General features: G+C 38.5%; 2 protein-coding genes across 5 annotated transcripts; one reads left to right on the plus strand and one right to left on the minus strand.

The window, feature by feature from the left end:
* Window positions 1-29247: 29247 nt before the first annotated feature.
* Window positions 29248-60770, minus strand: MBTPS2 (membrane bound transcription factor peptidase, site 2). 2 transcript variants are annotated; one of them, XR_005813850.1, is made up of 12 exons: window positions 60492-60768; window positions 56021-56169; window positions 54172-54310; window positions 50200-50303; window positions 47543-47670; window positions 43857-43975; window positions 42701-42881; window positions 40150-40244; window positions 37992-38187; window positions 37797-37861; window positions 32133-32208; window positions 30762-30780 (listed from the first exon to the last, which is right to left on the minus strand). XR_005813850.1 is itself a non-coding variant. In XM_040531969.1 (11 exons), the coding sequence occupies exons 1-11, from the start codon at window positions 60564-60566 to the stop codon at window positions 30558-30560; spliced, it is 1485 nt and encodes a 494-aa protein (XP_040387903.1). In that variant the 5' UTR covers window positions 60567-60770; the 3' UTR covers window positions 29248-30557. The 2 variants fall into 2 exon arrangements, 1 of the variants encoding a protein (XP_040387903.1); XM_040531969.1 differs by lacking the exon at window positions 37797-37861 and having other exon boundaries at window positions 29248-30780; window positions 60492-60770.
* A 9520-nt stretch (window positions 60771-70290) lies between these two features.
* Window positions 70291-111681, plus strand: SMPX (small muscle protein X-linked). Of its 3 annotated transcripts, none has more exons than XM_040532005.1 (5): window positions 70291-72127; window positions 75696-75755; window positions 79659-79748; window positions 83629-83779; window positions 84793-86413. In XM_040532005.1, the coding sequence occupies exons 2-4, from the start codon at window positions 75717-75719 to the stop codon at window positions 83764-83766; spliced, it is 267 nt and encodes an 88-aa protein (XP_040387939.1). In that variant the 5' UTR covers window positions 70291-72127; window positions 75696-75716; the 3' UTR covers window positions 83767-83779; window positions 84793-86413. The 3 variants fall into 3 exon arrangements, with proteins under 3 accessions (XP_040387939.1, XP_040387919.1, XP_040387928.1); XM_040531985.1 differs by lacking the exon at window positions 84793-86413 and adding an exon at window positions 111419-111681 and having other exon boundaries at window positions 70296-72127; XM_040531994.1 differs by lacking the exons at window positions 70291-72127; window positions 84793-86413 and adding exons at window positions 72805-73148; window positions 111419-111681.
* The last annotated feature ends 2671 nt before the right edge of the window (window positions 111682-114352 follow it).

Below are 114352 nucleotides of genomic sequence, written 5' to 3' on the forward strand. Positions count from 1 at the left end.
CCGGTGCCGGTGCCCGCCCCTCTGAGGCTCCCACTGTGGGCTTCCGCACGCCGTCCTGCTGGGGCCAGTCGTTACGGCTGGGGAAAAACAAAACAAAATAAAAAATAAAAACCAGTCTCGATTTCCTTTAAGATTCAATTCGCTTCCCCGCCACCCAAAATCCCTTAACTCTCTCCCAGCGCTAAGGCCATGGATCAGCTTCCAATGGCGATGGTGGCCTCAGCGCTGGGGCCGTGCAGCTGCCACAGAGCTGCTCCTCGCCCAAGGCCTGTGCTGAGTAAGCAGGGTGCTTGCTTCAGGCGAGCTAGCACCAGAGAATCCTTAAAACCCTTCATTTCAAGTCTTTTTGTTTGATTTGTTGTTGTTGTTGTTGTTTGTTTTTTAATGAAGGATAACTAAAATTGCATGTTGAAGCCACAAATGGTATGAGCCATGTGTAGTTACAAACCCAGAAACACACCATCTATAACTATTTAGTGATAGGATTGGTGTTTAATTTTGTCAATTATTACACATCTTACAGCTCTTGGTTCCTGTCTTGCAGAGGTCTTGGCAGGATTGAGATGTAATTTGAACAATGCCACGGCATCGGTGATTTCATGTGATTCCACACCTTTAACAAAAGAAGTTTACAAATAATCATTATCACCCAAACTAATGTACTACCGTCATTATTTCCATAAGCTGCAGTAACATTTTTTCAATGTAAGTGTATATTGTCCTCCTTTTGAACAGTACAATTCCACATGCACCCTGATCAAAGCAAAAACATTCACTGGTGACCTGCATCAAAAAATGCATAGATGTCTGCAGATCTGCAATAACTACAGCTTTGTCAGGTGGTGTTAATTTGACTCAGTCAATCCATAAGAAGCTTTTTTTTATTATTATTATTTTTTCTCTCTCCAAATAGCCAAAGTTAGCCAAAAACCTGGGCTTTGCAGGTTCCCATTAAATATCTTCGATCCAATCCTGGATGTTACAGGGGATCATATAATCCCTCATTCCCCACATGCAAGTAGATAGGGTGTACTTGCTGCCATTTCACCAAGATTCCTGCTTTTTCTTAGTGCCATGCCTTAAAAATAAATAAATAAATAAATAAATAAATAAATAAATCACTCTTCCTTGCTCCCTTCTCTGGTCTTTCTGCTGATTTTTCTTTCAGACGTGCAGCTGCCACAAGGCAGCCAGAAAGATTCCTGTATTTGATGATCTCTTATGTCTCTCACCTCTGCTTACAGTGGCTGCAGTTGTTTCAGTACCTCATTACATAAAGAAGCTTACTGAATTCTTTTTTTCTTTCTTAGACTTCAGTGGCCGCGAAGAAATTACCAAAGCCTTTTGTTTAGCTGAACTAATTACGTTATCTTTCCATTGTGGAATAGTCAGAAGAAGGTAATAGTGATGTTGTCACCTAAGTACCTACAAGTATTTGTTCATACGTGCCAGGAGCCTAGCTCAATTATGCCCTTATATACCATGAGCAGCTTCACCAGGTTTACATGGGAAAAAAAAATAGAACATCAATTTGTCTTGCAGATCTTTTCCTGGCATTAATTTTGCTATTTAAGGCCAAACATTGTGGACTGCTACTAGAAGACAGGTAGAGAATCATCTTTCCAATTAAATTTGCTGTGGGGAAAAAAAAAAAAAAAAAAAAGAAAAGAAAAAGAACAAACTGTCATCTTACCATACTCCTTGTTTTTATGGTTGGTAATCACTGGACTTCAACTGAAGAGCTGAAAAAGCTAATGAATTATTTCAGAGAATAGTATAGAGTCTTTCTTAAACTTCATTTTAAAGGACAGTTATTAGCCACTTGTTATATATGGTCTTACAGAGCGTCAGAAAGCCCACAGAATTTAAGCCTCCAGGTGATGGATCCCATTACCGAGGAAGGAACTAACAGACTTCTCTTCCGCTCCTTTGGCATGACTTACCTTTGCCTACTACTTAACTAGGTCATGCCTGGGATATTTTGGGGAATCTTCCTATTAGAAAATTACACTGAAGGGGAATCTAAAGAAGAGCAATTAAAATAATTAAGGAGATTGAGGGATTGATTTACGAGACAAGATCAAAAGAGCTGGAATATTAAAACATGCTTCACCAATACTGTGGAGATTGGATGACTTCATAGTGTTAAGATTAGCACAGGCTATGTGGAAAGAGTTTATTCAGTGTAAGGTTACATTCACATTTTGAAGCCTGTGGAGACTGCAAAAGTGGACACAACATGGAAAAAAACGTTCATGCACCAGTATTTGCCCAGTTATGGAATGCTTTGTTCTGAAAAGCAATGGGAGAGGCCCTACCCATTGCAGGGAGTTTTGGTAGATAAGCTAAGGCACATCGGCTGAAGAGAACAATCTTGCAGTGGAAAAAAGCTGGGACAAAGACCTTAAATTGTATGCAATAACCTGCACTAGAGGTGCGTTTTAGCCTGCATCACCTTTGTTCTCCACGTCCAGCTGAAATACCAAGTGTTTCAAAGTTTTTCGAGCAGAACATCATGGTATTTTTAATTACAGACCACCAGTTCATTTTCCCTGGCTACATCCACCTGTGTTCATTGGTCTGAAAATATTTCACCTACAACTACCACAACCTCAAGTTCACTTCAGGAATTAAACTATAATTATGAGGTTAAACAACTTCTTCATCATAGACAGCAAAGAAATAGCCTCTAAAAAGACCTTTTTGCTCATGTTGATTGAGATAGTTCACGATTATTTTTTTGTTGTTGTTAGTGCTTCTTTAGGACTACCAGTATATCTTACAGCTCTCACTAATGAATATTGTGGTCATCTTGCAATGCTAATTAAAACCTTGAAATCAAAAATACCTGTTTAAAATATAGACATGCACATGGATGTCTGTATTTTGCACACACCCCAGACCCCATTCTTTATATTCAAATTAACAGTAATCAATTCATGCTGAACAGAGGCATTTGTACAGTACAATTAAATAAGCAGCATAATGTGCTAATGTGTAGCTCCGTGGTAAAGTGACTGTTAGAAAATAGTAACAAAATGGGAAAAGCAGGGGCTAGAAACAAAAAGAAGCTTAGAGTCTGATGCAGACTCCTGGAAACAGTTTAATCGCTTTCACTATTTATGCATCATATTGGGTCACTTTTTACCCCAGACTTTACACCAAAAACAAACAAATAAACAAAACCAAGAACAACACTACCACAGCTGTAATTATTTAGTATTTGCTTGTAATTGATAGAAGTAACAGTAAATTTGCAAGAGTATGGGATGGAAGGTAGAAACTAGATGGACACTTTTTAGAAAAGCAGGACAGGGAAAAAAGGGTCTTGTAAGTTTGTGTCTGTTCTTAGAAAATGGCTTGAGGTAAGAATGTGGTAGCACAATTATGATGAATGGTGAAGTTCACCTCTTAGCAAAACAGTGTATCTTATTATAAAGACAAATCAATGCTTACTGGAGGTGAACATCTGTTTAATATGGCTAAGAAAACTAGAACTTACTATTCTAATGAATTTTCTTCTTTCATTTGTATTTCTACTCTTGTGTCTGAGCATGTTACTGTTTACTAAAACAAATAAAATTTATCTCCCTCTTCTTGGATGCTCACAATCAAATATGTAGACTTGCTAGGGCATTGCTCTAGACTTAAAAGGAAAGAAAAAAAAAAGAAAACTATCTCTTTCAAATTAAATTTAGGTACTGCAGAGCCTACATCTTACTGGAAACCATGAAAAAAAAAAAAAGAATATGTAACTTGAAAAACAAGTATGAGTTGAACAAGGAAACACATTCAAGTAGATTACAAGATGAGTAAAGATTTATTTTATTTTATTTTTTAAGTTCTGCAAACAAGGACCTTGTAGTCAAATTATATCATAGGATGTAAGGCACCTCACAGAATAAGAGAACAATTTCAGGAAGTTTTTGCAAATTCAGATAAGAGTTAATTGCTTAAATGAATGCTACCATAAATTGTAGCACCTATTATACTCTGCTTTTTGAGAACCTTCTCCTGGACACCAGCCAGAGTGCTGTATTTGGACCCTTACGATGGGATTTCTGTTGATCCAGGCAGACTACAGTCTTTAGGGCAGAGACTGCTCACCATGGAGGTGAGACTTCATGTTCAGCAGCCCCACAGTCCTGGTCATCCCGCACACCTTCTTCAGGGACACCCAGCCTGAGTTAGCGCTGTGACTGTGTGCTCCCACTGCTTCCCCCTTGCATCCTTTCAGTCTGACTGCCTCACCCAAAGACCTTGCTCAGCATCTGAGGGCTAATTGCAAAGCCTTTTTCAGTGGCCACAGTGCTGGTTATTGTCTGGCTCAGAACAGACACTGGAGGAACTAACAGGAGAGACTAACGTTTAAACATCTTGCTCAACAGCCAAGGGCTAATTTGAGCAACATGCTCACAAAGATCGGCTGGTAAACAGTATAACCATAAGTCAGTCATCTTGCCCCATAAATAGTGAGCAGCCCAAGAGCCCTTTGAGCTCTCCTGACAAAACAGCAGGCTGCACACCAGGGTCTCCCCTTGGGTCAGGATGGCTCTCAAGGTTACTTCCTTGTATTGAGGGGATCCTTATCGCTGCTGTCGGCATGTGTAATAGCATGCTAACACATTGTAATGGCACTTTCTGATCACACTTTATAATCTTAGATAGCTAAAAGATTTGTGTAATGTATCTAATCCTATAGGCATAAACCACTAAGTCTGGGATTGGGATAGGATCCCGTCATATCTAGACTCCCTCCTCAGAGTCAGAGCATCAATAGAAACTCCACTCCGATTCTCATTATTCAACAGGAGGGTGTGCTCCCTGGTGATAAACCTTTAGGTCAGGATTAGGGTAGAATCCAGTCATATCTAGACTCTTCAGAGTTTGGAACGGGAAAAGGAGCTCCATCCTAAACCTCATGACTAATGACACTGTCAACCCTGCCTAGTGTAGTATGTAATGTCTTTTATGTAGTGTCTTTATATCGTATTTAATTTCTTTTATTTAGTGTCTTTATGAAGTATATAATTTCTTGTAAGTAGTGTGTGATTAAATGTATCTTCCAATTATAATTAGGTGTACCTTGCCATCATCGAATCTTTAAGTCATGTAACCTTCGTTAAATCATTATTCTATATCAATAAACCATATTGCTCTCCTCTGAATGAAGTGCATATTATTTCCATCCACAACAAACCAGTGTAGTCAGCAGGATACAAGTAGTATCACTGATTATTTACAAAAGCATGGAGTGAACCCAAGTCCCAACTTCTCAGAAGAACAGGCTCATGACAAAATGCTGAGTACCTGTTTAGAAGCTACATATCAGGAAAGGGAGAACAGAGCTAGAAAGGAGCAGAATATAAAGGGAGAAAGAGAAGGAAGGAAAACAACCAAGTTGTTACTGTCTTTAAGAATTGAACAGTTGCGGAAACAGTTACAGGAGGGAAAAAAAAAAAAAAAAAAAAAAAAAAAAAAGACAAAGGTTGGGAAAAGAAGACATACAGATCAGAAAACTAACAGTATCCCCTAAGGACTGGGATGGAGACATCTGGGGGGGTCCTGATGATAGCGAGCCAGAAAAAGATGACACTTTGTTCCCCTCAGATCCTCCTGCATATGAATCAATCATATCATAGAACAGTTGGAAGGGACCTTAAAGATCACCTGGTTCCAACCCTGCTGCCGTGGGCAGGGTTGCCACCCACTAGATCAGGTTGCCCAGGGCCTTGTCCAACCTGGTCTTGAACACCTCCAGGGATGGGGCATCCACAGCTTCTCTGGGTAACCTCTCCCAGTGCCTCACCACTCTCTGAGTGAAGAATTTCCTCCTAACATCTAATCTAAACCTCCACTCTTTTAGTTTAAAACCATTCCCCCTTGTCCTATCATTATCTGATTGAGCAAAAAGTTGCTCTCCATGTCCAGGCTGTTGAGTCTCCTCGAACTTGCTGAGGGTGCACTCAATCCCACTGTCATTGTCATTGATAAAGGTATTAAACAGTACCAGTAGCAAATACCCGTTGTTAAAACAGAAAGAACTGAGGGATCTCAGGGTGGTGCTCTGCAACATATTATGCAAACCACCCCCAGGATCCATTGCAATTGGCAAATCTACAAGAAAAATATAGCAGAAAACCAAGCAAAACTGTGTCTAAATACTCATGGCAAGTCTGGCTAAGTGGTGGTGACCAAGTAATGCTAAGTGAGGATGAAGCAAATGGCTGCAGACCCAGGAGTTTTCTTACATTTAGGACCCAACCCAATAGATGTGCCTCATTCTCTCACCAGACAAGTAGCTTATTGGGCTGGGGGAATAGACACCAGGGAGCAAAGAAAACCCTCCATAATCCCCATTAAATCTTTTAGTGAGCTCTACGGCCATCACAAAAGCTGCTTGCATACAAGCCGTACATGAACGAGGAACCCATAGTTTCCCACTGTCTGCTACAGTAAATTTTACAATACTAAAACCACTGATTAGAGGAGCCCCAGCAATTCTTACACCTTATGTAGTTGCAAAATAGGATAAAACCTGAAGTGATGGAATATAATGAAAAAGAAGGTAGTAAGCCTCCCAAGCATCTCCCTACATGGGAAGAATTAATACATAGCATTGTTAACTACAGCCGTGAAATGGGCTGGGACAATGTGCCAGCTGAAAATTGAAATCAGAAGCCCCAGGGAGGAGATCATAAAGTAAGACCCGTGAAACAAGGAACAGAAAATAAATTAAAGGAAAATAAATGTAAACTCATGCAAAGAGAATTTCAAAAATGGAGAAATGAATTGTGGAGAAAAACATTACCCTTAGGCATTCACAGAGGCACGACTGATGGTCAGCTTACTGGCATTATCTTGAGTCTCATTGTAGCATTCCAGAAATGAGGTAACAGTGAAGGGAAGGAGCATATGGAAAACAACCCCTCTCTTTACCCTAGGAAGTACTTGCAAGGCCTGAAGTAATAATATAAGTAATAATAATAATATAACCAGAAGGTATTGGGCCTGCCTATATATATTACATATATATAAAATTACATCTATATATCCATATACATAAAATTACGTATATATAAAATTCCAGTTGGTCCTTAAGAACAATTGGCAAAGACTTTTTAATGAATAAGGGAGCACAAATGTTAATGTTAATACAACCAAGATGCCAAGAAGCTGAGCGTGCAATTCATAGGGCAAACAGTTAAGATTCCCAATGTAATCTCTATATCAATAAACCGTATTGCTGCTTCTCTCTTCCGAGTGAAATGCATATTTCTATCTGCAACAAGTACACTTAGTAATTGAGGTTCAAGCTTGACATACTAACAAATTCTTTTGATAACACTGAGAAGCAGCCACAGAGACTATTTCTCACCTTCGCTTCCTCACCGGTGTCCTCCTTGTCAGTGGATTCTACCTTAGCCCAAGTTCCAACCTCTCACCCACACGTAATATGTATTTTTTTTCCCAACTCCCAAAATGCCACAGGCCTGATGCAGTTACTTTCCATGTTTCTCTTGAGTATACAATAAAATGCCCCAGAATCCCAGCTAATATTTCTTTCCAAACCAAACACAGGGAAGGGCTGGATGAATACTGCTTTTCCAGCTCAAACGCAGTCTTGCCCCTGAACCCATCACATGTCACAGCAAAATGGGATCAAGCTTTTCCTTAAGATGTGTCATCTCTCAGAACTGCCACATCCTATAAACAGTCCCTTTTGTTGTTTGAAAATAGACCCTGAGAAACCATTTTGTAACTTCTATCAGATGACATTCCCCACTCCCTCTGCATCCCCCGTCATCAGCTGATCCATAGTCAGCTCATCAAGTGATCCCAACCCCACATCAGATGATCATTACCTTGGACAGCAATAAAAGGGCTTTCTTGACTTGTCCACCTTCTTTATCCTGTCTGTCACATATTCCAGATATAGCTCTTCCAACATCAGGAGGGCTTGCTAATACTAGTCTTCCTTTATGACCTAAGTCACATTTGATAGCTGCATCAGTTAGTTGAAGTATCTTAACCTCTCCAAGCTGGTGACTTGTAGACCCATCTACCTGTGGTTCACAGGCAAAAAGAACACAGGAAAAAAATGGATTCTGATGCCTGGTTTCCTTGCATGTAAAGCTCATGGAAAGCTCAGGGCATGGCGGCAAAGCAGTGCTAAGTGGCTCTGTGTGCAACAGCTGCAACTTTAGGATAGTCCTCTCCTGGTTTCCATCAGTGATAAAGTAATTTTTCTATTACTGAAAGCTAGTTCCTTCAGTTCTGTTCTGGCTTGCATTTCCTAATAATTACAGCCACAAAACCAGTAATGCTGTTTTCCTAATCCAGCCAAGTCACATCTTGTCTACCATTTTATCATTTCCCATTTTGTTCAGGTAACTTCACTGAGAGGTTAGCTCCTGGTTTGCAAAGAACCACACTGAACAGGTAAATCCCCTATGGTTTTTGTCACAGCACTCTGTATCTGGTGGATGACATTCTCCTTTCTTTTAATCTAGATGAGCAGCTACAGCTGAAATGATGTAAAAATGAAATCAGACTAATGAAATCTTAACAAAACAACAACAACAAAATGGCAGGGAGAGAAAGTTTCTTGATAGCTTTCATACCTTTAAAAACTGTAAATTACAGGGAAGTATGCATAAGTTGATAATTTGTAACCCAAGCCTTGCATAATATGAGGGAAATATTATTTTTTTCTGACCAAAATGTTTATAAGGGAGGGAGTCCTGCGCAAAGAATGGGTGACAAATTGATTAAAATAGGAATTATTTATTCATCCACAGCCAGCACAGGAGGCAGTAAAATAGATGACCAAAAGAGAGTTAGATTGTAAGAAAAGGACAGTGGAAAAGACATTTTACCTGCAACAGAGACCAGTAATACTTACCTTACTTTATATACATGTTGTACAATACTGTTTCTCAGAAAGTTGTTCCTTCTAGTTATGCTTTCTAATTCCTTTTTGAGTGGTGATGCCTCAATGACATTTTGCAGATGGTCCCAAGCTGAGTGGAGCAGTTGATACACCAGAAGGAAGGGATGCCATCCCAAGGGACCTGGACAGGCTAGAGAAGTGGGCCCATGTGAGCCTAATGAGGTTCAACAAAGCCAAGTGCAAGGTGCTGCACCTGGGTCAGGGCAATCCCAGACATGAACACAGGCTGGGAGAAGAACTCATTGAGAGCAGCCCAGCAGAGAAGGACTTGGGGGTGCTGGTGGACAATAAGGTTGACATGAACCTGCAGTGAGCGCTTGGAGCCCAGAAGGCCAACTGCAGCAACAGAGGAGTGATCAGCAGGTGGAGGGTGGTGATTGTCCCCCTCTGCTCTGCCCTTGTGAGGCCCCACCTGGAGTGCTGTGTCCAGCTTTGGGGTCCCCAGCACAAGAAGGGTGTGGGGCTGTTAGAGTGGGTCCAGAGGAGGGCCACAGGGATGATCAGAGGGCTGGAGCACCTCTCCTATGAAGAAAGGCTGAGAGAGCTGAGAATGTTCAACCTAAAGAAGAGAAGGCTTTGGGGGGACCTCATTGAAGCTTTTCAATACTTAAAGAGGGCTTATTAAAAAAAAAGGAGAACAACTTTTTCTTTGTCAGATAATGATAGGACAAGGGGGAATGGTTTTAAAATAAAAGAGGGGAGGTTTAGATAACATTTTAGGAGGAAATTCTTCACTGTGAGGGTGGTGAGGCACTGGAACAGGTTGCCCAGAGAAGCTGTGGGTGCCCCATCCCTGGAAGTGCTCAAAGCCAGGTTGGACAAGGCCCTGAGGAACCTGATGAAATGGGTGGTGTCCCTGTCTATGGCAGTGGGGTTGGCACCAGGTGAGGTGCTAACCTCTTTAAGGTCACTTCCAACCCAAACCATTCTGTGATTCTATGAATGTGCAGTCTGTAAGAAATGCTGGTAAATGATAATGTGCCTTTTTTTTTTTTTTTATCATATCTGTATTATGCACTAGATTTGGGGCTCTAGATGTGAATTGCTGCCAAAGATAGACTTACTGCTGACTTCAAGAGAGACAGAATTTCAGTCTTTGCCTGGTGCCCTGCAGGCAGGATTAAAGTTATGCTCTTTTACATGGCCATTTGGCTTTCTAGGCAGAAGTGTACATAACTGTGTTCAAAATATAAGACCAGGGAGAATGAACTAAGAGCTCAAGGACATGTTGACAAATCATACTAGCTACAATTACACCACATGCACACTGTCATAGCTCTATGAGGGGTATTAGTGTATGTTCACTAGATCAGGTTTTTGATTATTAGCAGAAGTATTACCATCTTGCCTGTCATACTTCTCATTGCAAGCGCGATATAAGTTCTACGTAAAGATATGGTCTCTTCCTCAAAGTGATCTCCAGACTAAATAAAGGTACCTGCCTAAAGGACTAAAGGAGTAGTGCAGGAAGGGTGTTCCACATTAGGGTCTCCTGTGAGCTCTGTGAGTGAAGATTGTCATTATAGAGATTTTCAGGTGTCTACAGAGCAGAAGTCTATATTGGATCTGGTTGTCTCGACTGCCTTCACAGTCAACATAGCCATTTTTAAGACCAGATTCATGTCATCCTGCATCAGATATCTAAAACAGATCAAATTGTGGTCTTCTCTCTATTCACAGTTCAGGTGAATGCCAGTCTGGCATTCCACATCCAGACACTGCTCTGCACAGGCTAAATTTATTTCCTTCTATTCCAAGATATTATTAACATGAAATAAGTATTGCCATGTGAGGGGCGAGAGCAATGATTATTTAAAAGTTTTCTCATTAGCAGAAAGTTTTGCACAAACTTCTCCATTCATTTTCTATTGTAAATGAGAAACAGCATGTGCTTAGGAAAGAGAGATGACTTTTCCAAGGGAAAAACAATGCAGTAAGATAATAGCAATCAACTCAGCAGGCCATGATCTCAGTCTCTTGGCTGCCAGACCATTTTTGAGTTTATTAAAGGCATCACAGAAAGAAGTTGGAAGGACTATGGTTATTCAGAGGCAGGTCCTGTAAGATGTTGCCAGGTAGCATCTAATTATAAATCTGTGTTTTTAAATACAAGGTAATTAAATCAAAAGATAGAGTCAGCAATATAATTGAAAGTGAATGATCTATATCTCACCTAAATAGTTTCGCAATTAGAGCTACAATGAATCGACCAAATTTGGAGAAACACAGAGAAATGTAGTTAATCTTCCAAATGTACATTAAAAGGTCCTAAACTTATTAATAAAGTAAAAGATGAAAGTAGAAGGTGTTTTGTTGTCTGATATCAAAACTTCACCAGAACCCAATAAAGTAATAGTTTGCACTAATTAAAGCAAAACGGCTTTTGGAATTAACATAAAAACATTCAGCCTAAAACAGCCTATTGTCTTCAACATCAGAAAACTTATGTGTTCTTGCAGCCTAGAAGTTTGTCAATAACATGTAATTGATTGTGGAGTTTGGTCCCTGCTGGTGCATTTAATAAAATGTCTCAGTCGAAACTTTAAGAGAATGATCCTGTTTTCTAATTAGAGAAGAGAGTCAGATCAATGCTTAATTCTTAAACTGCTACTGATTATTTCACCTTGGATAAGTTAGAGTCTTTCTGAAATGTGGTGTTAAATACTTTCTTTCTCTACTAGTTTGTAAACCCATGAGGACACAAGCTGTTTCAGTAGTGACATTTAAAAAAAATACTAATTCAACAGCTAACTGTAAATTTCACTTGTGAAGAATATATTTGATACTCTACCTCAATTTTCTATACTTGCCTTATATTATCTGAACAATTTCTCAGACATTCTATATGATATTCTCCTGTCGGTTAACCACTAGTTTAAAAAATCTTTTTTTTTTTCCCATTTTTTTTTCACCATTCTGACATTTAATTTTTAACTGAAAGAACTTCTGATGAACACAGAATGCACAGAATGGCATGCGTAGCTATTTTTAATGATTGAGTAGTTGTTCAAAGGAGAACAAGAAGTTTGCTTAGAGGTTTTGACTGCAGCATTTATATAATGAATACTGTGCCGGCAATGTTAACCTAAAATACGGGAAAATCAGAAAATGAACCAGTTAGGAATGCTTACCATATGCAAAGTTCAAACACAACATATTTTGGGTTTGCGTAGTTTTGTTTGTTTGTTTGTTTGTTTGTTTGTTTTCCCAGCTTCAGAATTCTGGAAGGCTTTCTTCAAAGAGATGAGAAACAAGAAACATTTACAGAAACAGAAACATTTTCAAATACTTAAAGGGATTTCCAATAGAAACTGCAGCCACATTATGCTGATAATGCCTGAGTAGAATTTTCAAAGGCAGGAATTCTAGGCTGAAAATGATGAGAGAAATGCAGACTTCAACATAGACGGAACAAAAGAATTTCTTACACAAAAATCAAACCATTATTGATTTCCTCTGTCCGGACATAGTTAAAAGATAAAAACTTGCTTGATGAATTGTATGTCAAAGTACAGGCAATGAAGATGCCAGTTGCTTTAATAAACAAAGGTGTAGGATTGCTCAGCTATGTAAAGGAGGGCTAATTCTACAGTTTTGTAATTTAATAACTTCAAATATCTCACATGATAGCATGCAATTGTATTTTCTTTTTTAAGGTTATTAATTTAGACTCTTCCTTTGTGTGTGTATGAATCCTGAAAAGAGCAAGTAGCTATTTTATTTCCTGTAAGTCCACAAATCCAGCTTTACCAGCATGACATGCAAAATTACAAATGTACATGAACGGATAATCTCCTTATAATTTCTGGTGTGGAAACATCTCAATTTTTCAGTTGTACTTGACAAAGAGGTTGCTTTTATGACTTAAAGCAAATGGCGGGCATCAGAAATAAATTAGGTTGGGCTGGCTCCTGTGTTTTGTTGGAATTGTTACCATGCCGGGTTTCAGTTGTAAGACAGAAAGAATGTTATTGGTTCACACCTGCAGGGAATCGTGGTTAGTTTTGTCTTCTGATCTAGGCAGTGATACAGCGGCATTGAGTTTGTAGTCTGATGAATTCAAGAAACAAGCTGCTCTGTTCTGAATGCTCACTTTTTCTTTACTTCTTTTTCTGCTTTGCCTTGTTTTCAAGGGCTACATCTGTCACAGTCTACAATACTGGCTCTCGTTGTGCCTAAAGAGCTAAGGTTGGTGTCTCGCCAAGTCCACACAATGCCAGAAGACATTGATTTGAAAAGACATTAGAGGCAGCTGAAATGAAACTTCTGGATTATATTTCCTTCTTGATTCCTATTTTAAAGTGTACACTATTGTACTATTCATCACATACTCAAACTAATATAGCCCCATGCAACAATAAACAGGACCAAACTGCCAGTCTTTAACTTTTACTGTTTGCTTAGGAAGTGTATGGGAGCTAATCTGAAAGAGTATTAATTCATTTTCTGACCAAATGTATGATGAATGACAGATTTTGCAATGAAAGTGGTTCAGGAAAAGGCAAGACGCATTCCCTCTGTAATAGCCATGTTTGACTATATCAAACAAAGCCACAGAACTTAACTCTAGCCAATATATTAAACAGACTTTCCGGAAAAAAATTTTGCAGTTGCCTGACTCCATTCTTTTAGAAACCTTTTCCACAGATTTCATTACACTCTGACATCACTATGCTATGCCACTGTGAGCTGATGACAAGAGGAGCCCAGGGCTTTCCTGGAAGATGAGACCAATTGTCCTTTGTGTTATGGGCAGCCAATGCAGTCAGGCCTTCCCCAGCTCCATCTCTGTAGGAGGGCAGGAGTAGCTTGCCACTCTGCTTTCCAATGTGCTGCCTTGCGCTGACACAATTCAGCAGGATTAAAGGACCTGGCCCTAAAAGACAAAAGCTTATCCCGTCGTAAAGTGAGCATGAATGATGGCATCAGTGCCTCGCGCCTGTCTGATCTGCAGAAAAGTTATCCATGGCAGCACTTTCTGATGGTGTTGAAACACGTGCCACAGGGGAAAGCAGGGAGGATCCACAGCAGAGTTGCAGGGGAATCCAAGGCTGTCAGAAGAAATACTAGCAGGCACCTTACTCTTTAAGTATTCAGCTCCTCCAAAAATGCAGTCTGGTCAACCTTCCTAGTCCTGGATCTTTCCTGCCAGTTGCAAGACCGTGTCATTATGATTTTGCAGGATGAACCTAAGGTAGTCTCTTTCTTTCTTAAATTTCTTGACAAGTCTATTATTACTAAGCATATAGGACTGTTTAAACTACTGACCACTTGGCAACAAAGTGGCTTTGTTTTGAATGAGTTTTATTGTTTTTTCATGGACAGTGCAAAGCTAAAATTATATTTTTTAAAAGTTTGCATGTGATTTGTTCAAAACAAAAAAGATGCTTTTTGATGGGGAAGAGCCCCTGGTTTTGTGCTTGTAGACAACATTTCCAGTCAAATTTATGCTGTTAGTAACATTAGCTTTAGGCATACTTCTGGTAGTAAGCCTCATTTCTACCTTCATAATAATTCATGGAGCCTAACTCTTAGGGACTGGTTTCTGGAAACAAATGTCAGTGCATGTGTTATCTGCAGACTAGTCCTGTTCATACAAAACACATCGTGCATGGCATATTTCATTGCATGGATTATATGCAGGCTGTTTGAATGGTGACCCCAAGTAACACATTTACAGTATATCCTTCTGTAGATTGCAGCTGTTCAGAGTTCTATTTATAAGTTGTTTAGAAGTTAGATGTCTTGTAAATGTTCCTGTCCATGAAAGCAAGAGTTCCCACTTCAAAAGTAATACAGAGACGTACACATTTATTCACAAACCAGTCTCTGGACTGTTTTTATCAATCCTAGAAACCCACTAAATCAATGACATTTTCTCTCTTCATCTAGCTTGCAGTCAAGCCACAATCACGTTTCCTGAGTGCCTTGAATGTTTAATCAGTAAACACTTCAGGGAAATATTCAACTGCAAACAAAAATCTATCATTATGGGCATGTCATAAACACACAGGGAAATTCCTACTTAATTTTCTAAAATTGCTTGCTTACACAACTAAATATGTGGGATTAAACTGACTTTAAGAAAACGTAAACTGAGAAGCAATAAGATGCATACATTTTGTTTTGGCCCTGTGCTTCTTCTGTAGGATTTGCAAAGATGTTATCATGCAGCATTTTGGTCATGGCAGGACTGAACTGGAAATTGCTTGAGAAGAGGTGTTGGTTTGGTAAAAGGTTGCTATAAAACCTAAGGTTAAGGTCATGTTTCAAGCTGCTTGAAATAACATCTGTTAAAAACAAGTCACGCACCTGTGGTGTAAATACAAAAGTGCTAGCTAACAAGAGCGGGAGGTAAAAAGACAAAATAAGATGAGGTACCTCTGCATGAAGGAAAAGCAATGGAAATCTGTATGACCTTTCTTTAATCCTTATACACCTTCTGCAGCTCCAAGCTCCAGTCATCTCTCCCATTTCTCCTCTGAATTTCTCCTCTTTTCAGGTCCATTCTCCTTTCTTCTGCACGATCACCATTTCACATGTTTACTGACTGGAGACCTCCTTCTTTAATGCTCTCCCATTTATTTTCTCTCCACCAGCTTGGCTTTTCATTTGCCATATGCTCTTCCAGCCCTGCTTCTGTCTGTAGCTCTTTGATACCTAATTCACCTTATTATCTTTTGCTCATCTTAGCATCTTGAATCGTTATTTAGAAATTAGTGGAGCTATCTTGATTTTCCTATACAAACTTCAGTCACTTGCCAAGCTGGTTTGTATGATGCACTGTTTGTTCTCAGATCTTTTTCCTTTCTTCTCCTTTTCCCAAGCCACACATCTTTTTTTTTTTGATACCAGCCATTTGCATCCCTTCTGCTGCTAGTCCTTTTTCATCCCAGCAATTTCTGATTTCTCTGCTGTTTGCAACCTCTTTTTCTAGCTTTGCCTGCACTCTTGCTGACTTCTTGGCTGAATCAGTTTTCAAAATGTGTAACTGCTGTTTGGGTTTGGACTATGTGACAGAGGTCTTGTTTAAGAGGTAGCATCTCTTTTCCAGAAGCCTCTCTTTCCAGTGCACACCACTCTCAAATCATCCTTGCTCCAGTACCTGGAGGGCCCACTTTCCAAACTGAGTTACACCCTCACATTGGAAGAAAGCCTTTCTCCCTAGAGAATTTACAGTCCAAATAAGGGGAATAAAAGGATCGGCAAAACATTATTGCTCCTGTTTTACAGTTCTCTGAGCTGAGAGTTTAATTCAGACCTTGTAAAATGTAGTGTCAGTTGTTAATGGTAGAACTATTCTACTGCATGGACTCTATTCTCACGGGTTCTCCTAGAAGCCAAACCAAGTCTGGGTGGATAAGAAGATTTTCTGAACATCTACCGTAGCTATTCTGCATCAAAATTAAGGTGCTGCTAGCTTTGGTGATGGTTGTATTGCAGACTTTACTGTGAAGTGCAATCAACCTGGAGAAACTGGTTCAAGAACGCTAAAACAGGCTGCTGTTATTTCAGCTGTCCAGGAAGCTGATGGTAACAATATGGTCAGTGCCCTTATTGGCAACCTTCCTCAGGTTTTCCATCCTTTTTCATTTTCCTTTCAGTGAGTAGTAAATCCCAGACATTCACAGATATAAACAGAAAAGTGAATATGTAGTAAGGAAAGTTTCGGTGTGCAAGTTGGCTCTTTTTAAAGGCCCTGATTTTCTGCAGTGTTGTGTTGGAAAACTAAATCCTTTAGAATGAAAACCTTAAAAACTTCTCCGGATTCAATGGTCACTTCCCAGAATCTTGACCAAATTTTTATATGATGCATCTAATGCTTATTCACTGCAAAAATCTCTTTCTTCCTAAGGCAAATAACCTTTCAAGATGAATCCAGTTTTTACTCTAGCATCCCTCATGTCCTCTAGGGAGGTAAAGCATTAAGGAATGTGTAGTATGAAAGTATATATACTGGTATATATAAGCTGCTGATAAACACCAACTGGAAGTGCAGCTGTTCAAATAGATGCCACATCTGGCAAACTAAGCATATTTAGGCAGGGAGTCATAATTCTGTAAACACTCTGTCAAAATCATATCCTCACAGTCACATCTTTTAGAGAGATATAAAGAACAGAAAGGTTGACAAGTATAACTCCTAAAAATCAAGATTAAAACACACAGATGCCTTCCCCCTCCTTTCCTTCCTCCCTGACTTCAGGGGTTGCTGATAAATTCTCACTTTTTCATTAAAAAAATGTGTTTTTACTGACTAAAAAAAGCCAGTCAGATACTAATAACTCTGTGAAGTGGTTCAGGATTTGTTAGTGAGATGATGAAGTCAAGATGGGGAGGTGGAGGCATTGCTGGAAAAGGCAGGAGGTAGAAGAAATACAGGTTGTGAATTCAGTGTCAAACTTGTAATGAATGTGGTAGTGGTAATCCGCTTTGGCAGGGAAGATGTATTTCTAAGTGGCTTTCCCTTCCACAGTCATGATCTTTGCAGAAAGATGGCTAAAAGGCGAGTGCACTCTTCTGTGGGCAAAAACCTATCTATTCACAACTACAACAGAGTTGTAGAATGTGGAAAGTGGCCATTTGATGCCACACTTTTAACAAAGAGTCCCTGTCTTTAGGCATACATTTGGCTTATTTCTAAATCTATCCTAGCTATGTTGATTTCTAAAACACTATCTTCATCATCAATATTTTAAAGCATTATTGTCTATTTTTCTGGCTCATTTTGTTGCATTTTTTACTTTAAAAATAAAAAGAGACTGATAATGCCAGATACCTAGCAATTCTAAGTTGCTCATCATCATGTTTCAGTGGTCTTAATGACACACATATATGTAATTTAATATTCTTTTGCTAGACTGAAGTATTTTAAATCAGGAATGATTCAGATACTTACAATTTTTAGAACATGTTCTAAAATATCCTGTAGAGGAATGTGGTGTGCATGAATGAAGACCTTTTGAGTAAGGCAATCAGGCACAAAACAGTGATTATTTATGTCAACATCTATTCATTCACATGTTACGGATCACAGGAGAAATAAGGCAGAGTAATACTCTTTGGCTCCAAGTTTTTTATATAGTTTTAGTGGCAGTATTTTATCCCATTACACTACATACTACTGGTCTGGGTGCTGTAAGCAGTCCTATTTATTAATGTATTCCTTTTTCAGCATTGCAGTGGAGCAGGCTGCACCTGGGCTGTGTACTCAGGCTGCATCTATAGTACGTTGGGTGAGAAGCATTCCCACATGATTGCTCCTCAGATGGCTTATCTGTGGTGGCATCTCTTTCTCTATTGGCTGTAGAGGGAGGAGAAGATGACTATCCAAATGCCTAAAGCAAGTGACTCAAGCCAGGTGTGGGTGAATCCCTGAATTCTTCTCTTGTTGCAGCACCCTGTTCAGAAGACCAGTAGCCCTGAAAACTTGCTAGAGTCCAAAGCAGAGAAAAATGTGATTCTGTTTGATTGCTTCATCCTCATGCTTCAAGACTAAATAACTTTTACAAATGTGCTTAGAAGTACAGACCAATGTTTTATAGCATGCAAAGTAAGGGGTTTTGCCAAACTAGTTAACTATAGCAAGGAAAAACCTCTGCTTCAGTCTGCAGATTGAGGAAGCAGGAAAGAAAAGTGTTTTCCTGCCTTGACAGGTCCCATTTTGTCACTGTTCTTTAGTCTGTTAGTCACCTTATTCCACCATTACTTTAACACTTTACATTGCACTCCATGTAGGGAATGAATGTTTCCCACTGACTTCAGTGTAGCCAGATCATCCCTGTGGTGAGCATGGACAGAAGAAAGGAGCCCTTTTTATTTTCAAATTGGTAACAGCCCTACTACTCATGCATAATTTGGTTACGCTTTCATGTGAGCATCATAGTCAGGGCTTACTTCACAGGTTCGGTTTAATTTAGACCTACAATCCTCTGATAGCAGGTATAATTGGCTTACTGCACTGTCGGATTTCACAGCACAGCATTCCAAAGCCTAGGATGCACCAGCAGAAATTTCTAATTTCAGATGCCTGACCGGTTAATTATTTAGGCTGTTCTTAAGACAGATGGTTTTCCTTATGACTGGAGAACAGCAAGCTTTTATCAGCACCAAACTTGCCACAATTTCTTCTCACTGATACATCAAGGTCAAACATTTGGAGTAGCTGAAGCCCATCTCAAAGCTCCTTTGTTCATATATTTCCATATCCAAAGCAGAACCCTCTCTAAGCTGTGAATAAAGTTTAATTTATGGTATTTTAAGGTAGAAAAAGTATCTTAGCAGACATTGGAAAAAAGCAAAATGGCTATTCAAATATTAAAGAGCTTTTATTCTTTAAAATAATAGCAATCCTTTTCTTTTAAATGACAATATCGCTTTAACATTCCAACTAGCTCATTCTTACGTGGTCCGTATGTATCTTTAGAGGAAGCTTCCCCACACACGCTGCTGTGTGATATTAGACGTAATGGCCCTGGATACCAAACTCTGTATGCTCCAAAACAAATACAGCAAAGATTAAAAAGCAAACAACAACCAAAAACCACACCGAATTTAAAATATTCCCGAAAACATCCTGGTTCTGTCCTGAAGCCAAGACCTCAAATTCACCTATGGTTTTATACAAACAGTCTGGACAGTAGGTCAATGGATAGTCATTGGATTGTATCCAGAGTGTTTTCCTAATGACGTATCCTGTTCCTACCTGTGCAGACAGCATTTAAAAATGTGGATGTAACCACTGCTGCATTTTGTGGGATGCTCAATTTAAAGCTTCCACACTGAAGCCAACTGCTTGACTGAGGCTCTCAGGCGGGAGGAGTGGCGGGCTTCTCAGCGTGGCTGGGGCTGGCAGGGAGCTCTGGAGGCCACCTGCTCCAACCCCTGCCCAAGCAGGGACACCCAGAGCAGGCTGCCCAGGGCAGCCATCTCCAAGGACGGGGACTCCACCACCTCTCCCTCACCAGTGCAGTCAACAAGTGCCTCCTGCTTCACCCTCAACCCCCTAGCCTCAGCACGAGGGTTCCACCTCAGGGCAAGCAAGGTCCTCACTGTAGGGCCTAGTGAGCTCCACTGGCCTACCTCTCTCTTTAGGATGTCAGTCCCTCTGTTCCAGGTCATAGAAACATAGAATCATGGAATCATTAAGGTTGGAAGAGTCCTTCAAGGTCACACAGGGTATGTGTAGCACAGCAGACTGCCCCACTGGAGGCTTTCAAGCCCTAGGCCCACACATAGCTGCTGAACCACTTCTCTTCACTGCAACCTCTTATTTGTCGATATGATGAAGCCATTTCAGTTTTCTTCCCTGCGGCTACAGCCTATGTATTTCACAGCTTTCTAAGGCCACCAACAATCATTATATTTATCTAAGCTGATGATAAGTTCAGGTCAGGAAAAGTTAACCGAATGCTTATCAAATTAGCATCTGTTTGTATATGGAAATCTATGGCAGAAGAGATTTGTTTTGCATTTCAAAGCACCCTTTTGATCTAGAAATAGGCCTTCATTTAGGGGACAAATTTTCATTATTTTCTTATTAGTTTGTAATTAATAATAAAAATTATCATTTTTTAAACCCTCATGATCACTCGTTTCCTGGATTCTTTTCTTGCTATTTTACCTCATTATATAACAAATTTGATTTCATGATTTCCCCTTCTTAATCAGCTATATTCACTTTCTGGCTTTTTTCCCCTGTACCTATGATGAACTAAGTTCACCAAACCTGGACTCCTGATCTGGCTGCAACATTAATGTCTTCAGCTACACTGCACAGCTGTAAAAGCTCATGCAAATAACTTGCATTGAACTGGCATTTGACTTAGGATGGAGTACAGGAGAGAAACTGGAAGAATCACATATATGCAAACAGAGTAATTTTTCACATTTATTACCACATTTAATATAACATTTTAAGTTTTTTTTTTTTTAAAAAAAAAACATTTGCACATGCTAAAAGCAACTTCCTTCTAAGTAACCATGTAAGTGAAAGCTGAGATGTTTTCTTCAGAACTGCTTTTGGTATTTTCATGTCACGATACAAAATGGAGGTTAAAAAGATTGTGCAGTTCACAGCTAGGTGAAGTCTTAGGTTAACAATGGGCTTCTGCACTTCTATGAAAAAATACTGGTTGATAATATGCCAAAGGGTTCACAACTATTTCAGTGGTATTTTAACTTCTGCCTCAGTTGCATTTGATTGTAGTTAAAGTGGTCTGCAGAGGCCAGTTAGGTTAACTACTGAAGTACTCTCTCTAGTTCGAAGATAAATGCTGAAGATATATGCCTAACTCATCCATATCACTCCAGTAAATGAAACAGAGAATTTTGTCTACTTCCAAAAAGCATAGTATGCATGTTTTATTCTGTTTTGCCTGTTTCTACCTTCAACAGCATTGAGCATAATAAATGCCCCACAGAACACAGAACATTTAAAAGGAATAAACTCAGACATCTAATGAAGAACAGTAAACGGTCGTTGTAAAAAAAAAAAAAAGTTTGTTGGTAATAACAGTGGTAAGTACTGAGGAATGGTGTGGTTTGCAATGCATTTGCAATGCATGTTCACAATCTGACTTTGCTGATTTTGCAGCAGCGATAGAGATACAGGTGGTTTGGCCCTGTTTATGCTAGTTATTCAAATAACTGCAGGAATGGAAACAAAGCCAATGGGCAAAACATTATAAAAGTGGATTATTTTTTCTTAGTAACTGCATCTGTGAGGTCAAGTCATACAGAAGAAGGAATGTGGAAACAAAAGAAAAGTTCTGACCTCACACACGGGCTACTGAAAGTGTGATCAGGCCTGATCCCTGCAGAGCAACCAGGGCACTGACTTGCCAATATAAATGCCCTGAACTGCCATGTGAAAGTACAGACTTTTGTTTCCCTGATCTTATTTCGTGGGGCGTAGCCACCAGTGATGGAAGTTTGTCAGTGTTATTTGCAGTTTAGCTCTAAAAATGCTTGATATCATGCTCTATACATGCTCTTTCTGATCTAAAGATTCTGTAAATGAATATACACGCTCTTTCTGATCTAAAGATTCTGTAAATGAACAAACAACCTCTCTCTGCCACACCTGTAGCCCGATTTTATCCCATTCCTAACTGAATGCCTAACTGAATCTCCACCTCTTCAGCCCCACAAAGGAGAAAAAGAAGCCAGGTGACCTGCTGTAGAACTTGGATCATCATGTTCCCCCTTGGGCAGCATTGTCTCCACCTGGTACCTCTCCATTGCCTCCCATAAATCTGTGCACTTCTGCTACCACCACTCCACATCTGAAGAAGCATGGTATTTTCTTTTGAAATAAGCCCTCCTTCTCAATGTAGTACTCATTGCAGAACTTGCGGTACTCATTTCTGCTGCTTCCAGACCTAAGGTCCGGAGCAGGAGGAGTGCGTGTGGCACTTGCTGCCATAACTTTTATAAAAGAAGCTTGTACTGTGCAAAACCAGAAATGCTCAGATGTACTTTTATGCCAAATAAAACTCACCCCAAAAGACCTGTATTCCACTTCAATTCATGAGACAAAAAGTAATTCTAGGGAAGAGTAAGAGCTGATTTGTTGCCCACATGTAAGCATCTGGCATGATAGGAAATGCCCTCAGGTAGTCCTCGTAGTATCCAGCTGCTGGTCCAGAACGTCTTTGATCTCCAGTAGGGCCTCATCTGCCAGCCCCATGGGTAGGTTTCAGAAGCCCTAAGACCTAAACCAACATAAGGCAAATGGAGACAAGCGGGGGATGTGTTTCAAAACTCAAAAATTGTTCCAAGTAAAATTACTAACCTAAGAACACCTTAGGATATCTCAGACCGCATTAGATGTCTGTGTGGGTAACTGCAGCAAATGCAGAAGGCTTAGAGGAATTTACACTTAAAAAATAATAATCAGGTAATGTTTTAATAGAGATCCTCACAGAGCTGTGAAAAGGACAAAGACACAGAGACTTTCCCAATATAATAGCAAAAAGGGTGACAATAAATGAGAAGTGTTTCTTTATTGTTTAAATGATTCCTTTCAGGGAAAATGAAAAAGGATGTAAAACTGTATGTTTTCAAGAATGCCAGAAGTGGTGGTTAGACAGAATTCAGCCACCACTACGTTTGCAAACAACAAAAAAAATGTAGACGCCAACGATTCATCAGAAATATAGAGAATGAGTTGCAAAATTTGTAAGAACATCCAACTGTATTTCAACAACACTGCAGCTTTAAAAGTATCAAAGTAAGCACCACATCTGTTTGAGTTGAAAGAGAGACAAAATTATTAGAAGCCTGAGTGATTCTGCTGCTTATACTTCATGAATATGGTGGATTCTCAGAGTTTACCATAAAATTAGAATCAAATCTTAAATTGTACTACTTCATTGGATAGTTCACATCAAAAGGTCACAAAAATCTTAAATAAGATTTAAATGAGTTCACTGCATACAGACCTAATAAAGATGTTTAGGAATGTTTCTGCTTGGTAATTCAAACTGGCATGCTCAGCAAAGCAAAGCTGGCAATGAGACACATTCATACAGTATACCTTTTTAAATGTTACCCTTAAAGTATATTAGTGATTAAGTCATCATTCCTCATGACAACATGAGCATATTACTGACTTTATTCTAGACTATAGAACATACATAATTAGAATAAGGGATAACATTTTCCAAATCAATTGAAAAATTGCAGGACCCTCTTAGAAGCTTAATAAAAAATAAATGAACTCTACCTTTAACATGGGTAAGAAAAATATAAAAGCCATCTCCTCATGCAAGGATTCAGAAGAATGCATGCATGCAGACCTACCCGGGAAATTCTCCCAATTTGTCTGCAGTCTGTGCTTTGTGCCTACTTCTCACAGTAATCTTTTATCTGGGAACAAAGCCATGCTTGCTGAAACAGTTCTGCTGGTATAAAGTAACAGCTTGTCCAATAAGCAACAAAGGACAATTTAGTTCTCCTTGCAAATAACCTGGATAACTTTAGATGAGTTTGCTCAAGAAATGTAGCAATAAAACTTCATTCTCAGATGAGGCTAAACAGTCTGGTCACGCCATACTAACAGCCACAGATTGCATCTGGATACCTAAGGAAAATTGTTGAAAACAAACTAGGATATATGCCCAGCTTTGTGCTGGCCTGTACACACACATCAAACGTTGTACCACGTAGCATCATTTTAATGTCATTCAACAGTCCGAACTTTAAGTTCCTCCCATAGGAGTAGCCTTAACACCTGGAGAAGTGGTTCCACTTACCTTGACTGTGGAATCCCATGGCAAATATTTCACTGCAAAACAAGCCAACGAAGTCCACAATGCCAGAAGAGAAGATTTACACATGAGATACGCCAAGAAGTAAGGTTGTGCTCCTGTAAGGCAGTCACTATGTACCTTTGTCACATTACAGTGACTACTTTGACTACTACTTTGCTCAGGAACAGCATGTAGGTGTCTGTCTGGATGTACTTCTACTATAAATCAAACTATTACTCTGATAAGCAGGTAAATAAGAGAAAGCAAATTGACAGTTATTATTAATTTTAGGAGGTGGTCAGGTAATAAAAAGGGTAGTGGTAAGCTTGTGGGTACCTAGATAGATGATATAAATTACATATGAGGAGTGTGAGAAAATGAGATGGAATATAGTAATTGCCATAAACACAGCATTACGTCATTTTACCTTATTTTTAAAAACAGATTTAAACACATTAACAATCAAACAATGAATTTATTTGCAGGATATATTTATCATACATAGAAAACAATACTTATTGTTTGGTTGATTAAATAGAGAAAAAGAGCACAACAAAAACACAATACATTATTCAAAGCGTTCCATATATTTGTTAACTGACATTTTCAAAATGAAGCTTTCTTCCCCCCCCCCCCTTTTTTTTAAAAAAAAAAAACAAACAAACATGATTGTGAACAATACATAGTGGGAACAAAGGGTCTAGAAATCTAACATTCCACAGCTGTGAGTCAGTGTGAAAAATAAGGCTACGTAGAGGAAAAAAAATAGTGAATTTCAAAACAATACATATTCCATTGACAGGCTTCAGATAAGATCATCCAAACAAATGAAATCTAAACATAAAATTATATAAGGAAAAGAGGAATTAAAAATATTAACAATATTCCAACTTAGGAAGGAAGAAATCAGATTTCTCTTATGATGGTTTTGAAATAGACTTTAAACTTTCAAACTACTAAGTGAAGGCCAGTTATGGTATGCCACAAAAAAAAAAAAAAAAAGGATAAACACCTAGAAGTAAGAAATATCCAAGTCCATTTTAATAAATAAACTACAACTACCCCAACCACTTGTTAAGTACACATTTATCAGTGGAACAACAAAGTTAAAAAAAAAAAATTTTGAGCATCTCATTGAATGATTCAGTGAAGGGCTGGAAAATGTATCTGCATGCTCTGAAATGTTAATTACAAGTTCTTTTCACATTTCATGCTGATGTAAATGGAATGACTGGAATTGCAGTGTCATATCCTGCTCTTTGTCCCTATCTTTTCACGCTAGCTCAGCATTGTGAAGGTTTCATAAAGCTGCCATAAACTGAGGTTCTTCACTCCCTTAGTCCTTGCCATCTGCTCTTCAAATGATCATAGTGGATGAATCCAAGGAACAAGGGGGAGTCCCAAAGCTTCTGTTTGCTGACAGTCCCTAGTACAATGCTCCACAAATGCTTCATTAATACAGCATATACAATACATACACAGGTACATACAGCTACATTAAACAACAAATCTATATGTAGCATTACATGCAGTTCAGGATAAAAAGGGTATAAAAACTTCTAATACTACATCTTACCTGAGTTAGATTGAGCTTCCTTACTCACAAGGTCACAAGAACAAAGCTAAGGCAAGACAAAAGCTGTGGGAACTGATCTGAATGCAAGTGTACACGATATGTATTTTACAAAGAACTATGCATTTCCAGAGTTAAAATCACAACTTCTAAAAACAATTAAATACTGTGTAGGCTACATAAACCTTTCAACCCCTTCTTCATCTGTCATTTCTTCTGTCATAAATAATATCTAGATACAAATGCAGATCTTTCAGATAGAAGATAAACAGAATTCATTAAAACAAAAAATCAAATCTATTTTTTACAGGGCACCCTTTGTCATCCTGTAAAGCGTATAGGAAACTACTGGGAAACTTGGATTGAACAAAAATCTGTCTTGTAGCAAGGTATTCAAGAAACCTGGAACACCCGGGCTGCCATGCGAAGGTTTCATCAGTATACTCTACACAGTCTCACTCATCCCAGTTAACATGCAAAATTAGCAAAACCAGCAGCATTTAGAGAGTGATAGATTCTGAAGTCAACCTCTTTTAATTGCCCTGGAAATCTTTGTTTACTGTGCCTATAGCTGAGGCCTCTCAGAAGGCAGGAAATGTATTCTGAACATCAGCGGAACAGGACTCATGCAGCTGTGGTTACATTATGCCCATTACACATCTTCTGATAAGAAATCCCTATAGATCGGTTACAGAAGGAGAACACAGCTGCAATTTTAAAATGTAGAGAAAGCCAAGGAATTCATACAGAGAAAGAAAAACGCCAACACTGCAGAATATAGAGGACTGCCAGAAGTTATCCCTAAAAAAGCTGCGATATAGACTGTGGCTGTGTATGTATATATGTATATACACACACATACACTCATATATACATGTGTATGTAGATGTATATGTATGTATATACACAAAAAAATCAGAATCATCACACTGATAAATGTCATTGTCATCACAGTTGGTTGTTTCATTCTAATTCAAAAGGACAAGTTAATAGATTTTTCACTCTGACTCATAAGCTAGCAGATTAGTCAGTCTAAAGTTATCTGCAATTTTCCTAGTGAAGTCTCTTTCATTTAACATGTAAGGAATCAAGCTGGTTTTAATTTCCTAAATTAACAATGACCGTGTAACATCCTACGTGCTAAGTTACGCATTATCGTGTCACATCATGCATTATCAGAACATGCTATGGAAGTCTTTGCTGATATAAAAAAATCTTATAAAACAAACAAATAAATCAGAACAACTGATTACACTTATGGAATTCTGACAATTATCAAGTAAAAGCATACAACACCTCCTAATGTTACACATTATTTTTTCCATCTGATACAGATTTAAAAAGCATAGTATATACATATATAGTAGTATCCATCCAATCTTTAAGAGTGCTCTGTTTTACACTTGAGTCATTATCCTCTATAATGACATTGATAGATTCTGTATTAAAGAATAAGTTATATTCTGAGGGGCTAATTAGAATGAGAATTGAAAAGATTTTATTTTAAGGAAAGATTTCTTTTTAATTTTTACAAAAATATAAATAGAAGAAACGTCGCAAATACCCCAGAGTAAAAATCAAAATCACACAAAAAACATTCTGTGCCCTTCTGTAGTCAATCTTGTTAAACAAACAAAACAGCAATAAAACTCCCAATAACTATATGTAAGCAAAAAACCGCAATTGCTTATCAGAATACAAAATGGAAAATATAAAAAATAAAATGGAACCACTGAAACCAACAACTTTTTCTTCAGAGTGGTCCAGCTTAACTATTCCCTTTGCCCACAGGTAATCTAAGATATGTGCTGGGTCACCCTTCATACAAAGTGATCCCAGTTTGCTTAAAGCCCTGATTCAAAGCACCTATATGTACATAACCCTTATTCAGTAGAATTCCAGTACATGGAGAAATGGACCCATGAATATTTTTAAACCTTTATAGTACTACCTTACCACAGATGTTATCTAGGGTCTTTACAGTGTGCTAACTTGTCTGTTTTGGTGAAGCCATGACCAATGTGTCTTCTCCACTCTTGTTTTGATTATGAGGTCAAACACAGATTGAAGTTTTATTTAGTGAAAGTGACTTTCTGTGATTATATAAAGTAAAATAAATTCTTTTGGTAAAACATCATGTTTTTGTAGCACATTAAATAACGAGGAACAACCTGCCAGCTTCTGTATAGTAGCTGTATCTTGTGTATGTTATTCAAATTTTTTTCTCTTTTCCATTGCCAGGAGGAGTACGATGCTAAACAGATTATCCCAAGCAGCTGGATTCAACATGAATATATAAAACATCAAACTTGAAATGTTCTCCACAGAATATTTTTTAAATCACCCTAGATGCGTTTGTTGTTCCTTTAGAGATTAAGACAGCACTGCAACTCTGATACATAAATAGTAGCTTTTTTGAAAAGTAAATAATCTCTCTTACTAACTTGCACTTAAACTCCTAAAGTGCAAATTAATCTTGTGCACTGGCAACTGGAGAAGACACAGAGACAGAGGAAAGTGGCATTGTGCCTGGAAAGGAAGAGCTCAGATTAGTAAGTAGTTACTTAGGTGAGCGAACAGACTTCTAGAGCATCACTTCAGAGCCAAGCTTTGAGTAAGAACCAGGCTGCTCATGTCACTGCTGTCCAAGGAGAGAGGGAAGAACAGAACATCAGAATGGCTACTCTGAAATTTCTGCAAGTTACTGGGAGTGACAATGAACCATACTTTTCCAGGTGACTCCTGAAGAAAGAGATGCCTGTTGGCAGTGTCTGCTAGTTTATTTTTCCTTTCTTGCACTTTGTGACTTCTAATAGTCCCCACGGGGATGCACTCCTGCTTGATCGGCTGACGGATTTACTCTACTCTCTCTTACCAGGATCTGTGCAGAGAAGCCTGGGTTGAAATGGTTGAAACTCAGAGGCACAGGCCTGCTACCCCACAGAGGTGAACTTCAGGAGGCTGAGCCTCTGACAGCACTGGAGAGAAGTAAACTAACACAACAACAAGCAAGCAAGTACACTCTTTCATTACTGTTTGCGTCATCTTAAGAGAAAAGAATACATCTTAAGTAAGTGTGAAGGCTCCTGTGCAAAAATACAGTAATGCATCAGTGGCCAAATGCAAACATTGGAGTTAGGAATCTATGCAGTAGCACCAGGAATAGCACCCAACCCCGCTGTTGAAATTACCCAGGCTTCTACCTCTAGTGCCAAGAGAATCTGTTTTAGCTGATTACGAATTGGCCACGATCGAGCCAGTCATGAAGCACTGGCTTCATGGCTCTTTGCAGGCCTGTATCCATTAGCTTAGCTTCTACTTTCTTGAATGGAAAGGCCACCTCATTAAAGGAACTCTGAGCTGCCGCAGCTCCTGGTGGGAGCATTATACAGTTTAGAAGTTGCAGAGTATTTTTCAAATTTTCCCTGTTTCAATTATATGGGATTCCAAACCAGAGCCTTTTTTTATTTTTAAGAGTATAATCATATTGAGACTGTTACAGACTTGAAGGGTCTCAGAATAAGTCAGACATACTTCAGTCAGCAAAACACTGGTCATTCTTCCATTGTTCTTTTAAAAACAAGTACAAGGTCCATATTAAGTTCAGAAAGCAAAGCCAAATGTTAAAACAGATTCACAATCATATTCTTCCTCTAAACAATTCTGATACAAGACCAGCTTCAACTAAACTTCTTCAATTATAATGAATCTTCTATAAACTAAAAAATCTTCTATGAACTTATTATTATGAATTATAATGAAAACAAACCTTTGAAAGACAGAGATGTCAGTGAGTAACTGGGCATATTGCATTCACAGAATCAGAAGATAGACGCTGCAAGAACAGGCTTCACTTTTAACTGTAAACAGGTATAATACAGTATTATTTTTTGAGTACATGAACATTATTTACCATTTAGCAATAATTGTGCACAGCATTTTTCAGCACTCAGAAACTAAATTTCTTTATTGCCTCGCTATTGCTGAGAAATATTGACTTGAAATATTTCAATATTGAAATATTGAAACTTGAAATATTGACTTGAGATATTGAAAATATCTTCAGCTGTGTGTGGTAATATACAACCGAATGTGTAAGAAACATGTGGGCTTTGTTATCCTCCCACATACCTCATTCTCAACAGACATTGGCACTTCCAATTTACATCCTGAGGATGCTTCCAGTCGTTTGGCCAGCTGAAAAGGAAAGACACTAATCCATATGGGCTCTCTCCCCTCATTAACACATGGTAATCATTTGCTTAGCTTTACACCATTTTGATATGAGACTTAAGGGCTTCTTAGAGTCCAGTTTGCTACAACACCAGATTAAAATACAGAACAAAGACACTGAAGATTATGCTGACTGAAAAATGATCAGAGGCCACACAGATTTTTTTTAAATTGTTCAGATTATAAAATAAAACCTAAGTGTATTTTTCCTCCCACTTTACAAATGTTTGAGGCCAAATAATTCTCTTATTCTGAGATTTAAGTTAATAAATTAGGCTTCTTCCTGTGAAGCTTTACAATGCAACTTCTCTAAAATTAGTACAGTGCTTAAAGAGTACATGACAAGATTCATAGTGCTTTTTCTTAGTCTTCCCATGACGACAGACAAAACGTTGTACAGATTTAAGTTACAACAGCAGCCACCAGTGATTTTCTTTCAGTGTCATTTTAAGGGAATTATTTCAATCTCTGTACTGAACAAGTTTTAAAAAGCAATGGATTCATTCTCTCTGTGTACTGTGAGAACTGATAGATAACCAATCCTCTATCGTGCTGTCACCATCCAAAGTCCCAGTGCAACATTGGCAGCCAAAAGTGTACTACCAGCAAGCAAAATTAAAAAGCCAACAAGCTCTCTGTTTTGTTTTTCTACAATCAAGGAGCTCAGAGTGGCTTCCAGGAAAGAATTTAATATCCATTGACCATCCAAAGCAAAGCAGGGTACAGCATTGATAACTGCCAATGCTCCTGACAGTGAAATTAGGTATCTGATTGACATTAGTTAAGGTTCAAGAATAAAATCCAAGAAAATATAAATCCAAATTTAACATAAAATGCATTTCTTATTTCTAGTATGCAAAGAGAAACACGAGGGTTATTTTTAGGTGCCATTCTGTTTCATATAGATTATATATAATATAACCACAACATAAATGCCCACAGAACTGCCCTTATGAGTTCATTTGTTTTAAAGTAATAAAAAAGCACTAGCGTTTGATACTTCAACAATCTGTGCTCTTCATAACTCAGATAAAAGCAGGAGACAGCAAAACCACAATTAATATTGCCCATCCTCCTCCCTTGCCTTGTGTGGTTTTGGAGCAAGGTTACAGGTCTGACACCACACCTGAGGTAAGAAGGTATTCTAGACCTATGATCTAATATGCAATAATGATTAGGAATATTTTCCAAACACTCCCTTATTGGTATAGGCACATGGCTAAAATATGATTTGAAATCTTCTACTTACCTGTTAGCCAGGAAGTGGAGTCTATTTCTGTGCATGCATGTGCATGTGAGAATGAGACAAAGGTAGATCATTTCTGTTGCTGGTAAAGCCTTGCTAACATTACTACTTACCTCCATCCTATACCGGCTGGACAAAAAGACACATGACTCAGAAAGGAGCTGGATCAGTGGGAACCTTGGCATGTTTCCAGAAAAGGGAAGTTTATAGGTAGCATCTTTACTATGCTTTTATGGACAAATCTGCTAAACTGTATTTTAACCACCCATAAACATTTCAGTTTCTAAGGCTAAGGGTCTTAGATTAGCCATATACAAGCCCAAGTACATATATGATCTCGCTCATTAATAAACACATTTAAATGCATTATCGTCCTGGCTTTTGAATAGGGCAAGTTTTCTGTTGAAGATAAAAACACACAAAAACAAAACAAACAAACTACAACAACAACAGCAAAAAAGAGTGGAAGTGAACAACCATACTCTGTTATTTAGTTCAGCATAATGGCTCAGAAATGGTGTTAATAAAGCTCTGACATATCAAAGCTAGCAGTAACATTTGTCCTGCCATAAATTCAGGATTACTTTGACTTTCTTGTCAGAGCTGCTAAAAATCATCGTCAAGAAAGAGTTTTAAAAAAAAAAAAAAGCTGACCAAAAATATCCCGCTAAGCACAAGGAAGTGGGAGATTCCATTCTGGGCTTGGCACATGGACAATAATTAATGCAGAGATGGGATAAAGATGTCAAAACTTTACAGAAATGTTTCTGAGCATCCTGTCTAAAATGATATCCAAGTGAAATTTTGCTGGCTCACTAAATTCTGAACAGTCTTCTTCTTGTCTTAAAAGAACAAACATACTTCAAAGGATACTTGCAAAATGTCTCTATCACCACAGGCAGATCGATGCTTAGAAAGTTATGTCGTGGTACAAAACTGCTGAGACTTACTGAAATGAAAACAAAGGTAACACAAAGAATCAATAGCTGTTGCAGAAATATAATATTATGAATTCGAGTTTTTAATTTTCCAGAAAAAAAAGCACATTTTAAATGACAGTTCTTCAAGCATGAATAGCCAATCTAAATATGGTTTTGCTTGGCTTGTTTTCAAAAGACACAGTGCAGCCATTAAATGTCTCTTAAACACGCTAACATAGTAAAATCATACCACAAAATACAACTAGCATGATTTTAGTAAAAGGAGATGTATATTTTCAGAGACAACTGGACATCTGTAGTCATAAAGACCATATGGTGTAATTTAAGTCTCTTACCAAAAAAATCATATAAAAAGAGATTATAGTTACCAGGCTTTTTCAACATATGTTGTCCACATCTATACATTCATACTGTGGGTGCACATGTGTACTTTCTCTCAGGGCCCTAAAATTTTTCTCTTGCACTACCTACAGAAGATTACTATGTTCTGAAGTTGAGCTCACGTTGCATGGAAGGGGGGCAAACAGGGAGGAGAGCACCAGAGAAACTCTGAGAAAACAAAGGCTGGGAAATGATACACAGGTGCATTACACTTCTTAACACCAGTTAGCCAGTAATTAAACAGCACCTTCTATCTTCAGATGATACCATAGGTGACTCCAAGATTTAACTTAGTGCAACAAAAAAGCCTGGGAGATGAGACTTAGTACCGTTTGTATAAATACCTTCCTCTGCGCTGGAAGACTGCATTGTCAAACTCCACACGACCTTGAAACACTCTTTGGTACCATAAAAGGTATAGATGAAGGTATAGATGAAATTTCAGCTGACTACGTCAAATGCTTATGAGAGAGTTTATCCTCAAAGAAAACTAAGTTAGCTTGAGATCTCCCACCCTGTTAGTACAGGGATGCTCTACCTGGGTTGTCTGAGTCTGTCAGCTTCAGGGACTGTTTGAAAGCCTTAGTTTTGTGATACCTGAAAGAGAGGCTCCTTTCCTACCATAAAGCTCCACTTCTAGCATAGTGGACTCTTATCCCCAGAGCAAAGAGGCTCAGGTAATTTCAGGTAGAATCAGAAAATCACCTTAAGAATGAGCTTGCTCAGCAAATGCAATAGTCGCTCTGTCCCTAAAGAACAACTTTGAACAGAGTTGAGGCAAGCCACAATGGTTTGAATTTTCCCTGCTAACATTGGAAAAAAATACATCCATAAGAAATACCGTTTCCTCAGAGGTACATGAAAGCAAGAGTTCAAAGAACAGATTGATTAGAGTTCTGAGCAGAAGAGTTCCAATCCCACTCTAACAGTAACATCCCTTGGGAAAGGAACAAGATTAACTTACCCATTCAGAAAGTCTAAAACCATAGGCTAAGAGAACATTGGAAATCGCAGCATTAATATGTAACATGCCATTATTGCTGCTTCGTGTATCTTCGTTAGCAGATCAGATTTCTTCAGGTTCAATAAATTGAAGAACAACAGAACAGAGGAGAAAGAACAATTCCAAAGGAACGTGAGGCTGAGAACTGGTCCACTCAGCCACATTAACATTACTTCTGTTTTTTGAGGCCCTTGTGATGAGTAATCAAAAAAGTAAAACATAGTACAGCAAGTAAGCATACCATCGGAAGGAGAAACCTGGAAAGCAAGGGGTCCCAAAAATAGAGTGGTTTTGGTGCGGCAATAAGCACAGAACTTCCCAATACCAGAATTGCCTCAGCAAAACCAAGATGGTTTGAAAATCATGTTCTCTCTTACCTTAGCTGAAGAAAGACCTTTAATTTAGGGGTCTGTGAGCAAATAAGTAAGTCTGTTGGACTACTGAGTGAAGAACATACAGTCAGAAATCCTGGACACAATCCAGCTCAGAAAGCCAGAGGCATCCAAGTCAAATGATATCCAAGACAAACAACTCATTAAGTTGAAGGCTGGTATCAGAACATCTGATCAAGCGCCTTGTTCATGAGCTAATCAGCAAAATGGCTGAGACAGCCATTGTATTCAAAGGTTTCAAAAGACATACACTGCAATATATTGTAATTGCAAAACCTGATTGCCTCTTGACAAACACCTAACGGCTACTAACAAGTCACCATCCTGAAGTTGTGCCTACATTCAGAATTGTTCACCAATCTCCCTCCCCCTTTGATACAACAAACTACCTGTCCCTAATAGCTTCCAGACCTGGATCAAAACTACAAACCTGGCTGCTTAAGCAGTATCTCCAAAGCACCGCAAAACTCTTCACGAAGTTGCAGGAATGACCTCCAGACACTGAAATATGAGGCAATGAATCTAGTGGCTGTAATGGATCAAACCTAATGGTGGGACGCAAGCCTGCCCTTTGAGGGATAAGGATTGTAGAAATAATGTTCTTCATGCTTGTCTTCAAAGGACAATGCTGAGAAGAGGTGAACAGCAATGAAGCTGATTGAGAGAAAACAGTCATTGTTTTCCACACTTGAAGTGAGTAATTCTTCGACCTGGAATTAACATTTATTTTGTTGGCTAATGCTAGATGGCATTTGCAAATGTTGAGAAGAGTGCACATCAGACACAATTTTAATCAGAAGGGTCGATAAAGTGATTTAGTGACTAGGTTGACCAACGACATTTTTAAAATCTCTTAATAGAGGAAAAGACAACATATGCTATGGAGGAGAAAGTATGGCATGAGATATTTCTGTATGGTCTCCAGAAGAAAACAAACAGACCTTTTACATTTGGATAGAAAGAATTACTATCCTCAACAATAACGGGAAACAAGTGTTAAAAGAACGAGAAGCCAGACTCTGCCAGACAGACCTTCATCAGAGATTATGACTGTTGCCCAATAAACTCCCCAGAGCTGGAAAGTGGCTTTTTTGGGGAAGACTTTGATAAAACAGAGGTAGGAGGCTGGTCCAGTTTTGTACTAGGTAAGTTCCATCTTCTTTTCATGAAGAAAATCTTGCAATTTTTTGATCCCTCTTCTGATGGGTGATATGAGGTGATATGGTCTTCCCTCAAAGAGTGTGAATTCCAAATGTGAATGTTAGTCACCAGATTTTCCCAACCACTTAGGAAAGGAAGTCAAGATTTTGCAATACTAGAAATTGCATGAAGGAATAATAATAAAAACTAACAACCAAAAAAATCAAAATAACTAAGAAATACTGCAAAGTTGCATAACACTAATAACAGGGCGCTCCATTTCAACCTTACATATCATTTGTCCAACATAAGGAGAGCTTCTAGAGTATAACAGGCCTGCAGTGAGAAAAGTCGGAAAGTCTTGAGTAATACCACATGAATTAAACCCACAGTATGAATTTACATTAGAATACATTAGAGACTTTTCACAGAGAGGATGCCAATTAAAAAGATTAATCAATGTGTCCATACTTAGCAACGCACATTCCTAATCATTTCTTCTGTTTCAGTTTCAGCCATATCTCCAGCAATATAATTGCATTTAGGAGTGTGATTCTTTACAGTTATTTTAGACAGAAAACAAGAGCTAAATATAGATATTAATCCACATTAACAAAAATCATTTTTCATATGATATTTTACTTCAGGGAATAAGACATTCAGGGAATCTCGAACATTTAGCTGCACAGCCTATTTCTTGTAAATAGCTAATATGTATATATATATATATATATATATATATATTAAATATTGTATCCTGAAATTGACTTCAAATGAAAATATGAAATAATCACTGCTTCTCCATAAACCAGGACTACCATGGCAGCAATGCAAGCCTAAGCAGAAAATAATACATGCATAAACCCAGAATGTTTTTCAAACATAACTTTAGTGGCATTACTAGAGCAAGAACATACTCGTGCAACTCACTTGTCAGGTTGCATGATAAATGTAGCACTTCTCTAAAAAGTAGTGTTTCCTGCAAGCAGGAAGGTTATGCTAAAGAATAAGGCATTATTTCTATTTCAAAATTCACACAGTAGAGAAAGAAATTATTTTCGCTTTTTTAATTTTTATATATATATATATATATATATATAGTTACCACATTCTGATTGTCACATCTGAAAAAAACAACAACAACAACAACCTGCTGGCCCCAAGCCAGTATTGTACAGTGCAAAGTAAGTCTGAAATACATCAAAGTTGTTTCACTGGAATGCATGGAACACTGCAGCTGGACTAACTGCTGCCCAGGCCAGGCTCCTGTAACTAACTTTAGCTCTGGTGTTTTTCCAAGGGGAACATAGAGCATTGGTTGCATGTCAGCAAACTCCGTAATAAAGTCAGCTTTTAGCTTTCAAACTAACACATTTGTTAGGCAGTTCCCAGGGTATAGTAAATCATTTTAAAATTATATCCCTGTATATATGCTTTTTAAAAATTTATTTATTTTCACATGGTGATTTCTTAATTTAGAACTACCTCTATAGATAAATCCAATAATATTATTTCCTCATTTCTAAAGGAATGACAGACAGGTCTGACTGCTTTGCAGAATTACCATATAGTAGGAAACACTAAAATTCCAACATACTGAAAAAGAGAACAGTATCAATTCTTCTTGAGTACCTAGAGTTTGTATTGTTAAACTAGAGGGCTGAGAAAAGGAACTTAAACCAAGCATTGAAACAAATACTATTCTTACAAATTATTCTTGCATATGGAATAGATGTCACCAAATATTGAACCGTGTGTTAATATCACACAGCTGACCAATGCTTTTCTTCCTGAATGGCAAAAGGGCAGAAATAACAAGTAAAGAAATCCCGTTTTGCACTTATAAATGGCCTTATGGTGCAAAGTAGTAGAAATAAATAACCTGATTTTTCAAGGAGTATCAAAATAAGACCAGCACAGAAAGATAAAGACTGGCAGATTAACAAAAGATATGTTTATGCAAGAACACTAGAGGATTTACACAACCAGACTTCATCACTGTTTCTAAAGCTCTTTTGTACTAAATTCCAATGCTAATTCAGTAAAGCATAATGCCTTGCTAAGGAGATACTTCAGGATGCCTGAAGCAAAACCTCTCCCTGTGAGGTAGAGCTGTCTGAGTAACAGACAAGTTCCTTACAGAAAGGGACAGTATTTTAACACTTAATACCTTTTTACGCCCTTCTGAAGCTCATTTTCACTCTGCCACTCAAGCTACTAAGTAGGCATGAAGATTAGTTTGTTAATTCTTCCTGTACTTGCTCCAAGAGAATTACTTTTTCCTTGTATATCTGACTCAAGGATAAAATCTTGTCTAAAGGAAAGCCATAATCCATTTCAAAATAAGGAACTAAACTGCTATATGCTATTTAATTTGGGGCACTTAAAAAAAAAATCGGGAAAAAATTATGTTGTCATTGTACTTTTGGTTTAGTAGTCATGGGAATCTGTCATACATACTTGGATATTAGTGATTTAAGCAGTCGTGCTAATACTGCAGTAAAGGCGTTGGAGCAAGATGCCCTGGAGATTTCGCAACAGCATTTCGAGAAGTGTATGTGTTAGCAAAATACAGGTGCCTGTTTCCCATGACTAAGCTGAATGGTATCTTTTATAGGAATAGCCCTTTTATACTTTTCTGAATAAACAACTATCTCATATCACATATTGTTTCTATTACCTTTGTAACTCATTGCACTGTGCACATTTCATTTTAGGCCTGAGTAGTCCATGTCTCTCCACTGGCTGTAACAAGAAATGGATTCTGCATTAAATAAGTTAACTGACAAGCGCTCCAAGAGCTTGTTCAAGCAGCCAGGAAAAGTAAACCGTATTAGAACTCTTTTGTTAGACTGCTTTAATAAGTAATACAAACCTGTGTACTGTAGGTGCATAGGGTGTCCTACAAACAGCATGTCAATATGGGGTGGATGTTTTACCCTGATTAACCTTGTTTGATTTTCTAAAGAAGGAGTCACACAAAAGCTTGGAACAAAGTCCTTCTGGCAGTCCATGTTGGTTCGACAAACTTTGCTGGCCCCGATAACTTTTCGTGCTGGTAGACAGGCATACTGCAAAGGGTGTTTAAAAAGATTGTCAAATTTAAAGGTATTTTCCAACAGATCAGAAATAAAAGTACTATTTATTCATTTTTTTAAAGCAAAGGTCTCACTGATATGTTACTAGCCCACAAAGAGCTGGAATCTGATTATTTTTTTCCAGATCCTACGGAACCTCTACCTGATATACATTCAACCTGTCATTCCATTTTTAGTGGAATGTAGAAAAGATGCATGTACCAAAATAAAAGCTAACTTTTTAAAGAGCTACAGACACACACAACAAGTATTAAGGCATGACATGTATGTCAGTGATTTCTAATGAACAGAGCTTTCATCAATGTACAACTGACTTATCTGTTTAAGAAATTTCAGCTTTCATTGATTAGGCTGAAGATCAGGTTGCTTTCATTGTTCAGGAAAGCAACCAACCACCCTGCGCTGATCGTGTGGTTGTGAAGTGACCATTTTGAACTAGATGAACACAGCACCCGGTGCAGTGCTATGTCCCAGGTCCTACCTATGTAACACTCATTCACTCTCTGCATGCTGAAAGACCAGATCTTTCTTGCTCCCCACAGGCCAAGCAGAGAACAGCATAAAGGAACACGAAAATGTTTTTCCCCTCATGGCTCTCATAAAAGCTCCATGGCAATTTTGCTTTTGTTCTTAAACACAAGCAAGGAAAGTTCTTAATCTGTTGTTTGCCTTAGGAAAGACAAAAGAAGATCTTCTTGTTTCTTAGCCTGACAGTTACGCTGCCTTATAGACGCATGGGTGTCATACACTCCATTAACCTCAATACAAGATCTTCTATTCTAATTAGTGGGAAGGGGCACATTTTCAAATATTGCTGCGTAGCACTGCAAAAAATTTTTAAAATAATTGTCCAAAAACTCACAGCCATGCCAAGGACATTTGAAGGTCACAGGCTTCTGGATGCTTTTATTTCTTCGCTGTTCCTAAGTACCAGCTATGAGCTTAAGAATGTCAAAGCTCAGTAGGGCAGTGTTTATCAAAGCTTGCTGAACTCCAGGATGTTACCAGCCACTGTCATATTTCAAATGAACTGCTGGTCTGTGCTCAGTTCTCAGTGACTAAATACCACAAACTGGATATTGTTTTTTTGTTTGTTTTTGTTGGGAGTATTTGTTACAGAGAATCTGTAAATATAGCAGATGTAGTAACAGACATTTCTATTTCTTTAGGTATCTATCCTACAGGTTAGAACAGTAACAGACTGGCATGTGTAGAAAAGTTTACACAGTTCAGACTTGTGCTCTTTGTTCTTGTAAACAGAACTATTAAAAATACTCCATCACTGTCAATATGGATCATATGTTTTAAGAAACATTTCTATATTTTAAAGAGAGTAACACAAAATCCTGCTGGGAAACTTTGTATATTTCTACATGCTAAAGAAAAACAATGTGGTGAAAAAGGAATCAAATAGAGGCCTTACTGAAAAAAAAATAAAATTAGGCAATCTCTAGGAACTTGTCTTGCATGGTTTAAGTTTTATCTAGTGAGCAGCACAGCACTGCTGACTTCACAAAAAACAACTGAACAGATAATCCAGTACTTTACTTTGCTTGTAGTGTTCATTACCTTCAAAGACTGAAATAAGGAAAATAAGCAATTTTAACTTCTTCTCAAAAGTTGTTTTTGTTTCTCACCAATATTCTGCATCAAATAATGAAGATGAGGAAAGTATCTTTCTGCCTAAAGAATGAGGGGTATAAAATCTTCTCTGGTTCTTCCAGAGACTCCTTGACTAATCATGGGAAAAATTATAACATTATATTTTGGCTTGTAAGCTGTAAATGAGAAAAGTAACGTACATATTAACCTTTAATACAAACTGTAGGTATTCTTAAGCACTTGAGCATGCTTCATAAATGTTGGTAAATATTTCTAGTTTCATTTAAACAATATCATATTTACCAAACAGAATTAGCACTTTAAGTAACTTACCAGATGGCTGTCCAAGCTATTGCTGTATGAAAAGCAAATGTCTGTGAGGCTGTTGTTACTACAACATTCAACTGTGCCATCGAGTCTTCTATAGACTAAAGAACATAGGCATTGATCAAAAGAATGATATCATAGCATAGTAACTTCCTGAATTAGTCTCTGAATAAAAGAGAACAACCATTCTGCAGCTTTCAAGAATTACAGTAACTCACAGATTCTACTTGTGGTTCAGTCACAACTAAAAATAAACTTCACCACTTTAAGAACACAGATTTCAAACATGTCACATGCTTATTTTTTCATCTTAATGATCTCCTTGAGATCTGGCAGATCTATTACTTCCATGTTATGAGCATTATGAATTACAAAAAAATAAAATAAAATAATTGGCTGTTGCCTCCAACTTGCATTAAGGGCTAGCATAGAAATTTGTTACTTACTGTTGTACTGACTTCACTGGCTAACTATTGAGATAACTAACACTCAAGATGTCCTCTTTAAAACACGAAAGCCTTTACAAGATTCAGTTTTTGAAAGATTTCCAAGCACTGAAAGCTGCAGCAGTGAATAAATGCTGTTTTAAAACCCAGTTAACTAGTGTGGTGCAGAATCCTTCCATGGATACTGTTAATTAATACAACCTAACTTATTCTACAGCAACAGCTTTTTAAACAAACAAAAGAACAACTCAAAAGAACAGTTACTGTAAGAATCTGTCAACACTGCAGTACCTTCCTTAGTTAGATCATGCTTGACATAGTGGTTGCTGATTTATCACTGCATAAACTGCAGTCCACTAACATGGAGCTTTATGCCTGGGGCTTACAGGTGTAAGCACTGTGCCATATAATCCTTCCTTCAAGTACCCTAAAGCAGCCAACGTATATTTTTGAATAGTGAATGACCATGAAATTAGTTCCCTTATGAACTGCACTGAATTTTTTTTTTTTTTTAATTTCAAGAAGATCCCTGGAGCATTGTTTTTTGTCTAGCTTCATACTCAAATATTTTATTCTCCATTTATTTTATTGTCAAGTAGATAGGATCCATTTGCTATATATATTTTTATTGATACTCTGCATTTATGTCAGTTGTGAACTGTCAAGATTTTGACAAATAACAGCTGCTAGAGACTGAAAAGAGTTCATTTAATTTCAGAGGAATATTTCTCACTGCTGGAGGCTTATGGCTCTGAAAATGCAGGCAGACTGGTCTGATTAGAATGCAGCAGTGGGACAACGGACTGCTAACACAATACAGCAAACCAAGCTTGGATGCAATATTAAGTCTCTAGTATTAAGTCCCTGGTATTCCGATCTAAATAGGACTGGTTCAGTTGCACAATATGCAGTTTTATTATCTATGACTCTGAAATTACATATCAGAGAACAGCAGAATCTCAGAATATATAGCTATGGCATCTAAGAATAGGTTCTTACTTGCCATCCCAGCCCAGCTGTAAACATTTCCAGAGTTGCCCTCATTTTCAGAAGGATTATCCAAACTCTAAAATATCTAAAAGGATCTTACCCATACTCCACTAGTTTCCAGTTTTAAGTATTTATCTTAGTTCCAGCTGTAAGATTACTTTCCTTACATATAAAAAAAATACCAAAAGATTACCTTTTCAGTCTCACATGACAACTATAATGCATCTAAAATATAGGTATTTGAGCTGCCTGACCCATCTGTCCCAGTATGATGAAAAAATGGCATCGTCAATTTTCAAGCTCCGAGAATCATATAGGTTTTGCTCAGCTGCAGGCCCTTAGCTTTGGAATTCAGTGTCCATGGATGCTTGCATGAACCAAACTCTGGAGAGCTGTAGGGCATGTTGCAAGACATTCAGCCAATTAAACTTGACTGTTCATTTTTGTTCTACTTAATTTTTGTTTATTGTTCTAGCTTAGTTCACTTTTTTTTTTGTTGTTTCTCAGGGGTAAGTTGTTACAGCAACAGCACTCTAATGTATAAATGAAAACAGAAGGAAACAGACTGACTTCTAGAAGCAATATGTGCAGTCCAGACAAAACTAAGTTAACTGGCAAAGACATTGTGAAGTTGAAGAAGCAAACGAAACATAAAACCTCTTTAGTGAGAAACATCACAAGAAGTGTCCATAATAAAGCACATCATTGGGTTAAGCCACAAAATTTGTAATGTCACACTAATCAAAGCAGTAAGGTGATGTGTGGAATTCACAGCTGCAAAAGGTCACTGACTTGATCCATGGAACTGAACTAAAAATATAGAAGATAACTGTATTACTGCTAATAACCAAGTTATACAATATCCAAAAGAGGCAAGTTCCATTATTCAGATCATACAGAATATTTGTATAGGATGACTGGAAGACAAGAGAACTTCTGTCCATCCCTTCCCCACTTTTTATTTCACAAATAAGGAGTGGCATATTGGTCACTACTTAAGAGAAGACAACAGACTCAACTTAATGAGAAGTCTGTCCCCACTAACAAATCCTAAATCCAAAGTAGTCTTTAAGATGTGATAAAATTATAACAAATCACAAAGAGAGCACCTAAAATCATACCTCTAGCTGGAAAGCTTAATTGTTGTAGGGTGGCTGTATTTATACAGTAGCCGATCTGCGACTTCTGTGAAATATCTCCCAGACACGAATTCCAGTCTTCTACAGTATAGATTGGGCAGTCCTGTAGACTAGTGACAATATCCCCCACAAAGAGACCTCTTGGTCCATTGGCAGGAGAATCCTGAGAAGAAACACTGAGGTCAGCCATGTTGCTATAGTTGAAACTATAAGGATGTGTTTACAGTTGAATGGATGCTGAACATCCATGAAACGTTTAGGTTAGGACATTATTTTCAGAGAAACAGAAAAACTTAGGCTCCACTAGAACTCTGATTATTTTCACTGATGGTAAGAGTATCACAAAAACAACACACTCCATGAAGAATAATTTATTTAGTGCATAAAGGGAAAAAAAAGGGCAAGTTTCCAAGTGTTTTCAAGGGACCTCTTCAAATCTGAGCAATTATTTTCATACAAGTTAATGTGTTTTTTCCTATCATTTCAAATTGAAGAAACATAAATTAGTTCCCTAAATGTTCCAACAAAGCAGGGTGTACCTATACCGTCGTAAGTATAAAGCACAATAAATGTCATTCTTTTCCTGAGTTATAGCAGTTTGGTTTTAAACCCAAGAAAGACTGAGACCTTTCAGCTCTGCTCTTCTTCAACTGTTCCGTATTTGATTAAGTCAGAAAAAAATCAGTCCTTTCCAGAAACTCAACAGTCTACTTCTGCTTTGCTTCCAGCTGACCAAAGATGCGTGAAAGTCAGAATAATCTTTAACATTAAAAACAGATAACAATAAGCTAGTCATAAGGCACATTTGAGTAGATTTACCTGGTGCCAGCACTAAAGAAATCAAATCAAAAACAAACAAACAAAACAACCCCACAGAAATAAGCCTGCAAAGTTATCTCAAATATCTAAATAGTCTTATACTATGCTTAGTAGTCTGTAATTATTCATGCCATGCCCATTCATTTACTAACACTAAAAAACATAAGATTGAGAAGGCAACTTCAAACAGACAAAAAGCATAATATATTAGATTTTGAAGAGTGCTGCACCGACCAAATTTAATTGTGAAAATAAGAGACTCAGGTACATTTCAAATCACAAACCATATAATATGAAATCAGTAAAGAACTTTTCTTACCTCTGTTACCTCAGTGACAAGTGCCCCAACACCCGTGTAATAGAAAGGGAAAAGAATGGCTGGCAGCAGAAACAAAACCATGAAACTTGCAACACCAAGAACAAAATTATGCCACACTCCTAAAAAGAAAGGAAAAAAAGTTTCTAAATAAAACATTAATATTACTAATAAAAAGGTATTTTTTGAAATACAAGATCTTACAGTTAACTTCTAATTAACTTTTCTGAAACAATTACTATAAGAATGGATGAAAAATGAATTCATGGCAGGGCACCCTGAAGAAAATATGAGCTTCTGAATCAATTTTAAGCTACAGCTTCTATCCACACAATTGTCAAGAATCATAAATATTAAAAAACTAGTGGAAAGAAATGTATTACTTGTCACCTTCTACCACAACAAACTGTCGAATTGAAGAATCTTAATAAACAGGCTTATATATGAATGCTTTTTTTCTGTTTGTCAGCAAGAAGCTTAAAATTTAGTTGACATTCGATACTTTTTCATGGTTATTCCTGTTGTATCAATAAAAATAATTACATGTATATATGCCAAACAAGGTTAGAAAATTATTTGAAAAATGGCTTCTTTTACAAGACACCATGAAACTAAGTTCACCAATCAGCAATTCCTAACATTATTTTTGCCAATATATTTCTAATGGCAATCTTTACAGTATGCTGTTCTCCACAGGATGAAACAAACCTCTGTCATAAGGCAGGCTTGCCTTCCTTCAACATCTAGTACTATACAAATTTTTTCATTCCTTCTGTGCTCTTGGATAAACATTTTCTATGACCCATGCAGGAAAACTTTTCAGTGTCAAAGGCTCCTTATTCCCTTCTTACAGTGCTTCATCTGGTTAAGATGGTTTGATTCAATTCTATATTTACAGTACACTTACAGGACAGGAACTGAAATAAATGTATCTAAAAACATATTAAGCCTATTTTTCTTGCACTGTATATAATATAGCGGTCATAACATGTGACAGACTCTTATTTCCTCTGCTTATCTTCACATGCCACCCAGTCTTTTACATTTCTGATGCTGTAGAAATGAGAAACATTTTTGGAGTACTTTAAATAAGAGTTTGTTGCTGTTTCCACTAATAGATGCTTCTTAAAGTGATTTCTCTTTCTGTAAGTTTTTAATCGTATCTCACTGAAAGATAATTAGATAGATAAAGAGAATTGAATGCTGAAAAACTTTATCTCACACAAATGCATGCATGCGCATACAAACACAAGTACAACAAAAGTATTAAGTAAATATTTGAACTTAATTGTTAGAACCTTTTTATCTTAAAAATAAACTTTATTTTTTCCAGCTTAACAAAGTACAAAAATCTAAGAAACAAAATTGCCTTGCAACAGTGTGGCCAGTAGAGTGTGTAAGCTGAAGGGAAAAAAAAAAAAAAAAAAGGTGATGGAACTGCTGGAGGGTGACAAAAAATGCTTTCCAATAGCTAGGAAAACATGGGCCTTAATACAATAATCTACACAATTTGCTGTGTGGAATACAGCAGAAAAGTCTAAAATAGAAAGGCTTCAAATTCATCCCAGGTGATACCTAGAAAAATAAACAGCGTTGAAATGAGAATACCTATTGAGGCACACTGATGAGTATACCATCAATTTCATTTTGCTAGAACAGCCTCATCCTTGGAAACTTAATTCTTTATATTTAAAAAGGCACACTTCACACAGCCCTTAAAACACCTTAAATTCATGCTTCGAAAATCTTTAGCTCTTTTTTCTGTTAAAGACAAAACATTTTGAAAAATATTATCTGAAAAATAATCTCAAAAATAACACATATATTTGAACTAATTATAAGCAAAGGCTGCACAGGAGCACGTTTTAGTTATTAGGCATGCAGTGAAGGCTAAAAACATCACAAGTCTCATTCACTATTCTTGAACTCATGATGCCATCTGCTGTACAACAAATATACTGTTTAAACTCCAGAGTACAGGTGGACTATAAAAGGAATATTCAGTGTGGTTCTCTACTCTAGTTCTTTTAGTTCTTCCTTGTAGCTTTTGTACAAAAATCTAAAAACTTGCCCTGTAAATTCAAATCTTCAGAACACTGAAGATCTGATAATAAGTTCATTCAACTGCTCTGACAAAAAATAAACGAGTACAGTTTACCAAATATCACAGTTTATTGACATCAAACATCCTCATACTAAACTACACATAGCACTAGCTGTAAAAACTGCATGTATTTGTTATACCAAATTGATCACAAGCCATTAACGCTAAACAGCCTTGCAAAGTGCTTGTTCCTACCTTTCATTCCCTATGTCAGGTTTCCCAAAAATTATTATAGGTGTTTACTTGTCATCAAAGCCATGAAAGCAATTCTTTTCTATTGCAGCTTATAAACTCATTTTTCTAGATCATTTCCCAGGAATGTAAGTAAACAACTCATTTTGAAAATTATGTCTTCTCTTTTGGTTTTGTTCACACTAGCTGAAAATGGAAATTGACTAATTTGAGAAAAAGGGCTTCATAAAAGTTAGCCTATCGCATTAAATGATTTTGGTACATTACAGTATTTGGAATATAGATACCTTTGCTTACCTAGCATTTATCTTCATGTACCTGATCTACGAAAACCTGAAAATAAGCTTTGCTAAATGCTTCTGTATGCCCAGTCTAAAATACTCTTTATAATTTCTTATAGTTATAATATTCAATAAACAGTGTTACCACGTACACAGTACTGCAGGCTGGCTGCTTTCTATTGCCCCCTGCAACAGAAAATCATCAGTGTCAAGAACTAAACAAAAATGTTATTTTTTCTGTCTTTATTTCAATAGGTTGGGAAGCCCCTTTTTCTCTAGAAGTCAATAATATAAGCAATTGAGGAAGCATAACACAGTCTCAGTCTAGCTTTGCACAGCAATTGAGCTCTGCTTCCCAATAGCCAAGGAATTTTTAGTACAAAAAGCATTAAATCAAAACTCCTTGGAAGTTTATTTGGAGCTATAAGCTGCAATTCTCTTTGGATGTTTGTGTTTTATCTTTTATTTCGTTCTGATAGCATCGCCAAAATACAGTTACCTACATAACAATGTAACTCAGACTTTTTTGACAATCACTCAAGCTATTGTTGAAAATCACATAATAGGTTGCTCCTATTGCAGAAGATGGTAGTGGTTGCCCAAGGGTATTCATTCACCTGTGATAGCAAGTCACGTTCTCATACCACCAATCTTCTGGCTGAGTATTTATTTATTTTTGTGCTCCAATGTTTCACTTTTTAAGCTGTATGATATGCAAAGAAAGTTAAAGGAACTTCTGCACCTCAGCTGATATAAGAGCTTATAATAATGGGAAAAGGTGGTCAGAAACCACATTTTTTCCCCAACCATATGAACAACTATTCTGAGTCTGATTTAGGACAAAACATTTTTCAAGTCAGGAAATTCGTACTAATTTATGTTCCTAGAAACAGAATTATCTCCCCCAGAAGACAGCACAATACGGACAATGATCAAAAGGATTTTCTGACATCACAATTCAAGTTCAGAGCAGAAGGATCACCTTTAGGTGAAGAGAAGCTTTTATGCTTCTTCATTTTAAACCTTCAATCCTCTATCAAGGATTTATAAATGATACCTGTAGAATAAGTAACTGTGCTAAGGAGAGATTTAATAAGAGCACAAACTATTACCTGCACAAAATATCCTTAATTGCTGGACTGGTGATATCAGCTGCAAGTGGGTTGTGAAGAGGTCAACAAATGCTCCAGGATAGACAATAAAGATAAAAATCCCAAATCCGTTAAATCGTACTTGTTCTCTTTAAAAAAAAAAAAAAAAGAAAAAAGAAAAAAAAGGAAAAAGAAAAGAAAAATGAAGAGCAGTTATTGCACACAACAAATGAAAAACTGGGAGGTTTTGCATAGCACACATTTTTGACTATGAGAATAATTAACATTACAATTATCAAACTAACTTATTCCTCATAACATGAAGGATGGAAAGACAAACAAGAGGATATTTTCTGCGTTAATTGCCACTTTTAAATAACATGCATTTATGAGGCTGGTAAAAAACAAATGCTAGAGTTCAACTTCTTTTCTGCCTTCTGGCAATAACACATGAAATATTAAAAAAAAAATCTGCTTTTAAGTAATATACATTTTAGCATATATTTTAACATTGGGGGAGTCTATTAGGTAAAAAATGGCAACCTTTATTATTGAATTTCAAAATAATCTATGAAAAATGATCTGGAAAAGCAATGCCTTTCCTTTAACAGGAACACTTAGAGATTTCTGGAATTTATCATTTCTCTCTTTGTCCTAAGTGAAATTCAGAGTAAATTGTAAACTTACAAAAATGAGGGAAATGTCATCTGAAAGTCAATAGGGTAAAAGGACAAATGCTATTTAAATATATTAGTAGCTGACACTGTCATACAGATAAGATAACAGTTTCAGAGTTTTCACAATTGCTTTTAAAGGGCACTTTTCAGAATATCTACGTGAAGACTTGACGAAGCTAGATATTTCCGATGGGACTTGTAAAGGCATGACAATCACGTTTCAAGACATTTATTGCAAATAAATCAGCTACTCTCATATCTTTTCTGTGACAGTACACTGGGCAAAGCATTATATTTAGTCACTTTTCATACAATCCCAGCTGCAAGAATGAAGCACATATACAATAAAAGGAGACAAAAAATTATGAGAAGACATAAAATTACACAAAACAAATCAGAACAAAATAATACATGAATTCTCTGCAGGTAACTCATAAAAACTGCCCTTACTACAGATTAGCAAGGGTAATCTCCTGCACATGCCAGATTTCACGACTTGGGTAGAAGGTATAAAGGGAAAGAGAAAAAGGCTTTTTTGATATAAGCCTTGACTAAGCTAAGGCTTGAGTATTTTATGCTTTTGTAGCCAATACTACCTTGAACTGAAGCGGGTGAAAGTATGGAGGGAGTCAAAATGATGTACCAGAAAATATTATTATTATATACAATAATCATACAATTCTCCCATAGCACACCTATTTAGTAAAGCCTGAGGATGGACCTTAACAGCACTATAGACCCAATCTGTACTAGGAGAAAAACAAAAACATAAAAACACAACACAACAAAATGACAAGGAGAAAACAGCAGCAGCAAGTTGCTGTAAATGGAAAAAAAATAATCTCCCAAATTTTGATTGACAGTAATTTTGCAATGGACAATCCAATTTTTTCTCCTTGAAATAGATGGGAATCGATTTTTAACAAAAACATAACCCAAAGCTGAATATTCAGAGCCACTGCCCCAGATCTTGAGTGAAAGTATCATACCACTAAGGTATAAGAATTATTAATTCTGGTTAAAAACAGCTCCATAGTTACTCCTGGATTCTCTGCAGTTAGCCAGCAGCACATGAAGGCACTGTAAGAGAAAGGAAATTTTCTTGTCTCTTCCTGTCATGGGATGAGCAAGAGCAAAGAGCTTCATCCTCCACAAAAAAAAAAAACAAACCACTGGATATTACAGAAACCAAGCTTAAAGACAAACAGAGTATATGAAACACACAGGGTCCCACATCACTCCTTTGACTGAGAACTTTCATTGCTATAAAACAGGTTGTAACAGGTTCAAATGCAGTCATGACTTCTTATTCTCAAGAAAATCAGTGAAACAGCTTAGGGCTTCGTGCCCATGGGACAAATAATGCCTATGATGTCCCTAGGAAATGTGGAAGACACCTGAATATCAGTTCTGGTAACCACCACTCAACCCTCTTATGCTGGAGTGTCGTTTAACAGTAATTGACTAATCATCAAATAACGTCTTTGTGAAGTAATCATCACAGTAAATAGTGACATTAAAAATTTCAACCGTTATCAAAATTAACACATCTCTGAGATTAATAAGGGCAAATCACATTTGACTGAGTTACTGCTGTTCAGATGCTACTTCATGAGCTGCGTTTAAACAAACTAATTTAAAATCTATTTTAAAGTACCATTCTGCAATAGCATGCAGGTCCTCTGCAAATGCCACAGCTGAAGAAATGAAATTACTGTATGAAAAGCAAGATCAATTATGAGCAGAATTACTTTAAACCTCATGCGGCGTGGTCTGATCATGAGTCCTGTTATGAGTCCTGTCTCATGATCAGTAGAATAGGCACTGTATTAAAACTCTGTCCTTTCTTGTACATCCTTCCAGACTTAAAATCTAAGGAAGCTATGAAATACAGAATAAACAGACTCTCTAGATAAACTGAAGAAATGCTAACAATGTTCACCTGTAATTGGAATATTAGTCTTTCTTGGCACATAGTAAGAGAAAAGTAGTTTGTATTACCGAATAGCTGCCACCCCATGGCCGACTTCATGTATCACACCACTGATGAGGATTGCAGAGAAGAAATAGGTCAGCTGGCTGACAGGCAAATTTACACCAGGCACCTGTTCATGTGGGCATGACAACAAAACAAAACACACTAGGAAACCACGAGGTACAAAGACAAATCATCCTGCCTCTAACCTTGCTGCTCTCACTCAGCTTTCTCAGCCCACCAACAAAACAGGAGCCACACACACAGCACTACTGGTTTGTACCCCTTCTCTCTGTTTATTCAACATAGTTTAAAATACACTGAATATATATTCTTTTGTTGAAGGTTGAAAAGCTCTGCAGGTGAAAAAGCCTTTTCCCTCCCCTACTCAGTCCCCACAACCATGACAGAGCGTGCCCTACTCTATATTAAGCTCCAGAAGTTTATAAAAACATACACAGACTTCAACTAAAATGAGACAGGCTTGGCACTGTGAGCAGTAGTTTACAATATCCTGTAGATAGTCATGTGGTTGTTGAGATCCACCCTTCAAAAAAAAAAAACAACAAAAAGTGTAATACATTTAAAACTGGAATTGTCAGTCTCCCTTCTCTCTTTCTATAAAACAAGACACCACCCCAAATTGAAAAGATCAAAAAAAGAGTAACTTCTGTCTATTGTTCAAGCTTTGGCAGTCTGCATATAGCAGATTAAGATTAAAAAAAGCACTTGCAATGGAGATACTATTTTAACTGATGTAGGACATAACACGCAGCCCCCCCAGTCTTCCTGTTGCTGTGAATTCCCACCGCTCCCCAGCTCTTCTCTGCACTAGTTATGAGACAACAGCTCCTTCCAGCCAGGCTCCAAAACAGTCACAAGTCAGAAGGAGGAAGCCTGCCCTCTTTCCATGGGACAGGGAGGAGGACTGCTCAATTCCCACCTCCTCTCAGCTGCTGGGACTGCGGTAGGAAGACCTGCTGCTGACTCAGGGACAGTTGTCCCTGCTGCTCCCCACACTCCAGGCAGGGAGCACACCAGTGCTAACAGCCGCTGTGTACATGGCATGAATTGTGATCCAGTGGCAGAAAAGAGATGTGATGGGCAAACATTTCTGACCTGCCTGTAAGACTGTCTAAAAATGACCTTGTGTGACACAAAAGGCTGCATGCAGCTCCTGGCTGCTGTTCTCTGGGCATCAGATACAACTGAGCACACCCTATTCAACCCTACCTTCATTCAGTCCTGCCTGTTGCTCAGTTATGTGCATTCAGCTATCCATGAGGAACCCTGAGACAGCTTGATGAGACAATCTAACTAAAAGAAATCCTTTGGAGGACTGTTTTCACTAGTGTTACACTGAATCATTTCACAAATTCTGTTCAGAGTGTGATGGTGACCAAGATACTTATCTTAACTGGCATAATGATTGTACCTCCCTGTATGAAGACAGCTGCTCTTCACTCGTGAGGCTTCCATTGCTGGCATTAAAGCATTAGCTGGTGGCACTAATAGATCAGTTAACTGGCATTCTCAGTGGCTCTTTGCTCCAGGAGCATGGGAGGACAGACAGCTATAGCAAAAGTTCCTACTGCAATACCACCGTGACTGTGTCACATTAGAAAACACCGAGTGCTTTCACATACCATGTCAAAGAAGCTAGCTTACGACACACCTGAAGAGGAAGCTAACTCTCATGAAGAATTCATGCAGTATTTTGTTAACAAGCGTTGTCACCTCATGTTTCATGGTCTTCTGGAAATGCCTTTAGTAAAAAAAGGTCTTTTCCTAATAACTGATCTGCTTCTTCCCCACTTTTGCTAACAGGCAACCAACACAAGAGGAGGAAGCTAAAGAAAAACAACTCAGTTATCTGTGGATGGGTATTTTGAATAAAGTACATGGCTGAAAAAAAAAGAGGATGGGGGCAAAAATCTAAATCAATAAAACATAAGCGTAACTCCCTTTCTCCAAAGATGAAGAATAAAGGCTAAGCAGATTTATGCCAAAGGCTAAAGCACAGTTAACAATTAAAAACAAAAAAACAAAACAAAAAAATGCTCTCTCTCCTCCAAGGCAGTCAATTAACTATGAAACATATTGATGACTAATTTAAATGATGAGAAGGTCCTCCTCACTTGTTCTTCACTTCTTTGCAACCACATCTGGGTCACTTTTAGTGTCAACTTACACTACCACATTCCGGTCAATAGAATACTCAAACTCTTTGAATGCAGAATTGCAGGACTGTGACCATTGAGAAATGAAACAAAAGAAAGAGAACCACACAGGTTCTCACAGCTTAGGAGAAGTAACCTTATCTCCATACAGGACACTACATTATCTGTATACAATCCATCTCTTTCAGTACTGATCTGTCCTTGGTTTGAGTGCAGTGATGCTGCCAATGAGCAGTCATCGCAGAATCCATTCCACATTGAAATTGTTAATATTGTGCTACATTTCTGCTTTCATAGTCACAGTTCACACCAGATTACTTGCTAAAGCTCATCTTCACTTTGCTCACCTTTTATTTATGTCACTTTCGCAGAAGAGCAGAGTATTGCAAATGACTACTTTGGCGTCACAAAAGTGGATGGATTCATGTACTGATCTCAAAAAATGAAAATATAAGAGAGCTATTTCTTATTCTGGAATGCAATAGACACACATGCTTAAAATGGACCCTGTTGGCAGGTAAGAAATTTTCAGTCCCGTGTTCAATTTGTGCTCTACTAGACACACAGCATAACACCAAGACTTCCCACTCACTCCTGCTTGCTTCTGGAGATAATTCAGGAGCAGGTTGTAGACCAGGTGACTAACAGTGGCAGTACCAGCAGTTCTCTCCCAGGTTACCACTTCTGCCAACACAAACTGCATTTGCTGCATTCACCCTACGTGAGTGAAACAAATCCAAACCATCCCAAATGTACTGAGTTTATAACGCATGCTAACGATCAGGCTGCTCACGCTCATGCAATTTATTTAAGTCTAGTGGCATACGGTCAATTTAGCACTTATAGGAAGGTCTGTCAAGGCAGCACACAATTCCCAGCTTCTGTTTGCTAGACTAGCTGAGTAATACAACAGAGCAAAATGGTTGGGTACCACTGCTCTAAGCCATACGGTAGAAGGCAGAGTAATCTTATAGGACTTTTTGCTTTCCTGGAAAATGACCACACATTCTGGCCAGAGAGCATTCTCGGTGAAATAAGGTTAGCTAGGAACCTTTCCAGGTTAAACCTGTTGTAAGGGTAATGATACTTCTTCCATTACTGCCTTATGTATTTTGACGTAAGACATAAAGACGATATTTGCAATCTCTCACATTCTATAAACTACATTTGTTCCTAAAACAACACAGTAGTGTCCAGCATCAGAAATCCATTAAACAATCAAATAAATTATTAGGCCTTTGACTAGATACTGTCAGAAACAGAACACTCAATTTCACAGTGTAAATTATGCAGAGGTCTTTGAACAATCCAAAAATATGCAATCTCCTCACTAATGAATCTTTGTTTCCACAATCACACAAAGCTCTTTACATTTCTCTCCTTTTCAACTGATGTTTTGTATTGTAATAAATGAAGGAGAACTCTTCTCTTCCTGCGGATTATGGACTTGTTTTGCAGGCTTCAAGGCCATCACTGTCTGCATGGCATCACATGGCCCAGAGAAGGTAAATTCTTATTGCAGTTTTGGATTCTTAGTATTATGATAATTTAAGGCTTTTCAAAATTGCTAACCAGTTCTCACTTCTGAGAATATTTAATATAAATTCTTTCACATATTTGCATTTGTCTTCCCCTCTTTTACTACCTCAACCCTCCATTTGTAAGGCTGGTAACAAACCAGCAATTTTTTTATTTAAACAAATATTAGCAGTTAGGTTATTCTTGCACAGGAGGATTTAAGTATCATATATCCCATTAAGAAGTTGGTTAGTATCAGCTCACAGCCCTCAAATGAAGACCTGAGGAGAGAACACTTACCACAACTTGTAGCATACGATCATTCTGGGCTTTTGGTGCCTCAGTTAGCATCTGTGTCAGCGTCTGCATCAGTGTCTTTCCAAGAAGAATAACAGAGCCAAACATGGCAACTATACCAAACACCATTCCCATGCTGAACCTGCAATGATAGGCAAATAGTTTAGTAATACATAGGCACAGGAAGCTTGTGCATATTCTCTGGGTATTTAACTTAGCACACAAAACAAAACACAGGGCAAAACCTACCCGGGGCTACTACTATTCATGCATTAACAAGGAAGTAAGTAAATATTAGCTAAAGGAAACTAATAAGACTAATAACATATACTAGTAACATATTTAATAATATATAATATTTTCCTTGTTTAGTAAGTGTTTGACATCCAAATCACATCCCGATTCATCTTCAAATATTTTTATGCTGTTCTTGAGCATTCTATTTTTTTATTCAGTTACCCAACACAAGTAACTTGCCATTAGCTATGAATAAAAACATAACTTTACAATGTATAATTTACCATGTTGCACCACACCATCACATATTTAGAAATCTGGATCAAGTGATGGGGTGGAATACATATTTATATAAGCTTTTTCAATAAATTTGGCATCTTTCTCACCAGCAATAAAAAGTGCTAAAGAACAATAAATGAGAATCAAACTTCTTTAAAGAAGAAAAATTAAAACGTACAAATGCAAGACCAGATTAAAATCAGTTACTTAAAACACATTCTTCTTCTCACCCATTCATATTTCATTAAAATCAGTGTGAAAAATCATTTCAATTTAATTTAGTCCACCTAATGGTAAATTTTTATTCACCATTATTATCATTATTTCACACTATTCAATAGTTGAAGGATGTGATAAAGTCTATTTTCTAGCTGCAACATTTCAATTCACTACCAGTCCTTCTTCCTCTCACAATCACGTAATTGTTCTCTTACCATCCTTAATAAGGCTCACTGGAAATTAGCAATTTTATTTTAAGCAATATGCACTTGTAATGCTAATTAAAGAGACCGATGGAAACATTATACTGCAATAAATTACACACATTAAAAAATTGTGATTGATACAGAACTACTTAAAACCAAAGTAAAACCATTAGATACCAGAGAAACCAATGTGAAGCAGACTTCTCTTTCACAATTATCTCACTAATGGTAGCAATACAGGAAATGAAAAGAAATTCATGCCTAACTCATTTTTATTTTCAGAGTGGATATAAAACAACACTAGGGAGGCAATTCACCAATAATTTTCTAAACCAGTCCAAAAGCATCCCTATTAACCACCCAGCTTATTTACCCATTACCAGCAGTCTGTGCAATCTTCGCAAGGAAAGGTGCAGGTAGGTAAAAGACAGAACTAGAGCAATGTCCTTCCGAGTAGGTACAGTTGCTGAATGTCTGGGAAATGATTGGCAGCAGGGGCACAACTGTCTCTGAATAATTTGTAAACTCTAGTGATCAGAGGAGAGCTCAGTGTACAGTAATGGGCAGATTTGGGATATGAGAAGCTGCTTTCAGATCTACCTCTATAGAGTATGATATGTAAAAGCTTTATACTTAAGAGCTATGAATAGCTCAAACCATAGGTAAAAATACAGTTTATAGATGTCTTGTTTTACAGCATCCCCATATGTAATCTAGCTGTATATTTTTTAGCAGAGGGCATAGACTTATGCTGGCACAATACCTTTATAGCAACCCTGTTTGGTTGGTTTTATCCTCAGCCTATAGAAATAACCACATCTAAGCATTCCACTTTTAAGGATGAAAAGCACAGATGTGGTGATAGTTGCTGCCTCTGTATTTGACAGAAAAGAAAAATCATGAATTTATACCATAAATAGAGAAATCTGGGTTTCCATCTCCCCCAGTTGTAGAACTGGCGGTTGAAGAGAGCTGTTTGCCATCGCATGTGAAAAGGAGAGATGCTCAAGCCATATGTCAGCAACCAGTCTTCATAAGATGCCTTCAAAGAGCTGGATGACTGCAAAACAATGGAAAGTTAGTTTAACCCAAAACTTTCAGGAAGATTCTGTATCATGTGACCAAGCAGCAAATCAGATCCACTTATATAAAGATAGATGTATAACTTCAAGTACATGTCCTGTGCATTATTTATATTTTGATATATAGGTGTGACCTGTAATACAAAAAGGCTACACCACTGTTATGATGCAAATCACAAGTTTAGGATTGGAAGAGAGATCAGCCATCCAGTGTTATTTGGCAATTACAATCTTGTATCATCTTTCCTAGTGTTAAATCACTTTCCGTAATTTTCACCTGCCTGGTCAGAAGGCTAAAGAATGAACTGTTGATGGTATTTTTCTATATGCAATTACATTTTAGTAAATGTAAAAGCTAAAAGTTAAAACTACAACAAAGAAAAACAATCTGTTGGCTTTCTTTTGGCACCATCTTATTTCCAACATTGGTGAGATGTGGATCAGAAATGTGGGTATTATTTAGCAAGGGTGAAAACGAGGTCTACTTTTCAATGACTAATGAATCTACTATTTCAATGACTAAGAGCATCTGAAATATTTGATCACACTATCAAAAAGCCAAATAGACTTTAAAATTACCAACATATATTGCAACAACTTCATTCACTACGATCATTTTCCAGCATTTCAAGATACTGTTGGAACTCCTTCCTGCTAATTCCAAAGATTTCTCTTTACAACTTGCCTTTACAATGAATGTGACCTATGGACTATATAATTAATAGTTTACTGCAGTAGTATCCAATATTATAGGCCAAGAGAAGTAGTTTTGCAACTGTTATTTTATAGTATGTGGTGGTGGTGGTCTTCTCAATAGTCTTTACTCGGCCTATTCATGGAAGCTAGCATCAGAAAGCCTGCTGAAGGACAGCTTTCCTTAGAGATGAAGGAGGAATTCACAGCTGAGGAAAAGCGTACCAGAGCTGTCAGCCTTCTGACTCTGGGCCGTTCCCAGGGCAGGAGTGTGTCTGACATAATCCAGACAAGTCTTCAGAGCTGTCTGAACTACAGCATTGTTCCCGAATTTCCCTATGAGCAGCAGCACCTACTGAAGAGATCAGGAATGCGCAGTTCACAAGGGGCTCCCTTCTGCCCCCCCAGAAGGAACTTCACAAGTTTCTGGCTGTTGGTGAAACAAATTTAGAACTCACCAAGTTCCTTGCGTTCCTCCTTTCCTTCCACAGCAACAGTGGGGAATAAGCAGCTCATCTTGCACAGCCATATCTTTTCTCATTTTGTTGAATTAACTAAAATTTGAACACTAAAAAAGCCTTCCATGATGCCAGAGCCACTTACTCATTGTTCATTTATTACCTATTACACCATTTTATCCTTCTTACCCATAAGTTTATGCATAAATTCCTTCTTCAATTTACTGATTTCACTAAGATGTTCAGTCAGCTGAGGACAACCATAGAAGTTTTCATCATAATGCATCCTCTAGTCAACACTGGTCTTACCCTACAACATCACTACGTTGTCCACAACCATATCAGTGTTTGCTAGCCTAACTTTAACAGAAGAGACCACAAGGAATATCACATTTTTACAAATCATACGTAAGCCAGAGAAACAAAGAAAATGCCTCCTCGCATAATCTTGAATAGTTAAGAGCAAAAATATGCACGACATTAGTACATCCGTCTTTTGGGACTTAAGGAAACAAACATATCCTATTCACACAGGATCCCAAAAACCAACAGCTAGCCAAACAACAACAAAAAAACTCACAAATGTTAGAACTGGAAATAGAAATTTGGCACTTCAAAAATAGCTGTTCTCTTTATCACATATGAAATCAACCTAGAAACTTCTCCCCTAGAAATTCCACCAATGCATCCCATCGATTCATTGCAACCACACCACAGCTCCACTGTACCAGCAAGGCATAAAAAAATATGCAGTTCTTAATGAGAAATACAAGTTTACTGACCAATACTTTGGCCAAGACACCAAAAATAATTTTCCTTTGGGATTTTTCTCAAAAAAAGTTGAGTAAGTGGTGTTCATAATCACTAAATGATGGCATCCCTTTAATACAAAGAAGTAAATGACTGCATTCCTTTGCAAAATGCATTAAAAAGCTCTACTTCTGGTCCTCCTGCCCTGAGCCCAACAGGATCAACCCACTACCATGTGCACCCTCACTCCCTGGTATGAAGTATGTTGGTACCTTATGTCTCATTTCAAGCTCTCTCCACGGACTTTGGCTCCGCTTCTTTAGCTTGAGCTCTAAGTGATCTTTGTTATATTAATTTTACTATAAAAGCAATACCCTTTTTATTTATGCAAGCTTTCAAAATAATGAATGTCTGCTGAATACACTGGGAGCTCCATAACTATCTGCCAGCAAGCAGGAGCCCTTAACATTCTTTCGCGCTGACAAAGTCTGTTCAAGAGCCCCGAACCATTTCAGCTTCCTGACCTTAAAAGCTGAAGGCTAACCTTGACTGAATGTGCCTAATGCATCTTTTATTTCTGATAGCAGAAGGAGGGACAACCTTCCACCCTTTTCACATCCCTGATCCTTCAGGCAGAATGAAATGGGATGATTTAGCATGCTGGGGAGCAGGAATTCAGGGGTCTGCCTACGTGATTCCATTTTTTAAGACCCAAGCTTCGCTGGGAAACTTTTGTATCAGCGCTTCAGTAAAGAGCAACAAGAGGGGCTTACATTTCCAAGTCCCACATTGATTCCTTGCTGATTTGCTAATGCAAATACATTTTGTAATTCAAGCAATATTATGTTAGTTTATTTGTGCAAAAAGACATTTATACACACAGTTCCTCCTTTCACACCAAAGAGTTTGAAAGGGTTGAGACTCCCACCCAAAAACGCCGGAAATCAGAAAAACTGTATGAGAGAAAACTGAGCAAGAGACATTCAACATTGAACAAATTATCAGAATAAACATCAACTGCAAGTTATAGCACACATCCTTTTGTTGCCAAAAATATTTTCAAAAATAAATTAAAATACTCTAATATTTTTCATTCATGCTCTGTGTGTCGTTTTGGTGTACTTAAATTTTAAGTAATTGGAGATCTAAGCAGGGACTACCTTTTGCTACAGCTGGTAGCAATCTAGGGTTATGAGTGTGGTGGGAGATTAAGAGTACTAGCAATAAAACAAACATGAGTTTCCTAATTATATAAATCTGGTTATTTAAGCCGAATTCTATTTCGATTGTGGTACTCACAATGAAACTTATCACTGAGATGTACTGACATCAGATCTACTAATAAATCCGCCAAAACCCAACAGCTTACACATTGTTCCTGATGATTAATTACCTTTGTCAACTTCTAGTTAAACATCACAGTTAAAATTTAACTCCTGGACTCTCCTGCCTGCTAGGGAATTCCAGGCATTCCCCTTCCTTTTTCAACATAATATGTAATATTCACTTGGTGTAATAAAATCTGAAAAATCTTCAGATAAATTATTGTTGTTGTTGTTGTCATTTGCATCATTAAAATGTACAGACTAATATTTGACAATAATAGCTTTCATCATTTGCTGAGCTGTTTGCTCCATAACAATTAGCAGCAGGGGGAGCTACGTATCTTTCAAGTTTCCTCACCACCCAAAACTTAGCTTTCCTTGTAACATTTTTTCCTGTATTTTACACCAGTGACAAAATGAACATTTGTTACTTTGAAATGATGCTGAGCCCTATTTACACTCAGCAGAAGCAGATGCAGTTCCTGGACTGTAATGTAAATTTCAAAAAGTGAAGGAATTACAGATTGAATGTTTTGTTTGGTATTTTCCTTGTATTTAACTATCACAAGTCCTGTTTTGAATACAAAGTAAACAACTCCATCCATATCTCACATCGATATCAAGCGTTAAAAAAAATAAAAATATTAATGTAACTCATGCAGTGCACACATGCATTCCTGGCTATAATGACACACTGATGGCATATCTTGGTTTATGCATTCCTAAATATAATATCAGTGGCATATTCTGGTTTCAAACCTTTCCTTCTCCACATGGAGGAAAAAAATGAGGCTGATAATGCTCTTTTAGGATTTAATTCTTTGAAGGACACACAATACCCTCTTAAGAATTATTTATTTGAAAGGTAGCTCCATAGGTCGCTGGTATTTTTTTCCAGTAAACTAAGAGCGCCCAAAAGGAAACGTACATTACTTTTAACCTACATTTTAGAGAAACGCCGTAAGACACAAGCTCCGCAGAGCACATTTATAAATTAAACGCGGGAGGGTTTCTTCCTGCCCCTTCTCAGCCAGGCCCGGGGCTCCCGCCCGGCTGTGCGCCCGCAGCCCTCACCTTGAGCATCGTGTCCGCCAGGTAGATGGCGCACCAGCCCCCCAGCACGCACACCACCACCGGGATCGGGATCATGGCAGCACCCGACGAGGCGGCGGCAGCCGCAGCTCTGGACGGAGGAACCCCCCCCCGGAACTAAAGGCGTCCCGGAACTTTTGTGCATCGGCTGCGCCGCCCGCACGGACGCTTCCGGGCACCGCGTCGGAAGAGGGGCGGGTGCCGACGTGACGGCGAGGCGACGCTCATCGGTGCCCCTCCCGCCGCTGCGAGACCCGGGCCTGACTGCGCCTGCGCGTGGCGGCAGGGGTGAAGTGGGCGGTGCCATGTGTTATGTGGGCGTGGCCTGTCAGTGACTGGGCGGGGCCATGGGACGGGAAGCCCCGCCCCACCCTGCCTGAGGGGGGACGTTCCCCCGCCCCTCCCCCCTAGCGCTGAGGGCCGTGCCCCGGCCGGCCCCGCCCTCTGTAAATTTACCTCGGCTCTTTCTTTTTTATTTCTCTTATTTATTTATTTTCGTGAAGAGGTATGGTGATGTGCTCACATGGTCTCTTCGCGTTGCCTGTTGAAGGTCGGGTGCAGACCTCCCGAGTGCAGCTCCCAGAGAACCATAAAGAAAATGGCGGGGGACAGCAGACCTCTGCCGTGGTGGGGTTCAAGGAGATCGTGGAAGCGCTTCCCTGAAAAGGGAGTAATAAAGTTCACTTCAACTACTGAAATGCCTCCAGAAATAATTTAACACAGATTGCATGACACAAATAAAGCTTTTTGTGAGGCTGGTTGTGAGTGCCTTCCAGCCAAACACCCTCCAGACCATTATATTACTTCCCAGCCCACCATCATGCAAATTCTCTCATTCTGTGCCCCTCTTGATCCCTCGCTGCTCTCAGGCATGCCTTCACTCTTACTAGAGTGAGATGTGCCATGAGGTCACGTCATAAAAGTTGGATTCTTTGGGCCTTCCCTAGTTTAAATACTTTAACTCTGGGTTTGAGCACCAAAGGTAAACAAGTACATGGATTTGGCGAACAATAAGGAAAAGTTGTATTTATTTGCCTATACAAACTGTGAACTTGAACCTACACCCCCCTCAAAAAAAAAAAAAAAAAAAAAAAGTACCATCATATCCTCAGTTTTCCCATTATTTCTAAAGATTTTTCAGGAATGAAGACACTAGTGGTGGGAGAGCCCTCTGCAGATGGTGGCTTCCAGTCCGCCTTTCCCTGCGTGCTCCAGATAAAATATCACTGGCCTCAGTTTTTCAAAGATTACTCAGAAGGACACCTCTCTACTAAAAATGCTTATTCCATCCATTCTTCAGCTCTAGTGTGTTAATATGTGGGTTCACAGACTGTGCTGTGGGACAGCTGTTTTGAGTAAGGTTCATAAAACCAACCACAACCTGCACTTCCACACAGAAAGCTCTGTAGAAGTTGTATTTTCAAGAGCTGTGCCAGTGTCTGTGCTTCGAATCAAAATATAAGACAAGCCTTCCCTTTGCTAGAATGTAAATGTTTTAATGCCATTTTTCAGTCACTTTTTCATTTTTTTCAGCTCTTTCTTTGTTCTGCACATGCATCTTCACCCTGTCCTTAACAAAATTGTTGGTGGGAGCTTTACTCACCAGTACCAGCAAGAAGAAAAGCATCTCAGCTCTGAACTTCATTGCTCTTTCTTGCTTCCCTTCATTTCACTGATAACATAGCATTGCTGAGGGACATGGTGGGTAGGTCAAGCAGGGAAGTAAGGGGAGACAAAATCTAGATTTTATTACATTTGTAAGATAGGAGTCCAGCCCTGGCCAGTCCCTTAGACTGGCCATTGTGTGAGAACTAGTAATACATACCTGGCTTCTCTTTGTTCTCTATGTGGTGAATTTCTTTGTCTTTCAGCTTGAAGGTGCTTTTCCTACAAGCTCCAGATTTTCCATTGTCCTTAAGCCATTACACTTTGGTGGGAGCTGCTAACTGACGCCTTATGAGAACTTTGGAAAGGATTCTGTTCCAATGTAAAAGCAGAAGAATTACATGAAATGTATTCAGCCCTGCATGCAATCAAAATAGAGTTTGTACAATGACATAGACAACTCTGGGATGTCCCCAGCATCTAAAGGAAATCATCAGCAGAGTCCCAAAATAATCAGATATGGCTATGGCTTTTCTGCCATGGTCCCCAATTTATTATACTCAACTGAAAATCATCAAGGAGCAATGCAAATATGGTTAATTCTACACTTTATTGGTTGAAATTTCAAGTTTTTCCAAAGACCAACATGCATTTAATATAAATATATAAAAATATTCTAATTGTGGTCTTTGGAAGAAATAGAGGGCAATAAACAGCTAAGAACATGAGTACTTACAGTAGTGACAGTCTCACTGAGAGCAGGCATAGTAAAATGGACACAATGCCTCCTGTTTAATGGATCCAGTCCATAAACAGTTTTTGTAACATTATATTTTTTTCAATGTTTATTTAGTATGCCGTACAAAATAGAAAAAATAATTTTATTGACTTTGCATAGAAATTGGCAGTGCAGATAAAAAGGAATACAACTAAAATGCACTGTCTATTTTATTGCTGGAAAGCTCATCACAAGAAAGCAAACAAAAATGAGAATTTTCTGGAATGTGGAAGATACTTTGAGTGAACTAGAGCACTGTCAGCCCCACTGTTTTTACTCACATAACTTTAGTGGATATTTTGCTGGTGGCTGAAAGGCAAAATTAATACATATTCTGACAGAATAGAACTGTTGCAGACTGTAAAGTGTTACAGGGGGAGAATGCATTTTGCTATTTTAAGATATTCATGATTAAAGATTTCCACTTGAAAATGGTTCAGGAGGTAGCAGAGATATTGATATATGCTTTTTACTACAACTTGTTCTTCCTCGCACACACATACAATGATGAAGTATTGACTAAAGCAAAATGTCATACTGTAGTCAGGTCAGTGCACAGTATCCAGAAGTTATGACAAGGCAGTCTAACTCACAGTTTAAGAAGTCACAGCTGAGGTGTGTACTAATGGGAGGGCTTGGGTGGGCCTCAAAAGGGCTGTTATCTAAGAATGTTGGAAAAGGATACATACCAGTCAACACACAAGTGTATCTAAGTCCATGCCAAAACTTTAGACAGAAAAAGAATAACCTTGTAAGCATAATAATATTGATTAAATGTAATTTGGCAAGTAAATACCAAACAGAATGTCTAAATAATACATGAGTGAAGACACTGTCAAGTTAGTGGATTAATATCATAAGCATCTTTTTATAGAAATAACAAATATCTTTATCTAAAAAATTAATTATGAACATGTTTGATCGTTGATCTCTTCAACTTTCACCTGTTATTGAAGTAGATAAGGGATTATAAGGGATTATTCAGATATTGCCATACGAGACACATGATGCATGGCAAACTAAAAATAAAATAAGTCTAAATGCTTTCAAAAGCTCTAACGTTAGAGGGGTTTGCTGGGCTCCAGGGAAATTGCAACTTCTCACAGTTCATTTCAGGCTTAGACCTAAAACCAGCTAAGATGTGGAATTTGACAGTTTGAAGACAATACAATTAGAATGTGACTTGGTTGGGCAAGAGTTTGAGACTTGAGGACAACAAATGATTTTATAGGTATGTTTTGAGTAGTATTTGATATTAAGTTGTTGGGTGTTGAGATAAGTTAAGCAGAGGAAAGGAAGGCTGGAACAAAATGTGACCTTGATCCTACAAAAGCTCATGTGGTAGCTTAACCTGAAATGAAGGGGTGCTTTCATGGAGCACATGTACATTTGCAGAATGAGCACCCAAGTCTAGCTGGAACTTCAAGCACAGAGAAGGATGCATGAAGGAAGAAACGGATGGGCAAAGAGGAAATGGGTGGTCTATTCAGCACTTATGCAGGTTTGGATACTGCTGCTGGAGGGAATAAAAAGATCAGAGTAAAGAATATATCTGAGCCACAAGAGAGATAAAGAGACTGGCACACTACAGAGACGTCTATTGTGTTGCTTATAAGTGTTTGAACAACCAGTACCCATCTCTTCGTTTAACTTACTACAATTATTATCTAAAAATCTCAGTATATGGAAGAAATTCAGGTAATGAGAATTATGGAGACGTGTAATATACAGGGTGTTTTAAAGTGAAACCCAAACAAGGAAAGAAAAAACAATCTTTGATCCTTGCTATGCCTGGAAAACAATAGCAGAATGTTTTACAATTTTCGTGATAGTTTGTGTTCCAGTTAAAGTACAAAACAATTTTCATTTAAATACGACTGAGATCAAAATATTCTGTTAAGTTGCCTTTTATTAAATTAAGCACAATTTGTTTGCATTCGTTAATCCGGTTATCAAAAATATATGCTGGAAAGGTGGGATTTTGACTCTTCCAACAAATGAGATTTATTCTTAAGGCACTATTCATATGAACAGTGTAAATAAAAGAGAAGCAGAAGCATTCATAGAAATGTGCCTTTACTGGACTGACCTGCTGCAAAGAGTAGTTGTACATGCTTTTTCAGCAATTGCTGATTACTAGTGCTTGATCTATGACAAAACAAATTACAGGTCTTTCTTAATTGCTATCAATGCTCAGCATTTAGTCATCTATCACAATTCTATTAGGAACATTACAACTGAAATTACATCTAAAGGTCCTCCAAGGATGTTGCACTCCAAGGAGAGAAGCAGAAAGAAAAAAAAAAAAAAAAAAAAAAGGAAATGTAGAAACTTGAGAGCCATGGCTCAGATGTTATTCTAGAATTCAGTTCTGTAAGAATATTAGTTTTGTGCTTCCTCTGCTCATTTTAGCTGATAGTCTTGCTTGCTAGACTGTTTGGCTTTGCATCCTCTGCAACTGTTTAGAGTTTATACATGAGAAAAAGCATGGAATATCTTCTGCAGAGTAGCTATTCAGCCTTAGCTCCTGTGCTTGGATACTTTTACAACATTAGGATTCTGTCCTTGCAAATAGATTTATCAAAACTGCAGAAAACAAAGAGCTCAGTCAGTGCAGGAGGGGAGCACACATGGGAAGATGATGCCAAACAGCTGTTCTGCTTTTCTGCGCTTTAAATTACCTGTGAAGTCCCTAGGTACACAAACCTCTATTCTATAGCAGAATGCAAAATAAATAGTTTCCTTCTAATGTGTATTGTTTCATGCTCACCGTAACCTGAAATGAACGCACATGATAGTATTAGACCTATCTATTTTGAATCCCCAAACCTGGAGGGCAGCTTTGAACTTGAGAAAAAAGTGCACTTAGCTTGAGTAAGTCGCAGTGAGATAACACTTTGAAGAAGACAGCAGGTTTTGGTTTATTGTTGAGCAGACTTCAAGCCTGTAGCACTTTTATTCTCCTCTGCATATACGGCATTTAGCTGTTCTAACGGGAATGTCTTGCACAGGAGGAGCAGGTGAGGTTATCACTGTAACTGTCTGCCCTGACAGTACAGAAGGTGAGGCAGCTCCTGAGGTGCTTCAGCATACAGCATAGCACTCGGCTACACCAGCACTCATTCCGTTTTGCCTCCAGGACCGGGCTGTAAGGAGCAGCTGCTTCATGTCCACCTAGCCCTCCAGGCAGCAGATAAACTGAATCCTCACTGATGTGCCAGTGCTACAAATCTCCCCTGCCTCTCGTCACTCATAGCTCCTGGGGACTATCCATAACAAAACCACATTTTTTTTGGCCTAACATATGTTTATCTATGCTAGGAACATAAAGAACATTTCTTTTTTTCCTAATAAAAATAAATGATCAGTTTGCAAGTTGGCTGCAAGCGTCTTCCTGTATACTCTAATCAGAATATAAAGATATATGTTCCACCACCTCACCAATGGCTGGTGGGCACAGGAGATGCAGAGTGGCTGGCAGTGCTCAAAAGTCACTTTCAGGACAGATGATTTTCAAGCACCACTGTTAGCTTCAGCCTCCAGCTCTTGAGAACTGAACTGCACTTCAAAGGGCTACCCCCTGTGTTGCGCAGCCTGATCTGATTGAGTAAGGCAGCTTAATATTTATAGTTTCTTTTTTGAGGTTCCTTGTTACCCTTGGATAGAAGATATTGCCAGGCCACAACCTTACTTCATATGGGTGTAAAATAATACCTGAAGGTTTTAAAAATACTTTGTGTAATTTCCTAACAGAAATTGTTTATACTATTTTTAACACTTGAGATTTGATACTGTGTCGAGAAACATCATTTAGAAGTTAGCAGCTGGACGACTCTAGTGGTCTGCCTGTGCCAGCACTGATCTCTGTTGACAATTTCTCTCTGAATGGGTCCAGTATTTGCATGGCAGGAGACCACAAATGATTGAAAAATGTTCCTGTAGCAGATCTGATTCAATAAAATTAAGGTTTGATATAGATCATATTTGACTGCTTGATAGATAGGTATGACTAGTAGATTTATTCATATCTTCACTGTGGAAAGCATTCATTCTTAGTTGTCTTTTTTTTTTCCTTTTTTTTTCTTTTTTCTTTTCTGAACATTGGAGCTATGAGAGTTAAGGATTTTTTTTCCTTATGACTCATGGAAACTAAGATAAGTGTCTTGATATTGATTCAAACTTCAAAATTCTTCACACCCACAGTTTATAAATCTTCATCTGTTATTTTCTGTTCAGCAGACACAAACCAAAGATAGCAACTGATCAATTACGTATGACTCAGCAGGTTGGTGCAGTTGTCCTTGAATTTGGTCATTGTTTTAATCTAAAGGTATTAATTTCTTTAACTTGCCCTTGATGTTCTGCTTCTTCCAGCCCATTGCCTTATCTCCCTCATTCTGTGCCCATCTTTCTAACTAGGCAGATTTTTCATGTCCCAGCCATGCCTTTTTTCCTGTTAATCTGCCATTTAGATGAAGAATCATCAGAAATTAGTCTTTGTTCTCTTTTTTAGACTTTGGCTGATTGCTGTACTCAAGTCTACTACATTTGCTCCCACAGCGGGATCATAGCTGTGTGTGAGCTGAACACCTGCACAGCTGCAATTTAATTTCATGCTTTATTCTAGGAGATAAATACTTTGCTTTGTGTGGTGCTGAGCCCCCCGATCCCCTGGTATATCTGCACCTAGTTCTCGTTCATCTTTGGGCCAGGTGGATACAATGGCAAAATTCCTTACCATCTGTCTGGTGAGGCCTCTTCATCTGACCATTGAAGGTGAGATGTAATATTGTTCAGCAGATGTAATTTACTGATGGGGATGGCCTTCATCAGAAGAAACCTGTTGTGAGAGTAAAAAAAGATAATAGATCTCGATTTGAATTATCCTGATTTGTGAAAAAGATGGATGGTCTTCTGTACAGAATTTCAGTAATGATTCAGTTAGTTCCTATTTTGTCACACTTGCCTGCCCAGAACAAAATCTGATGGTGCAATGTCATGTTTTTCATATCTTTTCCAAATTATGCTGAATCATTATAGCAGACAGGATGTTTACAAAATCAACATGTTGCTTAAAAATTCATATTGCCTTCAAAATCTGCCAGTACTTGTGCTCTTTATTATGATATCAGCTTTGCCAGATGTAGTGGCTAAAATTTCCCAGGAGGAAAGTGGAAACAAATTTGTTATTTTTATGTCACCATCATATTTCATTTAGTCAAAGCATGTAAGAATTTACAGAATACAAAGCAACAGAGAATATGGCTTTTGGGTAATTCAGTGGTTAAAGCTATGATGTTCTAATGTTTGTGTGGGTTATATTCATAATGCGGGTTTTAGAACTTAATACAAATTCTTATGATGCTAACAAAGCTATTAAAAGATGCTGGAACTCTGAAATTTAGAACAAGGTCACTGGTAGCCTCTAGTGAGACCATCTTCCTAATACAAGGCTAATTATTTCTTGATGGAAAAGTCGGTGATAATAATCACCATGCTTTTATATGGAAAAGAAAGAGAGCATGCAGGAGCTGAATTAATATTTAGCAGCTCAGAAATGACACAGAAACAAAACCAGCTAATTTAGATGTGTTTGTTGATTTCCTGTCCATTAGATAATATCAAACATTTTTGCATGCTATTCCCTATTGAAACAGACTGATGTTGTTGTTGTTGGTATAGCTGTACATGTAGAAACTCAAGAGAAAGTGATTATTTTTTTCTTGATATTAAGAAACATATAGATTGGGGAAAACTGGGAGAAACAATCAAAGAGTAGATGATACTTCCTCAGACAGTATTTCTTTTGACAAAGCAGCTGAGGTCTGTCAGTCTTTCTAAAATCTATGATGCAAAGGTATTTTTATTTTAAAGCAAGAGTAGGAATGGGCTCCAATGCCTAGTGATTGCTAGCTCTGGAGTATTTTAATTTCTTTTGTTGTTCTGTCTAACCTCATATGACGGTACCACTGCTAAAATTCTCTCTTTCATCAAGCCTCCGCGCCAAATAGTTATTACCTGCAGTAGACACATCCTTGCTAAGGGAAAAGAGCCCAGACGTACAAATAAAATTTATGTAAGTTAGAAGATAGATGGTGTTCTTTTTTCTCCAGGATCCTCTAGGTTAGTCCTCAGATAAATCAGTCTGATAGCAGGTTTCTTATTTTTAAACCTTAGTCATAACTGTGATTTAAAAAAAAAAATATCAATAACTTTCAAACCTAAACGTATTGAATGAGGAGAGTAGTTTATCTTGCACTGCAGCCTAACTTTTCATATTCTTTGCCAAACAATTCAAATGAAGATAAATAATTAACCAAATACTTAGTATCCTGAGCCCACTATTTTACCCAGTAATAAACTGTATTTTATAGAGCTAAATTTAAGATAGGATGCAAAGTTTTGCATTGCTGAACATATTACAATATGTTGCTACTACCTGGTAATTTGAAGCAAAACTCCAGGAATGTATTTTTTAACTTCTTACTGTAAAAACTAGTCTTATTTCAAGCTAGCAGAGATTGTGACCGCTCCTTTGTTGACTTGCAGTTTCAATTGTGTTACATTGCCTGCATTAAGCTAAAGCATTTTGATCTATTATAGAAAAATATTTTTCTTTTGGGAGCCTCAGGGAAGTTATATCTGTGCTCATGAGGTTTCTCAAAAAGGAAAACATTTAAGTAAGCATTGACAGACTAAAGAAACAATTCTGACATTATACAGTGAAATATCCCAGTCAAGAAGTAAGATACATGCATGTTTCTGTTAACCATCAACTTCATTTTCTAAACTAATAAGCTGTTCCAGGAAGCATATTAATTAGACAAGCTTCTAGAAATGCAGCAAAAGTATATTTTGGACTATATTGGGATTTTCCTACTTTAAATATATCATTACTATTTCTTTTGGATCTTTGTACACAAGACAATAATTTTATACATTGTGTGACAGTGTACAGCTATCTGGGCCTAACACATCATGCTTTTAATCTATCATCTGAAATGCACATATGTCTCATGATTTACTTATTAAATCATCGGCTGCATGTATTTAGCAGATGAATCTGCAAGTCATGGGGCTGTGCATCCTAATGGTTATTCAAAGGCAGTGTTACTCTGCAAAATTATTGTAAAAATTATATTTTTTCCTTTAAAATCTATGCAGAGCTACATTTTCTGATTTTAATGATAAAATATGGGCTTTTCCTTCAAGTCCATCAAAATTTAGTACAGCTTAGTTGTGATAGTTTATGGGTGTTAGGTCAGTGACATAGGTAGATTCTCTTCTTATCTGCACATCACTAAGGTTACCTATTATATTACTAAATTATAAAAATATTGCAGGAAACAGTGTTGACTTGATCTTCCTCAAGCATATCTGTAAGACGATGGTATTATAAAACGGAAGCAATGGCCTGGTTTGTATTACAAAACCTTCGCTAATTTAATGGCACACGGGAAAAAGAACTGCATATGCTTCTTGTATCTCAGAGCTGATTTGTAATATAACTATTTGTAATACAATTTGAAATAAATTCATGTACAAGACCATGTTACAAAAATATGCCATCTCTTTCATTGCCTTCTAGAACCTCTGTTGTAAATATGAACCTTCACAAAAAGGTAAATAAAGTCACTCATCTGGCACCAACAATACTTCAACATGGTCTCAGCCACCTGGAAAGCATGACCTTACACTGTGACGGAGCAAACTCCTTCATTCTAGGCAAAAGATAGGACTGTGAGCTCTGTTATAAACTCTGCCATGTTTCAAGTGCCATAGTCTTCCACCCCTCAAGACATTTTATAGCAGTCATGTCCAGCCTTTCTAAGGAATGGTCTGATTGCCATGCGTATTTTCACCTGTGTGGACCTAGCAAAAATGTATGTGCCCGTGGCATGCCTACCTGTGTGTCCGTACTGGAAAGGGGGTGGCCATGAGTAGCCACAAGCTGCCAGAGCAAGTCGCCAACTTTATAAGCTGCTTCCAGATGGCAGCACTCTTGGGAAGGAGGGCAGCAGAGAGTGAGTCATTCACAGGCTTGTTGAAGTGGTCTGGGAGGTCACCTTCCCCTTGGAGGAGGTACTTGAAATGAAAAGAGTGGTGGGCGAAATAAATTAAAGTCAAGGAAAATCCTCCCTGAAATCACTACCCCAACCATTATTATTCAGTTGTTAGATATACCTTTGGCAGTAATTTTGAAATTGTCGATCTTGTTGAACTTAAAAATTGTTGAACTTAAAGGTTCTCTGGTGCTTCTCCAGCAGAGGCCTGTGCAGCATTGCCAACAGCAACACTGCTGCTGCCACAGTTAGGGTTATGGGTCAGTGGAAAACAGGCTTAGCTGAGGAAGGGGACCCAAAAGGAAAGTTCTCTCCTCTGAAGCTGCAGTGAATGGGAGGCTGCATTTCTGGGAGTGGAAACATGGGGCTGTGCCCCACATGCGACTTGCTGTGTCAGGTCTCCTTCAGTAGCCTTCACTGACAGCAGTCATCGGTAGCATGAGCACAACTGTATAAGAACATTTCACTTCTTTATTAACTGTATCAACTCCCCTCACCCTTTAGCTTCATCCACATCCCCTGCTGTTCAATAGCTAGCAGCCATGGCCTTACAGCTTCAGGAGCTCTCGTCCTCCCTGCCATCATGGCTGTCCTGCTCACAGGAGCACCACGCCAAGACCCTGAGGCAGCTGCCATGCGAGCTCGCTCCCAACCCAGCAGCAATACAGTCACACTGGTGTGGCATTCACCTCCCCTAGATAGTCCCACCGAGGTGAGTTCTTCATAATTATGTCTCCATAATTATTTCCTTCTCCAGTGAGGCAGGAGGGAAGCACGCGCTGCCCCACACGCCGTGGAGGAGGTGTGCATTACCTCCCACCATCGTATGCCTCACTCTTGGGTGACAGGGAGAGGGGGGCAGGAAAAGGACCCAAAGGTGTGTTCCTTCACCACCTACTGCTTGACACTTGAGCCCTGGTTTTACGACGGTCAAGTGTCACAGGGGACTGAGCTGCAGGGTGAATCAAACGCTATATTTAGGAAGAACAACTGGAAGCTATGACAGGAATTCTCTTTTACACTTTGCTTCTCAACCGAGTTCCACTGCAGCCTGGAGCAGCTCTCGGTGCCATCCAGGCTGAAAGCATCGGAGCTATTTCAGACACATTCAAAGGATCACAGTCAATATCTCAGCTGGTGGAAGAGGCTACCTCTTTCAGCATCGAAAGGAGGTGTATATACTCACTTGACGGTTTGGAACTTTTCTTATATAAGTAGATAAGTAGATAATCTTGAAGGGGTCAATTAAAAACTCAGAAGACTTGTGAAAACTCTTTAATAGCTGGCTGTGAGGTGACTGCAGTAGTTCTGTTTTTCTTCCTGTTTTAATGTCTTGTGCAATGTATTCAGAGCAGATTGTTATAGTTATTGCTTCATAGTCTATGGGGATCTTAAAAGATTTAAAACAGAAAGTCATTTAAATACCTGCTGACTCGTAAGAAGCATAACTGTATTAGCTCGAACGCTAATTCGAGCATGTACAGAGGTACATGCTTATTGTTTTCTGTATGTTTATTGTAGCTAGTGAAATGTTACATGGGAGATTTGATGTTAAGAATGGTGCTCTTTCATTGTAAGCTTAACAGGTAACAGTGGTGGAAACAATTTCATTACAGGAAATATTACGGTGTTTGCCTACATCATGTAGTACCAGTCTGGAAGCTGTGAAGTGGGGGCTTCTCTTCTTTATTTGTGCTAGCTGGGTTTCACAGTGGTGTAGTTCCTGTCAAAGCCTTTTAATAAGATAATACACTGCAGTTCTGTGCCCAATACACCCTTTGTGCTTGGTGCCGTAAGTACAGCAGGGCAGAAAGGGGCAGCTTTCAGCTGGGGTGTGTGTGTGTGTGTGTGTCCCTCCTGGTGTGTATCAGCTACTGTACAACTCTTGTACAGATTACAAAAGATGGCATTATGATATCAAATCGTATTTAAAGCAAATTGAATCAGTCAGCTTATTATCTTTCTGCAGCCCTGTCAGAAATTATTTTTAGCTGATGGACAGTAGATAGGTCCTTTGTTTTTTAAAGGGTCTTTTCACAATCTGGCTTTATGTCACTCTGCAAAAAGTAGCAGTCACTTTCACTGGGAAGTCAGGAGAGCACGGGAACTGGCAGGGGCAGCCTGGCATAAAACAGCTCTGAAATCCTGTTGCCATTGCTTCCTAAGTTTGGCTCAGCATGCAGACCATAAAAGGTAAGAGGTGAGGTGTGGGGTGGCCAAAAAAACACCGGAGCATAAAGGCTGCATGGCTCTGTGCTTCTCTGGGCATGCACGTGGGAGATTCGGCTGTGGAGGAGACTATTTGTTTAAGTTTGCAGATCTGTTTGGGATGCCAGAAATAACGCAATCAGTGCAGCACGCTGGACTTTCTGATATACCTGGCAAAAGAATACAGAAATTTATAAAATTAAATAATCACTTCAGTAATAGCTGCATCTGCAATCTGGGGTTTATTTTCCTACACCTGATGGTCAGTATTGTTCTGGAGGGAAGCTAAGGAAAGGGAGGGAAGGGGACAGAGCCAGGAAAGATTGTCTATTTTTACTCAGTGGTGTGCTGTTGTCCTGATTTCTTCAGTAGTAATGAGGACAGCACAAACTGGTAAGCAAAATCACCTCCTCCAAAAGCAGTCCTACACAATTGTATCATACGTCCATCTTTAGGAACCGGTGTCTGATTGCAATCATTGCAAACACAGACTTCTTGTGAGCCCAGAGCACCTCGCTGAGTATCGCGATTGCTCTGCTTCTTTTGAAGTAGAGATCCCATGTAAATCCCTGCCCATTTAGCTCAAGGTGGCCAAAGAAGCACAGAGCAGTGTTTTTGCAATGCAAAAGATATGGAAAAGTACATCTTGGCCTGAATTTCTTTGTGACTATGTTTAGAAAGTAGAAACACAGTGTTTTAAAATGCTGTATATTAATTTCCTGTGCTTTTGTTTTCATTCTGATTAGAAAAAGGAAAGGATGATAAGAAAAATTAATTAAACTTTTATGTATTATAAGCCCTATCTTTCCAATAAACTGGTAGATTGTTTTGCATTTGTCTTTGGAATAGAACTGCTGATTAACAGCACAACGCATCAGTATAAGCTGCGTGGCAATCCTGAGGAAATGCTTATTTCCATTCATAGCAAAGATTTTGAAAGAGTGCAATAAATTCTTTGGCTGAAATTTTGGCTCATTGAAATCTGTGCAAGTGTTGTCGTGAACTCCAATGGCCAAGATTTCATCCCATAAACTGAATTCTGAGGTTGTTCTAACTGTCTAAGACTTCAAAATGTTGCCACAATGTAAAATTCTCCAGAATGGTGCTGTTTTCATTTTGCATGGTGGGATTTTTTTTATTTTTTTTTAAATTCATTTACTGATGTAGCTGAACCAATTTAACCCTGAAGCCTATGCCCTCTGATGTTAGGGCTATGTTTTGGTTTGGCCAGCACTCTTAGAGTTGAGTGTGCAATCAGAGAGAGACCTCTAATGGCAAGTCACTTGCACTTTAAGTTCTGCTCCAGATTAGGCACAGATATAAAGCTGATGTGAGAGTAGGCAAGAGCAAATCTTCCATGCAGCTCCAGGGATACAGTTTCAGACTGATATTCTGGGCTGAAGCCAACCTACAAGTGATCTATACTTTTCTCTGATACTACCTCCATGGGACAGTTATGCTCTTTGGAATACCAAAGTCTCTGACCCACTTGTGACTTCTTGGTATATTTCTGCTCTTCTCTCTTACATCATTTATTCTTTTTCTCAGTATATTCTTTCCAATCTCAGGTAAAATACTGTAGCCAAAATATGCTATAATTTGGTTGTTATCAATGAGTTCTCTGATGGATGTATACTTACTTACCACCTTTTAGTATTACTATTTTATTTTTTATTAAAATGAGCTGGGTTAAATGATCAGACTTTGATAAAGGTCTAGTCCAGTTAAAGTAGTAAATCTCAGTGAAAGAGTAAAAGGCCGAGACGATATTGAAGTTAAAGGGATAGTAAATTTCTTTCTTGCCTTTTTTTTTAACCTTTACAAAAATCCTTTCACTTTGTTGTGCTTCTCTTTGTTATTGCGTATTAATTCTGTACCAGTCCATATCTCTACACATGCATAAAATTATATGAAAAACTCTGTTCCTTTTTTTGCATTAGTGCTAAGAAAAATAATAAATCTAAAACTTTGAAAAGAAGTTACTTTGTGCCCTAGCAATTCTCAAAGAGAATTTACAGTTTAACCATCTTGATCATTTTCGGTCTATATGTATTAAAGACTTACAAGAATGTGTGAGTCAGAAAATGGTTATTGCTTCATTTATCAAAACTTTGTAGCAAGTTATGTTTTATTTGAAGGAAGGTTTAAACTTAGAGTTCTAATAATTCTGTTGTACATACCATGACAGAGATTATCATGCATTGTTTATCCTCAGATGCTTCCTTTAATTCTTACTCATTTTACGATGCCATTAAAGGTTTGAGAGATTCCTTATCTCTACTCATTATTGTTTTTAATGTGAAAGAGAGATCTCCATTTGTGGCTATGAAAGATTAATTGGAGAAGCTCAGGTGTTCTGTCTCCTTCTGCTATTCAGAAGGAATACCTAAGCAACCCTGAAACTGAGACAGAAACAGGAGATGGGCAGGTGAAATGGATGCCTATCAAGAAGCAGCATGGGTTAAGTTCTAGTTTATCTCTCCTAGCTATCAGAATGTCAGAGCCTGTAACACTTTCCCATTTTGCTTGCAGGGATAAGACTCTGTCTTAAAAATGTCAAAGCAGCCAGCGTCACATGTCAAAGCCATTCAGGTAAGAGACAGTATTTATGTTTCTAATACAATAAAATAATAAATCTCAACCTTCATTGTTTGACAAACTGCATTTTGATCATACAAAACACTGCAGAAGTCCTAACTGGGAATTATTCTTTCAAAGTGAAAAGCTTGGTAGTTATGAAAGCATTGAAAAATGTTGACCTGAAGAGCATCTTATGATCTGAGCTGAGAAAAAGACAGATCAGACAGGCTGTTTGCTTACTTGCTTGCTTCTATGTTCTTTCCAATGTTAGCTTATGTCTGTTGGTGTATCAGCTAAGTAAAACATGGTGATACTTTTGCAAAACCAATCAGCATTATGAGTAAAACTAATTCTTGCAACTATTGGATTTTCCACAGAATTTATGTAATTTTGGAAGAACTGAAGGCTAAAAAGATGGCATAGCTAATTAAAGTTTTTCATTTCTGCATTTCCTCAGTGAAAAAACAAAACAAAACAAAAAACTCCAATATTTATTTAAAAACATTTTAAAGCCAAAATGAAATGAGAGAAAAGTTGATGTATTCATCAGAAAAAATCTTGTATGTCACATACCTCCTCAAATGGCATATGCTCATAAGGGTGAAGTTCATTGTTACATGCTTATAAAAGAAACACCTGTAGAATTATCCCAGCATCATCATAAAGTAGCTAAACTGCATTAAAGTCATGCTATCATTGATTCTTTTCTAAAAGCAAAAATAATTAGTGAGCTGCAGAATTGTGCAGAATTTTCATGTATTCTGTAAAATGCATTTGCAATCAACTTTTCCCATGAGTTCAGGTTCCTTTGAAAATGTGTAAGAAGCATAAAACAGAATTTCTGACCTACCGTCTGTTTCCCCAAGGTAATACTAAACTAGTGGATTGGGGCATCAAAACTAATTACCCAGTGGCTACACAGCATACTGAAGTGGCAAGGCAACATAAAAATGCTAATTCTGACCATCATCATCATCAAGAGTACTGGAAGAGACATTCAAGCTACCATACTAATTCATTTGAAATTAGCAGAAGCCATTGATGTCACTCAGTTGAAATTGTTGTGCCTCATATAGAGGCTATGGAAATGTTTGTATGACTAATGAAAAATTGTAGATAATTTTTAGCTCAAAAGTGTTTACGTTTTACATTTAAACTTCATAGGTATGTACAATGGTTTTTAAAGAATGAATTCGGTTTACTCTTTTCCTCTAAGTAGCAACTCCTTTTTAGTTTTCTGATGACCTTCCAACTTTTAAATGTGAATAAATTCATCTAGTTTGTCTCTTAAGAGAGTACAATAAGTTTAATCACTAAGTTTAATATTTTAAGAAACTTTAATTTTTGCAAAGGCAATTTGAATCCCTAGGAAAACTACTGCACAAACTTAAATAATTCTATTAAACGTTGTGTCAAAGGTTGCTCCAGCAGGGAGACATGCCCTTGAGTTGATGCCTATCTCTTTTTGAAAACTCTGAGAACTGTGACTCAAAATGTCACATTACTTTTATATATTGTGATTCATATATTAGGATCCTTTGCCATTAGGTGCTATTATAGTAGAATTGACATCCCCTGGAGGATAAACATAGTGCTACAGTGATGGAAATGTAATGCCACCTTACTGACTGAAGTGTCCGATTTTGCTCCGTGTCAGAAGTGGCTTCTTTCTGACTGTACTGGACATACACTAAAGGTTTCACATGCCCACAGCCACTAAATACAGACGTGGGAGAGCTAAGGGTAGCAGCTGGTTCCCAAGAGTAGTTTGGGGTAACAGAAAACCAGGGTCCCTAAGCTCATGCTTGGCTACCAGTGGTATAAGATCCAGAAGTTCCTAATCTAGATGCCTTCTCTCTGTAGAAGAAAAAGGGAGACCAACAAATCTCTAAATATCGGTTTAATCAAGACAAATCAGAAATTTATGCTGTGTTTCATGCTTACAGATATTTTTCCTTAAGTCCATTCAGAAAGATCTTAGTAGAGTAGATGAGTACACATTTCCACTCATGAAAACTACAATGACATCCAAAATATGGTAGGCGCTTTCCAGAAACAAAGATGCAAGCCCAGTAAGAATCAGTGTGATTAAAAATAATAACCGCATCTACAAAGTCTGTCTACAGCAATTATAATTTACAGCTTCAGGAGTGTGGAACAAAAAATGTCCAATTTAGCAATTTACCAGATGGAGAAGCAGGCAAAGAAGAGGTCACCAAGACTCGTATCTCCATCCCAGCAGCCACGTGGCAAGAGCCCCGAAGAGGATTTTAAAAACACAACAGCACACTTGTGCTGATCACAGCACAGCACAGTCCTTGCAGAGCTGCACTGGCATACAGGACTTAGTCCACCACTCACCCATAACACAGCAGATTATCCACTGGCATGGACTGGCCTTGGATTAAGAAGGAGATTTATGGCTCAGGATTCTGGTACCTCTGGTCAGGAGCTGCTAGGAAATTAGGCACACTTTTATTTTGTACTAGAAATATTTTAATTTATTGTGTGTTATAGTGTGGTGTGTTACCAGATCCAGACAGCGTTAAACTGTGTCTTAAAGGCTGCTCGTTTTGCTGAGTTAATATTTTATGTCTTGTCCAAACTCTGAAGTGAATGCACTTTGCAGATAAAATAGTTCAAACCGCTGTAGTGTGACACAGAGCACTCTGAAAATGCTGAAGCAGAGCAAAGAATGGCTTATTTAATTTAATTAGCAGTCTGGCACTTGATTTATTTTTATTCCTGAACCATTTTTAGTCACAGTAGGAAATGCAAGGACCAGGTATCAGAATTAGGGTTTTGTGGTCAGCCTCAGGTGGCAGTGGGAGGCTGACTTCTGCTTTATTGACTCCAAGGGGAATGGATGACCGAGTGCAAAACAAGCACCAGGAGGAGAGATCTGTCTTGGGAATAGTTCTGATATTTCAGCTCTGCAAACCTGTACGGCCACGCTCTCTGTAAAGCACTAAACTGTTTCCTATTCCAAAAAAAGCAGCTGACTGGAGATACCAGCGCCTGGCTGGGGAGATGCTTAAAATTAAAAAGAGAAGAGCAGGTTTTTTCCACTCATAAATGAAATAATGGGTTAAGTACTGTGAGGCTGAAAATGCCTTGTCTCCTGGGAACTTAATAAGTGCAGCTGAAAGGTTTTGCAATATATAAGCTAAAGCTCAGTGAAAAAGCATATGAAATGAATGCCCAGTTGTCTATAAAATACACAGCTCTACAGACATTTTGCCAGCCCCACTGAAATGGTAACATCACTGTACATAAATAAAAGTGAAAAAAAAATGAAAAAAAGGTGTTTATTTCTTGGCAAATGGATACTTAATTTGTTTGATGCTGGATTGCAGCTGCCAGAACATTTGTTGGTACTAAGAAGAGTGGGCTGTGTTCCTGTGGCTACCCAATTTGGGGCACGATCTGCAGGGCCAGGATTTGAGCAGAAGGAGGGGATTGTTCATCTTCATTTTGTGCAAATCAGTCAGATGGTAAACGACAATAAAGCAGGTCGCTGTTTGAAGGTTCTCTGTTTACTCTCAATAGCATTACCGATTCACCCGCTGGTTTTACAAGTGGGAGTCATGATATTTTGATGACTTTTCCTACAAGCAGCTTCTCTTCTGAGATCACGAGATAAGAATAGGTATAATTTGTGCATTTAGTTGATCACACCATTTGACTTTTAAAATAAGCCAGGCTGGGTCACATGAGGAAACAGATACATTTTTGCTGTTCTTCCATAGGCAATGTTTTCTGCCCTCACCATGGGAGTATTGTGATGATGCCGTAAGTGCTCGGAAACCACAATAATTTCCATACCCTCATTGCACCCCTTTGGAGTTTTGCCACTTACCATTGTGCATCTATCTATCAGTTGCTATTATACACAACCTAATTTCCTTCTCGCAGGCTAATATTAACATCCCAATGGGAGCATTTCGACCTGGTGCAGGCCACCCTCATAAAAGAAAAGAACTAACAACTGAAGAAGTGGAGGAGGTAAGAAAAAAGGGTGCTTTCTGATTTTTATTTTTAAGGGAGTCCCTACCATTGATGTAAGAAAACCTTTAAATCAACCTTAGAGCACTACCTACCAATCTTAGGTACCGCAGCTGACAAACAGGGATCATTCATGGGAGTAACTGGCCATTTACTGAAGACTTCCTATATACACCGTTCTGTTTTTGATGCTGAGGCCTGTATAGGAACTGTTTCAAGGGTATGTAGTTCCACTTAAGCAACAGGATGATATCTGCTGCCAGGATTTCATGAACAGTATTTATCTAGACTGGAATTGGTGAAATACAGCAGGAAAAGTTATAGGAAGGCTTTGGAAGGGTCTATTACTACCTGCTGCCCTGTGGTGTAATTTATTGTTTCAGCTTAACAATATTAGACAGGTTTTGAAACCCAACATTTGGAGACCTTTTGGGATTATTTATCAAGAAGTAGAGATTGAGTGTGAAGACTATACGTTTGCAAATTAAAACCAGAAATTGTGAACCTGCAGAAGCGTGAAAATACTCCCTGACAGATTAAATTCTGTGCTCTGATGCCAGTAGTTTACTGGAAGTATTTAACATTGAGTTTTGAATGTGAAGTTAAATTTATTCTTCTTTAGTCAACATTGATCACAGATATCATGTTTCTGGATGATATTAAAGCATCTTATCTACTAGGAACTTTTATAACAAATAAGAACTAAAACCAACAGTGGAGAAACAGGAATAGTGCAAATGAGAAAAAGACATAAGTAAGATGGGTGCTTAGGGCTTCTTAGCCAGGTGGCTTAGTCTGGCTGCATAATCCCCACCTCAGAACTGGTCTTGCTGGGCCAGAGCTGCTGATGCTCCTTGGAGCCAAGGGCAGGAGAGGCTCAGATCGACCCATTCAGCCAGGCTGGCTCTGGCAGGACTCTGCTGGGCGGACTCAGCCATGCTCTGGGTGAAGCAGTGCTGTCGTGGTTGGAGGGAGCCTTGCCCTCACACAGAGCAGAGCCCCGAGGGCCAGGAAGGAGGGAACCAGCCACTTCACTCCAGGCACACAGTGACAGTGCTGGTGGTGCAGCCCCCAACTAGAAACAGCCAAGTTTGCTTTGGACAAATCATCAGCTCCTTCCAACCTGGTACAGGCACTTATCAGTTTTGGCTGCATAATAGCTAATTCTTCCTTTTCAGCCTAAATCAGACAGGTTTGTTTTCCGAATTTCAACATATTTGATATAAATAGTGCTCTGCTTACAGAGAATTATTCTGAAGAAAACAAACTCAGCCCAATTTAGCTCCTTTTTAACAAGATTTAAAAGAAAACAAAACAAAACATAGAAAGTGACCTTAAACACATACTGTTCCCCTGAAAGAAATCAAACCACATTCTGTCTGCAGTAATTAAACTGGTGAAGGAATGCAAGTTATTAAGCAGCAACTAATGTTGTCTGAGTGAATTCTGGTGGTATTTGAGAAATAAAATAAACGACAAGTGCTGATAATTAGATTTGGTTGGGTAATTGAATATTGCTTTGCTTTACAATTATGTGAGCGCCATACATGAGACACACATTATGGAATAAAAGTTCTTGGTCCTGGTTTTATAGTCAATATTCAACCAAACCAGTGGTAGCAGAGACTACAGAGACAGCTCTTCTCATATGAATAGAATAAAAATGCTACCACTTTGTTAAGCTTTGCAATAGAGCTTGTGAGTCCTTATAGCAGCCTTAGACAAATACAGCTTTTGCTAACAGTCCTTAGCATTTTTCTTTGTATTTTAAAACCCTGGCAAAAGAGATGAGGGAAATATGGCTCTTACTCAATGGGTTGGTGTGGTCGCAGGGGACTGCATATTTTTGAAGGTCAGAGGAGAGGACATGTTAACATGCAAAAGAAATGGGAGGTGGGAATTTGAGAATATAACTTTTCTTCAGTCAGAGCATTTCCATGCATGTATTTGTTAACTCATGTCATACATCTAAATCAATTTTCAGACTTCCTTCAATAAAACTGAAGGCCGAGGTCTGATCTCAGCTGTTCCTTGCTCACAGAGCAAGTGATCTAGGGAGAGATGCAGTCATAAATAGCACACACCTGAGACTGGGATGGGAAACTAACATGGATTTATGGAGTGCAAAATCTCCAAAACATGGTAAAAGTTTACACTATTTGTACTACAAGAAGGAATGCTATAGCAAAGGACTTGAAAAAGTCTTTTTAACATGGTGTCTGCTATCTACTAGTAAGAACTGTGTTCTTTTTAGAATGGTGGTTGGTTTTTTTTGTTTGTTTTTTTTAGATTAGCAAGCTGTCCAGGAAAACTGTAAATGGAAACAAAACAAGCTCATGACACCTCTGACTACTGATACAATTTTGTGCATCCCTCCAAACACCTTTTGTGTCAGTCTAATTATTCTCTTGTTGTGCTTTGCTACCGTTCCCAGATGTCAGATCATTAAGCTAGATAATAGACAGTACGTGTGGTGGCTGGGGCAGGACTACTGACTGGGATCTTAAATTATCAGAACAGAAACAATAGTATAATGGTGTTAATTAATATTAGCTTATATTAACTAACATCATATTAGCTAAAAAGTGGGAAAAGGTAATACACATTTAATAAGCCAAGCAACATAATTGTTGCTGCAGTTTTCTTTTATATGTTGATGTATAGAAAGTTCTGAAAGTTCTGAAAGATCAGATAAGAAGAAACTGTCAGTTTTCTAAAATTCTTTGTTTATTTGCTACTTGACATTGTAAAAGTCTGCTTCCTTATTAGTATGTAGTCCTTTAGTCAATAGGAAAAAGGGTTTTTACTGACCAATAATAATTGACAGATAACTTGGAAATTTTAAAAATGAAGTTAAATATTAGGAACAGGCTGATCACAGGCTAATACATCTGAATACTAAATTAACTCCAAACTACAAAAAGCCCATCCCAAGAAGACATTCACAGAGTAATTAAAAATAAATAAATAATAATTGCATTGTGAAGTTATTGGCAGTAAAATATTCATTCACCTCTAATCCTACATGATTCCCCCTGTATGTTTGCTATACAAAATACAGAACAGACTGGCTAGATCTTAAACTCCCTACTGGAAAGCTACTCCTTCAAAATATCACTTAGTGTAGAACAGAAATAGTCTAAAATATATGCTCTACCTCACCTAGGAGCAATAGTACATCAGAGGAGGTACCAAGGGGTGAAAAGCTGTGGTCCATCATGAAATTAGCTGAGATGCTCGCTGTTGTGTTAAGTGCTGTTGTTGTGTTAAATGCTGTTATTTTTACAGTGTCAGCAAAATAGCCATTAGGGACTACCTTAAATTGAAATATAGTGACAAATTTTTTTCTGTTCTTACCAATGAGGTTAAGAAAAATTAAACATAAACTCAAGCTGAGCTTGGATGGAGCTTCTGTGGTCCATAACCTACTATCATAGCTGGTCTCCAGAGCTGGGGAAATGCGTGATATTTTTCCTCCCCATTTGGCTGGCACCTATGAGACTGTAAGAAATTGGATAATAAAAATGGTTCTTCAGCTTTTTTTTCTCTAAAAAATGAAAGATCTGGGAGTTGTCTTTAATACCTCACTCAGTTAATTTTATGCTAACTATCCAACACTGTAAATTCTTAACCATTTACAAAAAGATCCATATTCCTCTGCACCGAGCACCTTCTAAATATTTTTTGTAAAGTGTTTAGACGTTCAGAACAACAACCAACAGAATTATCCATCTCTTCCTGCCCCCCTCCCCTCAGAGGTTTCCATTGTGATTGAATTTAGCATAAAAACATCCTTTTCTGTTTCTCAAATAACTGACCTATGCTCATGCTCAAGAACTTTCTATTGCAGCAGCAAGGTCACTGATATCCTTTTGTGCAGAGTGTTCCTGCTACAGAGGAGGAGAAAGAAAAGAAGCATCTCCCAGGAGCTAAGAAACTTCCAGGTCCTGCTGTCAACTTATCAGAGATTCAGAACGTAAAGAGTGAGCTGAAATTTGTCCCCAGAGCTGAACAGTAGTTGGAATAAGCAGGTGAGTAAGAGAGGTTCTTTGCATGGCTCTAGGAAAAGCAGGCTGGTCCAGAAGCATTTTTATGTCAAAAGATGTCTTTTCAAAAATTAAAAAGGACCTGGAATCACATTCCACCTTTCAAAGACAACATATAATGTGTAGAAGAGGTCTCATAATCCTTGGAATTCTTCTTTATTTCAAAAAAGGAGCATGCAGGAGACTGTACCTGATGACACATGGCACCCATTAACCTACGTAACAAAAAGTGTATTTGGCTATTATATTGAAGCCAGCTAACAAATACCATCTTTGTGCTTCACAAGCACAAGGTCCAGTTCTGCTGAATACAGGGCTTGTATTTTTGTACACTAACTACTAATAGACGTATTACAATGCAAATAATTTTATTACAGTGAGGGACAAGTAGGTCATTATTTTTAAAAATTCCTTTAGAACATTAGAGATTGGATATTATTTTATTTCTGTAATTCAAAGCTAACATAGTAATGGCTCCATGCATTTGATCACACAAATGCAGCCAGTGCCACTTGTGGCACCCAAGGATGTGCAACATATCTTTGAGGATCACCTCTCTCAACCTACTAGCTACACTTTTGATGCAACCCAAGATACAGTTGGCTTTCTGGGCTCCAAGCATACCTTGCCAGCTCATGTTGAGCTTTTCATCCACCAGAACCCCCAAGCCCAACTCCACAGGGCTGCTCTCTATCCATTTGTCATCCAGCCTGTAATCATGTTTGGGATTGCCCTGACCCAAGTGCACGGCCTTGCATGTTAACGCGGATTTCAGAATTATTTTAATCTGATTTCAAACAAGGCCAATAAACCTCTGTTGTTTTACATTCTGAGCTATCAAATAATTAATAATGTTTTCTATCCATGAAATTATCATTTTATTTTCTTTGAAAAGCCTGAGTCAGTAAAGATGCAGTTATAATGAAACTTCATCTGTATAGAGAAGTTTCAATACAAAAAAACAAACAACTACAGTAAGAAAAATATTTGTGTCACAGAGTAGTCATCTGAATTGCCAGTTGTGCCTGACACAAGTCCTTTTTATCATGAAGAGAGACAGAGGAGCTAAGCTGAGTAAAAGAACATCATCTGGAATTTACTGCACAGAAACATTAAAGAAGAGAAAATAAAAAGCAGTGCAAAAGGATTCTGTGAACACAGAAGTGCTGTGGTCCAGGAATCTTGAAAGAAATGGCGTATAATCTGAGTGAATTGTCCCAATACACACTGTACGTTAATTTATTTTTTATGTGCAGCATAAATATGCCATTTAGAAGGAAAATATGTTTATTTTTTTCTTACTTTTAACCAGCTCTGCCATAATGTGCATGTTATTTTTGAAGCAACAACAGAGTCTTTCTCTTCAGGAAACTTGGGAAAAGGAAGATTAACATTTTGTAAAATGTAACATTGTAGTCATCACACTAAAGCAGTGCCCAGAGAAATATGAATTTTTAATGTGAGGCTTTAAAGATTTTTTTAATTTATTTTTTTGTTTAAGAGATATTTAGATAGAAATTTAACCCCATATTTAGTCTCAGGTGATTGCTATTTTCAATGTTTAAAATTGTTATTTTATAATTAGCTTACTGAGAGTCTGACAAAAACATTTAGGGCACACGCAGAGATTCACTGTAAAGAAAAGATTTCTACAGGAAGATCAGCAAAATGAAAGTGAAAGCTGTGAGGTCATTATGAAGTCATTTCTGTCTCCGTCCTTCTTGTGATGTTCTATTTGATTATCAGGTCCCAACGCTGACACAGATGGGATGGCTGATCACATCATTCATGGAAAGGGCAGAAAGGAGGAAAGGGTGAGGGGACTCTGAAATACAGGAGGGTGGCAAGAGGGAATGATTGTGTGAAATAACATTGTCCAGCTGGGAGCAGGAGGTGATCTGAGGTTGCACACATTCGGCCATTAAGTAATTACTCGTTGTAAGTGCGTGTGATTGATTGGAGGTGTCTCCCCCAGGAGATAAACAGTGCAGTGTTTCTGATTCCAAATATTCCTGCAATGATGCTAAATATGATCACCATTTACCTATTTATCTGGCTAATGTGAGAAATATTGCTTTCTAGATTTTGGATAGTACAGTCACAGATCACATCTGAAAACTTAATTTCCAGAAGATTTTCAGACACGGTACTCACTGGAGACTAGGAGTTCAGTTTTAGTTGCACTGCAGAACTAAGCATATGCATAAATTCTACATGAAATTGAAATGTAAATCAATCACTTGCCAGATACAGCAGCCTGGAAAGGTACCAAATCTAAGGACTGTCTCCCATAGAGGATGTTCATTAGTTCCGCTGTTTTAGGCATGGCCTGCAGCGTTATATAAAATGTGATGTAGTCAGTGAGTTGTTTTATGACTGTCCATTCCAAGCCAGTGAAGATTATCTTTTTTTGCAACAAGTCCATACTCACATCTGCCTGATACGTTGCTTCATGTCCAAGAAGGGGTTACTGACCATCCTCTAGATGTGATGCTCTCTAAAGAATGGTACATTGACTGGTCAACAGAATATGTCTGTGCAGAGTGCATACTGATAAATGAGTGCAATCTTTGGATTTCATTGTTTGGAAATGAATTCTCTCTCACATCACTACAATAAATCTTCAGATATTCACAGTCGAGGGATTTCCCTTTGTTGGTATTTTTTATATTTCTCATGGTATGCTGTAGGTACCCACTGAAACTGATGGAATAACTCCAAATTCTCTGGATAATTTCCATAATGCTGTGATTCTATAATAAAATATCATAAGAGTATCAAAAATATACATAAAAATGTCAAAAATATCAAAGGTTTTATAACTACAGCAATTATTTTTAACACTTCCTTTTAGTATTATCATTTGCCAACGGATAGTTTCAGTAAATTGCAAGTCAACATGGCCAATTTTGTTTAAATGTTGATCCATGTTTTCTTGCTTGGTTTTAGAGTGCAAACCTATCAGCAAAAATAAAAAATGAATAACAGTATGTTGGTCCATTATTTACAAATCTACTCCTGCATAATTTGTAGTTTAGAGTAACTTCTGTTAAATATTTTTGGTTTTGCTCTTTCACCAAATTAGGGAATATCGAGAGATTTACTAAGATCATAGTTGTGAGTCTAACAGTTTGTGGGAGGGATATAATTAGTAAAATGTCATAACGCTGGATCCAGTGAAGGTCATAAAGTGCTTATCAGTTAAGATATTCTTATAGTCATCCCTTACTGCTGGTCTATCATCTATAATTAACTCATTAGCATATTCTGCTTTGTCGTAATGAAAATTTTTTCTTCCATGGAACTGTAGACGATGAGTTCGATGGAGTCAGTTTTAGTATACAAATGAGTTGTGATTCATTTTCATTTTCTCTATCTACATTTTTTTGCTGCTCCCTTTGTACATGCACATTTCTACATGCGTAAGAGTGAAATATACACAAAATAAAATAGCAACACAATAGCACACACTAATCAGCTAAGTATATGTCCTATTGAGAAAGCCATTGTAGGAAGCATTTAATTTGACAAAAGGAGCCTGCTATGGCTGTGATTTGTTACTGATTGTTGTGATACCTTATGTGATAACTAACATGGTGATTGCACATGAAAATAATGATTGAGCAAAAATTGTCATTTCTCTTAAGTATAGTTTATATTAATTGCAGCCAGTTAGTACCGGAACTTATAGAATATTTGGGTTCTTTCTATATCCTTTACTCTGGCATTGTCTTCTGGACATGTTTGGAGAAAGCCCCCATTTCAATCCCAATTACAAATGTACTCAGAATTTGGTCAGACGAGGTTGTTAAGCTATGCCTGGGCTGTTGCCCACTAACAGGGTGCCTGTCCTGTTCACGGTATGAGAAATAGCCAGTACTTGCAGGTAAGCCCTGGTCTTTACCTGGAAGTCTCCTGAGCAGAACTGCTCAACAAATGTTAGTTCTGTTGTCAGCATGAGAGTTGTATTTTGAGGGCATAAGAACAAACAGCTAATAAGAGCTCCCCAGGTCAGCTTAGACTTGCAGCATTACCTCCTCTACAGCGTATCAGGAATCCTGTCTCACAAAAAAAAGAGGAGTCTTGTCAGCAGAGCAACCTCTGAAATTGGCATCGCTTGGAGAAGAAAGAGAGAGAGGAAGGGAAAACAACAGAAGTCCCTTAGAGGATAGAGCTCTTATATCCATACTAAAAGACGTTCCTTGGTGTCACTATTAATTATTTGCAAAAAATGTCAATTACCCTGGGCTAAAAATACACATTATAATTTTGCCCACTGAGTACTGTGGATGTTAATAACAGTTTCATGCTATGTACTGCTTTTAAACTGCATCTCACTTGAATGGTAGCCATCTACCTCTCCTTATGTCACTGCTTTGATACACTTTTCAATGATTGCATCTCATTTCTATGCTCAGGTAGACCAGAAGAACATGGTTAAGCTGCTGTACAGTAACAAGCAAAGTTACTGATGTTTTCTCCAGCAAACATATCCAGTGTCTCGCTAGTAGAGGACCTCTGACGTGCTGTAAGCTCTTGGAACAGCCCCATGATTTTAAGAAATTGTGTTTATTTGATTAAGCCCAATTAGCCAAACCTTGTGTGAGAAATGGAAATTCTACATCCAGAGGTTGTTGGGGAGTTCAGATCAGGAGTTCAGATCTCCTTCCTTACCACAGGTAGGAACAACAGGGTGAAGAAAAAGAATTTGTTTGCAGGGAAAGCTACCAGTCTCTCTATGTCAAAGTCAGAGGAGGCTCAGAAGGGGATCTCATCAATGTCCATAAACACCTGAAGGGAGGGTGCAAAGAGGACAGAGCCAGGCTCTTTTCAGTGGTGGAATTTCCAGATTAGGAGTGCTTGGGGATTTCATGGCCAGTCATCAATTTTGCCAGGCAACTTTCTGTTTGCAAAATTTTCTTAAGAAACTAAGTAGTTGAGTTTTGTTGTTGTTGTTGTTGTGGGTTTTGTTTGTTTGTTTATTTAATAGCATATTTAAGGTTCTTTTGATGTGCCAAAGTTTCCAAGGTCTTTTTTTGAGTCTACTTCTAGACTTTAAAACAAAAGAGCTAGAAATTTCTGTTAAAAGAGAAAACTGGAATACCCAGGATATTGTTTGATAAAAGAAGGACCTTTGGAATCATGTTTTTCCTTGAGGGAAAAAAAAAATAAATGTTACTCATGTTTTATTTTCCCAGAATTTCTGGGTTTTAAAGTAAAGATTTAGTTGATTGTCTCTAACATGGCCTGCAGATGTCCATTATGAACTGAAGGTCTCTTCTCTACCACTGCTGAAATGCTGCAGTAAGCCTCAGCATGTTGTTCCCTGGGCCTTTGAAGATCAAGGAGAGGTTGCCTTCACATTCACTTGTTCAATGGTGGACTTGAGCAGGTAAACGGGCTGGACAGGCTGCTTTCTAAATGCCTAACAGGGCTTAAAGATATGCATTTGGAGACTGATTTTTGTGAGTAAAGAACAGGGAATGTTTCCATGAACAGCAAATGCTTCCCTATGAAGTAGTTACACAGAAAAAGATTGTATACTGTGGTTTTGAAAACTAACTAATAACTTCAAAACAAACCCTGTAAAATCAGAAAACATTTTACTCCAACGCAAGCTAGAAAAATGGATACTATTTTTTTTTCAAAACATAAAATATGCAAAACAAATATCTTTCATTTCCAAGCTATGTCTTCAAACAGTGTGTTTTTATTACTGGAAGAGACAAGCACAAAGTAGTAACTCAAAGTGCTCTCATTTTTCCTAGGAGCCCGAGTGTGACAGGAAGCCTCTATTAATTTTTATAACGTGATCGTGTTATTTACTACTCTGCCATTGCCATATTCAGGGCTCACTCAGAGAGTTTGCAGACATGTAGAGGTCAACAGGCCTCAACAAATACACAGAAGAAATTTCTTCATTGAGCCTCTCACTTTGACACATTAATGCTCTTAAAGTAACAAAATACTTCCCACACTGGCAATCTGGTCTCACAAATCTCTTCTCTTTTCTCAGATGAGAACCATCAGTCTTCAGGGTGGGAGAAAGGTCCAAGTATTTGGTTGGAAAGCTGAAATTATTTTTTTTTAAATGAGTCTCTGCTGTCAGTACCTGCTTTTGTGTGATCCCTCTGTTGATCAGTTAGCCTTGAACTTCTGTTGTCACACTCCCTTGTAGATAATCCCGTTTCCATCAGTGCTGCTCCTGACAGATTTTGTAAGAACTACACTTTTCAGTGAATTCCTGAGTTGGACACTATTGCTGTGTCCACACTCCTAAAATGAAACTTATAAAGGCCGGAAGCCTCCTGAAGTTATCAGATATAGAGAGACTGAAGTGTGAAGGTGGGGTACAGTCAGTTGGCTTTTTTCTTGCTTCTCTCTGCTATATGTAGTAAGAGATAGTATGAATTAATCACAACATTAAAAAATAAGTATGACTGGCATATATTCTGCTTGGAAATCTTAGAAATCCCTACAGCCTTCAGCCTCGATTAGCGCTATTGGTGAACAGACCCTAGTATCTGGAGAATGCCCTCTGACTTACATGGAGCTTACCCTGAGGCAAACACGCAGGAGACCATGCAGAGCTAATTGGGAACCACGGGCATTAGAAACCATTTGGACAGCAGGAAAGAGATGGTACCAAACACTACAAAAGAGTGAGATGAAGGCTATTTCTCTGCACCTAGAAACCGTTCTGCCAGCTTTCGGTATGTATGGAGCCCTCAGACATTGTGATGACAGGTGTCATCTGGAACCCAAAATAACAAATAATTCCAGTCACTAACCTTATGGGTTAAAACTGGGCACAAGGGTTTTCAAGTGCCTCCGTCAGAGTAAAAAGGCTAACTGCTTTTGAATACGTGAAGTGCAACTTCCTACATTATTAACAGCTCAGCTGGTTTTATCAGACCTACATAAATTGTAGCCAATTAAGCTGACAGTATGATCTGAAACATCATGGCTCTGATGTGATAATCAAATGAATTTTCTTCCCCTAAATTTAGTGCCTCATCATTTTGTTTTATAGCTTTTATTCGTTTCATTTTATAAGAGACTACCTAATTATGTTTTCACAGCCTTGTGCTCAAGAACCACATAAATTACTGCATCACCGTGCTTTGGAATTTTTGGCATCTCATTCAGGATTTTGGCTCGATGTTGCATGAGCCTTGTCATTGCGTCTGGGAGCAGACCATCTACAAGTGTCACAAACCCTTTTCTATACTTGGGATTAGGCCTGCTTCAGCCACTCAATTATTCCTTGTGTGACTTGTTTTGAAAAAATACAGCTTTTTAGTGTCAAGGCTATCTCAATTCCACACTCGGTTGCAAATTCCTTCTGAGAAAAAATAGCATCATATAATGGTAGCAATAGGTAGAGCTCACCGTGACAGTAATTCCAACCTCTGTTGGCTATTGGGCAGCACTACTGAGGAAATATTATTCTGCAGATTATTCTGTAGATATCTGTTTTTTGCTCTCCCTATCTGCTCTGGTTTTAACCACCTAATTCCCCCTTGACCTGCTGCAGCAGTCTCAAATACAATGTATTTCCATGCACTAGGAGAACAAACTACACAACATAAATAAACATTTCCCGTGAGTCATACTTTATTTCTCGCATTTTATTTGCTGCAGCTTGTAGCTACTTGAAATGAAACTTAGCTGAACTAAACTTTGCTTAAACTTGGGAACGAGTATAAACTCTGGGATTTTGTCTCTCCATTTAGTGGTTAAATTAGTGTGGCTGTGCTTGTTTCTTGCACAAATGGCTGAGCTCCATATACGGACATGGATTCAATAAAAGCAGAATAAAACCCTCAGACTTGATGCTCAGACCTCACGCCCCCACTTTGGTAGAGTTGTCATAGCGTTGCTTTTAATTTAATAATGCAGTTATTCAATTGGTTAAAAAAACAAATCGAGTCCTTCATCTTTTAATTCTGCTGGGTCTTTGTTCCTGTTTGCTGCCTCAGAGCAAACCTTGTCTTGAAATTGCTGTTCCTCCTGCATGGCCTTACAGAGCCTTTCACCATACAGAAATGTAATCTTGGCATGAACATTGCAAATACAAATGCAACTGTGAATGCACCTAGGGAAGAAGTGGGCAGTAGCTGTACGGGGCAATAGCCTTGCTTGCTCACAAATGAACCCAGAGAGAAGCAGGCTAACTGGCCCATGTCAGATGCTGTATGAGTGGATTTTGACAGCAGTGTAGCAGTAGTACTGGCGTACACAAGCAGATGGCAAAATTGCTTTTGCTGAGGAAACATCAAAGAACAAAAAGCTTCCCCCAAGCCAAACTGCTCTTGTTCTAAGGGAAGTACGTGATGACAGTAGCTAGATGGTGTTATTTCAAGGCTCTGAAAGGTACAGCCTTTGTGTATGAGACAAAACCAACACAAAGTGTGTGCTGAAATGGAAGATAATACAAAGCTGAAGACTTGAAACTAAACATTTGAGCTTAAATAGGGAGAACACAGGGAAAAGCAAGCCTCTATTTGTTTCTGTGTTTGCAAATCATGCTGTTCTTGAGTGCAGTATCCTTCCAAAAGACTGTCAAATACTGGGATAGAGTAGGTCCTCTGTTGTACAGAGCATTTACTTAAGGATCTCAGATCTTATACTTCTGTATTTCTAAATTTCCTTGATTTTTTTTTTTTCTGAAAATAGTTGAATTGATCTGTCTCTTCAGGGTTTGAATAGAAGCTTTTATTTGGGGGAAAAAAAAAAAAAAAAGTAATCTTCCTCTCTTGTCCTTAAGACAAGAAAGGCTCTCCCTTTGAAGACAAGGAGCATATTTTCAGTTTTTTTTCAACTCACTTTGCTGAAAATAGAGTTAATTTGGATGGGTGTACCTCACATATTTGTTTTAAAGTTTAAGCCCATCATTCAAAAAGTACCAGATTAGGCAATGACATTAGGCAATGACATTAGGCAATGAGGATTTGTAATCCTTTCCGCTCTGTATATTCTTTTCTTATTTTTCTTCTGTGCTAAATGCATGTCTTGGGTTTCCTACTAGATGTTTGAACAATTATTTCAGGGGCAAATCAGTTGCCTGCCAACTTACTGCAGTTAAACGCACTAGTAAACAACGCCTGAATCGCTGTTGAGCATGAAAGCTCGGTGAGGACGTACATGTTCAGCTTCACGTGTGCAGTGAATAAGAGGCTGAGCCTGGCCAAACAGCACTGCTCAGCTGCTTTTCAGCTTGCTGAGCTGCAGGGTGACATGATCACATGTCCAAGTGTGAAGTCATTTGCAGTTTGGTTGAAATTAAAGAAATTTATTTCCCTAAGGCAGGATGAGAAGTAGACCAATTAGCTCCAACTCCTTAAATGCCTTACCTTAATAGACGCCATAGAGGTGACTGAAGACTGGCTCCCTGAGAAGCTTGGGCTGACCTGAGGCTAAAGGTCTCATTCTCGAGCTGAAGTTTCATTGTCCTTCAGCGATCTATGTAGGCAGCAGTTTCTGGTAGCCATGGAGGACGGCAGAACTACGTACCACACTACTGTGGACCTATTTGCCTCAGAGAGGCACTAAAAGCTCTTTGTGTCCCCAGGTCTCTCTTTGCCATGGAGGTGGCTCTTTTGCATGGTGGTCTAGTGGACAAAACTGCCTGGATGCTGCCCTCCGTTAAACACCTACTGGTTGGCTGCCTCCGCCATTAAAGAGGGGAGCTAATGGGGAGCAAATGCCCCATACATACACAGGTGGTGGGGCAGATATGAGTGGAGAGTAGATGTCCCAGAGCCTACAGCACTGACCTGGCAGAACCAGGCCACTCCTGCCTTGACTGCTGTGTCCCAAGGCCTGGGGGAAGGCCGGCATTATCTTCAGCTGCCAGGTGCACTTGCGTTGCTCAGGGACAAGTCCTGGTCTCTCCTAAGAGGCAACTGGCCATAAGGAGACATACGAGGTTACAGGATAGAGTCCCCAGTTCTCACCCAGAGCCCCTGGTGTCTCTGTTCACATAGGTCCACTCGGAAACCTGCCCTGCAGAAGCCTACTCTCCTGCCATCTCAAGGAGATGTTGCTGCATACACTGTTAAGAATTCTTGAGCCACTTCTGCAATCAGCATCTTGAGGCTTTAGGGGAGAGTTGTTTAGATACAGCTAATAGAAAAATAATTGAAAACAATCATATTGTCTTCTCTGGGGTTTCAGCAACATCCTGAGTTGAGCCAGGAGCCATTAACCTTCACACTGGGTTGGAGTGTGAACCATCTCCTCCAGATTTGCACCTGAGTACTTTCTTTAAAATAAACAGAAGAGCAATTTGAAAGCACAGCGAGAGAAGGAATGTGCTGGTAGCCCCCCCGTTCTGCGTTGGCTCAGCGATTATCACATGCACCCAGGATGCAGGAATAAAGTAGTTCAACTCCTTCTTCTCCTCAAAAGGATTAAACCCCACATTTCTTGCCTCCGTGGAGACTGGAGACTACCTTGGCAGGGGGAGCCTTTTCTAGGCTTTGAAATAAAGCAAGACTGCTGTGCAGAAATGAATTAAAATTAATCTGTAGACTGTGAGCCTGACGGCAGCTTAACAAGGAGTTCAGTTGTCAGTAGGGACACCTGCTTCCCTGTGCCTTAGCATGTGGACTGCTGTATGCCTTGTCTTAAGGCTAATTCATGTAGCAATAGTTTCCTCAAGCTGTGCTTTAAAAGAAGCTAGGGTGGCTGCTGCTGCATTTTGTACAAAGCCTGATTCAACAGGGTAGGTGCTGAAGAGGAAGGTCTCTGTGGAAACCCACCATGCTCCTGGGTGCTGCTCAGTGTTACATGTCTCCCTGGTACACAGCTGAGCAGGTTTATGAAAAATTAGGTATGTGTAGACAAGTTTGAGCACATTTTGAGATTATGGTATAGTTAGACCACAGTAATGAAGGTAAGCACCTAGGTCCCTGTTGCACCACAGGCAGCTAAATCACTAGGGTTCTGGCTCCCATTATTGAAGAGCACAATCCCATTGCCACTCAGTGGGAGCTATGCTCTGAAATCACTGAAGTGTGTACTTCTCAAAATCCCACTCCAAATTTGTATGTGCGAATTGCATATTGTTCATTGTTAAGAGTGAATGCGCCTCTGTGTCTTTCTGCAATCCGATCCAGGACACATACTGATACAGCTGCATGAATGCTCCAAAAGGAACTGTTTTATGTAAATCCTGAGAAAAGCCTGTCTGTAGAGCTAATTGAGAAAAATAAATCTTTTCCACAGAAACTGTGGATCATATTGGTAAAAATTCAAAATCAGAAGTTAATCGGTCTTAGAAGCCTGTTTTTAATAGCAGCTCATTCCTCTCATCTTTTCCTTTTATTTTCCTGTGGAAAACATATATTATTTTTTTTTTCAGTTTGTTTAGTCAAAAACTAATTTTGTGTTGTGAAACAGGATGTCATAGAAAAGTTTAGTTTTACTATATATCTTCCAATCAATCCTAATACCTCATTTCTAAATGCTTGCCTGTCATAGACTGCAAAATCAAGAAGCATATTGACAATACAGTCTTGTACAGAAAACATGCTGCAATGCCTTCATTTATGTTTTGGAGTAGAAAACAAAAGAAAACGTAATATTTCCAATATTTCCAATTTCCAGCATTTCCAATTTCCTACATGTAATATTTCAAATATTTCCAATTTTCCAAAATGTAATATTTTCAAGAAAACATGTAATATTGGAAGCTGTAATAAATGATGAAAAACTATAAACACAACATGCATATATATAGTTTACTGACATGAAAGAGCTTCATATGTAGTGTATCTGTATGTATAAAATATTAACTATAAGCTTTCCAAAGAAGAAATAATTACCACATGACCTGCAGTAGCTTTAAAGAAACAAGATAATGCAAGAAATTAAGCATATACTGCATAGACCAGGTGTCAGAATACACAGTTTTGTAATACAGTCAGTTATATGTCAAATTAAATTAGCATCATGAGTGTGATGTCATGCCTTCATGCTTATCCATCTCTGAAGAAGTCCTGTGAGTTATGTCTAAGATGGCTGTTAAAGTTCACAAACCTGTTCAGACCTTTCTCTTCACTACGGCAAGGGGGCCACAAAATTCAGAACAAGAGTGTTACATACTCAGAAGAAGGTGCAGAGAATGTGGGTTAGAGAGACTGTTTGCTGTTTTTTGGCAGCTAGCAATCACTTTCTTATCACACATCCTTTTCCTTCTGTTTGCTCTACTTTTTAATTGTGTTTTGCTTCATACTAAGTGCTAAGCATTTAAAAAAAAAATAGTATATGCAAAGTGCACAGAAACCTCCCAGTCCTGATTTGATATTTGATAATACCATACCCAACTTCCATTTCTTCTGTAACTATATTTGCAGGGATAGGACCATTGTCTCAGCCGCCTTTTTATTGCACATGCTAGAATTATATTGAAGTAAAACAGGTGGATGAATAGTACCATGATTAATCATAGTTCAGTCGTGCTGTGATATTATCTGTAGACATATCAGATGTGCACTATATTTATATAGAATGACACTGACACATTATGAATTCTGTTGAGAAGAAGCCATATGACCAGGAGAAAGCAGCATTTTTAGTAACTATAAGTAGCACAGATAGTCAAATGTGGGCTATCTGCATTACAGCCTGGGTAAGGTGGCAGAAGAGGCAGAATTCATGATGAATAAATTGGATATTGCTGCTCAGAGATAGAGAAGGCTGAGATTTCTATTTCCTTTCTTGGAGAGAAGCCCCTTCTCGGTGTCTCCAAGATCAAACAACTTGCTGCTCTTGCATTAACAGCAGCAAAATCAAGCTGAGAGAGCTCAGTGATGGGTATTACTTCATGAGTGGTGGCGCTTGCCTTGCCCCAGCCCTGACACCCCTGCATTACCCATCCTCAGCCCCACAGCACAGAACCGCTGACAGGGCGAGCCACATGGCTCCACATCACCCTCCCAGTTGAGGAAAGCCACTCTGCCCTGGCACCTCAGGAAGGGCCACTGGAAGAGCTTCACCCAACAGGTCTGGCCCTGCCATTGCTGGGCACATGTTCTCTTTTAGCTGGTGAGCAGCATGGTGCAGTGTGTTGTGCCTTGCCATGTTTCAACTGTCTGAGTGCTGGTGAAATCCCTTTAAAATAAACCCAGATCTTGGCAGAGTGCTTGCTACCCTGATGTCTGCCTCTGAAACAAAGCAATCCACCAGCAGAAACAACCCCATTGTAGCCCTATCTGTTGCTGCGGCCTGGCTGGGCAGGCAGGCCAAGGCTGCAGGCCAGGGGACAGCGGGAGTGCTCTGTGACAGCCCCGCTGGGCACTGCGCTGACTCCAGGGCTCCTTTTTATTGCTGCTGTTTTGTTATGGTGATTTTTAACTGCCAGAGACCTTTCTGTGCTTACCGACACAGGCAGCTGGGCATTTCTTGCCATCTCTCTCTGTCCTTCTAGGAAGGGGATTTGTACAAGTTAATGCTATTTCCCCCCCTCCTCAGTAATAATGTACATGAGAGGCATGCCCTGCTGCTCCTTCAGCAGTCAGAAGTGCTAAAATGCAAAAGGCTCTTTTCTGACAGTTGTTTCTGTGCTTGTGCTTGCTATGTCATTAATAAAGGCTGTTCTTCAAAACATGTGTTTGCAAATGAAGTTGTGCTTTTACCAGTGCTACGTTATGATTCTAGTGCAAAACATTGCACAAAGGGTTAATGCTGAATCTAGGTGCTTTACACCATGTATTGCTGGTGGTATTTTTTATTTTTAGTATATCATTTAATTTAATAAATTTAATTTTTATTTTATTTTATTTTATTTTATTTTATTTTATTTTAGGTAGAGAAGATGAAGTCGTTAGTGAGGGGTTAATCACAGTTAAAACGGTTACATAAATAATGCATTGTGACCAGTAACTCTTATAGGCGACTAGAGGGCAGACTTCTAAAACAGTTCAAGCTAAGATGCAGCTAGGTGTACCTCATGGACTTCCCAAAAACATGCTAATTGTCTGACTCGTGGGGGTTTTGCATCTTTAACTGGCTAAATACTTTCAAAATACTGTCCTAATATGGCTCAGGAAGCCTATTTCATAAATATATGTATATATATATTCATTGTTTTATGTGTCAACAGCCAAGTAGCTGGTATTCTGCTAATTATTATATCCAATAAAACTGAGTTGGCATTTCCTTATCCCTCCCTATGTCTCAAAGTGGTTACTTTCATCAATTGTGTCTTATTGTGTATTGGAAATCACTTTGGACTGGAGAGGTGTTTTGTTTTTGTTTTTCATTTTTATTTTTATTACATGCGTGAGTATTGCTTAGCATCTGAATGGGGCTTGGCTTCTGACCCATTCATTGTGGGATGTTTACAAAGACCCTTGCAGTGGCAGAGGAAAATGGAGAGAAGTGAACCTATGTGGCCAAAACACCAAGAAGCAAACTAAACAAACAGAGCCCCACCCCACCCACCCCTTGTTTTAACTTCTCATGAGCCAGTCTCACAGTCTGGGGGAGATGGGGCATCCACTGTAATTTTTCAGGACATGGAGCTGTCTAAATGAATAATCCTGAAGGCAGTGTTTAAATGTTTTGCAACACACATCTGAATGAAGCTGGAGATCAACGTTGCGAGAAGCAGAGATGAGGCGGGGGCTGCAGGGCCAGTTTGGAAATGCCAATTTTATGTTATTCTGCAGAGCTGGGCCCTGCCGTCAGCAGGACCACAAACACAGAACAGCTGGGGTTAAATCATACTACAGAGATTTTGAAAAAGAGACTATTTCTCCCCTGATTAGCAAGACTAAACTGTCTCCAGCAAGTTCTGGCCGGTAGGAGTGCTGAGCAGGAATTAAGGTTTGGGAGTCTGGCAGGCCAGAAGTTGTCAGCCCTTGGAAGCCCACCTTGAAGAGTTTCGCCAGCACCTTGGCAGGCTGCCGGGGAGCCAACACGGGGGCCGATAAGAAACTGCCCAGCCCAGTCGTGCTCAATGTTCCACGCTGCATCAGGAGAATTGCTGAAAGCAAGATGTTTCCATAAAAAGTTACACTTGCAAAGCATAAACCTTTCCCAGTGGAGAGATGTTCCATCAGAGAATATTGGACCAGTTCGACTCTTGGCATACTCCAAGGTACAAAAGCTCATTGCATTTTAAATAAACTTCAACAGCTTCAGACTATGCCAACTCTCAAACAACAAATCAAGCAAACGCTGCTTTTTCTCCTGTAATTATCCAACCTAATAATTCTCTTGCCATTTTCCCCTTTCGCTTCACTGAAGGAAGAAAGGTTGTGTTTGCAGTACACCAAGTTGCTGGTTGCTTCTAGTTTCATTGCCCAGGAATTTGAAATTCATGAACAGTCATGATATAAATACATACAGCTTTAATCCCAAATTATGTATGTACAAATGGCACTAAAATTCAATTACTCTCAGGACACACATGATCAGACTTTGTTTTGTAAAACATTTTTGTTTGCTTGGAAATATTCCTTTCTAAAAACAGCATGAAGTGCACATTTTCTTCAGGGACAAATGAAAGACAAAGTCTGCCATGCAAAGGTTCAAACGTGGTTTTGAAAGCCTAATGAATTAACATCTAATGCTTAGACCTTTCCTCTCAAACGTTAAAGTTCCATGAAAGATGGAAAGTGTCTGTGATGAAAAATGAATGGCAGAACTAGCATCCTGGAGGATATGTGAATTCTGAGGAACAATGAAATAAAAATGTTCAGACAATGTTGAAGTGTGGTAGGAACTGAAAAGTCAGGAAGCTAAGGGTGCGTGTTTATGTGTTCACTGGTGCAGATGAGTTAACATCCTGTACAGCCTTATATAGTGTTATCTGAAGACTACAGCTTAAAACAATTTTCCTCTGACCATCTCATATCTGCAAAATTTTGTGTGAATGCAATAATGCCAATTCACCTTGTGTACATACCAGTATTTCTCTGAAGTAAATGACCTGACTATACACCTGAAGTGCAGATGAAAGAAAATTTGGTACCTATATCTTAATTTCTGAATACAAATCAGCACTATCAGGCTGTGTGTTCAGTCTTAACTGATTAGCTGATGCTTGTGTGAGTCATTTATCAACTTAATACTGTTTTAATATGTGCTTATTATTAAGTAGTTTCTCAATTTTTTTTTGAAAAGGAAAAAGCCACCAACTCCACAGATGTGAGTAGGCAACAAAGACCAGTGGCACTTTAGAAATGCCATTAGTGAGGGGATCTGCTTGAGGACTTTATGGCAATCCACAGTGTGCCAGATTTTTCACTTTCCACAGCCTTTGCCCCTGCGATTCTACCACTCCCACAAAATAAAAATACATTACCTCTTGCTTACAAATTTGTATTTAAAAATACAGCTAATCATAGAATCATAGAATATCCTGAGTTGGAAGGGACCCATAAGGATCATCGAGTCCAACTCCTGGCACCGCACAGGTCTGCCCAAAAGTTTAGACCATGTGACTAAGTGCACAGTCCAATCTCTTCTTAAATTCAGACAGGGTTGGTGCAGTGACTACTTCCCTGGGGAGCCTGTTCCAGTGTGCAACCACCCTCTCGGTGAAGAACCTCTTCCTGATGTCCAGCCTAAACTTCCCCTGCCTCAGCTTAACACCGTTCCCGCGGGTCCTATCACTGGTGTTTACAGAGAATAGGTCCCCTGCCCCTCCACTCCCCCTCGCGAGGAAGTTGTAGACTTTATAACCCTTCTCAGCATGTGAAAACCATGCAGATACCAAGCAGTATTGCTTACCACTGGGCGTGCGCTCTGAAGAAAACGCCAACTTATATGTGGTACTAAGTGGCAGCCAGTGTGACAATAACAAAAGACATGAGCATTCAGGTGTAAAATCGGAGAACCTTTCCAGCAGCAGCATTTTGCTGTATGATACATTGCATTTAGAGTAGCGAGAAAGTTTTGTGTATAATTTAAAGTTTTAATATTTGATTGGAGAGCTAGGACCAAATGAAGTGCAAGCATAAAAGAAGTCTAAGGCAAGTGCCTCAAACCATTGTTCACCATTTAACTATACAGCACAGTTATGCATTTTAGAGTTCATATGGCATGAAACAGCATACTCTTGAGGCTGATAACCCATCCCTACAAAACTTTTATTGCACTGTTTGACTATGATAAGACTGCTGAAAGGATTTAATTGGAACAGTCATTATAAAACCATAAAAATGTCAGTAAAAATAGTCACCTTTCTCCAAATTTCAGCCCCCGCAAATCAACCTTTTTTCTAAACAAAACAACAACAACAACAACAACAACAAAGCAAAACTAGGTGGCCTGAATTTTCAAAGAAAAGCACAGAACATCTGAGGATTTTCAATTTCCTGTTAAAGAATATATATATTTTTTAAACTACATCAGGCACTTTCCACTAGAAGCTTTGTTTTATTAGATTTCCAGCTTCCTGCCCACCCTGAAAAAAAAAAAAAAAGGAGAATAAGTTCTTCCAACACTTTCCATGGCAAAATCAATAGATGGGAAGCATGGGCTTTTGGTTGTGCTGGAATTGGCGATTGTGGGTGAAGCTATGACCGAAGTGAGTGAGGATGCCCTGAGAGCAGGTGACAAGGTTCTGAGGAGTACAAAATGACTTTGGTCCCACAGCTTGCGCTGCCACGCGTGGGACATGAGAGAGGTTGGCTCCTTGGAGCTGTATTGCTTGTGGTGGGTTATCTCATGACCATCCTTCCCCAAAGGCTGTGCCCCCCCAATCATTAGTCACTTTTGAAAACCATGAATTCTGCTTTTTAGCTTTATAATAGTTTGCCCATGGTTAATCCAGGTTACATAGTGCAATATCAGTCATTATGTTCTTGCCTCCTCCTCCTGTACTTCACCTGCAGACACCTGTGAGGAATTTCCCCCCAGTTATCTCTGTGGTGGGTGACCAAGAGCTGACTGTAGGGAGTCTGTGCGGTGAGAGTAGGCACCACCATATACATTTTCTCCTAGCTGGAAACTTTGCTTTCAGACACACATCCTGGTTGAGAAACCCCAGTCATGTAATTAACTCTCAGTATGTGCATTTTATATTGCATCAATGAGTGCCTCCTTACAGAGCCTTCATCATTTTCAGCACACAAAAAAAAGATGTCCTGTTGTTTCAAATAGCACTGCTTTTTTGGACTTTTTCTTTTAGTAGTTGATTTTTATTGCTGCTTTTATATACTTTGCCAATCATTATTTTATTCCTTATAGTGCTTAGCCTGGCTCTTTCTGTGTATATCTTCAATCTGAAGGCACCAAAATTATGAGTCTGTATTTTTTTTTTAATTTTAATTTTTATTTTATTATTTCTTAGTGGGATCTAGCAACTTCTTTTTATTTTCATGGTGCACCACCACCCAGGTGCTTTTCTACTGTCTGTTTTTCACCTGTGCCTGAAAGCTGATAAGTGGTTTTGGCTATCACTGGAGAAATCAATAGGATTTGTAGCACCTCAAAGGAGGTAATAAGTATTTTGCAGGTTCTGTTCTTAGACCTTTAGTTTCTTAATGATAAATTTGCTACAACGATAATTCCTGAACTTTCATTGTTTCTGTAAGGCTTTGTCTTGAGAATCCAAATTGCTATTACAGGGAATGAAAATAAAATAAAACTAGACTGTCCTGGAAATTCCTTTCTAATCTTAGTGCTATAAATTTTTTACTACTTAAGCCCTTTAAGTCATGTGGCTTCATTAACAGGCTGTTTGGACATACTTGCTTGTGCAATCAGGATGATACCTTAAAGGGGAACAAGCCCTTGAGTGATCCTACATAGAAAACTCAAATGCTTTTTTAAAGCAGAGGTGGTATAGGTGGATGAAAATAGCTTAACATGCATTCAGAGAACAATTTTCCCCCTATATTGATTTATAATTACAAAGGATAGTAATTATAGGTGCACACCTGCATGAACCTAACAGGTCTTAGTAAAGTGCCACAAAGGAAAAGCTGTATTTTTCCCTTCTGAAGGTATTAATTTCAAAGGTAGTGAGTACTGCAGCACAGTTCTCACTGACAGAGGTAGAAAGAGCTATTGCAGCTTCTCATCAACAATGTTAATCAAAGTATTTAGTATATACAACTCGGTATTTGGTTCCCATTAAAAATCATAAATGACCTCATAGACTCACAAAGCAATTGAAATTGAGTCTGAAAATCTTTTTATAGGGATGACATTTTAGGTTAAAAGACATCAGAGGGTAAACATTAATGAAAATCATAAAATTGAAGCAAAAAAATGAAGCAAAAAAATGAATTTAACATGATGTAAACATATGCAACGAGCACTTTTTTTTTTTTTTTTTCAGACACGTAAACTGTGCAGAGAGAATATGAAAGGTAGTTCCAGAGAAAGTCACAGCAGAGGTAGAAATGGCAATAATAAAAACTGTATCAGACCTCATATGTTTTCTTTGTAATACCGTTTTGAAATGTTATGCATAATCAGTCCTTATCAATTCAGTTTCTATGAACTGTTCGGCTATGATAAACCTCAAGATATGCTTTCCCAATTTTAAGAAACTGTTGATTTTCATCCTGAAAACCAACATATTTATAGCAGCAAATTTACTGTTGTGAATCATTAAGCTAAAAAATGTGTTCAATAAGGTGCTACTTCATTTAAATGATAACTAGCAGCCCATGTTGTATTGCTTTCGGTGGCTTTCTGATCTGAGCCAAGAGCTGCCCAAAAAAAAAAAAAAAAAATGACCGATGCAACTGAGTAAATGATAGAAAAGTTCAGAGCACATTGCCATGATCTAGAGAGTATAATGTCTGTGACATGATACAAATACTAAACCTTCTGAATTAGTACAAGTCAAGAAGTAGAGGCATTTGTTATGGGTAGAATTTCTTTCTTTTTCACTGGAAAGGCTGAAATCTGGTCCTTTTTTTTTTTTTTTTTTCCACTTTTGAAACTGCTACTAGTTACTACACCTTGGTCTTTTAGAAACTGCATATGAAATTTGCATTGTCTGCATCTTGGTTCCAATAATCAAGAGAAAGGAAAAGCAGTGTAACTCAGTGAAGAATCATAGAAAATACAAATATTTCAGTTTTATATTTCCCAAGAACTGCAGCAGTCTTTGTTCTTGGGCATGTCTTGGGAGGTGAGGGCAAACTGGGCACTTTCCAGGTGTGGGGTGGCTGCCCTGAAACTCCTCAATCTGGACACAGAATCAAGGAGCTCTGAGGGCTCCAGCTCCACCTATGGATTGGAGGGTTGCCCAGCTCCTTACTGCAAATCCTCAGCTGGGCTGGGAACTTGGAGATACCAGAAACCTGGATGAGCCCAGAATTTCTGTGTGATTCAGAACCTCTACATGTAAGTAAGAGCACTGAAATCCCTAGACAGAGGAAGGACCTCAGTTTCCAAGTTTGTGGGACGCTGTCCTGGCTTGGAGCCTCTAAGAGCTGCCATCTCTGTTTGGCAATCCAGTCCATTGCAGGGATCAAGGCTTGAGGAAAAAAAAAAAAAAAAAAAAGAAAAGTAACTTGAGGAAAACTTCAAGATGTTACACCCTGGGTGAGCCAGCTGCACTGTTGTCTACTTGAGATGAGATGCCTGCAGCTGAATTAGTAAAGAACAAATTTTCCACCTGAAAAATTCATAATGGATTGTTTCCTTCTGAATAGGAACTGTTCCCAAAGAACAACCAATCCATCCTTTGTATGACTAAGATAGCGTGAGAGATTCCTTAGTATTCAACTAAAATCACAGATTTTACCTTTGTTACATGATTAATTGACTGACAACTCATCGCAAATATTGGTCATTGACGGAACTGATAGGATTCTGTGCTTTCACAGTACTTGATCATTTGCTTTAGAAAGTTAAAAAATATCTGTTATCTAGAAGGTAAAGAAGCCTAGCTGCTTCTTCAGCTGATTTCAACCAGGAGTCCATGCACAAACCTCACCATAAAAAATATTCACGATTTTGTGTTTCTTGTTCATGCTTATTAGCTCTCCGTGAACCACTTGCATAACGCAGCCACTGTGCCCAAGTAGTTGCTATCTCCAAATAACTAAGAGAACAGCCTAGAAAACATGCACGGTTTAATACAACTGCACTGAGCCAAAAATCCTCCAAAGAGCTTCCAACACATACTGTTATCTAATCTGTCTTTTTTACCACTTAAACTGTTATGGCAGCCATTAGGTCAGCGCAATGCCATTCTTCTTAATTGTGTTATGTTGGCTAAGTGCCCAATTTATACCTTTCAAAAATGTCAGAGATTTGTTCCTTACTTGGCAGGAGATAAATTTGCTGCCATAACATATTGATCTGAATGACCTCCATTCAATAGCTGTCACTTCAGAGCCACCACACTGAATTTCTCTCTTTTGCAAGTTTCTTTGCTGACTAAGCTTTGTGTCAGTGTAGGTAGCGAGATATAATGTGTGGAATGCTTTTGCTTGGCTTTTATTTATTTATTATTTTTGCTGTTGCCTAAATGAAAAGGTCCATTGTTATTGACTGGACATGGTCTTACACAATACTCTGCTACAACTTCCTTGTGCACATACTGAACTACAGAGAGTACAAAGGGTCAACATTGCCTTTAGCTGCCCATCCTACACTGTCTGAAGTCAGATGTAAATTAATTGGAGGAACAACACGTGTGAGAAAGCACATATGGCTTTCAGGATTTTTTTAATGACAAAGATAAGAAAAGCTCATTATCAAAAACAAACAAACAAAAAAAGACTTTCATATTTCAACACTTGTGTCTAATATTCTTTGTTGGATAAGTCTCAAAAAAAATATAAAACTGACCCTCTTTGTACTGAAACTCTGTGTGCATGTGTGTGACCTGAATCTCTATTTTTTAGCTGCTTCCCAATATATTTCATTTTACGTAAGATGAAGAAAAAAGGGAGAAACTATTTAATGTTTTCAGTATTTCACAGAATCACACAGTGTCAGCATGGCAGGGGTTGGAAGGGACCTCTGAAGGTCATCTGGTCTGACCCCCCTGCTCAAGCACTGCCAGCTAGAGCTAGTTGCCCAGGACCACGTCAAGAAAAGATGTATATGAGAGAAAATATATTTGAGATGTATGAGAGGTGCTCAAATATGTGAGACTCACTACTTTTATCCTGATAGAAACTTAACAAATGTGTTGAAATAATTTGCAAAAAGCACGCAAGAAAGCAAAACATGTTTTAATTTAAAGTAGACTTTTTAATTTAGTCAACCAGCTACCACTGAGAGGGATTCAAAGGATGAACCCCCCCTTTGCAACCCGAACCCTCTTTCTGATGCCCCGTCACAGTATAAGTATGTTCACCTGGAGCACATTTGACTTCCTATTGCTTCTTCCGCTGTCCATACAGACAGCGACCCAGACGTGATATAAATATTGGAGCAGTTGCGCAGGAGAAGATGATCTTTGCAAGTGGTGCCCACTGATGGGAAGTGAGGGCAGTTGAATTAAAGCAGATCCCCTGGCACTTCAGGTTACTATCTCAGGAAGGACAAGGCTCTTATCAGCTGAGTAATAGAACTGGGGAGTCAAAGAACTTTATTTCACACTCCAAATTCCCTAGAGTAATCAGAGAAAGCATGTCACTGGATTTACCTTCTTTTCACAAAATTTTCCTTCTAAAGACTGGTGTGTTGGGAATTCTAGGCTAACTCTGCTCCACACTAATAAAAGTTCATGACCTCTGTCCCCTTCTTACCTTACTGAAATGAATACCCTTTTCATTCCCATGGTGCTTATTCACCAGGAATGCCCAGATGTCACTTAAAAGTTGTGGGAATGAAAGCCTTTCCTGGGCCTCCTAACTCCATAGGAAGTTGTTACCTTCATTTCCCACTTGTACTTTTGAAGAGACGTTTCTGATCCTTTTTATCAAATTTTTCCTGTGCAAAATTTTCTCCAAGTAGTCATGCTTATTGACAGTATGTATAGCCCAGGGTACGTAATGAATGCTTTCAGATTATTATAATCTTTAGAGTTTATATGTTTTAAATCACATTTCACTGCTTGGTGAAATAATATTCTAAAGAAAAGACCCCATTCTCCCACTGTAACCCCCCATCCTCTCCCAAATAGAAGACTTCTTGCTGTCTTTTCTTAAATATTGCATGTATGACTGTGATAGTGGTGAGTAAGAGATCTATAAATGGGTTCTGGTGAGGAGTAAACATCATGTGGTCGTTCACTTTGGAAGCTTGCTGAGTAGGAGGCATTTACTGAACCTTTGTGCACTTGCTATAATCACTGATTTTCTATGAAGTGCTAATGGGATATGTCTGTTTTCTCCTTTGTAAGGGAACTTCTTATAAAACCAGCTGCATTATCAGAATCTTAGGGTTAAACATATAGGGCTGGAAACTGTTCAGATAAAGACACATTTTACTTAGCCTTCAGGTGATTCATGTTCAGTCTTTAATTATATAATACTAGTGCTGAACATGGTCATTTTATTGCATATATGGAGATACAGCCAAAATCTGAGTTCATTTCTTGTTTCTTCTACTTTTAGCTAACAAGTTTTAGAAGAACAGAAAATGCTGACAGTTTGGAATTACTGGTGCTTTTTTTTTTTAGAGGAAATCTTTCATTCGTTTGGAGTTAACTAGTTTGGGTACATTTTCAGGGGGGAAAAAAAAAAAAGAGATGCAACATGAAAAACTATGCCTTTGGAAAAAAAATGAGATTTTAAAATTCATTACTTTATTTAAAAATTTGTTTTCAAGCTGCATCTATGTTGAACAACACATAAATTAAATGATTTCTTACATAAAAATAATAACACATTTTCCCATGGTTGGAAAATGCTGGGACCCAGCCTTTTTTGCCACAGAGGCTAGCACTGGCATCTCATTGACTGCAGTCAGAGCCCTGCAGATTGTCAAAATGGGAATGAAGAAAGTCTCCAGGGCTGAAAAAAAAGCCTCATTCCATGATTCAAGAAAGCTCCTAAGCATGTGCTTAAGTCTGTCCTTAATCATGACAACATTTAAGCTTGCATTTGCTGTCAAGTACATACTTTTCTGTTTTCTTTAAATGGCAGAGTGTTGTTCAGTAGAATAAGGTTGATTGGAGTGGCAAGAGAGGCACTGATAGATAAGCTGCAGCGGCTGAAAGAATAACCAGGGAACATAACTGTGAGGATTATTAATGTACCATAAGCAAACTGTTTTTGAGTTTGCAGACTCCCATTGATCTCTGGAGGAGTTTGAGCTCTAAAAATAACATGCCTTTGGGAGCTGGGAGAGAGAGAATTGTAGCTGGCCAGAGGGAGGTCTGAGTGGATTGGAACATCACGGGGAGATAATAGAGGGTCCACTGACTGCCAAGGGAGTTCAGGTAGCAATTATAAGCAACCAGAGAGCGGGAAGTACACCTGAGAGAAAGATAATATTATTAGCAGATGTTAAAATAGCACTGCTTGCCAGCAGTGTGCTTCATACAAAATTTGAGAACAGTGGGCTTGATTTTCCTCAGCACCTGAGCTCTGAGGCAGAGACATTGGACCTTTTTGGTGGATCCAATGCCTAGTGAGAGTTCTGTGCCATGGGAGGGGGAAGAAGAGAGGTTCTTGTTCAGCTGGATGGAATATTGTGCCAGCTGGGAACCTTAAGGCTTGAGGTCAAAAAAGTATTAAATGATACTGAGTTCATCAGGAGCTGGGTGTCAAATGTCTGTGAGCCATGAGAAAAAAAAAAAAAAAGATTGAAAACTGGGGAGGGAAAAGGGAGTATTTGATGTAATGGAGGCTGAGGCTAAAAGTAATTTAAGTAAGTAGCCAGATTACTTGGCTTGTTAATCCTACTCAGTAATATGGCACTTAACACATTTTTGTTTCAGTCTGTTAGCACTGGCAGGCCCACAGAGAAGCAGGGGCAAACAGGGACCTTGCACCTTGATCACAAAACCATCCTGACCCTTGCGAGCAGAGGACAAGTTCTCCTGGGACCAGCAGAGGCTCTGCCCAGACTCACAGACCACCTGAGGGTGGAGATCACCCAGTGCAGCCCCTGCTCAGAGCTGTGGCAGCTCCAGCAGGCTGCTCCAACCTGTGTCCCATCAGGTGCTGGGTTTCTCCAAGGGTGAAGACTACCCAGCCTCTCAGGGCAACCTGCTCCAGTGCCTGAGCACCCTTACAGTTAAAAAAAAAAATAAATTATTTTCCTGTCCACATTAAATTCCCTGTATTTCAGTTTGTGCCTGTTATATCCTGTCCTGTCAGTGGGCACCTCTGAGGAATGTCCATTTCTATCTTCTTCATAACCAAAATCGCTGGGGTTTGGTGCCTTGGTGTGCATGGCACAGAACAGTTGCTGTTAAAAGCTCAGGAAAGGCTGAACTACTTGGAGAGCAAGGTAGGGGAAGATGAACATGGTGCTCTCCTGTGCAGGGCACACGTCTCCCACAGGTTAACACCTGCAGGAAACACAGCCTTGTCATCTGAGGCGATGAATCTGCTGGAAAGGTGTAACAAATGTCATAACCTCATAAAAGAGAATGCTGAGTTACAGCTGTCACTCACTCCATGAACCTGCCCACAATATATTTAGAGACAGAGCATGGCATTGGCCTCTTTTGGTGGAAGGATCAGGAAAACCTTGTGACACCGAGTGCCCAATTATGCTTCAGGGTGCCTGCTGCGCTGTGCACACCGGTGCTAATAGATACCCTCTATTCTGAGCCCAGGCTCGAGTGCTTGTGTTTAATCATAGCTAGTAATGTTTTATCCACCCACCACTGCAAAACAGTCACCTTGTGATATTCAGGAACAGGCACAGCACAGTTTGAAAGAGAAAGAGAATACTGGATTGAAACGGAAGGAGAACGTGTGTAGGCAGGCGGTAATTATACAGGACGGGATTACACGTGCGTGCATATCCCGGGGAGCCATCAAATACAGCTCTAAGGTTTGATTTTGGTTTTGAGATCTGAAGAATAAGTACATAAAATTACCTGATTGGAAGGAAATTTCAGCTGAAGCAGACTAGCACATTGCCTTACTGAGTCAGGTTAAGAGATGATTAAATTTGATTGCTAATGGCAGGAGTGTGCCAGTGGCACTGTGTTGTTTTTTGACCTCCTTCCTTAGGACATCGACACCCCCTCACTTTTCTCAAGCCCAGTTAATTAACTTTTAACTTCTTTATTCAAAAGTCACCAACACTTTCAAGGAGTTCGAATAAGCCATACAGTGTTTTTCTGAAGAGCACCTCTTTTCTCCAGTGAAATGTTTCTTATCAAAGCTTAGCAGTCCCAGCCTTTTGAATGTCCCGCCAATATTTGTTCAAATGTGTGCAGCCCCCAGCATGCTCACGAGCAGCAAAACTCCAGTTTATACAACACGTCATCAAATATAGAAGGTTGTAATTTTTCACTGCGCTATGACTTTTTCTTTATTTTCTGAGCATACAGGTTCATGAGTTCAAGAAAATTTATAAGAAATTAGAGATAATCTTTCACCCCAAATGTTTACATCCTATCTAATTAAACGTATACTCTGTGAAAGGTAATGTCATGAACTTTTGGAAGTTACTTTCAAAACCTCTTTTCCTCAGTATTGAACCATCTGGAACCACTGATATCAACAGCAACCACTGATACCTCTTAACTTCAAAGAGAACAGGAATAGACCCTATGCTGGGTTTCAAATTAGCTGTGGCAACATAGGGAAGAGTCACTGCAGACAGGTCAATGGAAATTGCTCATTCTCCAGACAGCAGCTAAACACCCCCCTATGTTGCTTCACATAAGTAAATAAATGAACATTGATAGGATATATAAAATCAGGACAGAAAATACTGTGCTGCCACATCCAGAATACTGTGTTCAGTGCTGGCAACTCCTGGAAATTAAAGCAGAAGGAGGGGAGGATTCAGGATGTGACAAAAATAGGTATAGGGACAGATAACTTCCATAAGAAAAGAGGTTGAAAAATCCTGCGACTGTCCAGTTTGGAAAGGAGACAAAGAAGGAGACTTGCTACCACTCAGGGGTCAAATGGACAGAACAGAGAAAGCAAGGGAAGAGGATAATCAATGCAGTTGAAAAAAATATATATATTTATATGCATCTTAAATATTTACATGTGCCACTGGTAAAGTAAATACTGCTTTGATTTCTAACCAGCTGATGCGTCCCTACTAAATCCTAAATCCTGCTGTGCCGTGCTGCAGGATTTGCTGCCTGCACTTGCAGAAGCAGTTCAGGGGCCTCCCAGGGTTGATGTAGAGCTGGGGCTGGGGCTGGGGCTGGAGCTGGAGGAGCCCAGGAGCCCCCCATGGCCCACCAGGCAGCTGGGGGCAGCAAGGAAATGGGATGGGGCAGGAGTGGCAGATACCCTGTACTGAGGACAAAACATAACTCTGCAAAGAGATCATGAGCTCTTAAGAGAGTCATGAAGTTTCATCAGATGGAGATTTGGAGAGTGGGTGGAAAAAGCTAGTGGATCAAAACGATTTGTTTCACGCCCCCTCTGTATTCCCCAAGCTCAGGTGTAAACAAGTACACTCAGTGAAAGCAAAATTGCAGGTGCTGGGAATATACGCCCCCTCACAACTTACGGGTACTTCTCTGCATTCTCTCAAAACATCTGTTAGTTCCCTGATAAATTATTAATTTCTGGTCTTGTATTTGTCACACAGGTCTGACAAGAGAAACTGAACAGATTCCAATGAATGGAGATCGTCTGAAATGTTTTATATATTTGTGTATGAAGACTATGAACTTCCTAACTCTGCAATACCCCATAGGAATCATCTTCTTTGTACATTTATGTCAACATTTTCTTCTTGTCCATTTTGTTTGATATAGAAAAGCACTGATGAAATAAAACAGAATGCAGTAACTAATACTGAATGTGTATATATTCAGGAATGATTTTAATCTGAGAAGAGGGAATAGTGTAATTAGAAGTTTGAAAAAAGGTGGAATAAACACTTTTTTTAAGAAAAAATGTTATTTCCAATTAATTTGGTTTCCTTCCTTTTGAAAAAAAAAAATCAACATGGAAAAAAAGAGTTTAAAAATGATTTCACAAAATGCAGAATGAGTGAGGAATGTAATGTCTGATTTCTAGTTTTGTATTCCTGGTTTTAGAATGGGAATCATGAATCCTGTGTAATAGGAAGATAAAATATTAAAAGGGGTGGTCTTTTTAGTGAGTTTAGTTAAATTCTTCTCTCATGGCAGAGCCGAAGTATTTCTTTTTCCTGGGAATTTAAAAATGTGCTGATGTTCTGATATTTATGCTTCACCCTTACATTGTACAATAAAGGTACACGATGTGAACTGGCTGACAAAAAACCTGCAACCTTTATACAAATAAACAGGTCAACCAGCCTTGAAGGAACATGTTCATGAATGCAGGCTCAAGGATCACTATCTTCAAAAGCACAAATAAAAGGGGGACATTGAAATACTGATGCTAAGTGAAAATCATGTATGATCACACCAACATATAATGAATAGTCCCTGACACTTGTTTTATATGGAACTGTACATAAATGAAGATTGTTCAATGCAGATTCTATTTTTGGAAATGAGATCTTATTGTCAGAGAAATTTAATACACTGTGTCTCCTTGGTCTCTCTTGTGTTGTTTACTGTGAAGGGATGAGAAGAGCTGTTTTGTAATAATATTCTTCTACCACTGATCGAAAATATTCTACGTGCTCTGAAACTCTCTGCCTGGCTCTTGTTTATTTAGTTAAAATAAAGAAGATTATTCTGGTTAGAAAACAGGTTTCAAGTTGAATGTTGCTAACAATGACATCCATTTAATTCTTGTCTGCTACCTGACAAAATACAAATACTGACTGGCAATATTTTTATATTTTAAGTTGTTACATATACTTGTATGGCTTTGTACAGGAAATTAGAAAGGAGTCTTACTCACTGCAGTTTAGTTCAAAGGACATTCTTGTATTTTTTACTTTCAATATGTGCTACCAACATTGCTTAATATCCTGCTTCATCCTTACATGCTTATGGCTGATTTCTCTAAATGCATTCCTTGGAGGTGAACATCCCCAAAAGACAGGTTGAAGTGAAAGTGTCAAGAGGCAGAATGCCTCAGGAGCACCTTTCATTTACATACTGATGAGATTAACATGTCTATTCAATCAAAAATGAACAATTTTCCCACACACTCACTATCAGTCACTGATACTGGACTGCATTGTTCCTGCCAATATGGAAGTGATAAAAAGAGCAGAAAACACAATCCTTTGAGCCAAAAGCATGTTGAAGGCGAGATGAGTCAGGGACTCAGCTTTTATTATTCCTTACTCACTTTAAAAATACTTCAGAGAACTGCAGAAAGGTAAAGCCACGTTTTCCCCCTCCTTTCACAACTAGGAACATTCGTAACTGAAATTGCAGGGCATGGGGAGAATTGGGAGCGATGGGGAAGCCCCATTAAATAAAATAAAATAAACTGAGTAACTGTTTACTCCTACTGACTCAATCCACTCTGAATTTTCTTTCCCATACAAAAGGTTTTTTTTATCATTGTCCTTGAATTGTCCTTTATTTAGCAGATGCCTATTGCTTTCTTCTGTATGTTAGTAGTGCACTACACAAGGATGAGTGGGAGATGTCCCATTAGCCCTGCCCTCTCCATGGTTCAAAGGCTAGACCCACATTGCGTGTGGTCAGAGACCACAGCAAGGGAGATCCTGTTCCACTCTGGAAGTGAACAAGTCCTGTTTCATAATTGCTTTTGTAGAAGATGGCCTGTCCTCTTGTAGGATGACCTATAAAACCTACAGGACTGTAAAGATTCAGATACTCCTGTGTAAGTCATCGCATCTGAATGGGTAAGTAAAAGAAAATATCTATCCCTGACACAGAAGTGTGCTTCTTTTGCCGTATTTCAACTTTACATACAACATACTCAACATACTCCAAAGTGGAGTAGTACCACTGGTGACCATAGAAACATCTTAATGGCAATAATGATAATAATGATAATAATCTTCTTAGCTTGATTTGTATTTTAAATGAAATTTCAATATATATATAATTTTAAACGGTCTTGAAGTTGAAAACTATGGGGGCACAGGGGATCAGTGAGATTCCCACACTAAGACCCCAAGTTATGTCTTAGCACTGCAATGAATCTCTATTAAAGCACAGAGTCAGAAACTAAGTGTCAGGAAAAAGAAAGGAAGGAAGGAAGGAAGGAAGGAAGGAAGGAAGGAAGGAGGGAAGGAAGGAGGGAAGGAAGGGAGGGAGGGAAAAGAGAGAAAGAGAGAAAGAGAGAGAGAAAGAGATAAAGAGAGAAAGAGAGAAAGAGAGAAAGAAAGAAAGAAAAAGAAAGAAAGAAAGAAAGAAAGAAAGAAAGAAAGAAAGAAAGAAAGAAAGAAAGAAAGAAAGAGAGAGAAAGAGAAAAAGAAAGAAAGGAAGGAAGGAAGGAAGGAAGGAAGGAAGGAAGGAAGGAAGGAAGGAAGGAAGAAAAATAACACAAAAAGAGCTCATGAAGGATCTCCATGTCTTAGCTAGCAAACTGATAACAAATGGTCTGAACCAGCATGTGCTAGTTCTGTTACTTTTCATCTAAATCTTATGTAAGGGTC

Source organism: Cygnus olor, chromosome 1 (assembly GCF_009769625.2).
Source record: "Cygnus olor isolate bCygOlo1 chromosome 1, bCygOlo1.pri.v2, whole genome shotgun sequence".
NCBI lineage: Eukaryota > Metazoa > Chordata > Aves > Anseriformes > Anatidae > Cygnus > Cygnus olor.

What these genes read in the sequence shown, in the direction of transcription:
- MBTPS2 (XM_040531969.1), bottom strand. Translation starts at nt 60,566, where the DNA reads ATGATCCCGATCCCGGTGGTGGTGTGCGTGCTGGGGGGCTGGTGCGCC. An exon ending in CCCAGATTTCTCTATTTATG is followed by an intron (nt 54,311 to 56,020) that starts GTATAAATTCAT and finishes CTATCATTGCAG; the next exon opens with GTTCAGCATGGGAATGGTGT. An exon ending in ATTAAGGATATTTTGTGCAG is followed by an intron (nt 43,976 to 47,542) that starts GTAATAGTTTGT and finishes CTTTCTTTTTAG; the next exon opens with GAGTGTGGCATAATTTTGTT.
- SMPX (XM_040532005.1), top strand. Translation starts at nt 75,717, where the DNA reads ATGTCAAAGCAGCCAGCGTCACATGTCAAAGCCATTCAG. An exon ending in CACATGTCAAAGCCATTCAG is followed by an intron (nt 75,756 to 79,658) that starts GTAAGAGACAGT and finishes TCCTTCTCGCAG; the next exon opens with GCTAATATTAACATCCCAAT. An exon ending in CAACTGAAGAAGTGGAGGAG is followed by an intron (nt 79,749 to 83,628) that starts GTAAGAAAAAAG and finishes CCTTTTGTGCAG; the next exon opens with AGTGTTCCTGCTACAGAGGA.